Source organism: Equus caballus, chromosome 16 (assembly GCF_041296265.1).
Source record: "Equus caballus isolate H_3958 breed thoroughbred chromosome 16, TB-T2T, whole genome shotgun sequence".
In the NCBI taxonomy this organism is placed as follows: Eukaryota; Metazoa; Chordata; class Mammalia; order Perissodactyla; family Equidae; genus Equus; species Equus caballus.
Genome location: NC_091699.1, coordinates 26,964,297 through 27,108,475, shown reverse-complemented (window position 1 = coordinate 27,108,475; position 144,179 = coordinate 26,964,297). Strand labels below are relative to the sequence as shown.

The 144,179-nt window shown below is 36.7% G+C and overlaps 1 pseudogene; it reads left to right on the top strand.

Annotated features, from left to right (window-relative positions):
• The first annotated feature begins 37,842 nt into the window (after positions 1-37,842).
• LOC100061335 (lipid scramblase CLPTM1L pseudogene) lies at positions 37,843-110,922 on the top strand (annotated as a pseudogene).
• The last annotated feature ends 33,257 nt before the right edge of the window (positions 110,923-144,179 follow it).

The window sequence follows — 144,179 nt, the reverse complement described above, 5'->3', positions numbered from 1 at the left end:
GACTTGAGCCCAGGGCTTCTGACACCAAATGCTGCCATCTTTCCATTATATTACTTTACATTTAAAAAATCTCGTTGTCAAGTTAGAACCTACAATTCTGAAGATTACTGTGATTTTCAGACCTCTTCAAATGGGATTGACATGAGAAAATAATTAAAATATGTCAAATTACAACGGAGTCTTCAGATGGTTCACACATTTGCATCTACTGTTCTATCTCTATTCCGAGCTACAGAACCATATACTCTGTCACCTATTAGACCTCTTCACTTGTGTGTCTCAAGGACATTTCAAAATCAGCATGTTCAAATCCATCAATCCCTGTCTGAATCCTGCCAAATCCCAGTCTTTCCCACTGCATCCTCTTTGAGTGAATAGTGCCACCATCCTTTCTGGTAGGAACACAAGAAACACTTCCTCTTCCCTCCCCATTTCTCCCCATATCCAACATATGAATATCTTGACAATTTTAACTCTTAACTAGTTTTTAAAGTATATCTTCTTTCCATATCTTCATTTCTATCACCATAACCTGACGGTCGTCATCGCTGCCTGGACTCCTGCCCCAGCTTCCTAGTCGGAACACCAACACCGTTCTGGCCTTTCTCCAACATATTCTTCACTCAGTAGATGGGAGATTTTTTTTTTTTTTCCAAATTTGATCTTGCTTAAAACACTCCATTGGCTTTTCATTACTCTTTGGATAAAGATCAAATCCCTTATAAAGCCCTGATTTGTTTGGTACCTGCCTGGTTTTCCGAGATCATCTCATACCAATCCAAAACAAATCCAAACTTCCTAGGCCTCCTCCCCACAACAGTCACTGCCCTTCAGCCTCCCTGACACTCTTCTTTTCCCTGAACAGGTCGGTCTCCATTTCACCTCAGGGGTTTTGCAAAACCTGCCCCTCTGCTTGGCGCATTCTCCTTTGCCACCATTTCCCTGACCTTTTACTTGTTTAATTTCTGTTATGTCCTCAGATCCCATTGTAATTGTTCCTTCTTCAAGGAAATCTTCTCTAGCCTTGCAGACATAATCAAGTCTTCCTGTGAATACGACAGTGGACTTTATTTTTTAGCCCTACTCACAGTTATCATTTTCATTCATTTGTGTGAGTTATTATTTAATGTCTGTCTCCACCACTCAAGGGTAATCTTCATGAGAGATGAAATGGTGTTTCTTTTACTTCCCTCATCTTTGTGCCCCATCCCCTCCTATCATAGCACCTGTCACATCTGATGAAAGGGTTGGTATATGAACAGCTTTTTCCATGGGCCTTTTTTATTGAGCCACAGTAATCTAGACTCCAATGTTTTAGTGTGGAAGATACTTGCTGTTGGGCTAGGCCTGGCAAAGATTTACATGGAGTAGCAAGTGTCAAACATTAGAGAGAGTGTGAGTTGCAATCCTATAGGAACCAAAATCTAAAGTCAGAAGAATAGTAAGTAGATATTAATGAATGGAATGAAGGCAAGATAAAGCTATAACCTGGGCCATGAATTTCAAATGCAGGAATTCTGGTGGTTAGATTATAAAGCTCTCTATCACTAGGTCTGATCAACCCCCTTTGCCCTTTTTTAAAGTTTTTTTAGTAATAACTCCATAGTTTTTGCTTGAGGAATTACCCCTTTTATATTGCAGGCTGTCTTAGATGAGTAATAGACACAAAAAGACTGGCTCTTCTTTATCTAAATCCAAACTGTGTTTCCTGGACTTTTAATCCTGAGTGAGTAATCCCAAGGACAAAACATATTTGGAATTAATTTCTTCCTCAGATTATGCCCTAAAGTCATGACTGTTAGTTCTGCTTACCTAGACACTGGGGTTGCCTTGATTCTTGTCCTTTCCAAAACAGACTATTCAGGTTTCCCTTGATGCCCTTATCCTTCCAATAAATTGTTTTATCTTGTTTATCTATTGTCTATTTCTATCTATCTATCTATCTATCTATCTATTAATCTGTCTAAGTTTAAGATAGCCAATGTTAGTTTCTATTGCTTGTAGTAATATGCATGTTAAAGTCACTGTAGGATCAAATCTGTGATTGAATAAATGCAGGAAATTGCATCTCTGTTTTTGATTAATATCACAGTTTTGAAAAACTGAAGATGATAGACTTAGATAAAAAATATAAATTATAGATTAAATATTAGCTCAAAATGAGGGATACAATGTATAAGATATATCTCTTGTGGGAGACAACTTTCTTTCATAAAAAACATTGTAACAAACTAAATTTAAATTTTTCTGGCAAGTAGACCCATTTTATGTTTGTATATATTTTCAAATGAAATCATGATGTGTGATCTATTCAAGAATCTTGACAGAACTGCTTTGACAGCTCAAAGGCATCAGAAAAGTTTATCAGAGGAAAGTCAGCCCCCATTCAGTGGCACAGGAAGAAAGGAGAGTGGGGCGGTCACTTCGAGCTCAGACAGTGCCCCTGACCGTGTGGAAAATTGAATCTCTTTTTGTTTCAATTCTCTTTTCAACTTAAAAATGAAACTTCCAAATAATTCCTTTTACTTATCAATCATTTGGTAGCTTTTTTTTTTAAAAGTCATCTATGTACTCACTTATTTTATTTCATTCTCTGTTCTAGATGTCATTCTCATGTTAGGAGCTCTCCTATAGATGAGAGAGAGACTAGAGAACAAAGTGATGCCCTTGTTCTAGCAGATGACCCGTATTAACAGACATTCTAAAAGGAGAGCACAACAGAAATCGCTGGTGTAAATCATACCCTGTCTTACACACAAAGACTTCCAGTGGCTTCTATAGGAATTCGTAAACCTCCATTACTATACACTTGAGAAAGTTTAAGTGTTAATCCTATGGAACAAATATTCTCAGCATTTCTACCTCTCTAAACCCTTCTACAGTAAAAATTCTGATTTAGCTATTTGCCCAAAATTAAAGTGACAGCACAATTGTTCTTTCTTTCTTTCACTATTTTGAAAATTGTTCATTCATGCATTCATTTAGCTAGCAATGCTTGAGAACTCACTCTATGCTTGGCACTGTAGTTACAAAGATTAGAAGGATGTAGTCTATTTCCTCAAGTTACTCAAAGTTTAATTTGTTACAAAAAATATACACAATGTTTCCAATATGATGCTTTTGGCTGCAAGAAACAAAATCTGTGCACTTTGTGCACAATACAAGTTGGAAAAAAATCCAGCAGCTCAAAAGTGAGAGCAATGCTTCATATTTTTTTCATCTTTTCTCTCAGTCATACTTAATGAGCTGTCTTTTTTCATAGGCTTTACATTCATAGCGTCAAGATGGCTACAGCAACTCCAAGCATAACATCTTCACACAACGGCATCCAAAAGCCAGAAGGGAGAGGGAGAATCATGGGTCCTAACTGTCTGAAGTTCTTTTTGCAAAGTAAATAAAAATGATCAGACCTCTCCCAGCAGACTTCCCTCATTTTTCACTGGTCAGAATTTTATCCTATGCTCATTTTTATACCCATCATTAACAAGGGCAATAGAAAACTAACTTGTTTTCAAGAGTCAAAATTTCAGCAGTCAAAATTCACCTAGCGAATTTGGTGTGGTGTTGCAGAGGGACTCAACCACCATTGAAGCCCATGACTACCTGATTTTTGAACAAGTATTAACAAAGAAGAAGGGGCTGGCTCCGTGGCCAAGTGGTTAAGTTCGCGCGCTCCGCTGAGGCAGCCCAGGGTTCGGATCCTGGGTGCAGACATGGCACCGCTCGTCAGGCCACACTGAGGCGGTGTCCCACATCCCACAACTAGAAGGATCTGCAATTAAGATACACAACTATGTACGGGGGTTTGGGAAGATAAAGCAGAAAGAAAAAAAAAAGAAGATTGGCAACAGTTGTTAACTCAGGTGCCAATCTTTAAAAAAAAAAACAAAAAGAAGCAGCAGACAAAATGGGTTTTGTGTGGTCAACCAGAAGTCCAGTACATGTAGCTAATTATAATTCAAGATGATTAGTGCTTAGTAGATGTATATACAAGATCTGAAATTTTGCATAATAATCCGAGGATGCAAAACCTTTAAAAAATTTTTTTGATAAGTTGGTTAGTGCAGACTATAAGTGCAACAGGAATTCACAGAAAGCTGAAAGTGTAAAATCCTGGCCAATTTTTATCAAAACATCATTCCTTTATTTACAAAAACTTCAATTCCGTTGGAGTGGAAAGAACATTAGAAAAAGAAAAAAGATAAAACAGAGTTTCTTATTCTGCTTAATTTCTGAATCTCCATCAATGGTTAATGTCACTTAACCATCTCCAAAATCTGGATAAAAATTCTTACCTCAGGAGTGGATTACAAACCTTAAATGAGACAAATAAGAAAAGCCATTTGTGAACTTTAATTTGTGAACATATATTTCCTGTGTAAATGTATCTATTAATGTGTATGTATCACATCTATCTCTGTCCATTTATCCATCTTTCTCTTTCCCCAGCATGTTCAGTCAATGCCACACCTATTCTTACAAATCCTCTTGTTAGTTAATGCCACGTAATGAATTCACAGAGCTGCCTGCAGTCAATTCCATCATAATTTTCAGAAAATCAAAACTGTTAAGAGGGAATAAAATCAAACTGACTTGTCAGCCAAGAGAACTACTGCATCTGAATGGTATATTAACAGCCCCATGTTCTGCAGACAGGAACTTGAATCTCTGCTGCATTATGGTGCCTTTAAAGAAAATAAGAAAGCACTCTCCAGCTAATTATACACTTGTCCTTGCCTTGCTTTGCCTTGCACATTCCTGAAGTTTGGGGAAAAAAATGTTTTTCAAGCAGATATGGACTTTAATTCTCAGACAATACATGCTGGTGAAAGAAATACTTATGAAGAGACCTTGAGGCCCTATGTTAGGCTTTCAATCATTCAAGTCCTTAGAATACATTTTATTACATTTCCCTTTTTTCTAGGAAGTCAGAGTTGTCTCTTGAGATGTTCTCCTTGTCCCAATGAATCTGATAGGTATCGTTAAAGAGACCAGGAATTTACACATGTAAACTGGATGTCTACGATAATTGTGCAAAAACAACTTTACAAATTCATCCACGACCTATTAAGTTTCAAATCTCATTCTTTTTTTTTATTGAGGTGTAGTTGACATAAATATAATTCAATATTTGTATATATCACAAAATAATAACCACAATAAGTTTAATTAGCATCCATCACCATACATAGTTACAGAATTTTTTTTCTTATGGTGAGAACTTTTCAGATCTACTCTCTTAGCAACTTTCAAATATGCAATAAAGTATTATTAACTATAGTCACCATGCTGTACATTACATCCCATGACTTATTTATTTTATAACTGGAAGTTTGTACCTTTGGACTCCCATCACCCATTTTTCCCGGCCCCCAGCCCCTACCTCTGGCAACCACCACTCTGTTCTCTGTAGCTATGATTTTGTTTTTTCTTTTAAATTCCATGTATAAGTGAGATCATACAGTATTTGTCTTTCTCTGTCTGACTTATTTTACTCAGCATAATGCCCTCAAGATCCATCCATGTTGTCACAAATGGAAAGATTTTTTTCTTTTTTATGGCTGAATAGTGTTCCATATATATACATACACACCACATATATATATATACACACCACATTTCTTTATCCGTTCATCTGTCAATGGACACTTGTTTCCATATCTTGGCTATTGTAACTAATGCTGCAATTAACATAAGGGCACATAAATCTTTTCCAATTAGTGTTTTCATTTTCTTTGGATAAATACCCCAAACTGGAATTGCTGGATCATATGGTAGTTCTATGTTTAATTTTTTGAAGAACCTCTTTACTGTTTTCCATACTGGCTGCATCAGTGTACATTCCCACCAATAGTACACAAGGGTTCCCCTTTCTCCACATCCTTACCAACACTTGTTATTTCTTGTTTTTTCTGATAATAGCCATGCTAACAGATGTTAGGTGATATCTCATTGTGGTTTTGATTTGCATTTCCTTGATGATTAGTGATGTTGAGCATCTTTTAGTGTACCTGTTGGCCATCTGTATGTCTTCTTTGGGAAAATAACTATTCAGATCTTCTGTCCATTTATTAATTGAATTTTTTGGGATATTTTTGCTATTGAGTTGTATGAGTTCTTTATATTTTTGGGATATTAACCTTTATCAGATATATGATTTGTAGATATTTTCTCCCATTCAGTAGGTTGCCTTTTCATTTTGTTGATGGTTTCCTCTGATGTGCAGAAGCTTTTTAGTTTGATGTAATACCACTTGTTTATTTTGCTTTTGTTGCCTTTGCTTTTGGAGTCAGAACCAAAAAAATCTTCGCCAAGACTGATGTCAAGGAGCTTACCACCTAGGTTTTCTTCTAGGAATTTTGTGGTTTTAGGTCTTACATCCAAGTCTTTAATTAGTTAATTCAAGTCTCATTCTTATTTGAAAACAAATTTTTAAAAATCTTAGACACAACAGCTTTTCTTGGGGTATTTAAGAAATGGTAAGGAAAAAGAGAAGAACCTGAATTACTTGGCTCATGTTTAAAGAAACAGTCAAGGTGTTTTGGCTTCAGGCCTGGTCGTATACAGACACTTAAAACATATTATTAGAAATCTTTCTGTTTCATTCTCTGCACCTACCTTTCCACTGTGTTGCCTCCGCTCACAGGCAGCCTAGTTCCATGTGGTAATCTCCTGCAGCTCCAGGTGTACATCTTTCTAGCTTTACCATGAGAAAACCTCCTCTTTCTTGACAGTTCCAACAAAAGTGCCCAGGTGGGACTCGCTGAAAGTGAATGGCCAGGTCTGCTTCATAAGCTCACCTCTAGAGCTTGGTATGGCTTCAACCCCAAACTATTCACAGGAGCTGAAATTGGAGGATGAAGGGTTCCTCAAGGAAATGGAGATTCTCTTATGAAAGACAGTCAATAGATGCTGGGAAGTTCCTACACAGATTTATACCAGTGTACCAGACACCACTTGTTTGTCACTACCAGTGACTCCAACACTCTTGTGGTGACCAGTTCCTTTGCAAGCTTCAACAAGCTTTGTGGAAGGGCAACCTCAGAGAGCATCAGCTCAGGCCCTTATTTCATATTCTTGACTCTTGCCCTGGTACAGGTAGCTCACAAGAAGCTTCTCAACACTCAAGCATGTGCAACCTAGAGATGTGAAGGAGTTAACCCTTCTTGGGTCCCTCTTGATGAATGAGGGAGAGGAGCTAATGGATTAATGCTTCTGCTTTTTATCCTCCAGCATCCTGCGGGATTAGGTATTAGCCACCCTTAGTATTGGATTCTTGTATTGGCCTTCCCTCCTGCCTCTCATTCATGTTATCTGAATCATTCTCCTCCAAAATTACCTTAGTATCTGCTTTGGGGAACCCCAGGCTATGACTAGTACCACAGCTGGCCCTATAAAGTAGACGTCCCAGATGGATTTTGAGGCTGGATGACTCACAGGAGAGATGGCAAGTGTGGCAGTGAGAAGTGAAGGAATTACTCCTGGCCTGTGCCAGTACACTGGTTACTAAGATGCCTCTGCCTGGATCGGGAAGAAGTGCAGGAGGAAGGAGCAACATCAAGTTCTGAAGGAGCTGGGACAATGAAATGGTGTGAAGGCAATCACAATTGTATGAATTGGGTAACAATTTGGAAAATCTTGAAAAAACAAATGTCAGCCTAAAACTCTGATGGTTCAATAAATATTTCCACCCTGTGCTTGAAGAAAATGCCCACAAATGTATATACGACTTTGGTTTTCTTCTTTTATTTTGCTTGTTTGTATGTTTTTATTGTAAAATATTTTCTCTGTATAGAAAATAGCATAAAAAATGAACATCTCAGGTTTGAGAATAGCTGTATAAAAGCCCCCTGACTAGATATACATGTGGTAGTTACGTCTTATCTCCTTTTAAGCCACTCTCTCCCCTCTAAGTAGTCACTATCCTGCCTTTTGTGGAAATTATTTCCTTGCTTTTATTTTTAATTTTACCAGTCATTATACTTCCCTAAACAAATGTACTTTACTTGCTCTTAAACTTCATTGAATACAATGATATGCTATATAAGTATTTATACTTTTTTTCTTTTGAGCTACATGATATTTCTTGAGACTTATCCAGTGCTCATTGATCTTTTTCCAGCAAACCTGTATGAGTTGTTAATACCTAGTATGTTTCCTGTTTGTTCAAAATCAATGTCATATCAATTATTAAATATTTGCAATATAACCCTGGAGGTATCCATATAGTTCTGTGTAGCTGTTCCTCATTTATTTTCACTGCTATAGAGTGTTCTTTTGTATGAACATACTACAATTTCTATGTTCCCTCTATTGTCATGGGCACTTAGCTTATTCCTCTTTAGCACTATCATGCACAGTGCTGCTACTGACCTTCTGCCCTGGATCCTTGTACAAATTATGGGAATTTCTCTAGGGTGTATATCTGGTGCTGTGTCTTAGGGTGTACATATCATCAATTTTAATGGATAATGTTAAATTGGTTTTAAAAGTGCAGTTTATACCCCACAAACAATATATGAGAGTTCTCTGTTCCATGTGCTCACAAACACTTGGCAGTTTCAGACACTTTAATTTTTTGCCCATTTGATGGGTGTGTATTGATAGCTCACTGCAAGTTTGTGTTTATTTTCGAACTTGCTAGTTAGGTAAGTTTTAATTTGTTTATTGGTTGTTTGGATTTCTTCTTTTATGAAATGCTTATTCAACTCTCTTGTCAATTTTTTTCTATTAGATTGTCATCTTCTTATTTTTATTCTTATATTTTGGATGAGGCTTCTTTGTTTATGAGTTACAAATATATTCTCCTACTCTATGGCGTGTCTTTTTCCGTCCGGCTTTGGTTAAATTTTCACTGAAAAATTTAATGTTGGTGCTAGCATCAATGACTGTATGTATTAATTTTTTTCTCCACTTACAATGCAGAGAAGTTATCATTATTTTGAAAGAGTTGCACACCTAAGGGTTGGCTTACCTGCAGAATGAATAATGAGTCCTTGGCTTAATAGTCTTCATAAACACTGAACTATGGGCTTAGTGAGGAAAATAGATTTAAATAAGCCCTTTTCCATATTCCATGAGTTAATTTCACCTTGCTCCTCTTGAATGGAATAAATATGCGCTTGCTTATGGACAAAAGGAAAGCCTGTGGCTGTGTCTATGGACTTTGTTTTGCTGATTTACCTTAGGAGGACAGAAATAATCTCTGTGCCTAAAAATGAGTATGTTTCGTTACTTGGCCACAATTTTTCTGTTTCCTAAAGGGAAATAACTGGGTCCTCTGAAGCTGAAAATTGAAAATTGAGTAGCTGGTTAACGAAGCAAAGTGGTCTAGGACCTCAGGAGCTAGGTTTTGGATGCATCACAACATTTGCAAGGGAAAGTTATGGCAAACGCAAGGGTATTTCAGCTCTCCTTTTCTCCATCCCTCTGTAGCTACTCAAGCAAGTGACAAGCAGGTGTGTTGTGACCACATGTGACATATAAATTACTAATTCTCCTGCCCCTCTAAAACTTCATTCAGCATCAACCTTTGCACCAATACACTAAGGCATAATAGCTGATAATTTATGAGTGTAATTTGAAGGAGCCAATTATGCTTTGTGATCACGGTAGTAAATAAAAGATTCAAATCCTCATTGACCCAACATCAAATTCAACTTCACTGATTTTTTTCCTGATATTGTTTATGGAAGTAAGCAAGCAGAGTCCAAGAAAAGTGACAGATTAAAGAAATGCAGTGATTGCAAAGGACAAAGACAAAGGCATTAAAAATGAAAGGAATTAGGGGACCAGCCCTGTGGCCAAGTGGTTAAAGTTTCGTGCACTCCACTTTGGTGTCCTGAGTTTGCAGGTTCGAATCCCGGATGCAGACCTACTCCACTCATCAGCCAGGCTGTGGAGGCATCCCACAAACAAAATAGAGGGAGATTGGCACAGATGTTAGCTCAGGGCTAATATTCCTCACACACACACATACTAAAAATAAAATTTAAAAATATGAAAGAAATTGTCAGAACATAAATGTGAATAGGCGTAAATTTTACAATTTAGATTTTTTTTTTTTTTTTTGCTTTTGCTTTTGCAGGAAAGGGCTTTGGAAATGAAGGCATGTTGCACAGCTAGGTGATATAACTGATAGGAGAAATGATAGGCTGATGAGAGCTTAGAGGGAAGACCTGGATGGAATTGCTGTATGATTTCATGATTAAGATACTTTGAGGAAGAATTCACTGCATTGATAAATGGGATACACTGGTGTGGGCCAAGGGATTTACTGAGACTCTTTCTCAGTGCAATATCTGCCCTGTAGGCTACAACAGCAGCCAAAATTTGGCAGCAGTTAATTATGTTTTTCTTTGGGATTTTAAAAGTAGATTTCTTCCCCATTGTTCTTTTAGGCTAGAACTCAAGTAGGAACAATAAGTCTCTTGTGAATATGAAAGGGTGTACAAATACTGAGCTTGCCAACTGGATCCATTCAAGTTTGCATTAACCTAAGGCTTGGCTTCAAGTTCCGATCAATTCAGAGATGAAGTGAAGTGTATGTGACTCTTCACCCACAGGTGACAGCATAATTGGAAGTGGAAACTTGGGCCTCACACACTTGGCAAGTGCATTAGGCTTAGGAGTTCACCAATGTGTGACTTTGGTTAGAATAGTCTCAGAATCCTATCTTAGTAGCACCATATTTTGCTTCTGTATAAGAATTCAGAATAAGTGGTAATGAATAATAATGATTTTGTTACATGTAATTCCTGCCAAAATGAACATTTAGCTTACTTTGGTTACTCTATAGTAAAATGGTGCCTTGCATAAAGGGTTACTTGCCAAATATTTTTTGATGAGGTTGTTGCATGAGAATAATTTCATCAACCCAGCATTATTTTTATTTTCCTGTGTGCTTATACTCTAGCTTTCTTTCATAACAACCCTGTAGAAAGAAAGGCAATTGTTACAGGTGAGGGAACTGAAGCAGATCTATGTAGTAATTTGCTTCATGTAACATAGGTACTAAATGGCAGAACTTTGACAAAAATGCAGAATTCCTATTCTCTAAGCCAGTGTAATTTCTTTACTATTTTTCCCACAGAAGATGACTTTAGTAATAATAAGGAGTAGCAATTGATGAGTCCACTATGGCCAAGTTAAAGATGAATTATAAAGTACATGTTTATATCTGACTAATAAGTACTCAATACATGGGAATTATCTCCTCATTTACTATTTTGCTGGGTCTCCATCTTGGATCTCTCTTCCATTTCTTGTCCCACCTTCAACCCCTCCACTTCCCAATTCTGCCTTCCATTCTGCCAGCCCATCACACTCAGACAACAGTCAACTAACTCTTCCTCAGGAATTATGTAATAAAGTGTTTGCATTTAATAGGAGCTTAAGAGAGCCTTCAAGATTCTCAGATATGTATGAATTTGTCAGAGGGGCTTGTCAAGTACCGCTCACCTCACAGAGTTTATGGGGACAAACCTTCCAACAGTGTTTTACTATTTCATGTCTATGAATCTGGTGAAAAGGAGGATCTGATGGTTCCTTCCCCCTTCCTCCCAATTTCATATGTGTGTTTATACCATGGTGGAAAGGAATGTCCATGGGATTCAGAGATAGAAATTTAAGCTCTACTCTTTACTGAGCTGTGTGACCATGTTCACATATATTTCTTTGTCCAAAATAAGGTTACATTAGTGCCCACTTTGCATAGTTATGTGAAGGCTAAGAAGGAGCACTGGCGAACACAGGGGGAGAGTAACATGTTTCTTTTGTCTTTGCAATCGATGCTCTGGTTTGGCCAATCAAACAAACATATCTTTTGGAGTACATCCAGTGGAGTCTTTGTGTACCTGACAGAAAGAACAAGTGTTTCAGGACCTCAGCAACTACAGCAGCAGCAAGTGTTATTTATTGAAGACATATCGTGAGCCAGGAATGGGTGTTGCTGGGTGCTTTATAGCCAGCCCTGGTGGTCTACTGGTTAAGATTCAGTGCTTTCACCACTGCAGTCCAGGTTTGTTTCCCAGCAAGGGAATCACACCACCCATCTCTCATCTGTTGGTTGTCATACTGTGGTGGCTGCGTGTTGCTGTTGATGTTGAAAACTATGCCACTTGTATTTTAAATACTAACAGGGTCACCTATGGTGGACAGCTTTCAGCAGAGCTTCCAGACTAAGACAGATGAGGAAGAAGGACCTGGCCACCCACTTGCAAAAAATTGGCCATGAAACCTCTATGGATAGCAGTGGAGCATTGTCTGATAGAGCGTCAGAAGGTGAGAGGATGGCTTAAAAAACTGAGCAGGGTCCAGTTCTGCTGTACACAGGGTCGCTAGGAGTCGGAAGCATCTCAATGGCACTAACAGCAAAAGTGCTTTACATGTACAATAGCATTTAGTCCTCATGAAACCCTGTAAAGCCCATTTTATGTGGTAGGGGGCAGGCCTAGAATATTAAATAATTTGCTCTTTATCACTCAGCCAAGAACTAGGTCTTGAACTCAGGTTGTCTGACTCCAAGTCCTAGAATCTGTAAATGTTAGAACTATTAAAAACAAGGTTCCATTCTAGCACACAGTTAGAAAAAGAGTCGAGCATTTCTGAAAATGTTCTGGATTTTGTGGTAATGAAATGAAAGCTGGTCTTTATTTCTCTCATGATTTTAGAAAAGATGTAAATGCAGCTATATTTTTTGCAAAATCCACTTCATATTACCTATCCACAAACAACGATAAATTGTCCTTGACAGATGTTTGCATTTTCAGTTGAGATTAATTGATTATAAATGTAATTTATTAATGTGATGTAAATTAATATAGAGGAAGTTGTTGGGGGTTTGAATTTCTCTTAAATATAAAAATTCGGTTATTTCAAGGATCATTTCAAGATCCGTTATTTCAAGATCAGTTCAAGCAGTTTTTCCTCTTTCATGTTCACTAAATATAATCTTGGTTGTGGTAATGCTTATTATGATTATTTAAGTAATAACGAAGCCTTAGAAAGAACACTTAAAAATTTCAGGAAAAAATGAGGATGAACAAATGCCTTTCTTAACATTCTGCAGTATTTGCAGTATAAGATAAAACTACTTTTCTTTTCTAAACAGAAAAAGAAAAGTGTGCCTAACGTGGAAGCTTTTTACCCTTTGATTTGCTCGCCTTCTCTGTTTGTATTCTTTTTCCTTTATAAAAATAAAGAAGAAAATCTCAGGGAAAAGCTATTTCCTAGAGCATTATTTTCGAGATTGGTTTCTTTCTCTAAAGGAGCAAAACCTCATTGTCATCTTTCACGGGATAATGTTTTGGAATATAAGCTGGAGACTCTAAATTTATTGTCTTGTGTTTTGTTTGGCTTTAGATAAAAAAAGCAAAAAAACCTTTGTTGATTTAAATTGCAGATAAATTTGGAATGAGTTGCATTAGGAAATGAGAAGGTGAATTTCCTGGTTATAATATGCATATGTATATGTGTATATGAATGTATATATTTATGTTTGATAGTTGGAAGTATGTGCTGTTTAATGATTTAAAGAGAAGGAGTTTTTTGAAAGACAGACTAAGGAGTTCTTGAAGGCAAATGAGCATTTAAAAATTTACTTTGGGATTTGGGGAGAAAAATGTTTTCACAGAATAGTTTGGCAAACTGAAAAGAATTTATATATATAAAGTTTTGAAGCTTGTGGGTTTCTTCTACATACTTTCTGTCTAAAAGAAATAGAATGTAAAATAAAGTGGACAAAAGCTACAAACTCAAATAAACCTAGATTAGATAGAATTAGATAGAATGCATGTACTTGTGGGTGGGAACTCACGTGTGTACTATATCCAAGAGAACAAATGATGACCAGCTTGAAGCCACGGTCTTAGTTTTTTTGGTTAATGGATTTGTCAAGGGCAAAGATTGTGTAGTTATGAAGTGTGACTGGCTCATTGTATACAATGTGAAAATGATGTAAAACTCCATGGATGAAAGATGGAAGAAATAAGTAGGTGAAAGATAATGCTATCCGGAAAAGAAATTTATTACGTTAGGCAGTTTGTGATTTTACAGTGTATTAAAGGTTTATCTTCTGTGGTGAGGATGCCAGCTCAGAAAGAAACTTATCGTTCACCTTGTATTTTCATCCTGGAAGAAAATTTTATGTAAGTAATAATACTAGATGATATGGCACGATATTATTCTATCTGAAAGGCAAAGCTAGGAAAGAAAAGTTTTGGCTTTCTTTTATAGGGCTGTATTATTTGTTCAATGGCAAATTAATATACACATATGTTTTTGAAGATTGTTGGGCATGTACTTCCAAGATGGAGACGCTAGGACATTTATACAATGCTAGTATTTTAGCAGCTAAATATATTATCTTCTCTGTAAAATTGACAAACTAGTGTACTAAAATATACAGCCAACTCCCTTACAAGGTGCATTGTTACATGAAGTGTTAACTAGAATATGATCATTCCTGAGTGATGTTTCATTCCTTTATAAATGTCTTCCTTCCTTGATTTACTCATCAGTGGTTTTCAATTTGCACAAAACGGGAATTATTTAAATCTTAAGCAACTAAAGCAGTTTCTTTTGAATTAACATCATCCAGTTCTTGCCTTTCTCACCATTTGGAAAACCATAAAATAATTTAAATGGAATATGTGACCAGCTAAAATGAAGATGACTTTATTATTCATGAATATTTTAATATGAACACTTTACATCTTGCATTCCTCCATCATGTTAAATTATGGTGCAACATAAAACTGTCAGACTGGGTTGTAGACTCATAGCTTCATGCAGTTTCCTTATGTTTTCCTTTAAGATTTTTTTTTCTCTCTGATATCTAAAATCCAATATTTGGTTCATATCTTTCTTCTGATGTTCTAAAGCCTTGATTCACTGACTTTTTCCCTTTTCTTTGATTTGATGTCGAGAACTGATAACGTCTTAGAAATAGCGTTTCTATAATAACATAAAAATTCAGTAATGGTTAATAGGCTAAACTGATAAACTCTTAGTTGGAATAGATTTTTGAGATCAACTCTGCTGCAAATGTCTCCCTAGGGTGCTGTGGCCTTTTCAAAGGAAACTATTCCTCTAATCCAGCACGGAGGGGAATGTGACCCTAAAGACCTCCAAATAGATCTACTGCCTTGAAGAGTGGTAGTTACAATCACGGGACTTAGACTGAGACAGAATTGTGTTGTGTCTTTCTAGCTTTCTGATCTAGGACATGCTTTTTGAGCCTTGACTTCCTCATCTGTATAATGAGGTGAACTGCACCTGACTTACATAGTTGTTATAAGGATTATATGATGCAGTGCATGTAAAGCACCTAATATAGTCCCTGAGACACGGTAATTATTATGGTCTTTATTGTAACTGGATTTGTGTGCTATAGAACTCAGAAGACCACATCCTTCCTTCATGTCCAGAATCTCCAAATCTAGAATTATCGATGAGAACCCTAGGAGGATGTAGGATTTGCTGGAATGATTATATATTAATCCTTTACATGATTACATAATAACATATAATCCTTTAGGTGTTTCAGGTGGCTGTTTCAGGTTGGTCTCTTGGTCCCTATGTCTAGGGAATATACATGCTGGCTGCCTAGACTTGCCACTCGTAGTTGAGAGGCCCAAGGAAAGAGTCCCTTACATGATATACCCAGAGGCCCACATACCATAGTTCTAAGTATTTTAAAGTTATAAAATAAAGCTAACAAAATGTCAAATGCACTGTTCTACCCTCTTAGCTTGATAAATATACCTTCAAATTCACTAGGAATACCAAGATAAAATTGTAAATGCTCCTTGACTTCCTTGTAAATTCCTTGACGTCCCATGCTGAAACGTAGTGGTACAGAGAGAAGCAAACTGTGACCTGTAGCCTGTCCTCCTTCCCTGCCTAGCTTCACATGCACAGCCAGGCTTGGTCCACAGGTTTGGGGATGGTGCCCTTGGCCACTCCATGGACCCAGGTGCACAAACTGTCAGTGCAGTCTGCCTTCAGAGTAGAGCAGGGAGGAAGCCCACATACGCCTTGGACATGTACAGGTGGCCCAAGTACCAAGAGCTTGTCCAGAAGGGGGGATGCAGGCTACAGGTGGGTGTATCTCCATAACTGCCTGGATTCTTCACCCTGAAGGGAGAGGTATGGCTGAAAGAGGGCCAGACAAGGACCCTCTAAAACATAGGATCTAGGGTAAGGCCACTTTTGTCTGGCTCTAAAGGGTGTTATTTCTCCCAATTGCCAACAAATGCAAGCTAGATGCATCACTTGCCTCTCTTCAAGACAATACTCTAGGCTAAATATTTGTGCCCCCTTCAAAAAATTCATATGCTGAAAACTAACGTCCCAGTGTGATGGTATTAGGAAGTGGGACCTTTGGGAGGTGAATAGGTCATGAAGGTGAAGCCCTCATGATTGGCACTAGTGCTTTCATAAAAGAGACCCTAGAGAGCTCCCGTGCCCTTTCTGCCATGTGAGCACATAGTGAGAAGATCACTCTCTATGACCCAGGAAATGGGCACTCAACAGGCACTGAATTTTCCAGTGCCTTGATCTTGGACTTGCCAGCCTCCAGACCCGTAAGAAATATATTTTTGTTGTTTAAGGCATCTGGTCTATGATATATTTTTTATAGCAGCCCAAACAGATTAAGACAGACGGTGACTTAGGATTCTGAAGTGAAGGTTTCTCATACAAGCTGGAAGAAGTACCAAGGCACTTTATTTGTGGCTAGGACACCAGGATTCATTGGATCTGTATTTTACTAACTCTATACTTAGAATTCCTTAACATTTCTGAGCTGCATGAAGAATAAAATGAGCTCATGTATTAGTTATCTGTTGCTGTGTAATCAATTACCTTAAAGTTTAGCAGCTTAAAACAACAAGCACATATAATCTTAGTTTCTGGGGGTCAGAAATTTGAGAGCTTGGCTAGATCTGGCTCAGAGTCTCTCATGAAGTTGCAGTCTACAGGTCAGCTGGGGCTGCGGTCTTAAGAAGGCTTCACTGGGACTGGAGATCCACCTCCGCAGTGTTCTCACATGGCTGTCCTAGTCACACGTTCAGTTTCTTGTTAGCTGTTGAAAGGAGTTCTCATTACCTTGCCATGTGGACCTGTCCATATGGCTTCTTAAGTGTGCTCGTGACATGTCAGCTGGTTTCCCTGGAGTGAGTGAGCCAAGAGAGAGACCAAATCCAGAATTTCTTTGAAGACCTAGCCTTGGGGGTGTCTCATCTCATTTCTTTAACTCTCAAGAGGAGGGGCATTAGGCTCCATCTTTTGAAGGGAAGGGCATAAAAGAATTTGTGGACATATCCTAAAACCATCTTAGGATCATATATTTGAAAATAAATACTTATAAAAATATAAAGTACTAAAAATAGGATATATTAAGATGAAGAACCCTTCCTCCAATGCGCTCTAATAATGTCCTTGGTTTACGTATCCCAGAAGTGTCAGAGCCCTCATAAAAATAGGGCTGCTTTTCACCTGGCATGATCTGTCTGAAATGGGTTGCATTTGATCTTTATAATCTGGAGATATTGTAAGCCTAAAATTTATACGTATTAATGAAGAAGCAGAATCTCAGAGACACTAAATGACTGGCCATAGGTCACACCACTAGTCAGTGGAAATCTGAAGAGTTTATCTATCTGTCTGACTCCAAATTCATGTATCTTTATCACTACACTATTCAGGTTTCCCTACCGTATCATAAAGATGGATATCCGTAGAGAAAGAGATGAACACTCAATGTTATTATAAAACTATTCCATGATGTAAAGTGTAGATTTTAATTTTAGCTGTTTTCATCAAAGATAATCTTCAAGGATAGTCTATTTTTTTAAATGAGATAATTGTAGATTTACATGCAGTTGTAAGAAATAATGCAAAGAGAGCCCTCAAATTTCCCCTAAAGATAACATTTTATAAAGCTGCAATATAATATCACAGCCAGGATGTTGACACCAATTAATCCAGTGATATTATTCAGATTTCTCAGTTTTACTTTCTCTCATTTAAGTGTTTGGCTAAAGTCCTACACAATTTTACACCTGTGTAAATTCGTGTATCTACCACCATAGTCAAGATACTGAGTGGTTCCAACACCACAAGGATCCCCCCTGTTGCTCTTTTATAACCACACTCATTGACAGCCTACCCGGTCACCCTCTACATGCCAACCTTTCTAAACCCTGGCTGCTAAACTCTCCTCCATTTCTAAAATTTTGTCATTACAAAAGTTTTACATAAATGCGCACATACAGTATGTGACTTTTTGGAATTGGCTTTCTTTTCTTTTCTTTTTCTCATCATAATAACCTGGAGATTCATTCAAGTTGTTTTTTGTATGAGTAGTGTCTTTCTTTTTATTGCTGAGGGGTATTATATGGCATATACGTAACACAGTTAGTTTAACTATTCACCTGTTGAAGGACATCTGGGGTGATAGCAGGTTTGGCTATTACCATAAAACTTCTATGGGCATTCATGCACAAGTTTTTGTGGGAGCATAAGTTTTTATTTCTCTGGGATAAATGTGCAAGAGTAAAATTGCTGGGTCATATGGTAGTTGCATATGTAGAGATTTAAGCAACTGCCACACTGTTTTCCAAAGTGTCTGTACTATTTCACATTCCCAAAAGCTATGTATGAGTGATCAGGTTTGCTACATCATCTCTGGCATTTGGCGTTGTCTCTATTTTTCACTTTAGTCATTTTGATAGGTGTGTAGTAATAGCTCATTATGATTTTAATCTGTATTTCCCTAAAATAATGCTGTTGAATATATTTTCTTGTGCTTGGTTTTTTGCCATTTATATATCCTCTTTGGTCTGTGATGCCTTTTGTCCACTTTCTAATTGGATTTTTTTTTGTACTGTTGAGTTTTGAGAGTTCTTTATATATTCTAGGTATTTAGTCCTTTATCAGCTATGTGGATGGCAAATATGTATTCTCATCTTATAGCTTGTCTTTTCATCCTCTTCATACGGACTCTCACAGAGCAAATGTTTTTAATGTTGATGAGGTCTAATTTGTCAAGTTTTGCTTTAATGGATCTTACTTTTGGTGTTAAGTCCAAGAACTCTTTGCCTAGCCCCAAATCCCAAACTTTTCTCCTATATTTTTATTTCTAAAAGTTTTCTGGTTTTATGTTTATATCTAAGTCCATGACCCATTTTGAGTTAGTTTTTGTATAAGTTGTGAAGTTTAGGTCTAAGTTCATTTTCTTTTTGCCTACGGTTGTCCACTTGCTCATTTGTTGAAATAGCTAACCTTCCTCCGTTAAACTGGTTTTGTCCCTTGTAAGAATTTAGTCAAGCATTTTCGTAGGCGTCTATTTCTGGTCTTCTATTCTGCTCCATTGACGTATGTGGCTATCCCTTCAACTAATATCACACTGTCTTGATTACTTTGGCTACATAGTAAGAATTAGTAAGTGTAGAGTAATTCCTCCCACACTGTTCTTTGTCAAGAAGCTTTTAGCTTTTCTAGGGTCTATGCCTTTTCATATGAACTTTAGAATAATCTTGCCTATGTATACAAAACCTGGCTGGGATTTTGATAGGAATTGAATTAAATCAAGATAGATCAGTTTGGGATGAGTGGACATCTTCATTATGTTGAGTCTACTAATCCATGAAAAGAGTTTGTCTCCCCATTTGTTTAGGTCTTCTTTGATTTTTTTCATGAGCATTTTGTAACTTTCAGCATACAGATCCAATATATGTTTTCTAAGGATATATCTACGTCTCATTTTTTGGAAGTGATGTAAATTGTATTGTTTTTAAACTCTAGTTTCTGTGTGTTCATTATTAGTATAGAGAACTGAGATAGATTTTCGTGGGTTGATCTTGTATTTTGTGACCTTGTTGAACTCACTAATTAGTCCTATGAGGTTTTTGGTTTGTTTGTTTATTTTGTAAATTTTTTGAGATTTTTATGTCCTTTATGCATAAACATAGGTTTATTTCTTTCTTTATAACTTGCATGCTTTCATTTCTTTTTCTTGCCTTGTTACTCTGGCTAGAACATCCAATGCAATGTTGAGTAATAGTGATGAGACAGAAATTTTCCTTTGAAGTTGATCTTAGAGGGAAAGCATTCGGTCTTTCACAATTTTTAGTGTAATATTATCTACAGGTTTTTGTAAGTGTGCTTTATCACGTTGTGGAAGTTTCCCTCTAGTCCTATTTTTATGAGATTATTTATTATAAATAGGTATCAAAATTTGTCAAGTGCTTAATTTTGAGGCAATTGATACAACGATATGATCCTTTCATCTTTAGCTTGTTGATATGTTGGATTACATTGATTATCTTGATTTTTAAATATTGAATAGCCTTGCATACCTGGAATAAATTCCATTTAGTTATGCTGTATAATTCTTTTTACATATTGTTGAATTTGGCTTACTAATATATTGAGGATCTTGGAGTCAAGTTCAATGTAATTTTTTCTTTTTGTAGTCTTTGTCTGGTTTGGTATTAGGGTAATGCTGGCCTCATACAATGAACTAGTAAGTATTCCCTCCTCTTCTATTTCCTGGAATAAATTATGTAAAATTGGTGTTAATTCCTCTTTAAACCTTTGGTGTGAATCTCCACTGAGACAAAGTGGGCCTATATATTTCTTTTTTGGGAGTTTTTAAATTGTGAATTCAATTTCTCTGATCATTACAGGGTTACTCAGATTGTCCATTTAATCTTAGCTGAATTTTGGTAGTTTCCAGTTTTTGAAGACTTGGTCCATTTCTTCTAAGTTGTCAAAATGATGAGCACAGTTATTTGCGGTATTCTGTTACTATCTTCTTAATGGCTGCAGACTCTGTAATGATAGTCCCTATTTCATTTTAGATATTGGTAATTTATGCCTTCTCTCTTTTTATTTTTGTAATTGGTACTATGGCTTTCTTAATTCTATTAAGCTTTTTGAAGAGCCCCAGTTTTTTGCTTCATTGATGTTCTCTGTTTTTTTCCCTATTTTCAAGTTCCACTGACTTCTGCTCTTATCTTTATTTCCTTTCTTCTACTTGCTTTAGGTTTACTTTGCTCTTCTTCTGCTAATTTCCTAAGGTAGGAACTTAAGTTATTGATTTGAAATCTTTCCTCATTTTCTTTCTTTTTTAAAGATTGGCACCTGAGCTAACAACTGTCGCCAACCTTCTTTTTTTTCTTTCTGCTTTTTCTCCCCAAATCGCTCCAGTACGTAGTTGTATATTTTAGTTGTGGGTCCTTCTAATTGTGGCATGTGGGATGCTGCCTCAGCGTGGCCTGACCAGCGGTGCCATGTCCATGCCTGAGATCGGAACCAGTGAAACCCCGGGCTGCTGAAGCAGAGCGTGAAAAGTTAACCACTTGGTCTGGCCCCCTCTTTCCTCATTTACAATATAAGCACTTAGTGCTGTGAATTGCTCTCTCAGCACTGCTTTAACTGTTCCCCTCAAATTTGATGTGTTGTGGTTCCATTTAAGTCCTTTATCTTCCCCATTTTAAATATAATTGTCTTGGGTGTTACATAGTAGTATAATTTTTCTTTTAATTTCAAGCATGATTTATAAAACTCATGAGGAAAACGATAGTCTACAGTATATGCCCATAATTCTTCTCTTTTGGTTGTTCCTTCTTCCTTCCTGATGCTCCTAAACTCCTTCTTTTATCATTTTTCTTTCTATTTGAAGAACTTTCTGTAGTCAGTTTTTAAAGAAAGATCTGCTAACAAATTCTCTTAATTTTCTTTTATTTGATAATGGTTTTATTCCCCCTTCATTCCTGAACAATAGTTTGACATATATAGAATTCTGTTGACAAGTTTTCTTTTCAACACTTGCAAAATATTGTGACACTTCCTTTTGGCCTCCATGGTTTCAGATGAGAAATCTACTGTCATTCAATTTGTTCTTTGCCTATTGGTAATGCATCCTTTCTCTTTGGCTGCTTTTAAGATCTTTTCTTTATCTTCATTTTTTAAAAGATTAATTACATTTCGTCTTAGCCTGCATATTTTTAGGTTTATTCTGTTTTGAGTTCATTCAACTTCTCGTGTCTATACATTTGTGTTTGCCAAATTTGGGAAGTTTTCAGCTATAATTGCTTCAAATACTTTTTCAGCCCCAAACTCTTTCTCTTCTATTGTTTCAAAGATATAAAGTTTGGGTCTTTTGTTATTGTCCCACAGCTTTTCTTTTCCCTGAGTCTGTTTTCTACTCCATTATGTTCTGTCATCATATTTTGTCTTTCAACAATTTCGCTTTTAATTAACTCATTAGCCACAGAATTTTTAAAAAATAAAGAAATCAAGATAAAACCAGGAAGGATTTTTTTTTAATGAGGCTATTGAGAAATTCAAAACACATTTAGAACTAAATATTACATTATGTTACGTTAGAAATATTGTCTTCTTAATTCCATGGTAAACACTTATTACAAAAAAAATAGGAAAGCAAAATTAAAAGAGAGGATACGCTTTTTAATCACAATTTCATCATATAGAAGAGATCACTTTTCTTTTTCCCTTTCAGAAAATACATTTGCACTCAGTTTCTTTTTCTTTTCCTTACATGCATGTATGCAAGCAAACACACACACACATTTATATTTTTTCTTGTCTTTTTAATACATTTGTAATTCTGCCTCATTGATCATTTTGGTAATTTTTTAAGGAGTATTCTGATTTTTCAGATTTCATCATCCTCTAAAACTCCGTGTTGAAAAGCAGTAAACTTGAGCCAGTAGCATTAATACATGAAATAAATGGAGATAAAATCTGAGTTAATGATCACAATCTCATAATAGGGATAGAAAAGAAAAGAATGTTGTTTCTTTATATTACTTAAATATCGCATTGATGCTATGCCTACTTTAACAATTCTAAATTTAAATTTGTAGAAAAGAGAAGTTAATCTACAAGGAAATAAGGAACATAAATAATAGTTCATAGAAAATGAGTATTAAAATTAAGTAACTAACATCTAGAAGGAACAGATTAGATCTGTGTGTACCACTGTAATTCTTTGTTAGAAGGATGAATTGGAAGTGATGGTAATGCACTGCCCTTTGCAACATTTGGCAGAAGTATAGCTTCCTGTATGTTATTGTCTTTCACGTGGCCCTGGTGAGAAATATAATTATAAAAGGAGGCACTATTCATCTATATTTAAAGTACCTTGTCTTGCTACTTCTCTTCTGCCTTTTTATGAATTCTATCCTTCTATTGAACTTATTCAAGCATTATAATGATAAGGTTGGATTGAGTCATTAATGCAAAATATGGCTACCTAGATATTTATGACTCAGTATTTGATAAATGTTTTTGTTTACCACTGTGTTCCCTAAGAGGAAAAAAAGAGAAAACCTTTAAGGTGATTTATTTATAATATCTTGTCAGCTGAGTCAGGGTTTGAGTTAGGAAAGCAGAGCTCTCTAACCTGCCAAAGTAAACTTTACAGATTGTTTTCCTGTGTACTTATATCACCTACATAACTTGGAGAGATCACTCAAAGACATTCAGCCTCAGTTGCTTTCATCCATTTGTTCTTTCACTCATCAAATATTTATTCAGTTTCTGCTGTTTTTCCGGCTCTGTACTATGTGCTAGTAATATAATAATAGAGTGGTAGATATATATTAGTATTTTATTGTCCCAGATTTTATACACACACATATACACATTATCCATTAGCATATAATTTTATTATGTTTGGATACACACACATGCACAGATACCTACGTACTCTGAGCACAGTATTTTAGATTCTTATATTGATCTCTTACCCTGAGCCATCATGGAAGACTATGAGATCACCACACTGAAAAGTACATTAAGGAGAGATAAGTCAGAGCAATTTCCCTCTAGAGCTTATCGTCTAGTATTTCTGATGCGTCTGCCAATGATTATTCTCAAAGTTTGGAAACTCATATTTATAAGTGGTAAATCAGACCTACAATTCAAGAATCATAAGAGTTAGTACCATTTGAGAAGAGGCACAAGATGGAGTCTTTCTGGACAAAACTGTCTGTGGTCTTCCCATCTTATTATTTACCTTGAGCTTATGATAGAATGATCAAGATGTGATGAGGTGGACATCGTTTTTTTTTTTATCTGCCCAGAGTCAATACCCACCCACTCTTTCCCCCATACACTCTTCATGATAACGAGACCCTACTTTTATTTGTGGAACAATTCCTTCTACACTCTCAGTACATGTTGTTTGGGTAGAGCCAATTCATTCCTCTGACTCCAGTGGTGGGTGCATGACCAGACCTGGCCAGTTTAGATCTTGTTGGCCAGAGTTATCTGTTCAGATATGTGGACATGACCTTATTGAGACCAATGTAGCTTAGTCACAAACATTTTCCTGAAACTATTGGGGAAAAAATAGGCATGTTCTGTCTTCCTTGGATTTTTAATTTAGTAGATATATGTGTGAAGATGCTGGTTGCCATCTTTGATCCCCTGAGACATTGTGTGCCAAAGGATAGAGGAAAGCAGATTGATAAAGTGAGAAGGAAAAACAGCATCCTGATGATACTATGCAAGGTCTTAAATCAAGCCATGACTTAAACAAGCTCATCCTTGAACTTTTGACTTTTAAGTTGCCTCTCTCTTAAATACAACTACCAGAGCTTTCAATAATACATTGTCTCTCTTCCACTTCTCTCTGAGAGTCCCTGGATTAAGGGCCATGGAAGTTCATGTTTTAGATTTTTTAATACTCTTAGCCCTTGCTCTCGTCCACTGGTAGTGTATTTATGTGTGTGCCTATGTGTATACGTGCAAATATATACACAATGTCCATACATACAGATGTATAATTTCACAAATGAAATTATAAGTGTCTATATCTATGAGAAATTGTGATCACCTGCTGCTCTGATACAACAAAAACCCGGGGAGTAGACTGTCCATGGCTGTTATAGTAGCATCATGATGTCATCAGGCACCAAGACTCCTTGTATCTTTCTGCTTGGCTCTCCCTATAGTTCAGAGCTTATTCTCATGCTCACTTGATGGATGCTGGAGCTATCACCAATTTTAGGTTCTAAGCAGGAAAAGAGAGAAGGGTGCTTGGTAAAAAAGAAAAAAGAATAAGGGAAAAGTAAATGAGCTTACTAAGCTAAAATTTGTCATGTTTTAGGGATTTTTTTTTCCAGAAGTCCTACCAGAAGCTTCTGTTGCATCTCATTGAAAAGGATTATGTCACGTGATGACTCTTACATGTCAGGGGGTTTTTTACCTGCAAGTGAGTCAGAAAGACAGAATGAGTGTTGGGTCGGAAATTGTCAGTCCTGCCATGGGGTGCATTTTATTTACTGGTGTTTTCTCATTTATAAGGTAGGTGGTTTGTACTAACTAAATAAAGACACTGAGCTGACTTACAAGCCTAGTCTCCAATAAAGACCCCAACTAATTCAAAATCTCTGGTGCTGGTGGCGAGGAATCTTTATTTTAATAAGCTCCCACAGTGATTCTCACTGTAACTGCAATTTGATAGACTTGAGTAGATGAGGTCTAAGTTTCTATCCAGCACTTAAATGTAATTCTGTTATTTTAACTTTCTAACTACTTGCTATTTTGTTTCGTAGATACTTGAATTATTTAAAAAAATTAAAACATCCATATTAAACACCTTAAACTGTCCACAGTTTTGAGCTTGTATTATTGTGTCTGTTTAATATTTATTACTGTATCTTGGCTGATCTATTTTGAAATCTGGTAGGACTTTTAAAAGAAAATTCTAGCACTTTAAAAACAATCTTTTAAAAGTGCTTATTTTTTTTTTAACAGAAAGGAATAGACTGAAGTAAGCTCCATGAAAGCAAGATCAACAGGTTGCTCGGGTGTCTGTGTCTGTTTTTTCTGTCATTGGAACTATAAATTTAGAAATAGAGGAGACTCAATGGTCCCACAAAATGCCACCATGTAGGCAGAGGTGGGAATCCTGTGCTCTGCAGCACACCTCCAGAATCCAGCTGGTCTGATGGACTAACCCAATGACAGCAAGTGGACGAAGCTCATTTTCCATGTTTGGAAATAGTTTGCACTTTGGTTCAGAAGAATATCAGAAAGAGAGCTAGTTGCCGCATTTGAGGCAATAGAGAAAAAATAATCAAAATGTGTAACCCAGAATCCTCAAATTTGTCAAAGAAAAAAGTGTCCTTCTTAAGAAAGTAATTCACCTAGCAGCAGAGATCAAAACCAGGGAAACCAGAATGTCATCTAGTAGTTTTGGCATAACTTAGGCTCAAAACTGTGACCTTCAAAGAGGGATAAGAGTAATTCAAACGTTGTACGAATCGAAATGTTGAGAACAAGTTGTGCTGCTGCTGTTGATTCTCTTTTATTTTGCATTTATCCTTTAATAATGTGCAGTTGATTAATCTGTATAGATATAAGGTAACAAATATTTAGGAATTTTTTAAAGTCATAAGTAAGGGTGATCAAAAGAACCAAAGACATAAATGTGAAGTGTGAAACTCTAAAGGTAATAGATGATAATGTAGGAGAGTATCTTTATGGCCTGGAAGTGACAAGGGACCACTTAACATCCACAAAACACATATTAAAGAGAAAATAATAGATTAATTGAATAATTGATCAAAACGAAAGATTTCCGTTGAAAAGATGATACCATCCACAAAGTTAACAGATACCAGATTGGGGGATAATATTTGCAATGTCTAAATTTATAAGGAAATGATTCCAAGAATGCGAGAAAAGCCTGAATGAAGTGTAATTAGAAACATAGGAAAAGCATCTGAGCAGGCAGTTCACAGAACAGGAGACCCAGAGCCTATGAAGAGATCCCAGTTCATTAGTCAGCAGATATATTCAAACTAAAACATCAATAAGCCTCAAACACTTATCAGATGGATAAAGTAGGGCTGACAGAGATGGAAAGATCTAGAAAATCATGTGCGTCACTTTGGAGAGGAATCTAGCAGTGTTAAGTCTAATTATGTATGAGCCATGTGACCCAGCAGTCCTGCTACTGTGTATGTAACCTAGAGAAATGATCTCTTAGGTCCATAAGGAGACTTGTCTGAGGATGATTGTGTTGAGGAGGAAGTTATCTGAAGTTCATCACTGGAGTCTACCACTAGGGTAATAAGTTAATACAATGAAGTGGATGGAATACTCTCTTAGTTTGGAATCACCTAGAAGCAGACCATGCATGGGACCAGGCTACTTTTTTGGGATGTGTAGGAAACAAGTAGGAGATTGGAGAAGAGCCAAATGAAAGGAAAGGCAGCCGCCAATAAAGACTGAATTATTAATTCAGCAACCAGCTTCTGGAGCTTCCCCTTTGGGGAAATTCTGGAGGCTGGCCTAGAATACTATACAGCCAAGAGGAGAGGTTACTGTAGAATTTATACACCAATTCTGGTCAGTCATTGACTGAGGCAGGAGGCATAAAATCCTTAGCTCTTTGGGCATGCTGTGGGCAGCAATGTGGTCTCTGAAGGCCAGAGAAAGCCCTGAGGCAATGAAATGCAGGTGCAGGCATTTGTAAGTTCACAGATGAGCACTGATGTGGTAAGGACAGAAGTGGAGCACTGACTGTGTCTGCAGTAAATGCTAAGCAGCAGTTGAAAGCAATAAAGTACATACTCACAGCAACATGGAAAGATCTTTGAAAGATTGATGAGTGAGGAAATACAAAAAAGAATGAGATCTATGGCACAATCTCATTTATGTAAAGTAAGAATACATGCAGAGAAAAAAACCCCAATAATACAAACTTCTTAAGAATACATGCAAATATGGGACACAAATCACAAATGAAATGGTTACCAGGGAGAGGGAAGGGGAATGAGAGTGGGGAATGGAGACTAAAAGAAAGGTCTTTCAACTTGATAGAGTGCCATGGACAGAGAAATATAATTAACAAAAATATCCTCTCTCAAGCCCCCAAAAGGGAAAAATAATAAGGGGTTCAGTTCCATTGTTTCAAAATCTCTTTTTCTATGCTGTTCACCTAAGTAGATCTAACGTGATTGGATCTACTCTTGGTATACAAAGTAGCTGGAGAGGATTACTTAAAATTTAATATGAGGTTTCAGTACAATATTAAAGGTGAAAACTTGCCATTTTAGTGCGTATAAGATGAATGGGCTATCATACCTACAAATAATAATAGTAATATTACCATTATCAAATGTTTACTAAGGGAGGAGTAACTTGAAATTTCTGAACCTGCTTTATAAGTTTATAAAAATCATATCAAAATGAGTAGAGAAATAAGTTTGCCCCCTTAATTTTCTTTAGATGGTTCTTGTTACCTAATTAGGTACACCTCATTTTTTCACATATTAAAGTGTTATATCTCTTTGCCTCAAGAGTCCCTCCAAGAAAACTGAAAGAAACTTGACATTTAAAGGAAAGAGGTGCATTTATATAAATTATCTCAGAAATATATACACATTCATAGAAGAAAGAACATCATATTACAATAGATCCCCTTATTCATGGTTTTGCTTTCCACGGTTTCAGTTACTTGCAGTCAACTGCAGTCTGAAAATATTAAATGAAAAATTCCAGAAATAAACAATTCATATGTTTTAAATTGTTCCTGGTCTGAGAAGCATGATGAAATCTTGCTTCATATGGCCTGAGATGTGGATCACCCCTTTGGCCAGTGTATCCAAGCTGTAAATGCTATCCGCCATTAGTCACTCAGTTATCAGATCAACTGTCACAGTATCGCTGTGATTGTGTTCAGGTAACTCTTATTTTACTTAATAATGGCCCCGAATGGCAAGAGTAGTGATGCTGGCAAGTCAGACATGCCAACGAGAAGCTGTAAAATGCTTCCTTTAAGTGAAAAGAACATAGTATATGTAGGGTTTGGTATGATTCACAGTTTCAGGCAGCCACTGGGGGTCTTGGAACGTATCCATCCCCCTTGGATAAGGGGAGAATACTGTACTATGTGTCAAATGAATAAATCCATTAACTCTTTCTTTTAACAAATGAGTTTAATCCATTTATATTTATTGTCATTACTGCCATATTTGCTTCTTCCACAGTATTTCTTATTTCAGTAAATGGTAACTCTTCCATTTCCTTAGGCTAAAAACCTTATAATCATCTTTCATTTTTCTTACTCCCATGTGCATTCTCTCAGCAACTTCTTTCAGAACCCCATATAATCTGGCTTTTTTTCTTACTCTGCTTCACTGTCCCCATCCTCACTCTACTCAGCCACACTAACCCTGCTCTGTCTCTTGAATTTATGTAGCTCACTCTTTACCAATTCAGAATTTTTGCACTTTGTCTGGTACTTTCTCCTTTTGGATTCAAGACTTCACCTCTTCAAGTCTTTTTAGAATGTCACCTTCTTAGTGAGTTTTCCCCTGGGCACCCCGTCATAGATTCTGCCTCCCTCTGGCGCTTTCTATTTCCTTTCCTTGATACATATCCTCAGTGTTTAGAACAGATTCAGGAACCTGGTAAATGCTCTGTAAACATTTGCTGGATAAATGAATAAATTATTATTATCTCTTACAAAATATTTTATTTGCTTTGTGTGTTTACTTGCTTTCCATTGAACTGATAAAGTCTGCTAAACTTTATTTCTCTCTAAGCTTGGAAATTTCCAATTTTATTATATTTTAAATGATTATTTGTATATTTTTGTTGCTAGTTTAATGTAAAGCATATTGATATAACGTACATATAGCATAAGTGAAATAGCTGGTTAAATTTCATGAGGTGAACACATCTACCAGCCAGCACCCAGAAGAAGAAATAGAACATCCCTAGAACCCTAGAAGCTACTCTGAGCTCCCTTCCAGTTTCTACCTGACCCCCAAGGATAACCCTGTTTGGATTTCTAACTGCATAGATCAGTTTTACCTATTCTTGAACTTCATATAAATAGAATCTTTTAGCATGTGCTGTTTAGTGTCTGACTTCTTTTGCTTAACATAATGCCTGTGTGATTCATCCACAATATTGTGTTTATTATTCGCTTATTCTCATGCATGTGTAATATTCCATTGTATAAATATATCACAATTTATCCATTTGCCTATGGATGGACATTAGGCTTAGTTGGAGGTTTGGCCTGTTAATAGTGCTGCTATGAACATTATTGTGTATTTATTTGATAAAAATGTGTGCATTTATGTTAGATATATAACTAGAAATTGCTAGATCATAGGATATGCATATTTTCAGCCTTAGTAGATATTGCCAGTTTTCCCAGTTAACACATCAGCAATAAATGAACATTTTACTATACTTAGGTAACAATTCATATTCAGAAATAAGATGATGAATATTTATTAACTCTGTCATCTTTGTGCATACATTACACATTAGCATGCATTAATTCAAGGTGAACTTCCCAGGACCACCATCCCTGTTATTAATATATATAAAGATATAATTTTAGTTCCACACAAATTAGATTTATGAACATATTTTACTGAGTTCTTTTTTTTACCATTTTATCTTTCATCCTTCTCTTTAATTTGTGGATGACTTCCTCTGGATAAAACACATCCTTTAGTAGTTTTTTCTTTTACATCTGTGGATGGTAAATTATCTTGGCTATTATGTGTATGACAAGTTTTTAAATTTATTACCTATTCTTGCTTTAGCTGGTACAAAATTCTAGAAAGACAGTTATTTTTGTTTAACAGTTTAATGATATGATTCCCTAGTCTCTATTGTTCTGATGAGAAGTCAGCTGTTAGTCTAGTTGTCGTACCTTTCCAAATAATATATTCCCTCTGGTGGCATGTAAAATTGCTGTGTGTCTCTGATGTTCTGCAGTTCAACCAAGCTATTTCCAGGGTTTGAATTATTTTTATTTATCCCACTGGAGTGACAAAGTTCCAATAGCCCAGGTTTATTTTTACAACCTCAACTAAAAGAGTTTCTCTTTCCCTAGTGTCCCAGCAGAAATCCCAGGATTTGTACTTTTTAGATAAATGTGTATTCTTTGAACGATACTACAGCCTTCGAGTTGGAATACAGTCAGTGGCCGGACCTAGGTCATGTGTCCATACCTGAGGTCAGAAGGTTTGTGGTCAGCCCACCCTAACTGCATGGATTAAGAGCTAAGGCAGGGAAGTTCCACGAGCCCTCTTGGGATTTTGAGTGGAGTTACAGATACAGGAGACTGTTAGCAGACAATGTGAGTGTGGCTGTTGTCCCAGAGTCAATGGATGTCTCCCACACAGAAGGATTAAGGAACATTTGGTCTAGGATAGCATCTGAGTTGGGAGCAGTGGTAAGCAGAATCATGAAGGCAGGATGTTTCTGCCAGGGTAGAGAGAAGACCATTTTTTTTAGTTGTTTGGCAGATCAGATGGAAAAAGGGTGTTGTAGTTGGAAAGGTAGGCTGGAAAATAGAAGGCTATGAATGCCAGACTATAAATTTAAACTTCTCTTTGGAAATAGTGCAATTCACTGAAAGATAGTCAGCAAAAGAATGATGTGGTCAGGAACATGCTTGACAGAAGTAGGAAATTTTTTTTGGAAAAGAGGCTTGACATAAAGAGAAAATTGGAGAGTGTTATGGGCAGAATTACGTTTCCTCAAAATTCGTATGTTGAAGCCTTAATCCTCAGTTCTTCAGAAAGTGACTGTACTTGGAGAGAGGGCCTTTAAAAAGGTGATTAAGTTAAAATGAGGTCTTAAAGGTGTGCCCCAATCCAATGTGATTGGTGTCTTAATAAGAACAGGAATTTGGACCTGCAGAAAGCTAACCGGAGCATCTGTGCAGAGTGGAAAGACCGTGTGAGGACACAGCGAGAATATGGCCATCTGCAAGCCAAGGAAAGAAGAAGGAACCAAACCTGCCGACACCTTGAGCTGAGAGTTCCAGCCTCAAGAGAAAATAAGTTTCTGTAGTTTAAGCAACCCATCTGTGGTACTTTGTTACAGAAGCCCTAGCAAACTGATACAGGGAGTGATTTCAAAATTTCTAATACTGCAGTAGTGAAAGCGGGGAGAAGCTGTTTTAGAGGTAAAATCTACCAGACAAGGCAACAGATTGGATGCTAGGCATAAGGGAGAAGAAGAAGCAACCCTCTGCTAAATACCCTTTAAAATTAAATTATAAAGCAAGCACCCACATATTGTTTGGTTGATAAATTCTTAGGGTAAGTATGCAAAATCTGTGATGACACACCATGTGGCAATGCCAGCCTATTACATCTTTTAACATATATGGGAGTTTGTTGATTCTTAATCTTGCTTAAAGGCAGGAGAGATCCATAAAACAGCACTTCATATTTATGATACGATATTCACCTCCCCTGAACGGTAGGCTATGCCAGTGCCTGGGAACAAAAGCAAGCCGAGTAGTTTTACAAAAGCTCAGGCTTGCTCCTACAGCTGCAGCTTGATAGTGGCATTGGGAAATTAAAACTTTTTAGCTCTCCCTAAGCTGTTTTCTTACAGATGGTACTAGGAGTTGATTTTTGTATGTGTGTTGTATATGATGGTGGTTCTGGCCAAGAAGAAAAAGCTCCTAAGACCATCTACTCTCTCATTCAATTTCCTAAAGCAAAAATCAAATTAAGATAAGAATATTAATAGCTAACTGCAGTCTTTTAAAAATATAGATTTGAATAGAGGATTTTAAGTGACTTCTTGGGGGTTTACTTACCTTATATATACTCTGTAAATCATGCAGGCATTTATTACTACTGTAAAATGGAATTTGTAGAACTGACTGTATTTACTCATAAGTTTGAAGTATACATTTTCTGTAATATATAGACTGGTTTATAATGTGGCACACATAAAAATGACATAAGGTGTATAATTAAAGGAAACTTTCAAAATCTGCGATTTCTTCTATTGTAGATCTTTTTATTTTTGTGGAGGGATTGCCATACAATGCAGTAAAACACTGTGCATACATCTCATTTTACTTGGATATACTGGGCAACTTCTCTGCTCGAAGTCTCTATTGAAAACATTTTTATGAGGAGGAAGGAGATAGGGTTTGGATTTCTTGTCTGCATTCACTCTAATAAAAATCAATGCCAGGCTGGCAGGTTTGTAAATATTTTCTCTGGGTAGCAGTTGCAAGGCAGCCATTTTTTCCCTCACACAATGCTCTCTCTGTGCTAAGTCAGTAACAAAAATCTGCATGCAAGTAATTCTGAAAAATTTCTTGAATCAAGAAATAATATTGGTTGAGAGATCTGTATCAAAGATTTCTGTTAGTCTTCTAATAGTCTTAGTAAGAAACTACTCCTGTCTCATGTTTTGGGTTTATGCACTCAAATAATTTTCAAGAATCATTAGAGTTTTGCATTTATCCCTTTGACATAAAATATGCATGACAGATTTTCTAGGAATATGGAAAAACAAGATTTTAAGAATTAGCTATTCATGGTCTATTTTAAAAAAAATGAAAACGATAGGATTTAATAACATTGGAGTGGGCACTATATTTTTACCCAAACATCAAGTTTAAAAAAGAAAATAATTGCATGTTTAAAAGAATTCTGGAAAATAGAATATAAAAGAACATTGTTTTGAATCAGATTTTTAAATTGTTAATATATCCAGAATTTCTAAAATAACTTATTTATATTATTTTTCATATTTTGGGTATGAAATTTGAATACAAAATAAAGAAATGGTTACTATTTTAGATTACCGCATTGAACTACAGGTTTCTCCTTCCTTCTGTAATAGTCCATTTTGCTTTACGTATTTTCAGAGTGTGTGCAACTAGAAGGCTTCCTCAAGAATCTCTTTTAAGCAATAAAAAAATTCATTCCACTATTTTTTTCTAAGTAATGTTATTTCTCCTTCCCTCTTTTCTTAAATAATATTTAAAATATAGACTTGCACTTCAAGAATTAAGATAAAATTATTCTGTAATCTGTGACAACCCATTATCCTTGTTAATAGCCTGGAAGTGGCTGAAATGTATTCTATATCATCATGCATCAGATAAGTATGATTTTTAGGGACCACAAATGAAATGTATGCTGACTACTAATTCTCAGTGCACCCATATTAAATCACCAAATCTAGTTCCAGAGAGCAAAGTGTGAAAAATCAATTGAAAAAATGTAATCTGGCAATGAGAAAAGAATCTTTTCACTGGCAGGAAAAGCAGGATCAAAGGCCTATTAGCTGCGCAGAAATGAATTTCTAATTGGGGCTCCCAGAGCTCTTGGGGGTACGGTATATTACGGTCAGCTTTGAGGCTGCATTTAACCAGACTGTCCCTTTTCCCTGTTTAGTGAAAGGGGCATCGTGATATACTTGTGCCATTTGCAAACTGAAGGCCTTAAATACCAGTTTGAGCGACCAGAAATCACAGGTAGCTCCTTAAATGATAAATACGCTTTGTATTTAGGCACAAAACAAAACAGAGTTCAATTTTGCTAAGTTTTCTGAGACTAATGGTCTCCTAACCAGACAATTGATGCCCCTAAATGAATAGTTATCATCAGGAGCTGGCTTTACACAGAGCAGAGGATTCTCATGGAGGTAACCTCTCCACGGCAAATATTTGTATTGATCACCTGGGTCAGGATTAAATCAAATCCTGTTCATCAAACTGACTAATATTGAAAATTGTGGAGGGGGCTGGCCTGCTGGTGTAGTGGTTAAGTTCGTACACTCTGCTTCAGCAACACGGGGTTTGCAGGTTCGGATCCTGGGCGTGGACCTACACACCACTCATCAAGCCATGCCATGGCAGTGTCCCACATACAAAAAATAGAGGAAGATTGGCACAGATGTTAGCTTAGCAACAATCTTCCTCAAACAAAAGGAGGAAAACTGGCACTGAGCTAACATCTGCTGCCAATCTTCCTCACCAAAAAGAAAAACATGGAGGGATGTGGTCTCCAAGAACACCTTGTTACTCACATGTGGTGGTGATCCCAAGGGTGCTCAGTAACATCACTCCACTTTGTCCGTCTGGCTTCTGAGTGTACTTTAAAATAAGACAAAGGAGTTACACAGATGGAAGTCAAAATATCTCCTTTCTGGGGGCTGGCCCCGTGGCCGAGTGGTTAAGTTCGCGCGCTCCGCTGCAAGCGGCCCAGTGTTTCGTTAGTTCGAATCCTGGGCGCGAACATGGCATTGCTCATCAGACCACGCTGAGGCAGCGTCCCGCATGCCACAACTAGAAGAACCCACAACGAAGAATACACAACTAGGTACCGGGGGGCTTTGGGGAGAAAAAGGAAAAAATAAAATCTTAAAAAAAAAAAAAAAAAAAAAAAATCTCCTTTCTGTTAATGAAGTTGATATTTAAAAACGTGTATTAAGTTTGCAGGCAAATGAGATTTCTAATACAGAACTCTGCCTTAGATGGATTTCCCTCTCAGAAACAAGAGTTGACCACCCCAGGCTGTCCCTTGTAAACTCGCAGAACAGCAGAGGAGAAAAGACGATACTTTACGAGGAAAATCCTGCTCCCAATCAGGGTCGGGCCAGTGTGCACGTTCCCACACTCTTCTTCACATCTCCCGAAATAGGAAATTAAATACACTCCTCTTAGACTGAGTGAGTGAAACGGACGAGAAGAGCCAGTTGTGTTATGTGAATGGAGCCCCCTCCTCATGGAGGGAAACATGGAAAATAGAAAAAAAACAATCTACTTAATAATGGGCTCCATCTAACAGTATTTTGATACTTCAGATGGGAAGAAACGTCAGAATGTTGAAGCTATGTCCAGAAACCTCACATCCAAATTAAAAACTACAGAATGTGATTGTGCACCGCAATTTCTGAGGAAGTTGGGGCAGGGGAGGAAAGGAGGTAGAGGAGTGGAGTTATTTCTTCCCCAACTGAAAACATAAGCCCTTTGTTTTATGGTTAAAAGAAAAGCCGTTATTTCCCCCCTCAGAGTATGTGGAATGTGAGATATTCCACATGCTCAGAGTGTGTAGAATAAGATTCACCTTTACTTCTGGATTATTGTGTTTGTTTCGAGTTAAGAAGACCACTTATTGAGTCATATCCAGATGAGAGGGTTTTAGATGTGGGATCATCCTAAAAATAAAGGCATATTTTGATGACCCATTTAGACAGTTGAACCTACAGGTCTATACACTTACTAGGCAGGCAACATAACTGTGTGAAGAAAACAAGGTTAAGAAAAACAACAGCATATGAGTGATACAAAACGGCAACAGACCTAAGCCTCGTAATAGGGAAGGCAGTGGGGCGTGATGGGGAACTGCAAACTTACGCTCAGTCTGAATGGATCGGCCAGTTCTAAGGTCCATAGGATTTTTTTCAATTCTTCAGGAGAATCTGAAAATTTAGATTTTATATAAAATCTGCATTTTAAAGTTGGCAAAACCTTTAAAAAAATCAGGGCTCCAGAAATGTGAGACGCCAAGGGTACCATAATGGCATTAAGGTGGGAAAAATCTGGTCAGCACCTCCCCGTTATTACAATGAATAGCTTCCCACTGTCTTTTCTTCCTTGTGTTTCTTTCTCCAAAGTCTAGACTTTCAATTTATCATAGAGAATGAAGGAGAAGTTTCTGATCTCTTTAGCTTTATTAGTAGCAGTGGGTACTTGTTATTGTACTTACAACAAGTTCAGACACAAGAGTTGACAAACTATGGCCCATGGCCAAATCCTGATCATTGCCTATTTGTGTAAATCAATTTTGCTGGAACACAGCTACACCTGTTCATGTATGTATTGCCTATAGCTGCTTTTCTGTTGCAATGGTAAAGTTGATAGTTGTGGCCAAGACCCTTTGGCCTGCAGAGCTGAAAATATTTATCATCTGGCCTTTTACAGAAAAACTTTGCAGACTCCTGCAGAAGAAAAGTGGAAATTAATAAATGGTAGTAAAAAATGACATATATCCATTATACACCTCAAATACACCATGGCTTTAAAAATCTATTCCTAATGCATTCATGCAACATTTAGCAAATATATATGTAATATGTCTTTTCTTTGTAAAACTGTGCTAAGTACTGAGATTAAAACCAGGCCCGTTGCTTTCAAAGACCTCACAAACTAGAGTGAAGAATGGACTGAAATAACTGATTATAATCAATGCTATTTGAGGTAAATGGAGAATAGTCAAAAGGGCACATCAAAGATGTGAGGAGAATGCCAAACAGGCTATATTCTTTCAGCAAACATGAGCATATTGGGTTTTTACAAAATATATCAGTCTTCTTGCCAATTATTAAAGCATGAATAATAATTTTTTTTTTTCAAAACTATGCCTTTTCATTAAGGTTTCTTTCTGAGGTTTTATCTTGTGTTTTGGTTCGTAACATATTCCTTTGTTTCTTCATTTTGTTTGACTCTCTTGTTGGTTTTTATGCATTAGATGAAACAGCCACCTCTCCCAATCTTGAAGGGCTGGCCTTGTGTAGAAGATGAAACTCGTCATTCACCCCTGCCATAGGGCTTTGTTGTCTCTCAAACCTTTGTGATTGTTCAAGCAGCCTATGCTATTTTTAATGGCTTCCAGTAGTTGGGGGTGTGTCAAGACCATTCAGTGTCCCAAAAGGCAGCATCTCAGGCAGCACCTGGAATCAGGCTGATTGGAAGCCAGACCCTTAGGCAGCAGCTTTTAAAGAATGCAAATACATATAGTCCTGTGGGACAGCAAGCATAAGTCCCAATGGCCACCACAGCCTGGCGATCTGGAGGTGTCCCCTGGGTGGCAGTGGTAAAAATCAGGTCTCCAGAGGAGTGTATAGGCTCCTGTGTGGGACATACAGGAGAGCTGGAGCAACGCAGAGTGACACAGAGCCCCCCAGCTCTGTAGGCCACTACATGTGCGCCAGACCTCATGTTTGCCACTCAGACCACAGTTCCAGGACAAACAAATAGGGGCGTGTTTTCACAGAAAGATGGGGCACATTTCAGTCAGCTGTCTATGCAGAGCCCTGCGGGTAGTAGCCTGCCGAGAACTGTCTCTCCAATTGTTACAGTCCCACAGGGCCCAGAAACACAAGCCCCCCGACCACCAGAGCCAGGCGAGCAAGGGGCGTCGCCTGGGTGGCAGCTGCAAACACTGGGGCACAAGTCACAGGTAAAAGCTCCCCTTCAAGAGCTCCTGGCACTCTGGAGCATGGCAGAGGGAGAGTGGAAAGATGGCATCCAAAGGTTGGCATGAGGGAGAGGTAGAGCCTGTAGAAGGCACCCACTGGGGAAAAAAAAGAGAAAGGAAGAGCGCGCCTGCCAGCTAGACTGCAAAGATAGTGCCTGCCGGCTGAAAGGAAACAGAGGGAACATACAGCACCTGCAGGGAAAAAAGGAAAAGAAAAGAAGAGGATCAAAAAGAAAGATGCTGGCTAGAGTGAGTCAGAGGGAAAGTGTGAAGATGGTGCCCACCAACAGCAGGCCTCTAGCTGAGCGCTACCTTAAGACACCTGCCTCTCAGGCCAACCCTTTAAGATTAGCAAAGGAGCCTCATTCACAGAAAGTCCAGGCATGTCTCCATCTGCAGCTTCCTCTGGGCCCTGGGGCAGGCGAGTCCAAGCCCTCTAGGCTTTTAAGAGCCATTTCTCAGATAGGTGTACCCTTGTGGGTCCCACGGATTCGAGCCCTGTTGGTTTTCAAGGCCAGATGTGTTGGGGGCCATCTTACAGGTGCAAGTCTTAGAAGTTAGGGGTGCCCAGTGTGGAGTTGAAACACTTAGCTCCTCCAGGAGAAGTTCTGGGTTTTGAGTTCCCTCCGTGACTCTGGGCCTCTCTCATATGCCGTGATGCATAGGAGATGCTCAGACAGTTTTTAGGGTTTTTTTCAGAGGAAGTTGTTCCATTTATACCTCCAGATTTTGTGTCTCTGTGTGAGGAGGCCAGCTGAGAGTTCTCCCGTGTCAGCATCTTGAACTGGAACCAGCTATTTGTTTTAAACTAATGATACTTTATTTCAAACTTTAGTGCAAACATTTAGGTTCTCTCTTGGACTACCGAAATGGCCAGGTTTAGTGGTTTGGATTAAGTTTACACGTGATGGTACTGCTAACATGAAAGAAAATTGCTAAAAATTAGAATAAAATGGTGAATTAGTTAGGAATTGAATGTGATGGCAGCCAAGAGAAAATCTGACAAATAGCATCAAAAATGTGTAAAGAGTTAATTTGTCTTAAGCAACAAGAAGTCTGGAAATAAGTATATGAGAGTTGGCACAGTTCTTCAGTGATGTCATCAGAAATTAGAGGCCCCGGCACTATCTGTCTTTGCACATCGGTATCTTTGGTTTACAGGTTTCATCCTTATGGTCTCAATGTCACTGTTGCATATCCATAACTTACATGTGTGTTTCAGCTAGAAATAGGGTGGTAGGTCCAGAGGTAAAGGGGGCACCCTGCCAGCCAAATTCGTTCTTGCTCTCTCATTCTTTCTCTCTCTCTCCTCCTCTCTTTCTCTTCCTCTTTCTCTCTTTCAGTAAACTTTATTTGAAGTATAACATACTTTCCAATCATAAATGCACAGATAGTTGAAAGTTCACAGATTGAACACACCTGTGTAACAACACCCAGATTAAGAATTAAAACAATACCAACCCTTAAGGAGATCCCTCTTACTTCCAGACAATGATAACGACTGTCTTGACTGATCACTCCACAGGATAGTTTTTCCTAGTTTTGAACCTTATATAAATGGAATTATACAGTTAGTTAATACTCTTTTGTGGCTGACTTCTTTATTATTTATTTATTATTTATTAATTATTATTTATAAAAATAACTTTATTATTGTTTATTATTACAGTTGTGATGTTAATCCTTTTTGTTGGGTATAGTTGTAGCTTCTTCATTCTCATTGTAGTAAAAGATTTTATTTTGTGATTATTCATAATTTATCCATTTCACCATTGATGGACATTTGGGTTGATTTCTGTATTAGGTTACTATGAACGGTGCTATAATAGTTTTTGTGTTTTTGTTTGTTCCTTTTGTAACCATACATATGCATTTCTGTGGGGACTCCACCTAGGAGTGGAGTGCCTAATTCATGCGGTGTGCTAAACATCAGTGGATGAGGCCAAACAGTTTTCGAAAGAAGTTTTACTGATTTATTCTCCCACTAAGAGCGTCTGAGCCAACATTTGATCTGATCAGTCTTTTTCATTTTAGACATTATGGTGGTTGTGAGATCTAGCTCTTAGAAGCCTTATCCAGAAAATTCTGCTTACAAATTATTGGCCAGGATTATGTCATAAACTTAATCCTAGCTGCAAGGGATTAACATTTTTTGCCTCTGTTAGGGGAAAGTGAGAACAGAGTGACTTCTGGCTAGCCAGTCCTTAGAAACTTTCAAGAGGAAAGAATCTGAGAAATAGACCACAGGGTCACCACCATTGGAGTGTCAAACAAAAGGGACATTAAGTGCTTTGATTCTCTCTGCTTCTCCGTGCTCACTCCTGGCAAGGGTGATTTCTGCTACATAACAGGGACATTGAGAAACTAACAGTTTAAGCATTAAATATTTGTAACAACACGGAATCACATATAAGGATGCTAGAATCTTACTTATGATCAAATGATAAATAGCTGCTAAACGTGTATATATAAAACATTTAAACAATTTATATTTATATATATGTATATATGCACACACGTATATATTTAGTATCTAAAGGTTATTTTCATTTTTCTTTTATGTGTATGTTTGTGTGCAGTTTATATATTTTGTGATCCGTTTAATGAATATACATTGCTTTTAAAATTAAGAAATACTACATAGTACAAGATAAAGTATCCTTATGTAAGTTGTCAGAATAGCTTATGCCACATAAAACATAATTTCACATTTTTATTAAAGATCAAGATAAAAAGCACTCCTTGTTAATATTGTTAACTCAACATGCATTTATTGAGTAATAGCAAGACCTACTATGTACTCAGCCATAATATTTTCACAAATGTGTTAGTATTGTTTTGAATTACAAGCAAGAGTTAAAGTAAAGAAAGCAAATACAGATTCCACACACATGTTACTAACTGTACGAAGAGTGGCATTTGTTAAGTGGCATAAGCTTCATGAGAAATAATAAAAGTAGTTTAGATTTCTCTACATTGTCTAGACATCCAAAGGAGGCAGTGATGAAGAGAGAAAAGGCTGTGGATAGCAAATTAGATGTGAATTTGCAGTGTGTATTGCCAGTTAAAAACTACTGTATTATTTGGGGTTGGAAAGGCATCATGTCATGAACCAAGAGGAGGGCCATGTGCCTGCCTCTCTCCATTGTTGAGCGGACTGTACCTGGAATGCCATATTTATTTCAGAAAAGCCTAATACTAAAAACCTGAAATTACAGCAGCTTTAGGAAAGAACAGAAAAATATAAGAGGAAATGAAGCCTTAACTAAAAATTAAAAACTAATTGAATTAAGTATGCCTAAATAAATTAGTAATATGGTATTAAGAAAGAGAAAAAAACTACAATTAATGAAGCAAAAGAAGAGAAAAACATTTCTGGATACAGAAAAACCTGATGGAAGTGTTCACAGAACATTCTATGACAATTATAAAAGCAGTTTTGGGAAATTTTAGAAAAGCTACTGGTCATGAGTGTTATTGGCCAATATACTGTTTTCCATTTGTAATTTGTTTATTTCTTGATCTTTTATACACTTACATCGACTGGATAGGGTGACGAGATTATATGCATTTAGCACATTAATGGAGAGAATTAAAAATGCCCTTTTGTTCTCCCAAAACTTATAAATAAATAAAATTAGTGGTTTTCTACTTTCAACATTCTGATGGAATAAAATGCTATAGTAGGATTATTCTTATTTTAAATGAGTAATAATTGATATTTTTACAATAAAAGGAATTGTAAAGAGCCTGCAGGTATTGTTCTAAATACACAGTGCCTACCATTCTGAAGGTTACATCCTGAAAAAGTGAAAACATAATGAAACTTGAAGTTCAAATAACCTAACTCTGAATGAAATAGGGAAAACTTATATGTCACCCTGGCAGGTATAAGAATATGCCTCTCAGACCTCCAACTACAAAAATTTTAACCCACCACAGACTCGAGCTTCTCATAAATCCATCACCGTGCTTGTACTGGGGACTCCTGTCAACCACGGGCTACGCCCAGTCGATGAGTGAGCACAGCAGGGACACTAAGGCAGACCGTTCTTGGGAGATACAGGAATCCTCTGATGGCTGACTTTGGCTCAGGGACTCCCCAAAAGCCTCGTGAAGTTTGTTTTCTGAAAATGCACACAACTGAGGATGCTTCTATGCAGCTACCTTCTTCTTTCCTTTATTCAAAGTCAGACGTGTATTGCAGTTTGCTGGCTCCTCCAGCCTTTTCCAGCTCTCTCCGCGTTTTTTCTCTCTCTCTTTCTCTTTTTTTAATTGAGGTAACATTGGTTTATAACATTTTGTAGATTTCAGAAGTGGAAATGTAGTGACGTACACCTGTTTTCTCTCTTTGGTGCTGCCCTTAACCCTTGCACGTTTAATCTTGTCTTGGTATCTCCTCATGGAGAACATGGACTAATATATTGGGTCTCCTAATACTACACCTTCAAGTTGGTCTATTCAGATAGCTCCCATGTGTGGATAGTAAATATTTCTGTCAATTAGACTTTTTTGCATTCAAAAATGTTTTTGCAAAATTAAGAAAGACTGGGTCCAGATAGTCTACTGAGCACAGTTACTTCACTCCAGCTAAAATCTTCAGAATTCAGAGGAAATAGATAGAATATGTCTGTAACAATTCTGGAAAAGAGATGAGACCAGAAATTATGAAGAATTTGTTAGGGAGGGCCATTAAATAAGAATAAATTGGCAAATGCTGAAAAAAACTGTAGCTCGAAAGTAAAAGTAATGAGAAGGAAAAATATTTGACAGTATGAATTCAAAGTATGATTATAAAACTGAAACGAACAGACTCAAGAGAAGTAGGGAAAATAATTTTTTTGTAATGACAAAGAAATATTTGTTTACATAAGTGTGTTAAAAATTGTGTGTATCCTAGAAGAAGAGCTATATAATGAAAGAATATACAAGAATAAATTAAACAGGTAAAAGAAATATTTCATTTTGATAAAAAGTGGAAGAAGATATAACACAATCTCTATAGAACAAAGCACAGCATTTCAAAGTTTAAAGAAAAATAATGATCTGGGATAAAATATCTGCAAAAAAATTGTATTGAGAATATTTAAAGAAATCAATACAAATCTTTCTCTTAAAAATTAATAGAGAAATACCAATAAAGAGCAAGATGGATGAAACTTATGAATAAGCAGTTTGAAGAAGAAACATCACATACGCTATTGGACAAGTCTATTCAAAATGCTTGATATAATTACCAAGGACATAGAAATTAAAATAACAATTTGGCAGTATGTAAAATTTAGAACTTTTGATTGTGCAATTTAACTTCTGGATATCTATTCTAGAAAAATATTTGTCCATGATCACAAGGCAGGACTGATATTGAACCAATACACTCTATTATAATAGCTCTTTTTTTTTTTAACGGCTAGCCAGTTCTCCATTCTTATTGTGTAGTTCCCAAATGACTCCAAATGTTAAATATTTTGAGTATCACTCTTGGCACAAAGTTACTTTCAAAGATATTCATTACAGCATTGCTTGTAATAATAATAACAACTAAAAAAACAGAAAACAACCTAAGTATACCTCAGTAAGGGAATGAACTAATAGATTATGCATGTTCATATGAAAAAGTGCTAAAATCAATGAATGAATTCAACTGGTGAGAGTGTGAATAAATCTCAAGCCCAAGATTGAGCTTTTAAAAGTTGCAAAATGACACGTATGTCTTGATTTTATTTATTTACAGTCCTAAATGATAAAATGCCAACTTGTTTAATGAATTATAATATGTATAGTAGTAATAATGTAAGAAGCAGTCTACATATATATATATATATATATATATATATACCACATTCAGAACAGTGGTCAGTTTTGGTGAATTAATTAATTTGTCAGAGTTCTCCAGAGAAACAGAACCAGTAGGAGAAAGAAATATATATATATATATATATATCTTGCATATTTCTATGTCCATCTATACGATTTATGTGTATTATGTGGAACTGACTTATGTGATTATGGAGGCTGAGAAGTCCCATGATCTTCCATCTGCAAGCTGGAGACCCAGGAAAGCCTGTGGTATAATTTCAGTGTGAGTCAGAAGGCCTGAGAACCAGAGGTGCCTATTTTGTAAATCCCAGTCCGAGGTCCTGTGATGATGAGATGACATGTCCCAGCCAAAGCAGGCAGGCAAGAAGAAAATGGGGTGAGTTTCTCCTTTCTCTGCCTTTCGTTCTGTTCAGATCCTCAATGGGGTTGCACGATGCCCAACCATGTTGGGGAGGGCAGTCTACTTTACAGAATCCACTGATTCAAATGGTAATATCATCTGGAAACACCCTCACAGACAGACCCAGAAATAATATTTAATCTGGGCACCCTGTGGTCAGTCAAATTGAGACGTAAAATTAACCATCACAGATAGATTACCTTGGGCTTCAGCTAATTATGTAATGCTTAATGTTTTGCTTGTTAAGGAAGAGAATTGAAGCAATTATGGCAGAGTTTCTCTCAAATTCTATGTAATTTTCATATATTTGAAATATTTAATAATTTAGAAAACAAGAATAATGAAACATTCATCACTCTTTAGGGAGAATGGCGAATGCTTCATTTTCCTTGTTTTTAGAATTATCATTGTTTTAGAATTCTCATTCTTTGCAAAATTTGGTCAAATATTCAAGCACCTTAAAATTTAAAATATTATTAGTATTGCTTTTTAGGGATTCCATTTTTAGGATTTACATTGGTGACAGTAGCTTAAGGCAGATTTCTCCTATGTCACAGCCTTCCTGTCATTCCTTCGGAAGTGAAATGAAATTCCCTTCAGTTCTTTGAAGCACATTCAGGAAACATCTTTCAGTGGCTTTTGTTTGGAAAAAGAAGGAGATCTTTGAAATTTATTATTTACATAAAGATCGTGACACAGATTCTAGCAGTAGTTTTAAAAATTTCTTAACGAGATTTTTTTCTTAATAAAGTTTCTTAACACTGTCATAACGTATACTTTTTAAATTGAAGACGTTGGAGAAGAACTGATTGAGAAACAGTGCAGCATGGCGAATAAAGCTCTGGGCTGACAAATACAGACAGGTCAGAATTATTGTATGCTTAAATTTATTTTTAAGGTGAAAAAGACTTCTCTATATTTTTAAAACCTTAGGCAGATGTCTTACTAACATACTCAAAGCAAAATTAAGCATGTACATATGTAAATTTTAGTAAACATCTAAATTTGCATAATAAACAAAAAATAGTTGATTTGGCCCAAGATGAAAGAAATCTACGTATCTAGGCACAGATTGATGCTTTCCCTATGAAATCAAATGAGTAATAAATGCTTAACTCAATTCTTGGCTTATGTTATATTTCTCTTTGCATTGGATATATTCATAACTTTGACTATTTCAAATACTTCTTTGGTATACAAAACTTGATTACATCCACTTGCCAGTTAATGACTTCATCGTAGCTAATATGGCCTTATTATAGTCTTTGCTGCCCTGGATGTCTTTTTAGAAATAAGATGTATCTCTAAGACAGCAAAGTCTCTTTCACTATTCAGTAGCAAAAAAAGGTAACTTATTTTTGGACTTTCGACATTGCAAATATTTTTCTTTTCATTTCTGTTATTTTTCCTTATATTTCTAACTAAAAGCCATCATATATATATTTATATTCTCCCTTATCAGTATGCTTGCTTTCATGTATTTTCTATCTAAGATTCTCACTTTTCTATGTGGCTATAATATTTTGGGAGGTTCTAATACAGAATTTTTCAAATTGAATTGTAATTATGCATTTGTCTTTCCTACTGGATTACAGGTTTTTCAAGAGCAGAGGCAATATGTTGTACATCTTTATATAGTGGAATTTAATATAACTGTAGATTAGATACTAAATGAATATTTGTGAAAATGATGAAAGAATTCATGCGCCCTCTTTTTAGTATAAGTAGAAGCTGTGCATATTATATGACTGTTATAGTTTCTCGCATATGTTTCCTACCTCTTTTCTACTTCTGTTATTATAGCAGACTTTTTCTAAGGAGAACTTACTTTTCTTTTTTTCACCTTTGGAATCATTAAAACTTGGTTGGAAAATAGTATGGTGAAATGTATTTATAGAATATTAATTTATTCAATAAGAGCTTATTGATCACCTACTATGTGCTTGACTCAGTACTAGACATTGCATATACAATGATGCAGAGAAAACTATCCAGTTCTAATAAACAGAAGAGCTATGTTACTTCTTGGCATCACACTGTATAGAATAATATATAATTGATTCCAGGTGTGACTTTGGGTTTTTAAAACACTATAAGATAGTATTTTTTATTTCCTAATGAGCAGTTTTAATTTCTTAAGTTTGACAAGGCTAGATTGGAATGTTTATTAATTATACTTCCGTAAAATATTCCTATTTCACGTTCTCAAATGAGATGTTCATATCACAGAGTTCTCCTGTCTTCTGGTTCTCTAATTTGGCTATTTAATTTCTGGTCCCAGCTGGAACTAAGAATTTCATGTTTGTTCAAAAATGAATAATGAATTTTTAAGTTTCCTTTGCTTCAGATTGACTTGGAATAAAGGCTTGAGTTCGTTCTTGTATTATTCAGTCCAAATTTGTCTTCCGTCACACAGGGCGGCCCCTATATTTCAGTTTAAAAACCAGCTTGTGTTTACAGCTCCATCACTATGGTTTTTGATTGTTTATTTGCTTTGCTTTGCTTTCTGAGAAATTACTTGCTTTGGAAATAATAACAGTTTGGTTCAGAAACGGCAGTTGTCAAATGTCATATTCTGCTTGTTCTGTGTTTCTGTAAATCTTTAGGTGGGGGAGTTTGCCAAATTGTCAGACTTGCTTCATTGTTCTCCTCTAATGTGGTTGCCAATTTTAAATATTCATAGCTGAGGAAGTGGGATTTTGTGCAATGCCTACCTAGTGTTAGCTGACAAGCAATTGCTACTTCTTCCATTCAATTTCTGATCTTTTTTGCATATTAAACTATTTGATGCTCTTTGGGAAATCTCATCGTCTTTTGACTAAAGATGTTTATCATGATATGTAAGGAAGTGAGCACAAAAAAGAAGTTTAAAGCCACGGTAAAGTTGAGAAGAGCCCCGGTGATCGATGCAGCAGGGTGCCTCTGTTTCAGTCAGTTTTTTACCTGTTTTTCCTTCAGTTTCTGGGGGCATATTCACTTTGTCATTTTATATTTACTCACAGAGCGCAGCAAGATCAAGAAGATGGGCACTCTCAGATTCTCTTCCCCTTGGGTGCTCGCACTCCCACGAAGGAGTGTTGCTGATTTGAACCGAATTGCCGCTGCTTCTCTCCACTCTTCTGCTTTAATTTCTCTCCCCCGCTGCTCTGCATATTGAACAATAATGAATGTTTTCTGAACTCCCACTGTCCTCTCACCTACTCTCACTCCCAACAGAAAGGGGAATGAGGGAGACTATAAAATAGAATTAAGTTCTGCCAGAATTCACTCAATTGCATATGGATTTCCAATGACACTTGTATTTTTTCCTTGAAAATCTCGATTTTCATGGGAATGTACAGATTGAAGCAGAAGGATGAAGGATCTGTGGAGGGAGAAAAAAAGCTGAAGGGGTGTATTTTCCAATATGTTTCAACAGTTCTTTATTTTAAAAAGAAAGAAAAATGTTAATGATAGGCAGTTGGAAGATCTAATGGAAAATTATTAACTTCAGGAGCTACTAAATTCAATACAAAAGAGGAAAATTTATTAAAGTATTTGGCTCTGTGGGAACTATTTACTAGTCATAATAATGTAAATTTGTAATAAAATTACATAGGGAATGGTAGTTTTTATCAATAAATAATATCAGAAATCGATAAATCACTAACAGTATTATAGTAATATTAAGCATATTAATAAGGTAGATACAAATTTCAGAAGGAGAAATTGAAAAAATTAATCATCCGTTTTATTTAAACCATTTACATGTATTTATTTAGTCAAAAATACATTTAATTTCAACAAAGAGTGCTGGAATACCTGGACATCCACATGCAAAAAAAAAAAAAAAATCTAGACGCAGACCTCACATCCTTCAGAAAAATTAACTCAAAATGAATCACAGACTAAATATAAAATGCAAGCTATAACACTCCTCCTGGGTGATGACATAGAAGAAAACCAAGATGACCGTGGGTATGGCGATGACTTTTTAGATACAACACCAAAGGTCTAATCCATGAAAGAAACAATTGATAAGCTGGACTACATTAAAATTAAAAATTTCTGTTCTGCAAAAGACAATGTCAAGAGAATGAGAAGACAAGCCACAGACTAGAAGAAAATATTTGCAAAAGACACATCTGATAAAGGACTGTTATCCAAAATATACAAAGAATTCCTAAAATTCAACAATAAAAATTAAAAAAAATAAGCATATAAAAAGATGTTCCAGGAAACTGCAAACTGAAAAACAATAAGATACCGCTACAATCTATCAGGATGACTAAAATTCAAAACACTAACAACAGCCAGTGCTGGCAAGGATGTGGAGCGACAGAAACTCTCATACATTGCTGGTGGGAATGCAAAATGGTACAGCCACTTTAGAAAACAGGTGAGCCATTTTTTCCAAAACTTAACATGCTCTTACCATATGTTCCAGCAAATGTGCTTCATGCTATTTAGCTAAACGAGTTGAAAACTTATGTCCACACAAAAAAATGCACATGTATATTTATGGCAGCTTTAATCATGATTACCAAAACTTGAAAGAAATCAAGATGTCCTTCCATAGGTGAATAGATAAACTGTGATAGATCCAGATGATGGAATATTATTCAGTGCTGAAAAGAAATGAACTATCAAGTCATGAAAAGACATGGAGGAACTTTAAATGCATATTACTAAGTGAAAGAAGCCAATTTGAAAAGGCCACACATTGTATGATTCCAACTATAGGACTTTCTGGAAAAGGCAAAGCTATGGAGATAGTGCTAAAAGGATCAATGTTTGCTCAGGGATTAAGTGGGAGGGAAGGATGAATAGCCAGAACACAGAGAACTTGTAAGGCAGTGAAACTAAAACAAAATAAAAAAACCCCTAAACTCTGAAAATATGATACTATAATGATGGATACATGTTATTACACATTTGTCAAAACCCATCGAACGTATAACACTGAGAATGGATCCCAATGTAAACTACACACTTTGGGTAATGATGTGTCTATGCGGGTTCATTGATTGTAACAAATGTACCACTCTGGTATAGGCTTTTGAAAGTGGGGGAAGCTGTGTCTAGGTTGGGGCAAAGGTATATTGGAAATCTCTGTACCTTCTGCTTAATTTTATGGTGAACCTAAAACTAGTCTAAAAAATAAATTCTATTTTAAAAAATAAATGAAATAAAATTTAATTTAAAATCAAAGAAAAATGCATGTCTTTACAGACACTTTCTTAAAGCAAAATTTTATATCTTTCGATTCCTTAGAGAAATTCCTAAAATCCATCCATAGATATCTTTTCCTTTCCTTAAGCAATCTATACCCATTCTACCTCTCTCACCCTGCCTTTACCCCCAACCCTAACTCATTGAGACAGAGCGATGCCCATTCTTAAGCATAGTTGGCTATATTCTTCTCATGGACACAGATTTCAAGGTATTTTCACAACATACAAAATCCTTATTTATAAGTAGGAAATATTTATAAAATTGTATCTATATTATCATAAGAGCTAAAGAAAAACCATGTATCAGAAATGAAAAAAAGAACAAAAGACACCAGAGCTTGTAGTAGTTTTTTTTTTTTTAAAGATTTTATTTTTCCTTTTTCTCTCCAAAGCCCCCGGGTACACAGCTGTATATTTTTAGTTGTGGGTCCTTCTAGTTGTGGCATGTGGGATGCCACCTCAGCATGGCTTGATGAGCAATGCCATCTCCAGGCCCAGGATCCGAACTAGCGAAACCCTGGCCTGCCGAAGTAAAGTGTGTGAAGTTAACCACTCGGCCACGGGGCTGGCCCCAAGCTTGCAGTAGTTTTAATGTGGTAAGCTTTGTAGTTAGTGCCAGTTGATTCCAATTCATAGCCACTCCGAGCCACAGCCGCTGGTGCTGTATCTGACAATGCTCTGCTGCTATTCATAGGGTTTTCTTGGCCACTATTTTCAGAAGGGAATGGCCAGGTCCTTCTTCCTTGTCTGTCTTAGTCTGGAAGCTCTGCTGAAATCTGTCCTTCATGGGTGACCCTGCTGGTATTCCAAATACCAGTGGCATAGCTTTCAGCATCACAGCAACACACAGCCACCACAGTATGAAAACTGACAGATGGGTGGTGTGGTTCCCTGATGGGAAATTGAACCTGGGCTGGTGTGAAGAGAGCACCGAATCCTAACCATTAGACCACCAGGGCTGGCTAATGTGGGAAACTATCAATCATATATTTTTTTCTTTTGTGCGATGTTTCTGAACATACCTTACCTAAAAAATGTAATAATAATAACCTTCTTTATTACAATTAATAAAGATGCAAACATCCTTCAGTGGTTTCCACTTATTTCTCCTTGGTCCTTCAGATAGCCAAGGGGCATAGACATACAGCCCCAGTTTTATTCCCTACTTGCAGTTATTATTGAGAGTCTCATCCATGGCAGTTAGATTTCAACCATCTATTTTGGGGTATGTGCTCATCTCCATCTTTAGACCCCAACCCAGACCACAGGTGCTATTGCCTGTGGCCTCCATCCTTGCCATCTGCCTCTGTCTCAGATGTCTGGCGAGTTTCCTCAGCCCTTCCGAGTGCCTGGGCAGTTCTCTCACCGACCTGTGAGCCTTTGCTGCTGTCAGATAGAATCATTGCAGAGAAGGAAGTGGTTGGTGTTCACTTTTACAGAAGGTTTCCAAGGCTTTCTGCTATTTCATAGTTTAGTTATATTTATAATGTGTGTTATTGGTGGCAAGCGTTTTATTAAAAAAGAACAAAAACCAAACCAACCAAAATCTTCTAAAACAGAATTTTTCAGTCAATGTCTTGGGCATTTGACACTGTGGTAAATTTGATCTAATGTCAATTTGGAACTGTCTGGCCTCTTGGGTAGCTTCTTTCTTTGGCCAGTTTTCCCCCCTCATCCTAAGTAAATGAGATCATTGTCATCCTAATGTTTAGGCTGCCAATTGATTTATCTGCCTAAACTTTTAATTGAGCTTGAATATGAGGTGGTGATATTCTAGAAATATTAGCATCATCTGAGAAATAAACTGGTAAGAATCCCACTTTTCTCTTACAGAAATGAGGTGTTAGTTTGATGCCAAATAAGGTGTTGGAATAAAAGCAGGGTTTTATTCTCTGCTTAGAAACACTCATAGGTTATATTTTTAATCACCTTTCATTCTGGTGACATGCGAGTCAACTGTATTTTGGATGAATCTGATTTGTGCATACAGTGGCATATTTCACATATTTTAATGAATAGAAATTATGTACTGAAATACATTATTTTATGCAAGTTGCAAATTCTGTAGCTGCAATAATCTTTGCTAATTTTGTGAGACATGGTCATAAAATAACAATGTGACCCCATGATTGTTATTTTAAGGTTCTTTTCTTTTCTCTCACTTTTTTTTCTTGCTTTCATGCTAACAGGAATGGATATTGATTAAGATTATTCAAACTTCCACAAACAGCTAGGAGAAAAGCAACATTTCTCCCTCACCCAGACCAGCTCACCCAATTAGCACTTAGGATACAAAGCAACCATTTTGACAACCGTATTTGCTTATGAGCAAGTAGTTTGGATGTTTTGTTTTCTTTCTCTATGTAGCAGTGGCTGTGGATGAAGGAATGTCTGTTTACCATGAAAGCTCCTGGAGAGACTATCCTTTGAACCAACTTTTTATAGTTCCTAACATTGTGCCAAATCTTTAAGGTGACTTTTTTTTTTCTTAAAGATTTTATTATTTCCTTTTTCTCCCCAAAGCCCCCCGGTACATAGTTGTATATTCTTCGTTGTGGGTCCTTCTAGTTGTGGCATGTGGGACGCCGCCTCAGCGTGGTCTGATGAGCAGTGCCATGTCCGCGCCCAGGATTTGAACCAACGAAACACTGGGCCGCCTGCAGTGGAGCGCGCGAACTTAACCACTCGGCCACGGGGCCAGCCCCTAAGGTGACTTTTTAATAATTGAGTAACACATTACAAATATAGGAACTAAACAACCCATTCTTCCCAAGGATATATGAAGTAAAGGGTGAACAACTCACAGGTAACAGTTAACTTGGCATCTGATGCTATAACACTTAGAGTGAGTCCTTTTATTGCAGAGCGATCATGCAAAACAAAGTCGAACAGCTCTCTTAAATATCTCTGGAATCCATCCTTACTCCTTCTCCTCCTCACCCCTACGCCCAACTGGAGATTCTATAGGCCCTACTGAACACAGATCCGAACATTTTTGAGGACTGATCTTCCACTTGAGGATCTGATGAACTCCACGAATCATCTTCCCAAGAATATGTGCTGATGCACACAACACAAGCTTTGCACATAATTCCATTGTACCAGAGGCGTACTCATAGAGTCCTCCTCCTCTGGCTTAGCCAAAATTGTGTTGGTAACTATGCCTACGAGATATCTACTTTAGCTTTTTTGGGACTAGCTTCTGAGTTGTCTTCCCTGAGTTGTCTCTTTTCTGCCCTTTGTCCTTAAACTTTGGGAGGGACTGATCCAATCATTTATGCTATAAGTGTGATGTATTGGTCAACCCAGGCTTCTATTAAAAATACCATAGACTGAGTGGCTTAAAAAATAAATATGTATTTCTCATAGTTCTGGAAGCTGGGAAGTCCAAGATCAAGGTTCTAGTAGATTCTATTCCTGGTGAGGCCTCTCTTCCTGGGTTATAGATGGCCATCTTTCTGTGTCTTCAGGTGACAAAGAGAATGAGAGAGAGAGCTCTCTGCTGTTCCTTCTTATAAGGATACAACTCCTGTTGGATCAGGGCTTTACCCTTATGTCCTCATTTAACCTCAATTATCTCCTAAATACATTATCTCTAAATACAGCCACATTGGTCAATGTTTCAATATACGAATTTTGGGTGGACACAATTTAGTCCAGCTCAGGTGGCCATGTGATCCATGCTTGGGCAATAGATGTATTCCCTGTCTTGGCCACATGATTAGTTTAGGCATAGTCATGTAACCCAATCCATGTACATGAGCCCCAATCTGGATGATTTGGGGAAACTTCTGGGAAAAAGAGGCTTTTTACAAAATGCTGTGATCTATTATTAATATAAGTAAAATAAGTTTTGACAAGTTGGCAACTGTCATGTAGAGTCCAGGATTAAGACAAAAGAGAGAAAATAAGACAAAGCCATTTCTCAGAAAATGAAAAGACATTTTCCCAAGAAAGGGAAAGAAAGAAACTGAGGTAGGTTGCCATTATTTGAGCTCCTGAAACCAGCTATTCCTAGTACAAGATATCACTTGTAAGTTCTCAATAATAGAAGCCAAGACTCCCTTTTTGTGCTTAAGCCAATTTAATTTGGATTTCTGCCACTTATAACCAAGATTCCTGACCAATGCACTCAGCTACTGGGGAAGGCGTGTGATTACATACCAGGGAAATGAATCCAACTTCTTTGTCTTGGCAAGAAACGTGTCAGAAAAATCAGTGGGTTTTCCTTTTCAAGTAGAAATGCAATACAATTCCAAATGGGAAGGAAATACCTAAATGGAAGATGGCTTTTGATTATGTAAGCTTGAAGGAGAACATGAATCTCAATATATGTTAATTGATTTATATAGCCCTATTTAAAATCATTAATCATCAGATTTCAGAATCTATTTGAGTAAGTAAAAATGAAAAATGAAGGTCATTTCATGGCTCTTATACTATTTTTCATTTAAAAAATGTGAATATGATGATTAAATTTCTATTCAACTACTTAAAATATGCAGAAATGTCCAAAACCCAGTATGAGTTGAAGCTGATATAGTGCATCCCTTTGAAAAGTCAAAAGGTCACACAGTTTTAAGCCTTAGTTTCCTCCCTGAAGTATCATGGGAACAAGTATTCAAGAAGAGGGATGCCCAACCATCTTATTCAACTGTTAGGTTATAACATATTAAACTGGGGTTTGGGTCAGGATCAAACGGCAAAATCGAACTCTCAAGCAAAGGAAGTAAACCATAATTATGTTTCATATAAAAGGTGGAATCAAGATCTAAGATGACAGAAATTTCAGTTAGAAGTCACTCAACTGCAAAAAGGAAAACAATTAGTGGGAAACACTATATGTAGTGGATGCAAATGCAAACGTTAGTTTCAAATAAACTTGGAATTGATCACTAGCTTTGCCACCAGTTACATCTAAAGTTCATGACTTCTACAAGTTACTTAATGTTTTTAAGCCTCAATTTCCTCATCTGTAAAATTGAGATAATAATGCCTACTTCATAAAGTTGTCTATGAGAATTAATTGAATTACTACCAGGTGTCGTATTATTATTTGAGCTTTAGATCATGAGATAAAGCACACGAAGTGCTGAGGAAAGTCCTTGATCCAGAGTTAGCACCAGTGAATAGACACTGCTTTTTGTATAATTATCATTATAATCATTGCAATAAGCCCAATCAATTAGATCCTAGTTTGCACAATAACTCATTCATGACCAACCTGATTCTTGCTCTAAAGGTCATTATGCTCTCAGCATATTCAGAAGTAATATATTAGTCTTCATTTATGTATTTGCAATCCAGACACATAGCATGTGAACAAAATAGCAAGCCATTCAGCAGTTACAATGATGCTTGTAAACTAGATTTTGTAGTAAAATCCTGAGTATTTATGCTGCATTTCACATTGTATGTGATGTGAATTTCATCTGTAGTTGCTTTAAATGGTAGTGATTTTTGTCTGTCTACTGTTCAGGTTCCTCCTTATATTTTAAAAGAATCTCCTTCTATAAGACTTAGTGTGGCAAAGTAAAAAGAATTTAGCCAAAGACAGGGTTGAGGAAGAGAAAAGTCATGTTCCAAATTATCTGCCTTTAGATACAATTCTTAGAATGATGATTTCATTTGAGGTTCTTTTCAGGTACCACTTTAAAATACATCATTTAACAATTCATTCCTAGCAGCCCTAAGAATACTTAAAAGTAATAGTTTTGATTCAAACAGAGGAAGCTCAGATAATATTTAAAAGCTAAACACTAGCATTATGATTACTTACCATATTTTCAACCTTAAAATTGAACAAGTGAAAGATTTCAGCAGGAGAAATGGGAATTCCATCTAAGGCAAAAATACAACAGAGATATTTTGCTCTGTTGTATTAAAGGGATTTGAAAGAAATAATAGCTATTTTTCAAATAAATTAAGATCTTTATTAGCTAAAATTGAATTAAATGATATTCTCTAATATATGGAAAGAGATGGAGTCTCTGGGGAAATTTACAGTGATATATTATCTCAGATTAGAATGATGTTTTGACCTTGATACAAATTTTTAGAAAAATGATGCAAAGGCTTCGTTTGTTTGGAAATATGTTATTATAGCGTTTGTACTTTGATAAAATTCTATGTTTCTTATTTTTGATTCTTAATTTTCGATGTACATTATCACATATTATAATTATTTGGTGGCATAACTACTAATATTAATTAGATTATCATGTTATAAGCTTTACATTACATGTAAAGTATTTTTGAAGAGTGTAATATTCTTATGGAGCGTTATTATAGTTATTCAAAGTAGGACAGATTTGAATGGATGTTCCCAAAGATATTTCATATAATTACATCTGGAATATTCTTAGCATATTATCTAATGCTAAAACAGACAGTCCTTATGTCACAAGTTGTAATATTTTCAAAAGAAAATATAATTTCAAGCGTCAGAGACATTATAATATTTGATTTGTTTTGCCAATTTTTATGGCAAGAAAATGACCAAAATAGATCTATTTGGCACTTTGAATAGTAGTCAAAAGAAAATCACAGTTTAGAAAGGAATCTTTCTAAAGAAAGTCTCCAAGAAGCATAGCGAAATGCTGATGACTTATTTGATTTATAGGAAAGAGCTTTCTTGTCAGTACCCCCATCCATCTTCACCACTTTATTATCCCCACAGCACTTATTGATGTTTATTTTTTATCTCTCCCTCCTTGCTAGAATACAAACCCCCAAGGGCAGAGATTGTCTTTGTTTTATTTATTTCCTGGGATATCCTCAGTGCCTAGAACAGTGCCTGGCACATGATAGCTCAATTAATAATTTTAGATAAATAAGTTAAGAATTGGATGGAAGTGCGTCTTTCACAGCAGTGGTGGAAAACTCTGGGTCTCTCAATAAGTCTCTGGTAAGCAAAGTTAAGCGTGGTCTGCACATAGCTTTTTGATCTGTGAATAATGGCGATTTGTAAATTTTTTGTGTTGAAAAAGAACTCTCAAATCCTGAAAGGCTTTCAGAACACCTGTTCTAAAGAGTTTAATACTTAATAGTCATCATAATATTTTAAACTTTCCAGAGATGGACCATATTTGGCTTTGGGCAAGAGAAAAGACTTATTAACAATTAAATTTGCATGGAGAAAATAATTCGTTTATTTGCTAGAATCAAACTCATGTGCTTTGAGAATACAGATATTTCTTGGATGGTATCTGTTTGTAAAGAATTTTCTAACATTCTATTCCAGGGAAGATGCTGAAATTGGTCCACATGCTGTGAAATTTTAGATACCAATGAAAATTTAGAAACAATTTGCTTGTCTTGAAAGTCAGTTACATTGGCATGCTGCCGTATTTCTAGATCTGAATTTAAGGAGGATTTTTTTTCAAGGGATTATGCGAAACAGCAAGTTTTTACAAAAATATTAGAAGTTAAAAAAAATAAAAGTGAGGGCAAATATCTTAATCTGCTTCAAAAAGCATCTTCTTGACAAAGCATATGAAACTAAGTTTATGACAACTTCAATAAAATTACATCTTCCTCAGTGATCTTGAAGTGCAGAAGATGATGTGAAGATGATTTTGCTTTAATCAGTTGCTATTATTGAGGAAGGAAAAACAATATCACTGCATTATCAATACCTCTTACTGTCAGAGCTGGCCAGAAATATCTCATCCCTTCATGGTCCTAGGCTGCAAACAAGCAAGGACTTTAGCACTGTAATGGTGCATTGTAGTAATAACTATAGGAACAATCTAGAACAAATAATGATGAAAAAGGAACAAAGGAACCCTCCAATATAAGGCCAAATGTTTAAAAGTTTAAATAAAGATAAATAACAAAATGGTAATAGTAGTACTTGGTTAAATAGTAAGTGATTTTTAAAAAGTCATGTTTATTAAGTTCATTCTATGACAATAATATTCAATTTCAGCCTAGTTTTTATACAAATATTGATTTAAAAATTCAACCCTAAGTAATTTGACCAAAGTATGCATTTGGTACATTTCCAATACGTGAAAGTTTTCAGCTGGTGTAATTACTACCTATTTCGTTTTAGCACTACTGATAACCAACAAAGTTTTTTAAAAATGCTTTTGACAAGGAACCAGTTTTCAATGAAGCTCTTTAAAAATCACTAGAACAATTAACATATCTATATTTTCTTTAAAAATATTAATGTACATGAAATACCAATCTAAAGCAAAACTGCAAGGAAATTTTAAAAACTTCTTTGATATTTAAGTATGTTCCTGTATATCATCCCCCATATTCCTCTTGCCAACTATTAAGACTTTCCCTTGCTACAGGGTTGGGTAAACTGCGTTTACTCTCCATTTTGCAGTTTAAGCCTACATTGTTGTTCATCATCAGGCTGATCTGCTTCAGCTCTGCATCCTCTTAGCTAGTATTGGAGCCTTCTGGGGAAGATGTCAAATGTAAATGTTATTCTTTCTCTCTGTGTAGGTTGCCTGTTCACATTGATCAGAAGCTAACTTCTGCCCTGTGATTTCTCCTCTCTTAAATATTGGAGGCATAAATAAAGCTATTACCAGCCTCTTCTTATAACCATCTCCTTTCCTTATCAGAGAGGAAATGTCGTGTGTCTACTATATGAAAGAAATAAAGCGCACCCTCCTCTTTTTGACTATTTTAATCCATTCCTCTCGGGGTTTTGGCTCATCTCTCACCCAACCATGAAATTTGAGGAGATGCATTATTACAAATAAGCCAGTCCAAATGTAAAATCTCATGTCACAAAATCATTGAAGAAGAAATAACCTTGCGCTACATTCCTTTTCTTCAATATAGGACAGTTTTGAACTGTCCTCTTGCCACATTCCTATTAGCCCTTGAATGCCAGCATCTTCTCCTGTACCCAAGGAACAACCAGTATAATGCAGAGTAGACCAAAAATAACAGCTCTAGAAGCTGGTGAAATGAGGCTATTCTCCTGTGAATATTTAGAAAAAGAGAAAAATAATGCTGCTATATTGAAACTTTCCAGCTTTCTTCAGCTTTTTGAGTGTTTTCTGGAATCTGAGGACAGCTGACTGCCAGAGTTATTTTGGTTCCTATTTCCTCTGTTGCTTCATGGCTGCCTCTGGGAACTGTATATTTCCCCAAATTTCCTAAATTCTGGAGGAAAATGAAAGACTCGTACTCTTATCCCTCTCATAACTTCCGACTTCAGTATGGGGTCTTCTGAATGGGTTATATAGGAAGTAGTCATGGAGGTGAGACTATACCACCATATGGTTAGTGGACTGCACAGAGATAAGGCTACCAATTCCACTGTAGTGGGGAAGATAACAATTTTTATCCTTGAGCTGGGATCCATTTGGCACTTGTCCTTGGCAAGTTATTCCATTTGGACATCAGAGCATTCTTTAGTATATGCCTGTGAAAATTAGGATTTGATGTGATTTATATTGCAATGCATCAATTTCTTTAGATTTTTTAATTGAATAACTTAGATACGATTTTTAAATCAAATTTTTATACATTAGCAGAAACTCAAATTTTATTAATGAATATTATTCTCTTTTAATCAAAGTCTTAGCCAGCTCTGAATTAAACATCTTTACTATGTTGAAATAAATGTGATTAAATTCCAATGCTCTAAATGAAGTGACCCCAAGACACCCAATTTAAAAATTATAATATATATTATAAACATATTCTACATATAATTGCTGGGAAGAGGCATCATGAAAGTGGATTTTATATATAACTCAGCAATTCCATCCCTAAGTGTTTACCTAGGAAAATTAAAAATATATGTCACAAAAAATATGTATATGGCTGTTCATAGAAGCATTATTTATAGTAGCCAAAAGTAAAAACAATTCAAATGTCCATCGATTGATCAATGGATAAACAAAAGCTGGTATGTCCGCACAGTAGAATATTATTCTGCAAAATAAAAAAGGAATGAACTGCTGATTCAAAATAGATGAACCTTGAAAATAGTGTGTTAAGTGAAAGAAGTCAGTTACAAAAAAACACACATTGTACTGTTCTATTCACATATAAAGTCCAAAATAGGCAATTCTATAAAGAAAGAGAGTAGAATATGTGATTGTGTAGGGCTGGAGGGTAGAATTGGGAAGAAATGGGTACAGGCTTTCTTTTTGGGATAAGGGGTACAGAGTTGTTTTAAAGGGTAATGAAAATTTTTAAAGTGAGGTTAATGCTGATGGTTGCACAACTCTATGAATATGCTAAAAACCGATGAATTTGTACACTTTAAATGGGAAAATTACATGGTATGTGATTTATATCTTAATAAAGCTATTACATTTTTTAAAAGCAAGTTTTAAATATAGATTTTAGAAAATTGTTAACTGTCTCTAAGAAATAGATTGCAAGTAATTATTACTTGATGGATTTGCAAATATTTCTATTTCCACCAAGTTGTGTTGGCGATCTTACTCTGAATGCTTAATAATGCTATTAGAAAGTGGTATTACTAATAGAAAAGCTCCTTTTATTTTAGGTATTGTGGTATAACACATTTATATATGAAGAATGAAGTATTATTGCATTTGAAAAACCAGCAATGTGTATTATGAATCCTTTTCATTAGTTTGAAAAATGCATTTGGATCTTGTATTCATGCTCTAATTCACAAGTTAGGGAAAAAATACAGTCTCATTGTTTCTGGCCTGGATTAATGAGGTTCAAAGATATGTAAATGACACATTGAATTTCAGTCCCAGTTATAACAATTCCATCTGAAGAAAGCCATATTAAAATATTCAATCCAGCGTGATCACGTTTTCTGCCAATGTGGTTAAGAATTGGGATTTATGTGAAAAGGAAAAATATAATGGATACAAAATATTATCATTTATTCAAATATTTACTGAGCATCCATAAAATTTGCATTACAATGGGGTTACATAGAAAGAATAAGAAAAGCAAGGACTCTCTCTTTAGGGGCTGTTGGAAGGGGAGGGAAGATAAAAGGACACACACACAGAGGAACACACAGAAAAAGTAAGACACAAACTTATAGGCAAATATATACCCACTAACATACACACACAAATACACACATAAGAATATCAACATCAAACATATGTGCACGCATGCACAGACATAATGTAAAAACAAACAAAAAGGAGAGAGAGAGATTGAGTTAATTTCCTCCTGAGGGGATTGTGGAAACCTGAGAAAGTGCCTTGTGTTCACTGTCACAGACTGAAAGCTGTGTTTGGTGACTAGCAAGAGTAGAGTTTAGATTTGGAAAAAAAAATTGTTGAGAAAACACAACATGTTTACAGAGAACTAAAACCAACAACATCAATTGTGTGTATGTTGGGGAAGGGAATGGATTCTTGACTATTAGTGAAAGACTGTGATTTTAGTAGGTTTGGGAATGGATGTGATGTTCTTAGGCAACAGTTTCCATGATGAGATTGGATAAATTCAATGACAGGGAGTATTCAAAGTTAAAATTGCCAAGATAGTGATATTGTTAAATTTGGGTGCTAACTTCTTCTAAGACAGCCCTAAGACATGAAGCTTGATCAAGACATCTTCATGATCATATGAAGTCCAGACTGAATAGAGAGGCTAAAAAAGTAACAAGAGGAAATGATAAGACTGCAATGTGGTGAGTGTTTGTGGAGAGAGATTGGGGGATTTATCTTCCTGATGTCATATGTCAATGTTAGTATTTCTGAGATCTTTCACACTGGGGCACTGTGCTAGGCACTTAAGCAATTCATCTTTCCTAGCTGTTGAGATGTATATGGTAGGGATTATTAAGCAATTTTCATAGATGATTTTTGTAGATGAGAAAGTTGAAGTCCAAACAGACTAGATATATGCTCATGGCTAAGAAGTGGCAGAGAGCAAGGATTCAAATTCAGGATAATCTGATCTCAAAATCTGTTCCTTTTAGACCACTCCCATGGTTTCTCTTTCTTACAAATATCTCAGTAAACATAAAAGTCACTTTAACTGATTTCATAGTATTAAAAACAAGACAACAGGCACAAAATGGAGTCACTTATGCTAACTCCCACATCACCACACCAAGACTTACCTTAATAACAGTTTTGACCTCTCCCAAAAATGGAATCTTAAACCAGTCAGTCAGGAATCACCAGGTCAGCACTAGTGAGGTCATCTGTCTGATAGACCCTGCCATCCCCTAAAGGAGAGTGACCTTGTCACAACCAATCCACTTTTTGCAGTATAACTTGCTCATCCCTCTCCCTTCTGCCTGTAAAAGTCTTTCATTTTGAGCAGCTCCGTGGAGCTCCTTTCTGTCTGCTAGATGGGATGCTGCCTGATTCATGAATCATCGAATACAGCCAAAAGATCTTTTAAATGTCTTCAGTTGAAGTCTGGTTTTTTAACCATAGTGAATGAAATTAATCTCGATTTCAGTTGGATTCCAATCCCTTGTTGCCTCTTGAAACTCTTAGTATAAGACCTTTTATACCCCAAATTCCATAATATTACTATTATTTTTTATTTTCAAATCTTCATCCTTAAGAATATTTACATTTTCTTGGTGAGATACTGAGGTTGTTATGCAAATAAGCCCAATGAAAGAACCTTTTTCTGAAACTCAGAAAATATGACCTCTTCATAATCTATCTATCTATCTATCTATCTATCTATCTATATATAAACGAGACTTAACTAATTAAAGCTCTTCCCTACAACTATGTAGAGAAGGTCTTGATATGGAATAAAAAGGGGTGAACCATCAACAAACATATCAAGAATAATAATAGCTAGCTCCGGAACAATAAATCATATTTCTACAGTGTTTTCCCACAACCTGGCTTATTTGAGGTCATATAACCACCATTTTACAGGTGATAAAAATGATGGCAGGTTACATAACTTTTTCGGTGTCACACAGTTGAGATTTAAGTGCTCTCTGACTCCAAGATCTGCACGTATTTTTGTATATGTACTCAATTGTTCTCTTGACTTGATAAAACCAGCTTTGAAAATTAGCACAGTGAAATGGTGAAAACTAATAGCTGACAAGAGCTTAGACACCTGGAAAGAAGACATTTTTCTAATCATGTGATTTTGATATTGAGTCAACTTTCTTATCTATCAACTGTGATTAATAATGATCTTGTGGAATCGCCAAATTATAAAATCTAAGCAAGTTTGGAAAAGTAGGGCACTTATGCCACATCCAATTTTGTCAAATAACACTCAAAGTGGTTTAAACTATGTGTGGAGTTGATGAGTTATCAATACCAGAGACTGTCATGTAAGCTTCCATTTTCCTTAATCTAAAAAAAAGGTATTACACTTATACTTGTTGAAGCCATGAAAGAAAAAAACTGAAACATTGTAGATTTGACATATAGTTATGACTTTGTAAGACATCCTTAAAATGCAAATATATCTATCTCAACATAATTTATTTAATACATATTGATTACATGCCAACTATGTTTCAGTCACTGTGTTAGACATATATGAGTAAAGCCCAAGTTTTAAAAAATAATGATAGATATGGGGCCAGCCCGGTGGCTTAGTGGTTAAGTTTGTGCGCTCCACTTTGGCAGCCTGGCATTTTCAGTTTTGTATCCCTGGCACAGACCTACACACCGCTCATCAGCCATGCTTTGGCAGAGCAGAAGGTTGAAGAAGATTGTCACAGATGTTAACTCAGAAACAATCTTCCTCAATCAAAAAGAGGAGGATTGGCAACAGATGTTAGCTCAGAACCAATCTTCCTCACCAAACAAAACAAAACAAAACAAAAATGATGATAGATACATATTTATTTAATCCTTGTGGCAGGGACTGGTTATGTGTCCACCCAATCCATTTCCTCTATGACCTAGGCACACAACTAGACTGCATTTCCCAGGCTCCTTGTAGTTACAGGTAGCTATGTGACAGAATTCTGGCCAGTGGAAGATTATCGGCAGTGCTGTGCACTTGTGTGTACTATTCTTCTTGCTTTTTCCTCTTCCAGGGATGACCTTGGGTGCCAAATATTAAAGATGGCAGAGTCACAGGAAGAAGCCTGGGTCCCTAAAGCTCTGCCACCCACCAATCAGGAGTTCCATTATGGACTCATATGATCAAGAAATTAACTTCTATGTGTTAAGCTACTGAGATTCTGGGATAACATTCCCTTAACTACTATGATCTCTATTGTAACAGAAGTTGATAGAATTTTCTGCAAGCCTTTAGGTCGGAGAAGAATATGAAAATCACCCCCAAATAGGTTAAATGTGTGACCTAGTCTTCCCTTATTTATTTAAAGTATGGGTTAAGTTCCTACTGTGCACTAGGCATTGTGCTAAATAGAGAATAATCCAGGTAAATTCTCTAACTCATGGAATTTGCACTCTGTTGTGGGATATAGACAGTTCAAAAGTAAAGAAACAACATAATTGTTGATTATTGTAATGATTTAAAGGAAATTAAAGGGATAATATGATAGAAAATGACAGAGTCGTCAAGGAAGTCTTCTTAAGAAAGTGATAGTGAAGCTGAAGATGGAGAGAAGCCAACAACAGAACCAGAACAGGAGGCTTTCTAGAAATATGAAACCACAAAGTCAACATCTTATTGTAGGAAACAGTTCCAACCCATTGAACTAATTGGCCCCTGACTAAACTCCCAAACTTCATGTACTAACCCTTTGATTTTCAATAACCAGGCACTATCGTCTCTTTCAATATGATCATGTCAAGCGGAAAAGTTTCCATCTATATATAAATATCCACACAACTTGAAGGTGTTTAACACCTAAAACAACTTTTCTAATTAGCATAGCTTGCTATTTTTAAGCTCCTTAAACTTTATATGCTCAATGTATTCAACTGGGCTGTGACTGACAGCAAGATAAATCTTTTCAGTTCTTCATGATTAACTTGAATATCATTGTCGTTAATAGTCCTTAAAGCAGATTTAACTCTAGTGAAGCTGAATTGAACAGAACTCTGGAGGGCATTTTTTTGGTAAAAATGATAAAAAGATAATCTTATCATAGGTTTGTTTGACTAATAAAACCACTTCTAAATTTATTAGAAAAACTAGAGAAGCTAGTTCACAACCTTTTCTAGAGGCACATGTAGAAGGCATTTATCACTCCTCTCTAAGGTTACTCTCAAAAGTTATCTTAGAGAATGTAATGAAGAAGAAAGTAAAAGATGGATTATATATATATATATATATATATATATATGAAGTTATATTAATAAATCTCGCTGAGAATCACACCAGATGAGGATTTTAAGATATCAAAATAGATTTCCAATTTGCATATTTTTTCCAAGATGCTACAAAAGGGAGCTTTTAACTTATGGATAAATGATTCTAGAATCTTCAAATTGTTGGGTCATTTGAATATAAATCATATATGAGGGGGCAAGTGTGACTTAGGTGCTTGGGAGCAGGAGTGGGAGAGGGGGATCAGGTCTAGGTTCTCTGAGCATGAGCTCCTGGCTTTTTTCCACCACACCTCCCATATCTTCCCAAGGTTTTATTTATTTACCTATGTATTTTTTCCCTCTATGTTCTGACTGAGTACACTTAATGTTGATTTATTTCTGACTTAGATTTTTGGAAAGTATAACAGCTCCAAGTGCTTTTGAAAATATAATCTTATTAAAAATTCATATCAAAACAAAGAAACAAAGGAAATAAAAAGGAGTTTCTGGATGTGATTAAAAGATGTAATATTAAGGTCTTCTTGAAAAAAATCAGTAGCATAATTTTAGTAACTTAGATCCATAACATTTATTTCTTCCATTTAAGACTTCATATATAGGTAACTGATTAGAAAAATCTTACCTCAGAAAATCAATGTCACTTTTGTGGCAGTAATTAATTTAGTTCTACAGGAGACTGTGGACAGCTTTAGATTTTATTCAGAATATTTTCCCATAGTTCCCATAGGAAATACTGTTTCACAGCAGTTACATACCTTATTGTGTCACTTATATATCTTATATAAGTTACGCTCACAATAATCCTATAAGTAAGTGTAATCATTATTACTCATATTTTAGACACTAGGAAACCGAGACTTGGGGGAAAACAAATTGTCTAAAATCACGCTATTGCTAAGTGCTGGAGCTCCTATTTGATTCTAGAGCTTATACTCTCAGTTACTGAGTGATACAACTTCCCAATATGGTTTCTCTGTTTCAGCTAGGGTTGTTTATTAACTAAATGCTAATTCTTACCAGTGTGTCTGCTTGTTGTTGTTGCTTCATCCTTAAATACGACCAAACAAAAACAAACAGCAACAAACACAATAACGAAAAATCTGAGAAATAAAACAGAAAACCTAACCAACAATTAAACAAAGATAATTAAAGGCACGTAATAACTATAAAATGAACAAAGACAATCGCATCCAGCTGTTATTACCAGATCGATTAGGAGATAATTTCACCCCCCAAAAAAACAACAAAAAACCCACAAACAGAATTAAATAGAAATAATTAGTAAACAAACAAACAAAAAACCTCTTGGAATTTAAAAATATGATTCCAAAAAAATTAATACACATTGGAATGTAAAATTGAAGAAATAATCTAAGAATTAGAACAAAAGGACATATAAAAATTAAAATGAAAAAATAGAGGATAGAATCAGGAAATAAAACACGTCTGATCACTCGGATTTCCAGAGGGAGAACAGAAAGTAGGGGTTGATGAAAAAAGGAAAAATAATAGAAACCTTGAAGAACAGATGTTAAATCGAAATGGCCCACCACATGGCTAGTCACACTGAATAAAGACCTTTACTTGACAAGACATTGTGAACTTTCAGAAACTAAAACTGAGAGTGGGGGGGTTGGGTGGCAGAGAGATGCAGAGAGTGAGAGAGAGAGAGATTAAAAGCTTCCAGAGAGAAAAAAAGAGACCACAATCAGAACGGTGAGTAATAGCGTGAGATTCATACCAACCACACTATATGTTAGAATTCAACAGACAAACTCATTCCAAACATTGAAAGAATATTTTCAAACTTGAATTTTATACCTGGACAAGCTGTCATCAAATGTGAGGACAAAAAGTAACAACAACAACAACAAAAGACATTTCAGATATGCAAAGTTTCAGAAAGTATATTACAAATTCTTTCTTTGGAAGTTTTCATAGATGTGCTTCAGTAAAATAAATAATTAACTCAAGAACCAGGAAACTTTGGAATCCAGAAAACACAGAAAAGCAAAAAGGGGAATTTCATAAAGAAAACTATATCACTGGGTAGAAACAGTCAAGAATAAAGCAGAAGCACAAAGGTGTCCAAGACAGAGACCCCCATGAAAATCAAAGAAATTGATAGTATGATAGAGAACTTGGAAAACCTTAAGGAGATAAGCAGTAATTTGCAGAGTAGGAAAATGTTGAATGAATAAATTTCAACTTCATTCTATTAAGTGATTTAAAAATTAGGACATTATAAGGAGAGAAGGAAATGATCTCCTAGCATCCTCATTGGCCCTAATGTGTGTATTATTTTTCTAATCATAATGATGTAAGCAGTTTTAATGATTTAATGGTTTCCAACATCTAGAATCAATAGTTATGGTGAGACACAGAACATGTGGCTACAGTTAGAGAAAAGAACATGAGGGGCTGGCCCTGAGTCCTAGTGGTTAAGTTTGGCACACTCCGCTTTGGTGCCCCAGGTTCGGTTCCTGGGCATGGACCTACACCACTCAGCAGCAGCCATGCTGTGGTGACAACCCACATACAAAATAGAGGAAGATTGGCACAGATATTAGCTCAGGGTGAATCCTCCTCAGCAAAAAACAAAACAAAAAAAGAATATGAAATTTAAAACCAGGTAATACAAAACTAAAGATACAGATAAAATGTAAGAGACAGAAGATGGTGAGCAGAGGTGGGGGCTGGGGATGAGGCTAGGAGAAAGTGGGTATGTCTTCAAGTTACAAAATGGTGGAGCCAAAGGATATTCTGTCTAGGTAAATGGAATGAAAATTTGAGTTTTAATATGTTGTTTAAAGTTCCAGGTAGGAACTTAAAAATGGTGTGTAAATATATTGCAAGGGAAGATGGAGATGGCATTAGAATATTTGAGCTAAACTTTCAAGTATCATAGCAGAAAGACCATAAAGGATACTTTGTATATCTGTGTACCTTGTATATCTTGTATAGCAGTATAAGCATAGCATTTAGACTTTTGTAGGCAACCACTGGAAGAATCTAAAACCAAAAAGAGTCAACCAAGTTTGGTATTTGATTCTAGTGGAGAAGCTTGTAAAGGGGAGAACTCCAGCAAGAACCTGTTTTCATCTTAAGCTATTCTACAATGTTGGAAATTTTTAGCTGTATGCGTTAACAGCTTTGTTAGAAATAACAAAAAATAATACTAGCAGCTCAGAAACAAAAGTAATCTCTTTTTCCATAGATGTTTCAAACCAAAGAAATGTAAATCCTTACTGAATATGTCTGAAAGACGCTTCACTATAAACGCATTTCAGGAAGCGATATTTTATGAAATTTTCCTGTATTTGTGGGTAAATATAGTCACATTCCTATAAAAATGTTTCTGCTAGCAGAAAAATAGTCATCCAAAAAATTCCATTTGTGACTGAATTTAATATGTTTTAAGATGCTTAACAATATTTTGATGTAGCCCTTTGTCTTAGGATTTGCTTTAAGGTGTGTAATTTCAATTTTACATGCATGTTTCAGATACCGTGTACAAAGATGAAAAATAAGGGCATTCCTATTCTCCAGGATGTACAGGCAATATATTGTGATGTCAACATTGACACTAACATACTTAAGATATTCAAAATACTATGGTCTCAGGGATATCTAGATATTCTCATAAGATATAAAGGAGAATAAAGGAGTAAGAAAAAGAAGTGGAGGGGGCCAGCCCGGTGGCGTAGTGCTTAAGTTTGTGCAATCTGCTTCAGTGGCCCAAAGTTTGCAGGTTTGGATCCCAGGCACAGACCTAGCACCCCTTGCCAAGCCATGCTGTGGTGTCATCCCACATAAAATGGAGGAAAATGGGCACAGATGTTAGCTCAGCAACAATCCTCCTCAAGTTAAAAGAGGAAGATTGGCAACAGATGTTAGCTTAGGGCCAATCTTCCTCACAAAAAAAAAGAAGAAGAAGAAAAAGAAGTGGAAGAGGATGTCTTTATTGAATTAGGAATGAATAGTTGCCATTATGAATGGGGACTTGTCTCACATCTTCCAATAAAATAAGAACAGCTTAGGGATGAAATGAAAATGCAGTAAAATAGGCAGGGTGCATATAATTTGATATCAGCTCCTCATCTTTCCCTTGCTTGAATACTCTAAAGAAAAACCAAATTATTAAATTTTTAACTAGTTTTAGTAATTGACAAAAAGCACCTCAAGAAAAGATGTGGTAGAAAACACACTGTGTCTGCAGCTTAGGCTGCAGCGAAGTATCTTTGAAATGAGTAGTGACTTTAACGTATAGAATTATCCTCTGAATGTCTCCATATCACTGGTAATGATACTAAAATATATATGGGAATTGTTTTACCAAACTGTGGTTGTTTTTTTTTTAATTAATGTTATGATAGATTACAATCTTGTGAGATTTCCAAACTGTGGTTTTATATAAAATGTCTAATATTTGGTGGCTTTTTGCCTACAGAGATTGCAGTTGCATATGATTCAAACTAATGTATGGGCCTCTTAAAAGTATTTATTATTTGAAATAACATATTTTTAAATGTTGTCAGTTGTAACAGTGTTTTTTTTTTCTTCAAATTAATTTAGTTGTAAGGGGAATGTATTAAGAAGGGGGAACCCAGAGAAAGAATTATAAAACACTTCAACTCATATTTTAATTTTTGCAGAGTGAGCCATTATTTCGTACTCTTTATCTTTATTGCACTTTTTAATAACCATATTTTTCAGCATAATTTTCAGAAGATTGAAAAAATGTATCATATTTAGATTTGATAAAACCTGTTTAGTTTTAGTTATAATTTTGTAGAATTTATAATTTAGCAGAAAACTTGTTCTTTAAAGAGTTCTTATTTGAAATGAGAAAATGCATAGACTCTTGGGCTAAAAATGAATTGCATGAAACCTGTGTTAATCTAATATTTGAAGCATAAAGATCTTCAAGAGGAAAAATTCAATAGAATGTGAAGTTCAGCAGGAGAAACATAATTACACAGGACATTGGCTATCCTTGTTTTCATTTTTTAAATTCATCTAGTTATCTTATATTACATTTGTGTAGGCCAAATATTTTCTGATGGGTACCCTTACTAGTATGCTACAAATGACGATAGTTTAAAAAGCTAACTCTTTTGGATCTGTAATAACCCAAAGGGCTTGTCTGATGTTAAGTTTGAAAACCGACTCTAAAATATAGTTACTCTCAAACATGCAGGTCAGATTGTAACAGCACATACATTTTGTCCGTGTGTCTGTGTGTGTGTGTGTGAGAGAGAGAGAGAGAGAGAGAGACAGAGAGAGAGAGAGAGAGAGACAGAGAGAGAGAGAGAGAGAGAGAGAGAGAGAGACAGTATGTAGTGAATATCTGCCTGGAATCCATTACTTCTTCACTATCTGTTTTTATGGAAATATTCCTCTGCCACAATTACCTGAAATAGTTCTGACTAATGAGATGGGGCGAAATCCACTCTAGCCTGACCCTTAACCTCTCAGGTGAGTAAATAAACAACATCTGGGCAATCAGCTTATTCAATTTGCTGAGCCATAGGACCTGGTTAAAGCGTGTGTATGTGACCCAAACCAAGGTAGTGAAACTTATTCCAGGAGTTTTGGTGTACTAGTTAAAGAGAAGTAGTCTGTTCAGTAGAATTGCTGACTGAAAAGATAGAATAAGCCTAGAGCTGTCAAGTGTCAAAACATGGAGAAAGCTAGCCAAAAAATAAAGCCAAAAATTGAACCAAGAGGAAGAGAGTCTTGGAACATTGTTTGACCTCCTTGAGACAGCTGTGCCTAGAGCTAGTGCTTCTCCAGTCTTTGTATTCTACACTGATAAATTCCCTTTTTACTTTACATTAATGTGACATTAATAATATGAACAGATAAGAAATGACTCTGAGCTTGCTTGAAGCTCAGAGTCTGATAAGGGGAAACATATAAGTAATGACTATAATGTAAAGGATAGAAAGAATCGGTGCATAATATATACCCCATTCCATCATTTAAAATTCTGAGGCTCAAGGAGTTTAGGGTGAGATGCTAAGGCAAGTGCTAGAACTTTCACATTCTTTCAAAGGTCTAGCCTATATCCCTGATTAATCGACACTTACGTTGTTGGCAAAAAGTCATCATTTTTGCCCTTCTACAAACATTTAGTCCTCTCTTTTCCAGTTTTCACTAATATCCAAGTTGAACAGACTGAAGAAATGATATCGTGCCATCTTCGTGCTCTGAAAAGTCATATGGGGAGGTAGAAAGGATGAGGTGATAATGTGAAAGTGAAACACTGGTGTCCTAAGATGAATTAAGATTTTATGAGCCGAGTAGAATTTAACAGCTCACTTATCTTTTGAAAGTGGATTTGAACAATTACCAAAATTTAATCTATTTGGATGCTAATCCTCTACCTTTCTTCTCTAGAAGTCATATCATTCATCCAACCAGCATTCATTTGTTTATCAAATTGTATTGAGTACTGTTTTCTTGGGAACTCCAGGAAGGCATTTAGTGTGTTGATGTGACATTTACTGAAATGGCATAGCAAGAGTGAGAGGAAAACAACCCCCACACTTATATAGAGAATCACAAGACCTTAGATTTGGGGGAGTGTCTTGTCCCATGAAGGGACCTCCTCAACTATCTTCTGACAGTCCTCCATGATTTCTGATTAAGCCTAATATAAAAAGCTCATTTCCTGTCACATAGTAAATGCAACATGCTTGATGAATAAATGATGGAAATTCGCCACTTCACATGGCAAACATATTTCTTTTTGGGCTCTAACAGGGAGTCTCGTTTCAAAAGCACAGGCTCCTACATCCCAATTATGCAGGATTACTGGTAGACTAGTCTTTAGCGTTTGACTCATTCCCTCCTTTCCAGATCTTGTGGTTATTTCTTTCTCTTTGGATTTGCCAATAGCAAAACGAATAATTCCAACCACTGGTCACCTAAATAGAAAGACAGTATATGTTAATCAGCATGGCAGTCCTATCAAAGACAGACAAGGTTCCATGGATGGACCTTGAGGGTATTATGCTGAGTGAAATAAGTCAGAGGGAGAAAGTCAGATAACCATGTGATCTCAATCATAAGTAGAAGATAAAAACAACAACAAGAAAACACATAGAATTGGAGATTGGATTGGTGGTTACCATAGGAGAAGGGGGGGAGGGCAAAAGGGGTTATTAGGCTCACATGTGAGGGGATGGACTATAATTAGTTTTTGGGTGGTGAACATGATGTAATATACACAGAATTCGACATATGATGTACATCCGAAAAAGAAAAAAAAAAGACAAGGTTCTAGATGTAGCACACGTTGGGGTCTCACAGAGAACTTCTTCTTTACTTGTCATCATGGTGTATGTTGGCATCCAGAAAAAATGTCGTCAGGAAAGGAAACTCAGAGATTCTGCTGATCTCGCAACGAACGTCTTTTGGGTGGCCAGTTCTATAGATTCTGCAGAATCCGAACATCGCCACCTCCAAAGGCTTTAGCCAGTATTCGCTTTTCAGCCCAAGCATGTAATCTATTGCTCCTCTGACCCATAGAGAAAATGGAGAAATCACCTCTAGTGGTTGGTTTAAGCAGCAGGGAGGTCTGGATCAGCTCTGCTCCCACAGAACCACATTGTTTGACATTAGAAATGGAAAAATAGGTGATAACAGAGAATTGAGATTAAAACATAGACCATACAAAGCTCAGAGAAGTAAGGCGAAAATATGTTCCTATTCTATATTTATTGCTAAAATGTCTCCTTAGTATCTATTTTGCCTGAGAACCTGGATCAGTTTATAAAGGCCTGCTCCTCCGTGCAAAAGGGCCAGAAAGATGTTGTATTTAGAGCACGTTAAATGATAACGCAAGCCTTTTGGGGTGTGGTTACAGTGTGTGTTTTACTTTTCAAATCTGCCTTGGGACTGCTAATTTGGTCTGTTTTCTGATTGAAGAGTTCTATTGTTTTTAAATCTTTATGTTGAGCTGTCATCCACCTCTCCTATCTGCCACCTGTAGGTCTCAGGTCAGCCTTCTGGAACACAGGGTACATCTAAACACTTGCACATGCCTGTATTTGTGCATTTGAAGGCAGCTTTCGCTCTTGCAGACATCTCAAATATATCCTGGAGTCATCCACAGCAGATCATTTTCAAAATAGAAATTTGTGTTCGGTACTTTTCCTATATTATATTGGATTCATATCACCAAAGAAGTTATTACTTTATACATATACACACACATACTGAGTACACTTAAATAAAAAATTACTCTCTTTTATCCAAAGCTATGATAATAATAATGTTAGTATTAGTGGTAGGATAACCAACCATCTTGGTTTGCCTGTAACTGATCCCAGGTTGCCTGGAGCTCGAAGGGCTCCCAGAACACAGGATCTTCAGTGCGACAGCCAGGAAAATCCCAAGCACACTTGGAGGAGTTAGTAATTAGCAGCAATCATCTATTGATTGCTCACAGTGTGGCATATGTTGGGCTGATGCCTTACACAGGTGACCTCTGAACCTCTCATCAGCCATAAAAGTAGGGACTCGAAGATGGCTAGCTGTCTGCCACTATGCATGTGCCCGAGTCCATTGTAGAGTCACGACTTAGAAGTGCGTGGCCAGGCGAGGACCATCTTTCCCAGGCTATCTTGCTTCCACATGTGACCCTATGGCATGCGTCATAAACAGAATCTGAGTGGAAATGACATGTGCCACTCTGGGTGAAAGCTTTTAGGAGCTGAGTGAGACTTCTTCAGGATTTTTTCCCCTCCCACTGGCTGACTGCGGAGACTCTGGCTATTAGGGGAGCCACAGGACCCTAGGAGCCTGTATGCAGGAACTGCCATGTGTTGGAAAACTGCCTGCCCACCGGGAGCCCCTGCCAGGATGGTTACACAAGAGAAAAATAAACTTCTATTGCATCAAGATGGTGCAGTGTTGGTGTTTATTTGTTACAGCTGCTAGCATTACACTGATGAATTTAGTAGTGTTATTCACCGTTCGTTAGAAAACAGTTACTCAGAAAGATTAAATTACATGTCCAAGGCAACTCATCTAATAAACAATAGAGCCAGATATGATACCGGTAAACCCTCTGCTTTTCTCAGACCCACTGTCTTGTCTCTCACAAACGGAAAGTGATGAAGTCATTTATCCATGGTGACTCAGGTCAGCTGTCATTCGGATCTCCAGATTTCTCTGGCTGTAAATTCTACATACTTTCATTACAAATAGAGACCACCTGAACCAAATGTCTTCCTCAGTTTTGGATTTTCCACCTTTCAATAATGGCTCAAGTAAATTATATAATAAACTTTGAGGATATTCCTTCACTGAAGCTCATAGGGCGTAAAGTTAGCTTTAACTAAACGCATTAGGGTAAGAGACCTCGGATGGCGGCCCTCCAAGATTTCATATGAATTGATTTCTCTACTTTTTAAATATTTTGTTCTTACGTTATTTTCTTAACCTTTCATATATGAGGATCCTAGCGAAATAAGTACCGTCATTTGGTACCCAGAAAGTAAGGAAGTAATGGTACACTTTATTTCCTTAAGAAACAAGAACATCAACAAAAGGTTTACACAGTTCTTCATTTAAACTTTCTCTGTATTCAAACTTTTCTAAATTAATATTCAAATATGTGACAACTGTTCAAATAAAATTAGTGTGTGTGTGTGTATGGCACAGTTCGTTAGTGTGTGTTTATATATATATATACATCCTATTTCCTCCACTTATTTACGCAATGCCATTGCTTCCAGTTATGAGTGGCATTAAATAAAAAGAACTTAACCCAGTCACACTTTCTCACTGATTTCCAGGAAGAACCAATGGACAGAAATACTCATTTTCCTCAATTTTTCCCTAGCGTTTGATAGTACCTTTAAAAAAAAAATTAAACCTCTTTCCTTGCTGTCTGCTTATGTCGTCGTAGTCCACTGATGTCCCCGAATGCTTCTTTCCATCAATAATATTTGATGATTTTTTAGCTTCTATTTGTGTGATTGTTTTTCTTCCCATCTCTTGAATAATAATGATACTTATCATTTCAGAGGGCAACAAACAGGTTGCATGATAATCTCATTTAAACATGTTACAACCCTCAAGTGTAGATTTTATAACGTCTGTTTTACCAATAAATAAGTTTAGGCAAAGGAAGGTTAAGTCAAATGCAAATAACCCACAGCTAGTAGTTAGCAGAGATGGGATTTGAATTTACATCTTTGTGACTCAAAATCTATACTCTTAAGCAGTAAAGTAGGTCCCTTTACTAAAGTGGCTGGTCAACAACCTATTTATCTTAGCCCTCTTTGAAACTCTGTCAGCATTAACACAGGGACTTATGGAAAGTAGATAATCAGTAAAGGTGAGTGGATGGATTGATGAATAGGAAGATGGAGGGACGAACAGATAGATTGTCAGTTGTCTGGATGCAATGGTCAGTGAGTATGTCTAGCTGGTTAGGAAACAACAGGAGGAGTGACACTTTATAAAAATGATGGATGAAGGAGAATTTTATTGGAAAGATAATTTATAATAATTTAACATTATCGCATATCATTCTGAGCTTCTCATGACCCTCTGTTCTTCCTTCTTTGTGATGTTTTTCTTGATTTCCTGTGTGTAGTTCAGGCAAGGGTCAGACAATATCCTTTCTCATATAAGGTTTAAGTCAATGTTCCATGAAATATTTATTTTTATATGTCTTTGCACAAACTGTGTTGACTTGAAAAATATCTAACTTGGTTGTGGCTCTTCTAGTTATTAAACAGGTAGCAATGGAAAGAAAGCTTCTGATCAAACTCATGTATTACAATATGTGGATGGCCAATGTCTTGGCTAAAGTAAAGGTGATTAAGACTAGAATCAGACCTGGATTTGGCTTACATTAATAAGAATTTTTTTTTCTTAAACTGTCATTCCTCATGATTATGTTTTAATGTTTTCGAAAATTGCTTTAAGAAACAAATGTGATATGCTCCGTGTGTCCTAAAATTACAGTAACTATATGGAAAGCATTTCTCTTTTCGTTAAAAAAGAAAGTCTCTTAAAAGTGATAGGACTCACAACTCACTGAGTTTACGTTGCATTCCAGATATAACAGCATCCTGCATGGAAAAAACAAACCTCACCAAACATAGAAAAGAGGAAATGCAGTAAGTGTGAAAGACAAGAGATACTCTGGAGAATAAGACTGATTTTATGAAAGCTAGAAATCAGAATTCACGTGTAAGCTAGCAAGTTTTCCCTAATGCTTTTCCACAATTCTTTGATATTTAAGCTGTAGGATACACAGAGAGCCTGTCTGCAGAAACCAAGAGGTCTGGAAAAGGAGTCCATTCAGTGGCCAGCGACAGGTGGAATTAGAAATGTAGGCATTTTGTGATTATTACAAAACAGAATGGGAAATGAACAACCATATTAGCTCAAGCCTATGCTGAAAAGCAAGGCAAAGAAATATCTACTGAGGATATTTGTTGCAATTTATTTTGACCATACGTGGAAGTATAATAAGTCTGTGGTGTTTTTCTAAAGGTTACTCTATTTGTATTTAAATCAACATCTGGTGTTTCAAAAAGTTTTCCTACTTGGTAATAGAGAACATCGAATACCATATACAAATGTGCTCTGTTTTTGGTCCCCTCACCATTAAGTTTTGTGTAATACCTCAAAATAAATTCTGTCAGTTGGCTTTATGTTAGAAAGCATCACAGCAGAAACTGACGTATCAATTCAAGTAAAACGTCCCTCCAACAAACATTCCTTACCTTCATTATGTTGTTTATGAAAGTCAGAGTGATGGGTGCCTATGGGATTGACTTTATTTTTAGAATTAACAAAAGGGCACGAGGAAACTTTTGGAGGTGATGGATATGGATGTTATCTTGGTTGTGGTGATGGTATCACAGGCATATGCATATGCCCAAATTCACCAAATTGTATACATTAAATGTGTGCAGTTTTTTGTATATCAATTATACCTCAATAAAGCTGTTAAAAAATAAAGTTAGATAGAATGCATTTAAGCCTGGGTAACTTGTTTTCCAGTTATTATTATGGAAATGTACTATTTAGTTTTTAAAATAAGCTCCTAAGCTTTTCACAGGGACACTGTAAGGGCAAATCCATGAGAGAGTAGCAGATGATAAATCATCAAAAGCATCAAAGGTTTCAAATAGTATAAAGAACCAAGGACATCTCTAAATATGGAATATCATATGACACCCAGTCTACTCTGTAATTGTTTAATTCAGTATTTGAAAATAGCAACATCAATGTACCTGAAATCAAATTTATTCTTGGTTACCTAATTATTTTGGCAAGCTGAAGTTGCTAATTAGTTGAGTTTAGAAGTCACTTAAAAAATACCTCGGGACATTATTGTGTTATCCCAGGTGCAAAGCTTTTATTTTCTATATTCTTACCTTAATTGTGGAGTTTAAATATGGAAGTCCATTATGGAGTAGTAATATTTTTTATTTTGGTAGTGGCAAGGATTTGCAACCAGATTTGGGATTGAATCTTGAACCTGGTATTCTCAAGTTCTGTAATATTAAAAGTGAAGATGATGATAGAAGTAATAGAGATTTAGGCATTTTTCTGCATTATTTATGATGGTCCTGAAGGGTATATATATATATATATATATATATTTTATTTAGGAAGATTAGCTCTGAGCTATCATCCACTGCCAATCCTCCTCTTTTAGCTGAGGAAGACTGGCCCTGAGCTAACATCCATGCCTATCTTTCTCTACTTTTTACGTGGGACGCCTACCACAGCATGACTTGCCAAGCGGTGCCACGTCCACACCTGGGATCTGAATTGGCAAACCCTGGGCTGCCGAAGCAGAATGCCAGCATTTAACTGCTGTGCCACCAGGCCAGCCCCAGAGAAAGATATTTTTAATTCTCATTTTTAGGTAAAGAAACTGTAGGTCATATCAGCTTAGTGATTACAAAATTTGCTCTTCTAATAAGTGTGTGGCTGGAATTAGATCCCAATTGGGTCTGGCTCAAAAAGTCAATTTTTTTTTCACTAAACAAGGATGTCATGCCAAAGAATATGTTGTTTGGCTTCCAAATTTAAACAAAATAATTGCAAGCACATGATCACCGTGGATGTTTCTTTGTTTCTGGGTGTGTTAACAGTTTGAGCTAATTAGGCCATTAATTGCCATGCTATCTGAAAACAATCATGAAATATTTTAATATAAGTGTCTCTACTTGGAGAGTCTACTTCTTTCATTATCCTCAAAGAAACCTTTGGTTAATTGATGGAGTTGAGTGCGGGAATTGGAGCCAAATCTGTCTGATGCCAAAATATGTTCTCTTCTAATACCCATGTTATAATGCCTTATAGTTAAGTATCTGAAATATGGAGCCCAATTGCAAGGGTCATTCTTGTTAAACTGTGGCCTGAGATGCTCCATGAGGCTTTCTGCTCCCAGATGTGGAATGGTAGATGAAAGCAGACAATTCTTTGTTCTGGTTTCTGTTTAGGTTCAGCATCCATAACTTTATTTCTTCATTATTCAACAATTACATTTCCTTAAAGGATGTGTTCATTTATTTTTCCATTTTTTAAGTGTTTTATAGAATTTTGGTTATGTATTTAAGCAAAAATATAACCAAGCATTTGGCTTTAATTATTAATAAGGGATTCAGTTTTTGTAACCTATTCTTATTGTTTCTCTTAGATTTATAATTTTAGCTTATTTTGTAGAAACTACAAAAAATATAAAGTTTTCAGCTATACACAAATTGATAGTATTTTAAGTCTTTATAATCATTGGGAAGCGTGTGGATTTTGCTCTGTAAAAGATATTCAGTAGTTAATTATAGGATAGGCAGTAAATTTACTTTTTAAGTAAAGTAAAAAGTGCCTATTATAGGCAATGAGAGTAAATGAATGAGAAGACTTTCTGATCTTAGATGACAGAGAGTCGGAAGGAGCATCATTTTCATTCTTATAATTAAAAAGTCAGACTAATTTTATATTCATGACATTCTTTGAACCAATTGGCAGAGCACCCAACTGACCGAAAGTCTCAGGAGAGAGAAGTGAGCACAATGAAAGACATTGGGCACTTGCTCACTTGAGGCATACATAACCTGGACTAGTAAGAAGAGTTCAGCAAGAGTAGTTGGCAAATTAATGAAGCCCAGAATTGGAAGAAGTGGGAAACACTAATGGGCTATAGAAATTGGCAGGATCTGTACCTTCTTTGCTTGCAAGATTTTTCGTTATAAACCCCACCAGGTTCACACAAAAAGATTGGGAAGAGCATTTCAGACTCCATTGTGGGGTGGATCTGGAAGAAGAGACACAATACCCTGTGTTCTCAAGTGCACATGAAAAATTAACCAAGGTAGACCATAATCTGGATCATAAAATAAACTACAATAAATTTAAAAGAATAGAAATCATAACAAGTATGTTATTGGACCATAATGGAATTAAACTAGAAATCCATAACAGAGAAATATCTGAAAAATCCACAACTATGTGGAAATTAAACACACTTCAAAGAGAAAGTCTAAAGAGAATTTTAAATATTTTTTGAGATGAAAGAAAACTGAAAAATATATATATTTCAAAATGTGTGGGATGTAGCTAAAGCAGTGCTTGGAGGGAAATTTCTATCTTTGAAAGCGTAACTTAGAAAATAATACAGATCTAAAACCAATAATCTATGCTTCTTCCATAAGAAATTAGAAAAGAGAGAGAAAATTAAACCCCAAGCCATTAGAAGATAGGAAAAACAACAAAAATCAATGAAAGTGAACACAAAAGAACAATCAGGAAAATCAATGAAGGTGAAATCAAAAGCTGATTCTTTGTCAACATGAATGCAATTGAGAAACATCTAATCAGAATGACCAAGAAAAAACATGAGACACAAATTACCAATGTCATGAAGGAAAGAGGACACGTCATTGTAAGACCTCACAAACATCAAAAGGATAATAGAAGAATACTATGAACAGATCCGTGCCAATAAATTTGAAAACTTAGATGAAATGAACACATTTTTGAAAACACTATTAAAATTCACTCAGGAAGAGTAGATTTTGTGAATAGTCTTATATCTATAAATGAAATTGGATTCTAAATCATAAAGCTCCAAAGAAGGAAACATAAAGCCTAGTTGTTTTTAATAGTGAATTCTACCAAACAATTCAGCAATATGCGATATCAATTCTACACAATTTCTTTCAAAAAATAGAAGGAAAAACTTCCAATTCATTTTCATGAGACTAGCATTTCTGTAATATCAAAACCATTACTAGGCAAAGACATTACTAGAAAAGAAAGCTACATATCAATATCTGTCATGAATCTAACTGCAAAAATTGTCCACCAAATATTTGCAAATCAAATCCAGCAATATATAAAAAGTATAATACATCATGCCCACATGGGTTCTAGCCCAGGTATATAAACCTGGCTCAACATTAGAAAATCAATGCAATTCATCATAATAAATAAATGAATTCATCATAATAAAAAAATCTTAGCAAACTAAGCATAGAAGAAAACTCCCACCAGCTATTCAGTTTAAAGTTATCAGGGCATCAAAAACCTAAGCTACATCCCAGTTAGTGATGAAAGATTGAATTTTTTGTCTCTGAGTTCAGACACAAGGGAAGGGCATCTTGTCTCATCATTCCTATTCAAAATCATTTTTTAAATAAAACTCTAGCCAATCCAAAATAAACAAATAAAAGGCATACATACAGTTGGCAAAAGAAGAAATAAAATCATCTCTATTTGCAGACGACATAATTGTCTATGTCAAACCTTTCAAAGATCTACAAAAATCTCCACAAGGAGTAAGTGAGTTTTGCAAGTTCATAGGTAACAAATCATGCAGTTCTATATACTTGCAAGGAACTACAATAATTTAAAAATCAATATATTTTTTAAAGGCACCAGAAAGTGAAACAATTAGGTATACACCTAACAGAATAGTACAGAATCTCCATGCTAAGACCACGGAACACTAATGAAAGAAATGAAAAAGACCTAAGGAAATGCAGAGATATACCATGTTCATGAATCAAAGGACTCAGTGTCCTGAAGATGTCAGTTCTGCCTAATTTGATCTATAGATTCAACACAATCTCAATCAAAATCCAGCAGACTTTTTCATTGTTGTTGAAAGCTATTTACAAGCCAATCCTATGAAAAGAGAAAGAGACTTGAATAGACAAAATGACTTCAAAAAGTATGTAAAACCAAGTCTAGCTTATTTTCTTAGTTATACATAGAACTGTTTTAACTCTAATAGGAGTTTATAGACATTCGTTCGTGATATATGTTACAATAGCCAATCTCAGAACTTATAAAACTACAGTAATCAAGATTGTGTGATACTGCTGAAAGAACAGACACATAAATCAATGGAACAAAACAGAGATCCTGGAAATAAATTCATTCAAATATAATAATTTGATTTTTGACAAAGGTGCAATCAATGGCAAAATAAGGATATTTTAGCAAAATAGTAAATAAACTAAAAAGTCCTTTAAAGTATGCTAGATTTACTTCATCTGCAGACAGTTTTTAGTTTTAGAATCCTTGGCCAGGATCCTAGGATATTAAGAAAGGTTTTGTCTTTGAAAAAGCTTTATTTCTATTCTAGTCTATTCCATTCTATTCCATTCCATTCCATTCTATTCTATCCTCTTCTATTCTATAGTATAGAATACCATATGTACAGGAGTGGGGAAGACTTTGGACTGTTGTGTTTTGTTGTACAAATATGTGGAGGAAACTCTTTAAAAATCTGAGATGGCAGTAGTTTGTGGCTAGAGGCATGTTCCCCCTAACTTCAGAGCCTCTTCCAGAGTAAGGTGAAGGGAGAGAGAAGGAGAGAGGATAGAGATGATGGGATTGGGGGAGAGGGGAATTCCTGACAGAGAAATTCATCACAAAATAAAAAATAAGACAACTCCTTGCCTTTGCTATCTCCAAGGCCGAATGTCACACTATTTTTAAAAAGCAGCAGGATGCCAAGAAATAGAAAAAAAAATCATCTAATACATTTGATTTTCAAAAAGCCTTCAAAAGTGGCATAGATAGACAGTGAGGAGATGTTTGAATGATCAACTGAATTGATCAAAATTAGTATCACACAGATATGCTATATTCTGTATGGTTTCTTGGAATCTCTTATGAATCCAAGAGTATTCTGGAGCAAAGGGCCTCATAAATGAACTCTTGTGGTAATCCAGTTTTGTCACGATTTCCAATAAAAATGATTAGAGTGCTTCAGAGTTTTCTCTTGTGCTACCTATCCAGATACACTTATTGAACACAACAGGTGTTGCACCAGAAACTCTCCAACATTGTCATTAGTTTGTCAAGTTTAGAATCTAAAACAAGGCATGTTCTTTTAGCAGTTTTCTGTGGAGCCCTGAGTTCCATAGAAGGTACTCTGGGGTGCTCCAGGGGATCTATTCATCTGCTTCACCCAAGGAGAGCATCAGTCTTACCTGCTTTATGTCTTAAAACTCTGTATATTATGTTGTTATGCTACGGTATATTAAAAAAATAGGGAGGGGGAGGGCTCTGTGGCTAAAGTCTAGAAAATTATAGGCCTTGGTACCTATGAAGTTGTGTATATGCAGCTTAGTAACATATATCAAGACCGAAGGCCTGGAACTGCTATTAGAGTTAACATAATTTTGTCTATAATTCTGTATGCAATCTCGACTTGGCTTTACTCACATAACGCTGAATTAGAAATCTCAAGAGGACGTTGTAAAGTGAAGGTGGCAGCAGCAGCTGAATTGGGTCTACCATTTAACATTGAGTTAATGACTGGCTTATTGTAATATTTACTCATACGTGATAGACATTATGTATGAATATACAATCATAGCTAGACATAGTAATGGCTCTATTGTTGTCATTGGATTATTTAAACAATGTATAATAACAAATTATTTCAAACTTCAAGGTAAATTACGTAATAGGCAGAGACATTAACTAAAAATCCTACCCAGCATACACATGTGTAATAATTTAAAAATGCAATTAGAACACAATTTCCCTCAGGATATTGCAAAAGTATACTTTTAAGGGTGCTTGGAAAACAGAAAGTTAAAATAGATATATGTATAGAAAGACAAAACTTTAAATAGCCAGTGCACATCTAGTGCAGGGATGACAAAGAATGCAATCTTTTTAGAGGTGTAATTTTAAAAATCTTGTTTTTTCTCTAATTATGATGCTGTCAAGACTGACTCTAAAATTATATAAATGGAGAGTAATCTATGGAATTTAAATAATATGCAATTAAATAAATAATGTTTATTATGTTGAGGCATTTAATGCAGAAGCTCAGCGGTTAGCAAAAAAAGTATCACATTCTCTCCCTACTTCAAGTTTGGTTTGGTATATCTTATAGGTAAAGACAGAGTGGAAGTAAGTCACATTTTTGCATTTTTTCTAGATTTTTATTTGATTATTATTATTTTTTGACTCTTTCGGAGTGGCCCTGTTTCTTTCAGACTTGCAGGCCTGGCAAGGTGAAGATTTTTTTGGATCCCTGTGACAGGTGTTGGGACCCAGGTTACCTAAGTTAGAGCAGCCTAGCAGAGTCATTGCACAAAACACTACAAAAGGGACAGTTCCCGCGGTCATTTCCTATGCCTCCTCCTTTGCTCACATACACAGTTTATATTCTGCAGACCATTTATTCAGGTACTCACTCAATGAACAGTTATTTGACACGTTCTGTTTTCCAGACACTGAGCTAAGAATTTTTTATGACATTCTTAAATATTTATTTATCAGATACATTGCATGTTGGAGTTGTTTTAATTTTTGATCTTGTATATTTTCTGAACTTTAACCAGGGCCCTTACCAAAGCTGGTAGTATAATACTCTTATTAACATTAGCTAGCATTTATTAAATAATTATTTTGTGCCTGGCTCTGTGGTAAGCACTTTATGATCATTATTGATTTCATCTTGTTTGCTGCCTTCTGAAGTCTTTTCTTAGGTGGATGGCAGTCATTCTGGTAGACATCTGGATTATTAATGGGAAGAACCTGAACAGAATAAGTTGTCATTGATCCCTTGTGCAACTTTCCAAGCATTGTAATTAGCTGGCATTGACTTTTGAGTAAAAGTCACGGGCCACGACCATGTTGTCCATTGTTTTTGTATTCTAAATTAGGCTTTTATTCTCAACCCTGTCAGAGATTTGTTCTGGAAAATGGCATAAATTAGTCACTGAATAAAACCATAAGATGCAATTTGAGTCTAATGGAGAAACAACGAGACTGTTTTGAGAAAAAGAATGAATGACTTAACTTTAAAGTTCCTGGAAATGAATATTAATGCCCCAGCAACCCTCAGCTCTACCCTGAACATGGGAGGTGTTACAATTAGTAGAATAATGAAATATCTGATCAGTGAACAACAGCAGGATAGAGTTTATACATGTGTAATTCAATTTGTTCCTTCTATAACTGTGGTAAAATATTATGCATGAAACAAAATAATCAGTGGTGCTATATGCCAGTGAGCAAAATTAATGTAAGAGTGATTGTTTTAAAATTATTAGAAGACAAAACAATTAGGCAATTGTCCATTGATTTAGTAATTGAGAGAATATAGTGAAAAAATAGTAGATAGCATAACAAAGGTCAAATTCCTTTTTGATAAGAGAGGAAAAAATTATCAAATTATAGAACTATTCATTTTTCAATATCGCTTTTATTGTTTTCCCCAGTATCATTCCATCCTTCATATAACTCTTCAAAATATTTTTAACATAAAATATTAAAATATGCATTCTTATTCATAGTATGAGAAAACTTCTGCCTGTAAAACAAAATATTTTCTAAAAGATGTATTCACTTTGGGGATTAATGTTCTTTTAAAGATGGCTCATAAAGGACAAAGTGTTAAGGTCATGAGGATAATGGATTCTAAACAAGGTAAATTTCCACTACATTTCCACTATTTTTAGAACAATTGTTTAGAATCTGTAGATTTGTGTTTGTGTATGTGCATGTTTGTGTGTAAATGTCTATATAATGGATATAGTATAGTAGCTCAGATATTTTTCCATGTCCTTTCATTTTCTTTTATTCTTAATAACAGAAAATACTAAAATTTAAGGGATAGTTGGAAAATTATTATTCAGAAAATTGTGAGTCCTAATTATGATTTACTTGTAAGAATTTGCATGTGGTGCCTTGCTGTGGACTGAATCACGTTTCCCTCAAAATTCATACCTTGAATCCCTAACCCCCAACATATGGTATTTGGAGATGGGACCTTTAGGAGGTAATTAAGTCATGAGGGTGGAACCCTCATGATGGGATTAGCTAGCTCTCTTTCTCCATGGGCACACAAAGAAGAGATCTTGTGATCGCACAGCAAGATGGTGGTCACCCACAAGCCAAAAGAAGAAGCCTCAGAATAAAACCTACCTTGTAGGCTCCTTGATCTTGGACTTCCAGCCTCCAGAACTATGGGAAATAAATGTTGTTTGAAACACTCAATCTATGGTATTTTGTTACAGGTGCCCAAGCTGACTAACACATGCCTTTAAGGCTTCTGTGTGGAGGCCCTAGATGAGATGAAGCAAAGAGATAAATGGGCCAATGGGCCAGTAGAAGAATACTGGTTTTCTGATAGAATTCTTCGGAGCCTTCACGCAACCCACTCTTGCCTTTCTGCTCATTTCCCACTGGCTGAACATGGTGGGTGTTTCTACTTGCTTCTCCACAGCCTTCTGCCTTCATCACAGACATTATCCTGTGTGTTCTCCCTGCACCTATGATGCCCATTTCCTATGTGAATCAATTAAAAATATCTTGATTTCTCATGTAGTTTCTTGCCTTAAGCTCTGAGGTTTTTTCCCACATTGCCTACTACTCTGTGATTCCAGTTGGGGTTTGGATGAATATCATGAAGTCCTTGTGTCTATGGTCAAAATCATCTTTGCTCAAACTTCTTGTCTCCCTTTGCTTCCTATGTTTGTCTTTAACATCACCATCCTTCCAGAAACTCAAACTGAGGTGCATTCATACCTTTTCTCTCTCTGCTGTATTAAATACATCTTTTTTCTCTTCATCTATTCTTGAGTCGCTAACACAACAAGGGCTGTACTGAGTATGGTAACAAAAACTCTTAAACTTCTAGAACGCTTAGCTGTGTGTAAGATTCTGTACCAGGTGTTTTAGTATATATCTCATTTAATGCCACCAACAAACCTGTTAGAGAGTTTTAAAATTATATTTGTTACTATTCATGAGGAAATTGAGATTTAAAACATTCAAGATGTGTGCCCTTGGTTTACATACACAGCTAAGAAGTATGAGAACCAGAATTTGAACCCACACATTTTAATTCCTAAACCATGACCCTGATTACACTCACTGTTCCCTTCCTGGTCCCTCTGCATCTGTCCTCATTCCCATCCATCTCCCAGGAGCACAGAAGCGAGTAGGACATGCTCTTAAGAAAATCTTGGGGGCCGGCCTGGTGGCACAGCGGTTAAGTACACGTTCCGCTTCTTGGTGGCCCGGGGTTTGCTGGTTCGGATCCCGGGTGCGGACATGGCACCGCTTGGCATGCCATGCTGTGGTAGGCATCTCATGTATAAAGTAGAGGAAGATGGGCCTGGATGTTAGCTCAGGGTTAGTCTTTCTCAGCAAAAAGAGGAGGATTGGCAGTAGTTAGTTCAGGGCTAAACTTCCTCAAAAAAAGTCTTGATTTCTGTACCTAACCCAAACTCCCTGGCAAGGCATTCAATACACTTCACAGTCTAATCTCATCTTAGTGTTCTGGTTTCACTTCCAGTCTTTTGGACATGAGTCTGCACTTTAGCCACACCAGATTCTATTCCACTGTCAGCAAGGGCTCTTTCTCACACATGTGTGTCATCAATCTAGCTATTCTCTTTCCTTGAAATATTTTTCTGCTCTTGCCTTCCTGGCACAATCCTATTTCTTCTTTAAGACATACCAGAAATTATAAACAAAACAAACACAGAATAACTAACAATAATTACAACATTGGATGCTCTGTGTACCAGCCACAACAGAGCTCTCTATGTATTGTCATGTCGTTAATATAATATAACCACCAGCTCAGTCTTCCTTCCAAAGCATTAATTATTCTTTTATTCATGTTCTTGTCATTCATGCATTCTTCTATCATAACATTTTTAAATTAAAGTAAGCTTATTTCTTAGAGCAGTTTTAAGTTTACAGAAAATGGAACAGAAAGTACAGAGAATTCCCATATACTCCGTGCTCCCTGCCCCCTGCCCCCGTTTCCCCTGTTATTAACATCTTGAATTGGTGTGGTAAATTTGTTACGATTGAAGAACCAATGTTGATACATTGTTGTTAACTAAAGCTCATCAGTTACGTTGTACAGTTGTACAGTTCTTCCGATTTTGCCAGGTGCATAAAGTCATGTATCCACTGTTCCAGCTCATACAGAATAGTTTCACTGCCCTGAAAATCACCTCCGCTTCACCTATTCATCCCTCTCTCCCTCCTCTCAAATCTCTGGCACCCATTTTTAGTTAATTTTTGTGTATTATAGCACTTTTATAAATAGTTATACATTTGTCTCTTCTACTCTGTTTCCACCTCTGAATTTTTTTATAACTAATAAGGTGTGGCTTCTTCTACATAAATGTTGCATAAATTCTTCTGGAAGAAACCATGCTACTCATTTAAAATTCTGTATCACTTTATGTGCTCCTCCCTATGGAATTGATCATGTTCATATATACCTATATATACGTTTCTCTATGTGCATACATTTGATAAATAATACATGAATATATTCTCATTTTAAAATCTGAGCATTAGAAGCAAAACTATAATTTTTATCGCCATCTCCCCCAGTTCTAATATTTTACCCAGAAGGAATCACTGTTCTCATTTCATTTATGTCTTTCCAGAACTTTTCCATATGCATTTCTATACATGTTATGTATCCATAAATATATGATATTTATGTGGCCATATTTATTCAACAACTTGCTTTATTCACTCAGATTCTGGATATTGGAGTTGTTTTTGATCTACTTCTGCTATGCTATTACATAATGTGAATAATTCATATTATTTTAGTCATTTTTCTCTTTGTGTATATTTATGTTCTTGCAATTTTTCTTCACAAACAATGCCACAGTGAGCATCTTTGTTACCCAACTCGTGTGCACAGGCGTGGGTTTATCATTTTTTGTATATGATTCTCCTTTTCAGGACATGATTTCTTTAATAGCACGGTCTTTATCTTTAATCCTCAACAACACTGAGCCTGGTGCTTTCTATATGGTTGGTAAACATTGATATTTCAATGAATAATTGACAAACTACTTTGTCGATGAGCAAGTATCTTGTGGAAATCTTTCAACTTGGTTTACCATATGCTTCAAGATCATTTAAGATTTTTGTAAACATTTGGCTATTGCTGGAAATTAAAAACATTAATTCTAGGTCTAGAAATTAGCTAATTCAGAGCTAATTTTATCTGCTTTCAGTTATAATGCTCTTTTGGATTACCTTTAAATTGGTAACATATCCCGTTGTTAAGCATTCTTCGCTAGTAAAAAGTTCTTTCATTAAAATAATTTTGTGTTGCATTCCAAGTTCATTTTTAGCATTGCTGGACTCTATTTTGGTGGGGAAGAACTGACAAGCATCCTCAGTAAGCTAATCTGCCACATAATAACACAGTTTGAGAATTAATTGTTAGAGATGATCTTTCATCTCCTTGTTTTTGGAATGAGTCTTTTTTAATTTTGTTTTTTGAGAATTGTGAGTTAAACATCAAGTTGACTAGACCCCCTGACCATAATAAATAAAAATAGAATTGAAGTAGAACTACTGAAGTGTTTAATTCCAGCTAGTTTAACTGGATGGTCATGAAAAGTTCATTGCTCATCATCCTGTCTCTTCTTGTAGCTCTACTGGGAAATTTTGCCCAGCAAAATCATTGGTCTTTTGCATAAAACCAAATGAATGTGAGTCAGTATGCTGAAGTAGAAAGTAAGTCCAGCCTGACTCTACCCACTGTCTGTCTTAAAGCAAAAAAGCAAGAAAAAAATAGATTACTGCAATTTTCCTTCATTTAATCTGTAGTTTCTATTAGACACTTTCCTAAAGAATGTATTATTTTTTCTTCCCTTTGCCAATTTTGCTTTATCTTTTGATGATGCTACTACTTCTCACTAATTCAATGATATATGAAAAATAGCTACAATAGTGCCTTCAGCATAGTAGGTGTTTTAAAAAAAATGTGTACTTCTGCCTTCAAATTAGCCTCTCTATGCTTCCTATATTTTATATATACAATGGAGCATTCATTAAGTCAACACACAGTGAGTGGCTTCAATGTGCCACAGATTGTTTTGAACACTGGGGTAACAAAGGCCCTAACCTTATGGTAAATTCTAGTTGTTGAGTTTATATTCAAAGGATGGTGGTAGTGATGATGAAAGGAATGATGATGATGAAGGTGGAGAAGGTGAGAGAAGGAGAAGAGGAAAAAGTAACCTGATGTGAGTTGTGAGTGTTAAACATGGTAATGAATTTGAAAATGCTCTGTCAAAAGTAATATTTATTCTAACTATATGCTTTGTATTTCACTATATACTACGATGTAATAGTGTAACGAATTCCTCTTTTAAAAATGATAACTGTATAAAGAAATGTTGCATAGTGGAAGGGAGAATGGACTGGGTGAGGTGGTCTTTGATGTGGTCCTTGCTTCACCCCTTACTTGATGAGTAATCCTGGGCAAATAACTCCAGCTTTTGTCTCCTACTTCTTTACTTATGGACAAGCTCGCTGGACTAGATCTTTGTTTAAGGCAATATTAGCAGATGTTACAGAAGTAAAAGATTTCATGATCCAACGAGTTTGAAGATTTTTTTCCTTTTTTCACTATAGTCCCTTTGGAAAGCCATAGTGCCTGGGAGCAGTTTAAGGCTCTGAGAATCATCCTGCAGGATTGAAACACATTTCACCCCTGTTTAAGCCGACATTTCACTGTGTCATTCAACCTGGATGACTTTAGTCATGGGATACCCATACATTTTGCTGAACTGGTATTTTAGGGAATAAAGTTTGCCCCTTCCAGGTGTACCATTTCTAAGACTCTGCCTTTCTTCTTCTCCTTATTGTTGGTACTTCTTATCTTGATCAAACTATACAGCAAGAGATGTATTCATAAATGTCACCAACGCAGAAATATAATACCAAATCAGTTTCCATGCATTTAAAAGTGCTTTTCTCCAAAAGGCAATGCTGTTTCTATACTAAAAGGTGATAAAAAAGGAAAACCATCATTTATGGCTCTTAGGTTAATTTAAAATCCTTGCACAGGGTTCTCAACCTCTTGTATTGGAAAATTCTTTGTCATGGAAGGCTTTCAGATGCGTTGTAGGATATTTAGCAGGACCCCTGGCCTTCTACCCACTTGATCAATAGCACCTCTTAGTTGTGACAATGAAAAGTGTCTGCACACATTGCCAAATGTCCCATGGGAATCAAAATTGACCCCAGTTAAGAACCACTATGTTGGAGTCACCAATAGTACAAAGAAATATCCAGTTAAAGATGAAATATCTTACTTTAGAGCTGGGCCTAATGGTAACTGAATTCCCCAGATGGCATCCTGCTATGGGAAATTTTTGCTTCCTGGTGGCATTAATCACTGTTTTGCCACCTGTGTGTTCTTGCTTGGAGTCGAGCTTCTGTTTGCAGGTTGAGTTGTAGCATTGACATTTCTACCAATTGGATTTAACAGGAAATGAAAGCAGCTGCAATATTTCAAAGCATTGGGCAGATTGGGCAGAAGGTATGTGGACAAATCCTATTAACAAATAATGGGATTTGTGCATACACAGTGCCTCCCACACTGTGCATTGGAAACCTACACTAGGCTGTTTCCATCATTGTTGTTCATAAATCACATAAATTATAATAAACTGAGAAAAATGTTCTCACACACATGAAGGCTCAACCTACATTCTGATGATGACTAAAGACATTTTGGATGGTTTATCAAAAAGGGATATCTGATTAACAAACCTTTAATCCAGTTTAGTTGTAAAGCAGCCAGAAGATATGAAATACATCTGCTCTCAATTTCTAATCTTAATCTTAAAAATAATAATAATAAACTCATGAATTGGAGTCTTTATGGGAAAGAAAAAGAATTTTAGATAATATATTCTTCTCATTGGGCCAAATGTCACTGAGAGGTTTGAACAGAATGACCCTTAAGTTCCTTCCAAACCTGAGCAACTATGAATTTCCCATTCGGATTCCTAGGAGACCAGTGGTTTCAAACAATTAGTATCCTATTCCCTTCCATTATTGACATGCTCTCTGCTTCCAGTTATGTTTAAAGTGATACATTTACTGGGTGAAGCTGGTGCCTTTCCTTTATTGCTATATACAAAGTCTGGTGGGGGGCCTGGTATCATAGCTGCATCTGCTAGATAATCCATAGACAATTTGGTGGGTGACTTGTGATGGGGCTAGCATGGTTGAATTTTCTGAGCATCTTAGTTCTGAATGATTGGCAATAGTGATTCCATGTATTTGGTCTTTACAATCTAGTGTAATGAGTCAACAAATTAGAAATGAGGAAATTAGGCTTTAAGCTGAGTGATAGCTGATATCTTATTAAGGAGACTGGTTAAACAAAGCATCATTTACTGCGAAAGCCTCAAAAGCTCCTGACTGCATCATGCATAGAATATATGTGTGTAGGTCTGCATGCATTCTGTCTTTCTTCTTTTCTTCCTCCTCACCTCTCTCTCTTTCTTTCTTCCTTTCTTCCTCCATTCCCCTCCCTTTTCTCTCTCTCGATTTCTTCTGTCCTTTATTCATTGCATCATTCATTTGAGAGGCAGTATAGTGTTGCATAGTGTAACAGATAAGAGCAGGAACTCTATTTCCCACAGTTTGGATTAATATCCCAGATCTTCTTCCTGCTAACCATGTGAACTTGATCACCTTCCTTAAGTTCTCACCTGTGAAATGGGGATATTAATCGTACCTACCTCATTGAGTTGCTATGCAGATTAAAGATTTAATATACATAAAGTCTTTGGAATAGTGTCTGGCACATTGTAGGTTCTATAGAAGTGATAGCTGTTTTCATTCTTTCGTTCATTGAGTAACTTATATGTACCCGTCTTCTAAGTCCAAGAGGTATAATATTGGTGGTCAAAAAGATGTGGTCCTTGTTCTCATGGAGCTTTCAGTTTGGTTGAGGAGAAAGATATTAAGCACACATACAAAATGAAATAAAATCGCTGAGATTGAGTAACACCATTCTAGGTGAGCATATGACAAAGTAAAATGACTTAGATAGCAGCAGGGGTTGAGTATGGGGAAGTCAGGTTAGTCGGGGAGGAAAATAGAAAAACTGTTAAATAATTAGAGTGGAAATTGAGAAAGTGAATGTAGTAGATGATGTGGTACCCCCACCCAGATCTCATTTACTAGGCAGTGTACTCATTACCCAGCTGCTGTGACGATTGACTGCAAGCAACTCATAGATACACATTTCCCAGAATTGCTCTTGGCCTAATGCAGCCATCTTGCTCCAGAAATGGCATGAGGTCATCCCCCACCCTCACCCCCAGAGTATGGACAGCTGATGGATTTGGAGGGGAGGGCAATATACAAAAGCCTAGACCCCTTGTCCTTGCCTCAGGTTGTCCAGCTCTGTAGTGCCATTCTTATTCCAGACTCCATAGGGTTGAGATTGAGGCTGGAACTCAGCAGAAGCCCCCTCTGCCTTACTTCTTCCCCTGTCCTGTACTGCTTCCTTCATTCTATAAATCACTTGCTCAGAATACTTGTCTCAAACAATATCACTAAAGAACTCAATCTAAGGGCAAATATCCTGGAAACTTCTTGGAGAATTGTCTGGCAGGGCTGATGACCTATTGGGAACTGGTGATCATGAGTAATATAGGGATTCAAAACTATCTAGTGTGTGTCTATATTCAGTATTGTTTGGCTTGTAAAATGCAGACATAGTGAAAGCAAATGGGATTAATTTAGGATGAGATTTTACCAGAGGAGTATGTTGAAAAGATAGAAGTGCCCCGCAGTTGGGATATTAACATAAGTATAGGCATAGTGGTCAGTGGTATCTTAATGAGTAAGGAAAGACAACAAGAAAGGAAAGTGCTGAGGCAGAAGGAAAAATCAGAGAGTGAAAGGATGGGAAGCTCTAACAGGGTCAAGGATTAAGGTCAAAAGAGTAAGTCAACAGTTCAACTGGAAGGAGTCAGGGCAGTAACAAAAATGTAACAAGTATGAATTTATGTTGAAGGAGGCAGTTCAGTTTCTGGTAATGACAAAGACCTGGGTGTAACCTCTGCAATGTGTGGCTGCAACAATACCAGAGACCCAGAGGTCAAGGAACTGAGAGACCAGGGAATGAATAGCTGGGTTGTCTGTGTGCATGATGAAGGCACTGGGATCTTAATGAGGGTTTGGCCTTGTTCCAAAGGTTCAGGTAAATAAACAGAGAATGAACAGGAGGCTTAAAAAATGATCACAACTAAGAAGGAGGAAGAATAGCCCACTCAAATGGTTTGGTATTCAAGGAAGCAGGGACTGTTTTATAAGAGGCTGGAAGAAATTGCCTAGAAGTGGCAATGAGAAGCATGGAGTACAACAGCCCCCCAAACCCCGAGGTACATAGAGGGTAGAAGGCAAACGAAATGCGGCTGCCACTTGAGAGAGCTGCAGAGGAGTGAGGTCCCCTAGTGAGAGCCACATTTCAGTTAGACAAGGACAAATAAGAACTCCGAGCAGTGGTTAAGGATAAAGCGGAGTTTGCTGATCTTTCTATGACTTAGGTGGTGAAATACAGGCAATGTTGCCTACAAGTTGACTACGTCGGCAGGACTGGCTACATAATTTGTGGGGCCTGGTGCAAAATGAAAATAGAGGGCCTTTGTCCAAAAATTATTAAGAATTTCAAGACAATGATAGGAGAGCGTTAATCTAAGTAGGGGGCTCTTTTAAACATGGACCCTGCACAGCAGCAAAAATTGCAGTGGGCTCTGGCTCCAGACTTCCTGGACTCAAATCCAGGCTCTGCCTAATACTAGCTTTAGAAAGTAACTTTACCTGCTCAGTTTTCTCCTCTACAAAATGAATGGTCTTAGTATCTAAATCAAAGGGTTTGAGGGGAAATTAGATGCATTAAGATGTATGAAGTCTTTGATATATACTAAGCACACAATAAATTATTTGAATTTTATTATTACTGGGAATAGAATACATATCAGCTAGTATAACCACTGGTCAGTAATATTATTCATAAATTTTGAAGTTGTCAGGGGAGCTAAACTGCAAAAGAAAATCAGTTCTCATTGACCAGAGACTGTAAACCATGAGAACCCATTCAAATTTATTTGTTATCTGTATGTTTTCAGACAGTAGCTTGATCTTTTAAGTGGTCATTACTTGAAAGCGGCTGCCATATTCAATCTGTCCTCGAGAAAAACCTGACATGTGATTTGGTCTGTTCCGAGTCTTGCATTTGTGAGAATAATTGGAATTCTGCTGCTTTCACAAAAGCAAAAGTTTAAGTATTATGGGATAGTTTTGCCACTGTCACGGAGCTGATGGCAGAAGGTGACCTAACATCCTGCAAATTGGCAGTCAGCGCTGCCCCTGAAGACTGACCGACTAATAATGTAAAAGAATGAGCTGCTGGCTGATTCGCGCCCCTTCCCAGGTTCCCCCGAAATCCTACAGACTTTATTGTTTCCTAGCTGTAAAACTCCTTAACTACTCAAGGGACAACACTGCTGGGATTTTTGACTGTGAATGGAGAGTTCTGTGTGGTCCTTAATTGGAAGAGGAACCTGTCAAAAATAATATATTCACAAACACTCTGAACCATTATGGGCCTGACAACACTATATAAACTGTCACGCGGCTGGTGGCAGATGGGTTGGTTTTTCAGCAACACTAGAAGCTGACGGGAACGTCTTTCAGAAATCAACTTCCTTGAAGATTTCTAGTTAAAGTATTAGAAGCGGTGTGCAGGGTAGAAGGGGAGACAGGATGGGAATAGATGGCTGAGTAACTGCTGTGAAATATTTGAACTCTGACAGCTGATTTCCGTTTAATTTGGAGCAGCAACCGACCTGCTTTGAAATCAGAAGTTTTAGTAAGTTTGAATATTTCTTTGCGAGATTTTGGCTATGGATAATTTTGGGAAAACTAATGAGAGAAGTAGCAGGATAATCGAAGAGGATAGAAAGAAAAATAGAAGGAATGAGCCCTCTATGTTTTCATGAAGAGGCTGTTACTATTTATGCACAGGATAATGGCTGTTTTCTGTGTCATTTTTGTTTCTGTTCATGTAGAAATCAGTGTCTCATCTCTCTTTGCTTCCTGTCCTTGTCACAAGTTTTGGCCACATAGACTGCTCACTGCTTCCCACAAAACTGCAGTCCTTTCAAGAGAAATAGGGACAAAATTTGAATGAATAAACATTTGCTGCCATTTCCAACTGCTCCTTCTTCTTCCTAGTTTCATGGATTCTTAAATTTGTTTTGTGCCATGAGCTTCTTTGGCAATCTAGAGAAACCTAGGGATTACTTCTCAGAATAAAGTTTCTAAATGCAGAAAATAAAATGCACAGGATTATAAGAGAAACCAATTACACTGAACTACAGTCCTAACATTGAATCTCTTGCAAAAGAACCCCTGCCCTAGATCTTGGGCCTTTTTATGCAGATCATGCCAATCAGTGGAGGGAAAATCAGAATAGAGAATTTGAATTGTGTCAAGAGTAACTCCTACAAGGGATAAGATAAAGAGAAATACGGCAAAGGAAATGGAAAGGGAAAGACCTCTTGGGATGAAGTGTGTTTTGATGCTGTGTAGAGAAGGAGAAACATGGAGAGGTGCTTCAGGGGAAACAGAAGGGGGTGGAAAAAAGAAAATGAATGAAAAGAATGGCAGAAGTAGGTTTTAAATTGTGTTCTCTTTGATGTTCTTTGAGAGACACAATTTAAAAAGTGGAATTACTTTGTTATTGTTACTGGAGTCTGTTTGCTTGAAGATCGGGTCACCTGAGGATCAGAACTTTATCCAGGTTTTGCATGGAACTCACTCTGGGTTTTGCAGTCTAAATCCTTTCTACAGTCTTCCCAAATTTTAGGAACCATGTTCATCTTCCATGATCAATCTTAAATTCTAGCTCCCCTATGACAGTTTTCCTAACACATTTTCCTTTTCTCGCATTCTGATGACTGTCTCTACTTCACTACTTGATCTCTTGCTTTGCACTGTGGTTACTTGTACTGATTTCCCTCACTTCATTGTCCCCAATGTGATGAATATTAGAATGAATGAATGAATATGTTTAATGAACGCATGATAGATACGTGTCAAAGTTGCTGCCTACATTTTTGATAGGGATGTTTGTGAAAACAGGAGACATTCTCATCATAGGAAACTTTTTCATGGACTGAGGGCCCATTAAGTATCAAGCGGCACAATAATCCTTTCATATATATTAACTCTTACCATCACAATGACTCTGAAAGAGAAATTTCATTAGTCCCATATCAATGATGAGGAAACTAAGATTCAGAGATATTGCTATTTTTCACTAAGCAGTGGAGATTTGGACTTGAATATGTTTCCTTCAGATTTCAAAATCTACATATTTTCCATTATATCAAGCTGCTTTTCTTATGATAAAATGGACAGTTATCTTTTAACGTTATTTCATTCATTTTCTTATTGATAATTACTCAATATTAATAAGAAACACTGATAAATATTTTAATTTTAATAAGTGGAAATATAGTCTTAGAAGCAGGAAATCACGTACTACTTTCATGCTCTCTATTAAAAACTGTTACTATTCACATTGATTTGCCATATTTCAATAACCCTCAGAGAAGCAATTTGTTAGTTTGTGCAACACAGATAGGCTATCCAATTGGACCTCACTTAATCAAGATTTTAAATTGAAGTTCTGCACCATCATTATTAAAAAACCATTAACTTATCTGGTAGAATTATAACATGTAAAGTATCTTTTGTTAATCAGTTATCTTCCCTGATGTTTGTGGCTCCCACAGGGTATTGAAAATGAAGACCAAACACTCCTAACATCAAAATAATGATGAGTATGATGATATACACTCCCAACGGACCTTTAAGGTACTTATTATGATCCTTGTTTATAGAGATAAGTTACATGAAGAGAGATTAGATAATCCAGTCAAGGGAACATAGCTAGAAAAAGCTGGAATAAGGACTCCAACATGTTCCTGAATAGAGATGTCAGTTTTTCTCAAGCAACTTTGTCATTTAGACAATCAAAAATATAATTAATATCTGTCTTCAATATTAGGGTGATAAAATCCTTCCTGTCGTTGAATCAGATGAGATTTGTAATTATTTGAGTGGGTGATTGAGGTCGAGTGAGGGGTAAAGAAAGAACAGCATAGCATAATGAGTATCGCATTCTTAAAATTACTTTCGTAAAGAATGTTAATTTCACAACGAATTTGTTAAAATAGCTGCAGTTAAAATAGTTTATGTAAATATATTGAACCTCCCTATTTTACTAAAATAAAAATAATACATTCATGACTTAAACTAATTTTCCATTTCCATATTAACATGCTCAATGGATAACGTACCAATGGAAAAATATTTTCGTGACTTCACTAGCTTTTGGTTTTCTAAATTAGTCTTTTTCTTGATAATCCAATTGAATTATAAAATGAATATTTAGTTCATTTATTCACAGTCGTGCAGTAAATATTGATAATAATTTAAGGGATAATTTGTGGGTATTCTTTTTGTTTTTGGAGGAAGATCAGCCCTGAGGTAACATCTGCTGCCAATCCTCCTCTTCTTTTCTGAGGAAGATTGGCCCTGAGCTAACATCCATACCCATCTTCCTCTACTTTATATGTGGGACACCTGCCACAGCATGGCATGGCAAGCAATGTGTGGGTATGCACCTGGGATCCCAGTGGGTGAACCCCAGGCCACCAAAGCAGAATGTGCGAACTTTAAACCACTGCGCCACCGGTCGGCCCCATGGGTATTCATTTTTAAATGTATTCATGAATATTCTTGTTTAATATGTATATGATTTAGCAGAAATGACAAAGAAGTTATAAATTCTTTTCAATATTTCAGATTAATCAAACACAAGGTTGTTAAACACCTACTATGTGCTAAACATTATTTTAGGAAATAAAACTTTTTTTTAAAGATTTTATTTTTTCCTTTTTCTCCCCAAAGCCCCCCAGTACATAGTTGTGTATTCTTCATTGTGGATCCTTCTAGTTGTGGCATGTGGGACGCTGCCTCAGCGTGGTTTGATGAGCAGTGCCATGTCTGCGCCCAGGATTCGAACCGACGAAACACTGGGCCGCCTGCAGCGGAGCGCGCGAACTTAACCACTCGGCCACGGGGCCAGCCCCAGGAAATAAAACTTTTTAAAAAATCCCTTTTTAAGCCTTGCTAAAATTAAAATTGTTATTATCCCTAATGAGCATTATTAATTTTTAAAAAATAGGACTAAATTTGTGTCCACATATTTTTAAATGGGTTTTGATTTATCAATACAGTTTATTTTCAGTTAATAATGACATGAAAAGATAAGAAGCAAATAGACGATTAAAATTCACGGCTAATCACATTATTTTACTTTTATTAAAGATTCAGCTCTTTTCCCACCAAACTTTTATTCTTCACTTCAAACAAAATCAAAATTTTATTTTGTATTCTAGTCTTGAAAACTTGGTGGTCTGGATAGGAAAACTCTGTTTAAAACTGTTTCAAAACTGTGTATTAAAACCAAACTAAAGCTGGTATTGGCAGGTAGTACACAGGCAATTTGAGATTACCTAAACTTTCATTTATGTACAAAATTGTGGCTTTGATTTGCATTTTCCTGATGATTATTATGTTGAACACATTTTTATGTCCTTGTTGGCCATGCGCATGCCTTCTTTGGAAAAATATCTATTTAGGCATTTGCTGATTTTTTAATAGGGCTTTTTTTTTTTTTTTTTTACTATTGAGTTGTATGAGTTCCTTGTATATTTTGGAAATTAACACCTTATCAGATACGTGGTTTGCAAATATTTTCTCCCAATCAGTGGGTTGCCTTTTCATTTTGTTGTAAGTTTCCTTTGCTGAGCAGAGCTTTTTAGTTTGATGTAGTCCCACTTGTTTATTTTTGCTTGTGTTGCCTTTGTGTTGGCATCATATCCAAAAAATCATCACCAAAACCATTATCAGGGTGCTTACCCACTATGTATTCTTAGAGGAATTCAAGTCTTTAATCCATTTTGAGTTGATTCTTGTGTATAGTGTATATAGGAGACCAGTTCATTCTTTTACAAGTGGACTATCCAATTTTCCCAACACCATTTATTTAAGAGACTATCCTTTCCCCATAGTATATTCTTGGATATTTTGTCAAAAATTAATTGGCTATATATTCGTGACTTTATTTCTCAGCTCTCTATTCTGTTCCATTGATCTCTGTGTCTATTTTTATGCCAGTAGCATATTGTTTTGATTACTATAGCTTTGTAATATCACATCAGGAAGTGTGATGCCTCCATCTTTGTTATTTTTTTCTCAAGTTTGCTTTGGCTATTCAGGGTATTTTGCATTTCCATACAAATTTTAGGATAGTTTTTTCTATTTCTGTGAAAAACGCCGTTAGAATTTTGATAGGGACTGCATTAAATCTGTAGATCACTTTGGATAATATGAATATTTTAACAAAATTAATCCTTCCAAACTATGAACGTGGACTATCTTTCCATTTATTTGTGCCCTCTTCAATTTCTTCCATCAGTCTCTTACAGTTTCAGTGCACAGGTCGTTCACCTCCTTGGTCAAATTTATTCCTAAATATTTAATTCTTTTTGGTGCTATTGTAAATGAAATTATCCTCTTAATTTCTCTTTCTCATAGTTTGTTGTTGGTGTGTAGAAATGCAGCTAATTTTTGTATATTGATTTTGTATCCTGCAGTTTTAGAGAAATTATTTGTATTTCTGTGGCATCGGTTGTAATGTCTTCTCTCTATTTTCTGACTTTGTTTATTTGAGTGTTCTCTCTTTTTTTCTTGTTAAGTCTAGCTGGAGATTTCTCAATTATATTCATCTTTTCAAAAACCAGCTCTTAGTTTCATTCATCTTTTTTATTTCTTTTTTTGTCTCCATTTAATTTATTTCTGTGTGATTTTGTTATTTCCTTCCTTCTTCTAACTTTGGGCTTAGTTTATTTTTCTTTTCCCCCTTCTTTGAGGTTTAAGTAAAGTTGTTCCTTTGAGATCTTTCTTTTTTCTTAATTTAGGCATTGTCACTCTAAACTTCCCTCTTAGAACTTTTACTGATTCTCATAAGTTTTAGTATGTTATGTTTCCACTTCTATTTATTTCAAGATACTTTTTGTTTTCTCTTTTGATTTCTTCTTTGACTCATTCATTGTTCTGTAGGATGTTGTTTAATCTTCACATATTTGTGAATTTCCCAATATTCTTCTTGTAAATGATTTCTATTTTTTTTTTTTGAGGAGGATTAGCCCTGAGCTAACATCCATGCCCATCTTCCTCTACTTTTATATCTGGGATGCCTGCTACAGCATGGCTTGACAAGTGGTGTGTAGGTCCACACCCAGGATCTGAACTGGCAAACCCCAGGCCACTGAAGAGGAATGTGCAAATTTCACTTCTGCACCACCAGGCTGGCCCCAAATGATTTCTATTTTTATACCATTGTGATTGGAAGAGATGCTTATTATGATTTCAATCTTCTTAAATTTATTAAGACTTATTTTGTGGCCTAACATATGCTCTCTCCTAGAGAATGTTCCATGTGCGCTTGAGAAGAATGTGTATTCTGAATGCTGCTGTTGGATGGAATGTTTTGAATATATCCGTTAGGTCCATCTGGTCTAACGTGTAGTTTAAGTCCAATGTTTCTTTACTGATTTTCTGACTGGCTGATCTATCTTTTTTTGAAAGTAGGATATTGAAGTCCCCTGCTATTTATTGTATTGCTGTCTACTTCTCCCTTTAGACCTGCTGATATTTGCTTTATATATTTAGGTGCTCCTATCTTAGGTGCATAAACATTTGCAAATGTTATATCTTCCTGCTGGATTCACCCCTTTATCATTATATAATGGCCTTCTTTGTCTATTACCATCTTTGCCTTAAGGTCTATTTTGTTTGATGTAAGTAAAGCCACCTCTGCTTTCTTTTGATTTTCATTTGCATGGAATATCTGTTTTCGTCCCTTCGCTTTTAGTCTATGCATGTCCTTAAAGCTAAAGTGAGTCTCCTGTAGGCAGCATGTAGTTGGGTCTTGTTTTTTTTAATCCATTCAGCCACGCTATATCTTTTGATTGGAGAATTTAGTCCATTCATGTTTAAAGTAATTAATGATAGGTTGGACTTACTATTGCCACTTACTTAATTGTTTCATGGTTGTTTTGTAATTCTTTTGTCCTTTTCTTTGTCCTGTGTTCTCTTCCTTTGTGATTTGACAATTTTCTATAGTAGTATGCTTTGATTCCTTTCTGTTTATCTTTTGCGTATCTACTATAGGCCTTTGCTTTGTGGTTAGCACGAGTCTTACATAAAATATCTTATATTTATAACATTCTACTTTAGGCTGATAATAACTTCAAAGACATACCAAAACTCCCTCACTCCACGTTTTGCTTTTGATGTTACAATTTGCATCTTTTACTTTGTGTATCCATTAACAAATTATTGTAGTTACAATTATTTCTAAGACTTTTGTCTTTAGCCTTTATACTAGAGTTATATGTGATTTTCCCACCATTATATATATATATATAACATTAGAGGATTTTGAATTTAACTATATGTTTACCTTTACCAGTGAGTTTTATATGTTTTCCGGTTACTAATTAGCTTCCTTTTCTTTCAGCTTGATGAACTCCCTTTAACATTTATTGTAAGTCCAGTCTAGTGTTCATGAATTCCTTCAGCTTTTGTTTGTCTGGAAAACTCTTTATCTTCCCTTCAATTCTGAAGGACAAGTTTGCTGGGTGTTGTATTCTTGGTTGGAAGTTTTTTCTTCTGGAACTTGGAATATATCATCCCACTCCATTCTGGCCTACAAGACTTCTGCTGAAAAATCTGCTGGAAGTCTTACAGGGGTTCCCTTAGGTGAGCTTTGTGGCCCTCAGCAACAGCTTTTAAAGTCTGCAGATAAACCTCTTTCAGGGAAAGACTGAAAGATGGGTGATTTTGTCTACTCCCTCTGTGCTGAACCCTGGGAAGTAGCCATGGTGAGTGCTGCATGTCAGTTAAGAATTACTTTATTTGCCTTAGTCTTGTGGGTCTTTTGGACACAAATCCTGTTGGCTTTCAAAGCCTGGTGTTTTGGGAGCCTGCCACTCCAGTAGGAGTCTTAAAAACTGAGCACTAAATGTAGGATCCGAACTCTTTGCTCCTTAGGGAGGAGCTACACGTTGGGTGTTCTCTCCTGATTATATGGTGCTGTTTTGGGGATGGGGTTTATAGCAAGAGTGTGTCCTGACCTTTCCTACTTGTTTCAGTATGAGTATTTTCTCATTTGTCTGATGTGTAGGAGTTGCTCAGCTAGTTTCTGGATCTCTTTTAGAGGGAATTGCTCCACGTGTAGCTGTACATCTGTAGGAGGAGGGGAGCTCAGGAGACTCTTGGTCCTGGGACCACAAAATATTCAGTTTTACAAAAGTTCAAGTTTAGGGAGGTATTGGCTACAAAGGGACAGTGTGACACAATTTGGAGGTTATATAACTGTTTCAAACCTGTAGAACCATAAACTACAAACAGTTAATTTTCCCGTATGCTAATCTTAAAAAGAAAATTACCCAGATATCTGTTGAACCCAAGATGGAGTGCAAACTATGACAAATAAATCCAACTATATTAGAAATATATAACATAATCACACTGAAGGAGATAGAGAAGAAAGGAGCTGATTTAAGTAACTTCTGAAAGCAGTTTTGACTAGATACTTTAAGGCTAAATATAAAATGAAATGAACTGTTCATAAACACTTTGCACTGGTTGGTAAATTTGTTTCTCCCAAAGATATTGGTTAGGAATTGTGAAACAACTTTACATGTATACTAGGGTCTATCAACAAATAAATACAGAATAGATGAGAGCCAGTTTTCTTACTATTGGAGAACATAGTCTGAAATAAGCAAAGAGGGAATGATAGAAATCACTTTTTGGTTCTGGATTAGGGTTGAAGGCATCAGTGTGAAGTCGTATTCATTTTTTCTACAGAAAGATAGATACAGAAATAGAGAGATGTGTATATGCATGAGTCAGTCTATATATACAAATTTCCCAACTGTCCTCTAAGACAACTTTTATTTTAAAGAAAAAATAATATTTATTTGCGATATAAACAAAATTTTGTTGCTTGGGAAGGGTGTATATATATATATATATATATATATATATATATATATATATATATGTAGGTGTATGTGTATGTAGGTAAGATCACAAACTTTCCTTTATACGATTATAAGCAAGACTGGCTATCCTCTTGGCATACCCTCATTACACAAATCTGATGCATGTTTCTGTTTTTTGTTTTTTTTAAGTAAAAAAGAGAGACAAAGAGCACTATGTGCAGCATGGAAGCTTTTTGTCAGTTTCTCGACTGTGGCAAAGAAACGAGTATTATAATGGCAAAGGTAGGGTAGGTTATAACATCAGGAGATGAATATGACCTTGACTCTCTTTGGTTCAGGATCATTCCAAAATGGTAACATTCTATGCAGGTATTTTTGGCTGAAACATCAATGTTTTATATGTTTTAAATAAAGTTATGAATAGACACGAAGCATGTCCAGGAAAAACCGGTGTGTGTTTTTAAAAATGCATATTCATTTTGAAAAATTTGGCAACAACAGACTTTATACATCTAATCTTTAAAAAAAGATATGTTATAAAGAAGAAAATAATTCTTCCAACAGATATGAAGAGTTTTTAAATACTTCAAAGCTGATGACTTTCATTTGCATATGTAAAATGCAGCAGGCTATTAAACTATCTAAGGGGCTTTGCTGTTTGCCCCATGTTGTTCGAACTGCAAGCATACTTTTGTAGAATTCTCATTGTATGATCATGGCACTTGGGTTTCTAACAATTCTTATGTTGTTCTCCCTTGAAACACATTTCCATCAAAATTATTTCCCATTCACTCCTTCCTACACATAGTCAAACTTCTCTCTGGAGCCCGTCATAGTTTCTGTAGTCCTCATTCTTAGTTGAACCTTTACTTCCGATCTTTCTCCCCTTAGTTAGTATGGGTGCCTTAGTCGTATGCTTTAGACTGAACCACAGGCACTGTCTTATACCTGTTTTTTCCCCAAAGCACCTAGCCCAGTGCTGAACCTAAATAGGGACTTAATGAATAATTGATTGTTTAATTAAACCAAATGCTTGTACAACAAGGATAATCCATTTCCTGACCCTGCAAGACAACAAAGAAATTACCAATTATCAGAGGCTGCCCGTACTGCTGAACATTGATTCCAGACAAAATAGTGAAGTCTCAAGTGCAAAAATCATTCCAGATTAATGCTCATCCCTATATTACATGTCAGAAGGACTTGAGCCAGCACAGTATGGTGACTTTTGACCTACTTTCCATTTTTTAAATTAGATTGGGAGGAAAGCTCCATAAGCGTATAACAATATTATTCCCTTCTTTGAACAGCCAAATCAATGTCAGCACTACCAACGATAAATAAGTAAATAAAACAAAAATAAAATCTCTCCGGTTGAAAGGCCATTAAGTTCAGAATTTTTTCTTTTAAAAATCTTCCCTCTTACCTCTGGGAAAACTGTCAAGGCAGTGTATTTTCAGAGAAAATTTGATAAAAAAGTGATGAGTTGAAAGTTGAAATGAATGGAATTTTCAAAAGACTGTGGAAACAGGAGGTGGGAATAAAAGTTTAAACTGAATAAAGAAGAAATGGCAAATAGAGGGAATCGATAGTATGCTTCTGATACTTTCTTTTTGAAAACTGTAGAATCTTGAATTATTTTCTACTTTCCCCCAAATGGCTATGAATACTCAAATCCTTTAAATATAGAGAATACATCCTAACACATTATAATTGATATCAGTGACATATTTGAGAATTTCAGCAAACATCCGTTCTTGATAACTTGAGGTATCAACATGTTTTTGTTTGAGTCGAGTCGTTAAGAACCCTGTAAAGGTCACGGTCCCACTTCAGATGAAAACTTTGCTGTAGGGTGCACATCCTTATAACCAGCTCACTCTAGTCTTAATTAATAACTGACAATGAAACCCTACAAAAGAAAGACTATTCATTTGACAACATATAGCAAATACAATCTATGTGGTTTTTTTGGTCATATTTTGTAATACCCATTTTGTGGTTACCAGGTAACTGTGGAATTTGGCTGCCTAAGAGACAATAAAATAAAGGCTGCCCTTTTCAAATATTTGTATTTCTCCTAGACAGGAAAAATACTGCAGAAGTCTGCAAAATAAATAAGTAAAACAAAGATGTTCTTCTATAAGTCATGTGCGATTTTATCATGTAGGATTTTTTTGAAATTCAATTACAATTCAAAAGTCTCTGACTCATTGACTTCATTAATTTGTAGAGGAATTCATTTAGCTGCAACTACTGCAAGCTATGACCAATAGGTTTGCAGGAGGACACTATTTTAAAGCCACTGGTTAGAAATTCATCATTATTTCACAGATTCACCTGTGTATCTTCAGAATGAAATAAAGTGGAGCAATTATTTTTGATGTATTTTCATAGAATCCCAGTAAGTTTTAAACCAATTCCCTTTGACCCAGAAGCTATAAAGCGCCCCCTGGAAATGGATGGAATTTTTTTGCTCAGTCCAAAGTTGAAGTATCAGAAATGCAGCCATTGATCAGGTACGTGGCAAGCATATACTTTACTTAAAACTATTAGTAGAGAAATTTTCCAAAAATATTTAAATTTTCAGATTTTAAGTACCATATTTCCAGGTTCTTTATCATTAGCCAGTGGGTTAGAGTTCTGCCCATCTGCTTCCTTTATTCGACAGAACGAATGTCATACCTGGGTTACTTTACAAAAGTGTTGGGGGAGGGGGAGCTAGCCCGGTGGCACAGCAGTCGCAGGTTCTGCTTCAGCGGTCCAGGGTTAGTTAGTTTGGATCCTGGGTGCGGATCCAGGGACAGCTTTTCAAGCCATGCTGTGGCAGGTCCCACATAAAATAGAGGAAGATCGGCATGTATCTTAGCTCAGGACCAGTCTTCCCCAGCAAAAAGAGGAGGATTTCTGGCAGATGTTAGCTCAGGTCTATTCTTCCTCAAAAAAAAAAAAAAAAAAAGTGTTGGGGGACTTCACTCTTCCTAGGATCTTTCTTTCGTCATTCAACTATTCATTCATTCACTCACTTGCTCACTCACTCATATATTCAACAAGCATTTATGGGCTGCCAAATGTGTGAGCTGCTATGCCCGGCACTGGGGAAACAACAGGGAGCAAAAAAAGGCTTGGTTCCTCGTCTCATAGAGCTAAGAGTTTAGTAGAGGAAGTAAATATTAAACTATCACAGAAATAAACGTGGAATTACAACAATTATCAGTGCCTTGAAGAGAGGGATGTGGTACCATTTGACGATGTTAGGCTAAGATGTGAGGCTTCCTGAAGTTAAGGATGAAAGGGAAGAGAACATACCAGGTAGAGGGAGTGGCATGCATTCAGTCATCCATGTATTCAATACTCTTTATGGGCGCTGATGAAATCACAGGTGCTGTCCTAGGTACTGGGGAAACAGGCCCAGTGAGACTTGGAGAATACCCCTGATGTAAGAGGTACATGGGTTTTCCAACAACTGAAAAATCAGTGAGCTTGGAGCATGGGGTGGGGGAGATATGAATTGGAACCTAGCATTTGGTAGAAGAAGGGATATACAGAGGCTTGTAAGCATTGTTTTCATCCTAAAAGCAACACGAAGCTGTCAAAAGTGTCTAAGCAGGGGTGGAGGTGGGGGTGACACAATCAGATTCTGTTTCAAAAATTTCCTTGGGTGTCTATTTGAAGAAGATCTGTATGAAGACGAACTTTAAAGCCCTTCCCAGATTCATTGCTCATTGAGAAAGCCCCACCTTCTCTTTATTTTTAGGAGTGTTTGGCCTTAGTGAAGCATATACAAGGTGATTCTATTCACTCTAAAATACTCTATTCTTTGGAAAATACCTCTCATCCACACTTTATAAATAATCTCATGCAATTCACCTGGATAAATGAAAGAATCATTTAGGATTGGCAGAGGATGAGAAAGTTAGTGTATTCTTTATCTAAACAGTATGCATGTGTGTGTATGTGCACGTGTAATTCCTTTTTTCCTATAATGAAAAAACTCTGTTCTTTTAATTTATCCTCATGTCCTCTTTCCATAAAGGATTTGAACTGACTGAAAATCTATTTAATGTCTTGCTTAGACTGGTGTATGTTTATTTCTTTAACATATTTTAAATGGGTTTTTTCATTTACGTTCAATCGGGTTTATATTCTATCACAACAAGTTGGTGGTAGCATTATTTGGCTGTCAAAATGGGCTATGATGATGTGTGTTTGTTAAAACAACAAGGGATTATTAAGAAGCTAAGCATGTACTCTGCTTGGCGCTTGTGTAGCTCTGGTAGCTTTTTATCAGATGGAGCATTCATCTTGTAAAGTTCCAGCTAGCTTCATACACACATAAAACAGCCAGTATTTTCCCATTTGCAGTGTTTTTCTCCTCTGCCTTTAAAAAAGAGTTCACTCTGTCTTAGACAGGTGTGTAGACATTGAGCCAGACTCTTTTGAGGGAGAATCAAACATGTCACTCTGTCATTTCTCTGAATATAACTGAATTCTATAGCATAAATGTGTGCTCACTGGGATGTTTCCCATAGAAAGACTATATATATAATGTGTTCAGCCAATCGTTTGTAGAATTGAGAAATGAAGCCACAGATGCCATACAAGACAATTATCTTTATGGAAATAAAGTGTTATAAGAAAATTTTCAACTAAAGAAGGAAAGATTTCTTTCTACCCAGTGGCCTGAAAGTGGATCTATGTGCCCGAGAGGCAGAGTAATGCAGAGATTAGGTGTGTGCTATGTAGAGGCAGATGGGCTAGGTTCCAATCCTGTTTCCACCGTTTATCACCTGTATGACATTGGCCAAGTTACTTATTCTCTCTGTGTCTCAGTTATCTTGGTTCTGAAGTGGGTACAATAAGAGCGTCTACCTCATCTAGTTCTGGTGAGTATTAAATGAGTCAGAGAACGTGAAGACCTTAGAAGAGTGCCTGGCACATATTAAAGGATAAAAAAAATTAATAGATAGTAGTTACATCACCTAAGTCGAGTAAACCGTATGACTGAAAGTGGTAAAAGAACTAGCTCTTTAAGACTCAGACCTTGTAGAGAACATTGCTTTGTTCTCTACCATTGCCTGCAATTCTGAGTGACAGCTCAAGGAAGAAAAAAAGATATAGGGAAAGACTGACTTATGAAATTCAAATAAGTGGCATTTCAAACCACTGTTTAGTTCTTCATCACTGAGAAACAGCTTATTTTTGCATATTTAAAAGATGAAAGACAATGCCTACATATTAATTTTAAATTAAGCTTTCTAATAGGGGTAAAACTTTTCAACTAATTTCCAATGGTGGGAAAATGAAGCATTCACGCTCAGGTGAATGTTTTAGTGTTTTAGGGGAGAATAAATTAATTACTACAATTGAAGGTATATGCAAAGCTCCCTACATTTTGAAGAAAAGATACACACACACACACACACACACACACACACACATATATATATATATACACACACACATACATACACACACACACTCACAAATACTGGATGGAAAATAGATTTGATAACCATACTTTTGCTCACTAGGTTACCATCTGTGAGGACTTTTAAGATTTCTGGGGGCTTTTTGGTAACATAAGATTGCTATTATCAAAGTAAAAAAATTATTCAGTTTTTGAAGATGCAGAAGGCTGTTTGTTTTCCATTCAAAGGTGCTATCTAAGTATTTCACTTAGCCAGATTCTAGCAAATCCACTTAATAATTTGTATTTCCCTAAGACGCAACTCAGATCATGTTCTGCAATGGAATAATGGTCTGTCTTAGTAATTAAATCATTAGACAATGTTTACACCTAAGTTCAGTAAGCTTCAGTCTCCCAACTGCTTTAAATCCATTTGCAGGGAAGTTATGGAAGATTTGAACAGGGCAGAGCTCGATGTTGTACTTGGTCCAGATATATTAATATATTCCCCTGGGAATTCTCTTTCTAGCTCTGTAAATCCAACCTCTCCACCTGGGTCTGTTCAAGTACTCCCTAGTCTATGAAGCCTTCCAAGCATTCTGAATATTAATCATAATAATCATAATGTTTATGGGCTACAGGTCGGTGGCAGTGGCAGGAGCATGCAGAGGAGCTGGCAGCCCATGGCTCATGTGGTGCATTTGCTCCCCCAGTGGAGGCTCTTGAATGAGCTGTGGTGATGGTGTGGGGAGTGCAGCACCATATGGAGGGGCTGCAGATCCTTTACCAGCCTGGGGGTAGACGTGTGCCTGGTGTACGTGGTGCACACCTGCTGGGTCATGTACGGCATTGTCTATACCCGCCTGTGCACTGGAATGGCAAGTGCATCCAGCCCTGTCTGGCATGGAGGCCCAAGCTGCAGCTGGGTGTATGCACTAGCAGGGGGTCCAATTTTGGTGCTGAGAACAATGTGGATCTGCTCTGGAACATGGAAGACTTTGACTTGGAGTCCAAATTTGAAAGGCCAGTTAATGTTTCTGTACCAGAGAAAACCAGAAATAACAGCAGGCTGTAGGCCTACATCTTCCTCCGTCATGCTGGTATTCGGCCCTGGCATGGCAGGAAAGCAGGGCATCTGGTGAGCCGTCTCACCACCTACATGATCCCCCAAATGGAAGGGGTCAATCTGCTCCCTGGGGAATCTGCTACACAGCAGATTGGAGCAGAGAAGAAGCCAGCAATTGCCTTGGATGAGCTCATTTCCCACTGGAGACCAAGACTAACACTGAACACGATGGTGGACAACTGCGTGTTGTCCTCCCTACCTCCTTATCCTGTTCATTGAACAGCTCAGCAATCGAGTAAAGGACTTCACGGTCATATCCTGTTCCACCACCGAGCTGCCCCTTGCAGTGTCCTAGGACAGGATCTCACTGGGAAGGCTCTGCATCTCGATCCACATGCAGGATGCCGTGTACTTCCTGCAGCAGTTCGGGTTTTCAGAGAAAGATGCTGATGAAAGAAAGGGAATTGTTCTTGATACCAACTTGTACTTCTTAGCATTGAACTTCTTTGTCACAGCATTTCACTTTCTTCTTGATTTCCTGGCCTTTAAAAATGATATCAGTTTCCAGAATAAAAAGAAGAGCATGATTGGGATGTCTCCCAAAGCAGTGCACTGGTGCTGCTTCAGTACGGTGGCCATCTTCCTGTCCCTGCCGGACAAGCAGACGAGCCTCCTGGGGCTGGTCTCGGTGGGCATCGGAGCTGCCATCGAGCTATGAAAAGTGAAAAAGGCATTGAAAATGACTTATTTGAGAATCCTAAGACCTGAGTTTTAGTTTGCCACTTACAGTGAACCTGAAAGGAAAACCAAAGAATATGACACCTGGGCCATGAGGTATTTGCATTACCTGCTCTGCATTCCATGTATCCAGGGTGCTATCTATTTGCTGCAGAACATCAAGTATAATCGTTGATATTCTCAGTCGATCAACAGCTTCATCAATAGGGTATATGCTTTTGGCTTCCTCTTTGTGCTGCTAGAGCTCTTTGTGAACTAAAAGATGAAGTCGGCAGTGTACCTGCCCAGGAAAGCCTTCACCTATAAGAACTTCAGCACCTTCATTGATGATGTCTTTGCCTTCATCATCATCATGCCCACCTCCCACCAGCTGGTGTGTTTCAGGGACGATGTGGTGTTCCTTGTTTAGCTCTAGCAACAATGGCTTTATCCAGGGAGCAAGAGCAGAGTGGATGAATTTGGTGAGTCCTGCAAGGAGAAACCGAAGGGAAATACAATGCAGAGCTGGGGCTACTTGTGGGCTGTCACCACACAACAAAGCTTGGATTATCAGCTGAGTATTTTTGGACTCTTTTGGTAGAATTTCCTGGACATTACATCTGCATTTCCAAAGTCTCTGAACTTGTCTCCTACATGTCTTGAGGCCCTTTATGCTGTGTTTGAGAGGAGCTGGAAGCATTTACACGGCAGCCTCAATCTGCAAACGTCTGTCTCAGTCACTGAGATGTTGGGCACTTGCCATCCTCATGGCCATTGGCAGCTTTCAGTGCAGGAGTGTCTAGTGTCAGTGGGGGCCGTGACATCACTACAGTGTCCCCCCACCCAGCAGACACCAGGGGCTGGGAGGTGTGCATTTGTATTTCAGGTTGTCTGTAAGTGCACCTTATGTAAATTTCAAATGCTTCATTAAATCCATTTCGAATAGACTCTAGGATCAGATGGGTTTTTTCCTTTTTGTTTAAAATTTGACTATTTTAAAGCTTAATGTATGGATATTTCTATTTTAAAATAAATTTCTCTGGCTGTAACAAATGGATGTGGTCATTACCTCAGAGACTGAAGATGAGCACCAAACTTATTTCCTATTGCTAATAAGAAATCTGCTATCAGTCAAGTTCATTTGTAGAGATTTACATACTGTTGGAAGAGAGTTTGAAAGATGGGGCATAGGAGGATCCTGAACTCGGCTCCTCCCACGCTCACAGCAAATCAACAACTACCTGTGGAATGATTTCCTCTGAGAGCTCTGGAAATGGGATAGAAAGAACCTCCCCAACAAGGGACAAACAACAGAGGTGAAAAAAGCAGAGATACAGCCCCACTGAGGAAATTGCCACGCCCCAGCCACAGCGCTTCATGGCTGGGAGTGATCTCAAAGTTATGGAGATTTTGCCAGAGAAGTAGGGGAATCGAGTTCCACATTAGACCCTTAGACCCCAGCCGTTAGACCCAGCACAAGAGAAATGAGATCCCACAGTATCTGGCTTTGCTGGCTTTGAAAGCCAATGGGGAATATGCCTAGGAAAACTACAGAACTTCAGGGGGAAAAAAATCTCGTTCATATAGGGCCCACACACAGAGTCACTCGACCTGGAAACCAGCACAAAAACACCAGATAGAGAAGTACATAGCTCATTGGTAAAAGAGACTCATTTACTAAGCTTGGTGCACATCCCAGAGAGGCAATGGGGTAGCTGGGCCCTTCCCTCAGGGACTGAGAAACTGGCAGCAGCCATTATTGTGACCTGGTTCAGTGGTGCTGACACAGATGCTGTCAGGTGCTATTGGAATCTTTCCTCTAGCCTCTGCCCTGCCTACTAGAGCACTCGAGGTAATAAGCATAGCCAAGCAGCAGGCAGCCCACCCAGGAACTGTCCTCACCCATTAGCGAGATTGCAGCCAACTTGTGGGTACAAGGCAGACTCATGGGCTTGAAGCAGGCTTGTGGACCCACAGAGGCCTTGTGGGCCTGAGGTGGACTTGTGGGCCCACAGCAAACTTGTGCCACTGGCCATCATGAACAACCACAAAGGGGAGCTGCCTTTCCTACCAATGCCTGAAATGATTGTGTGCTGCTTCGCCTGGGGCCTGCCCCACCCATCTCTTCTCCTGAGGCAGCTGTGTACCACAGGGGAGCATAGCTAGTTCTTGCCAGAGGCCTGCCCTGTCCAAATGTGACCTGACAACAGCCTCACGCCAGGCAGCTAGCCTCACCTAAAACCTGCCCCACCCACCAACACAGAGGCTGCTGAGCACCGCAGGGAGCTGCACCAGGGGCCTGTGCAATTATGTACACCTGAGTCTAGCAACCAGCCACGCTAAGGGCCTGACTTGCTTTCCAGCAAAACTGCAGTAGTGGTATACTATTAAACCTCACAGCCAGCCTTACCAGGGGCTTGCCCCACCCAATAAAGTACCTGTAGCAGTCACACACAGCTGAGCCTTATAACCAGTGAGGCTGGGGGCCAGTCTAGCCTACCCATGTGCTTGCAGCAATAGTAACCCTGCCACAATATAAGGGCACACACAGCCTACACATGGGACATTCCTGGAACATTTGGCACAGGAGACGAGAGGAGCATGCTACTGGGCCCCCTAAAGCATCTCTTACATACATCCACATTTATCAGAACAGGAGAAGTACCTGATCTAGCTAATACATAGAAATAAACAAAGAGAAGTAGGCAAAATGAAGAGACAAGGGAATATGCTCCAAATAAGAGAACAGGACAAATCCTCAGAAAAAGAACTAAATGAAACAAAGATAAACAATCTAAGTGATAAAGAGTAGAAACTAATAGTCATAAGGATGCTCACTTATCTGAGGAGAATAGATGAACACAGTGAGAACTTCAACAAAGAATTAGAAAATATAAAAAAGAACCAATCAAGCTGAAGACTACGACAATAGAAATGAAAAATTCATTAGAGGTAATCAACAGCAGAGTAGATGATGCAGAAGGGATCAGTGATCTGGGTGAAAGAGTAGAGGACATCACTGAAGTTGAACAGAAAAAAACAGTTAAAAAGAACAAGGACAGTCTAAGGGGCCTCTGGGACAACATCGAGCATACTAACATCCACATTATAGATGTCCCAGAAGAAGAGAAAGACAAAGGGACAGAGGACTTATTTGAAGAAATAGTAGTTGAAAACTTCCCTAACCTGGTAAACAAAACATCCAGGTACAGGAAGGACAGAGAGTAGCAAATAAGATGAACCCAAAGAGGCTCACACCAAGACACATTATAATTAAAATATCAAGAATTAAAGATAAAGAGAGAATTCTAAAAGCTGGAAGAGAAAAGCAACAAGTTACATACAAAGGAAACCCCATAAGACTATCAGCTGACATCTCAGCAGAAACCTTACAGGGTAGAAGGGAGTGGCACAATATACTCAAAGTGCTAAAAGGAGAAAACCTGCAACCAAGAATACTCTACCCAGCAAACTTATCAATCAGAATGGAAGGAGAGATAAAGAGTTTTACAAATAAGCAAAAACTAAAGGAGTTCATCACCACCAAACTGGCCTTATAAGAAAAGTCAAAGGAACTCATTTAAGTGGAAAAGAAAAGGCTGCAAATAGGAATAAGAAATTATCAAAGAAAAAATATCACTGGTAAAGGCAAATATACTGGAAAGGTAGTGGATCAACCACCTATAAAGCTTGTATGAAGGTCAAAAGACAGAAGTACTAAAATTATCTTTTTCTTGATAAGAGGTTAAGGGATACACAAAAATAAAGGAGGTAAAATATGATATTGAAAACATAAAATGTGGAGGGGAAGAGAGTAAAAGCATAGGGCTTTTAGTAAGAGGTCAAACTTAAGAGACCATCAACTTAATATAGATTGCTATTTACATTAGTTATTACATATGAACCTCATGGTAACCGCAAATCAGAAACCTACAATGAATACACATAAAAGTAAAAACAAAGGAACCCAAACATAGCACTAAAGAAAGCCATCAAATCACAAGGGAAGAGAGCAAGAGAAGAAGAAAGGAACAGAGAAACACTACAAAAACATCATTAAAAAGTAACAAAACAGCAGTAAGTATATTTTAAATATAAGAGGACTAAATGCTCAGTCAAAAGGCATAGGGTGGCTAAATGGATAAAAAACAAGACCCATATATATGCTGCATACAAAAGACACACTTCAGACCTAAAGACACTCACAAACTGAAAGTGAAGGAATGGAAATAGCTATTCCACACAAATGGCAATGAAAAGAAAGCTGGGGTAGCATTACTTATATCAGACAAAATAGACTTTAAAACAAACACTGCAACAAGAGACAAAGAAGGGCATTACATAATGATAAAGGGAACACTCCAATAAGAGGATATAACACTTGTAAATATCCATATGCCCAACATAAGAGCACCTAAATACATAAAGCAAATATTAACAGACTTAAAAGGAGAAATTGACAGTAACATAATAATAGTAGAGGATCATAACACTCTGCTTATATCACTTACATCAACCATCATCCAGAGAGAAGACCAATAAGGAAACATTGGCCTTAAATGACAAATTAGACCAGATGGACTTAATAGATATATATATAGAACATTCCATCCAAAAAGTGCAGAATATACATTCTTTTTGAATGCACAAGGAACATTTTCCAGGATGGATCATGTATTAGGCCACTAAACAGGTAACAATAAGTTTAAGAAGTTTGAAATAATATCAAGCATCTTTTCTGAACACAACTGTATGAAACTAGAAACCAACTACAAGAAGAAAACTGGAAAAGTCACAAATATATGGAAATTAAACAAAATGCTACTTAACTACTATTGGGTCAACAAAAAAAATCAAAGGAGGAATCAAAAAATACCTGAAGAAAATGAAAATGAAAATATGACATATTAAAATCTATGAGATACAGCAAAAGTGCTACTAAGGGAGAAGTTTATAGCAATGCAGACCTAGCTCAAGAAATAAGAAAAATCTCAAATAATCTAACAATACACCTAGAGGAACTAGAGAAAGAACTAAAGGTTGGTGGTTACCAGAGGGGAAGGGGTAGGAGGCTGGCTGAATGACGTAAAAGGGCACATTTGTGTGGTGATGGATGATGATTAGACTTTGGGTGGTGAACACGATGTAGTCTACACATATCAAAATATAATGATGTATGCCTGAAATTTATATAATGTTATAAACCAGTATCACCTCAATAAAAAATTAATTTTAAAAAATCATAATGTTTTGGTGGTTCTTACATTACTACTAATGCCATTATTTCAACTATTACTCAATTAACATCACTATCATCATGTTCTTCATCATCAATATTTATTGAGTGCTAAATGTGAGCAAGCTCTATGCTAAAGGCCTATGTCCATTATTTTATTTAATCATCTCAATAGCTCTCTCTAAGATACATGCTATTATTATTCTCTGTTTATGGAGACTTGGAAATTATAAGTACTTACCCAAATTCACACCGCAAATAAAAGATGAACCCAAACTTCACATCCAGGCAGCCTAACTTTAAAGCTCTAATTTCTTAACCACTATACTTTGCTACTCCGCATTATAAATGAAATATTAGGTATTTAACTTTTAATTTTTCTATGTTTTGTCACCCTTTTTGGAGACTTCTATGTAGCTGTGATTTCAATTTTTTCCAATAATCTTTTCTCCGTTTCTTTCTCAGAATTGAAATCTTTCAATTTTAGGTAGGCACTTCGCCATCAAGAATATCCCAAATTTCCTATGCATCAATGTGATCAAGGCCGGCTAATGAGTTGTCAATGAAATTTCTCCTTAAAAAGGAGAAAGTGTATCATCCTTTGATCCTCTGTTCACTCTCCCAATTGGATCTGAGTCCTGGGGTTGGCACTGGACTAGCCATCTCAGGTAATATGCTATGGAATCCACAGGCTAAGGATGATAGAGAAGCAATGCAGAAGGACCCTGGGTCCTTGACCCTGTGCCACACTGAACAGCCCTAAACCAACTTTTTCCAGGCTTATTTCCCTTGGGAGAGAAATGAATTCCTATTGTATTTATATCTCAGTTATTTTGGGTTTTGATCTGTTAAATCAAAACTAATCCTACCTAATACATTCTTTGAAGGCAGAAAGTCTTTTATACAAGTATGAATACTCCTAACATTTAAAAGGTACTTGATAAATATCAGATGGTTTTATGGTAATTATAGATTTCCAAATATGTCCAAGGCCTAAAACCATGAAAATCCCACTAAGTCTGTTATACATAAATCTAAAACTGTAGTATACTTGAAACTCTCAGAATTGGATAGTTTATTAGGCTAAGGTTTATTTTGCAGGCACTCCAGTAACTTCTTTCATATTAACACATGATAGCGTTGATATAAAATGCTATTATACGTAGTTAGGCGCACTCCCAGTGCTAACAGAATAAGGAAAAGCTACATTCAAGATAAGTCCCCTTTCTGAATTAATGTATCTCTTATTATAGCAATCTTAACTCACATTATTATAGTAAAGAGCCTTTCAGCAATTACTATAGAAATCCTCATTCTAGTAGTTGTGCACACTTTTGTTCGTTTAATTGGAGTTATTGTGGTACAGCCTTATAAAAGGAATATTCTGGAAGTTAGTATAAACCAACTCAAGAGGGAAGCCAGTCCAAGAATCCCCTTCCAGCAAGAGCTATCAATGATACAGAGCTGAGATGCTAAATAAGAGAAGAAAGTGCACCATAAAATTATTGAAGAACCAACCTTATACAGCCGAATGATGCTTTTGTCTTGGGAACACTGTCTAATATGTTACACTGTCAGATACATGACAATCTTGTGATAGAATAAAATGGAACAGCATTCATATTCAGCTGCGTCTTCTTTTATTTACTAACTCAATCTTTTCATAAATATTTTCCAAGCCCCTAGGCTAGGCACTAGTCTGACCTCTGGTGATAGAGAAATAAACAATATTGACAAAAGTCATGTCTGCCTGGAGCTTAGTTTCTTATGGAGGAAGACAGACAATAACGATCAGCAATTGAAAAACTAAGGTATTTTTAGATAGTAGTTAAATAGATAGTGCAGGTCAGGTCAGAGCTCTCTGAGGTTGTGTGACTTGAGCTGAGACCTCAATGACAAGACATGGCAATCGCATGAAAATTTGGAGGAAGAGCCATTTAGGCAGGGGAAATAAGTGCATAGGACTTGAAGCTGGAACAAACTTCAGTGATTTAAGAGATTGGAGATAACTTCAAAGCTTCTGGAGCAAAGTGGGAAAGGAGAGAGTGGCAGTGCCTAAGATCAGAGGGGTGGGCAGGACTGGATCGTGTAGGACCTAAAAGGCTGTGGTAAGATGTTTGAATTTTATTCTCAGTTCTTCCAGCATGAAAGGCAGGGGAAGTAACAATTTGATCTTAGAGATCTGTTGTTCTTTGGCTGTCTACAGCTTCCAGCTGAACCTTAGAAATAGATTTTTAGGATGTAAACTCTTAAGTTTTCATATCTATGTAATCTAAGTGACCATCATTGCCAGAAATTGTCTGATATTTCACAAGTGCTCATGTTAATGGAAATATGGAGGCTAGAACAAGTTATAGATTCTTGTGACCTATGATAAATCATGAATCTTACTCAATTATGAGCCGCTTTTTATTCATACTGAAAGCATACAGAAATAGTAAACTTAGCCTCACCTGTTGGTAATATATTAAGTTGATTAAATATTGATTTTTAAATTTAGATCTGTCATTTCTTATTTAATAATATTTCAGATTTGCATTTTCCTATTTATTACTCTTATATCCATTTTTAAAAACATATCTTTGAAAAGCTGTAGTAAACTACCAAGTACATGGATAGGAGTGGGCACATGGAGAAACAGTATCACCAAATTGTATTTGTGGAAATCTTCTTATATCGTTGGCAAAGTGTGTAAAGTGTGTTCTGCTGGGTGGACTTAAATTTTGGAATTAAGCATAAGAGGCAGATACCCTGCTCTGTTTGCAGTATCTAAGTCAGAGACAGTAAATACACACTCATGTCACCTGCTTCTATAAGGAACACAGATGTCGCCAATCAGCTTGCTCCTGTAGGCCCCTGCCTCCACCTCAGAATCCTTTTCATCACTACGTTCTATGTAGCCACTACTCCTCGATGAGTTGTCAACAGAAACTAGCCCATCAGTTGCCCTTGCCTTAAACTAACAAGGAGCAAAGAAGATACGCATCTTTCCAGATGTGAAAGTTCTCTGTTCATTTCTCACAATAGAGTATAACTTATAAAGAATACTCGGGACTTAGGGTAAGATAAATAAAATGCTTGACATATAGGAAGTGTTTAGTAATAGATTCCATACAATTCCCAGAAACCTAAATGATACTATTTTAGTCTCAGAGTTCCAAAAAGTTTTTGCTCTCAAATTGGACCTTTTCTACTTCCATTATCAATACTATCTGGACTCCTATTTAAGGGAACATCCAAAGGGAAATAATACCTCCCCCAAAACTTATTTGCTATGATTTTAAGTCAGAACTTTATTGCTTTTGTCCAAATGCCTTTACAAGACTTAGCAATACTAACACTGTGATCTTTAAAATAAGTTCTAAAGAAGAGAGGAGAAGGAAGACATGAGCAAAAGGCCATTGATTTAGGTGAAGAATAAGGAAAAAATTTTGTTTGCAATATTTGGACAAAATATTATGAGTTATGTTTATAATAATATATTAGAAAATAAGATTCTAGCGTAAGTCATTGGGCATGAAATGTCATCTACACCTTGTGTGATTTCTGTTAAAGAGGAATTAAAAACTTGAGCAAGTACCCATGCTAATGCATTGTTAAAAATGCTTCTTTGTACTGGGATATATTTCTATATAATTTGTATAACTTTTTAAAAGTATCTTCAATGGTAAAGGCTGAATTAAAAACAATCCTTCTTATCTAAGTTTCCTGTTCCTAAGAAGCTTTTTGTTTTTACTAGAGGCTCTTGAGAATTATAGTTCATAGCAACTGAAAAATATAGACTCCCAGCTCCATACCAAGAAATGTTAATTCAGAGGGTCCATGATGGGGTGAGGTGGAGGAGTGAGAGCATGTTGAAATTTTCTAGTGGTTAAGAGGCATGTGGGTAATTCACAAATAATGTTATTTTACTTGTTTCTAGTCACATATGTGCATTTGTATTCGAATTTCAAGTAATTTTAAATGACAGTATGGGAATCCCACTTCATCAAAATGAGGAACAGGTTAAAAATAAGCGGACTCAGAAACACAGCACCTTGAGAGAAGGCAAGTTTTATTCATTTTTGAGCCCTGAGTTTAGTGCTGGCTCTCAATAAATGTTTGTTGAATGATGAATAATCTAGGTGAAACTTTATCTTTTAAAAACGGAGATGACTGTTCTCCAAATGGAATATAAATGCAAAAATGTACCTCTATAGATTTTAATTTCCCTATGGATCTCCCAGCTGCAACAGCTGTTTTATATATTACAGGAACACAGTCCTTACTCGCTAACTCTGACCCTGAAAATGTCTGTTACAAATAACTGAGCTCTCTAATAGTTCATAATGACCCTGTCCTCCGAGCAGAACTAATCAGCAATTTGGAATCAAATTGGCAATTCTAAAAATGAGACATTGCTCACATTGATTTCTTATGTGCTTATCATCTTTGCATTAAAGGCGACAATTTCAATATGTTAGCATCAATCAATACCGTGAATAAACTTTCAAACCATAGGGTTTGATGATTTATGACCTATTGTGATGTTAATTTCTTCTTAACTCCCAGTGCCAATGTTTGCAGTGAGAAAGCTAATATTACACTGGGAAACTCATAATTTCACTTAAATTGATAATATTTAAGTATTATTTTGTTTTTACCCTCCTTTGAATTGTTTATGGTAATCTAATGAGTTTCCTACCTAGATTATGCTTTAAAATATTGTTAAATACAAATGATAAAATTTGCCATACTCATTATGTTGACTGATGCTGCATACAAAAGTCTTGAAAAGATATTTTTAAAACATGTTGATAGTTATTTTTTAGGAAAAAATCTATATTGTTCCATAAATTGTTTGTAGAAAATGTCTGAACCTGTTAGCATGGTTATAGGGAACAAGGAGGTCAAAGCTGTGAAATAATTCTCATGGGACCAGTTGAGATCACATGGAGAAAATCTCTTCACCAGCTTGCAACTCTAATCCTAAACCACTATCAAAGACCAGTACTTCTATTCAGAGAGATGATTAAGTTATAGAGCTTAACTGGCTTAATAGGAATTCAACAACCAAAGTTCTAAAAACATAATAAAACACGTAAATTATAGTAAGATCAAAAAAGTGTTGCCTTCACATTTGATACATATTCTTAAAGTGTCATACATTTTAAATGATTCAAATCCAAATCACAGATGGCTGAGGTACTAAAATAATGTTAATGCACTCTTTCATAGTGAATAAATTTATCTATGGGAAGTCAGTCTAGAAATGTGCTAGAAATGAACTCTGAGTACCTATCTCCTTTAGGCTAAGCTTGATCTCAAATACAAGACAATTAACCTTTTTAGTCTTTCTTTCCTGGTAGTCAAGTGACTTTGAGCTAATGATGTATAGCTTGATATAAGTAGAAGAATAATTGTCAGGTTTATTTTCTATTCAACTCAAAAATGATTTTTCTATAAATTCTTACAGTGTGTCTAGATAAGAGCTAAATCAGGATGTATTTCCTAGTATTGAAAACATCAAAGTTTAAGAGCATCTATTACCCATTGTAAAAATAGGTCTTCGGTTACTTTTTCTCTTAACGATTTAAAATTTAAAACCTATTTCTAAAGTTAAATGTAAAATATATCTATTACTTTTATATTCAGGAATGTGCTTAATTTATGTCTTTTTTAACAATGCAAATATTTCTTTATCATTTGCTCAAGTTTTATTGTCAGTGTATTTTATTATACTTTCATTAATTGCTCTCAAAGGGTAGTTAAGTAACTATATAGTACTAACTTGAAATCTTAGCAGAGTGCCTTAGAGGATTTTGAGCGGTTGGCAAAGTCAAATGTGAAAGAAACAGCCTTTTGGATTGTATTCTTCGTCAGTTACCACAAGTCACATCCTATTGATCTCCCAAAGTATATTGGAGGGAAACAGAGGTATAATGTCTATCACATGTCACATCATGCTCATTTCATAAAAATGTTCCCATCAAGGAAGTATTAACAATTTACCTGGGAAGATCTCTCGAGATATTTGGTTTTGTCTATGAAAAGAAGAAGGAGTTCCCTTCAGTGGAGCATTGCGTGCAAATTCATTGACAGTATTTGAACAGTTTTAAAAATACAAATTGTGTGTGCTTGGCATTGCTCTCTGAATGCTTTTTAGCATTCAGGAATGTATGTGGCAGAAACTATCTTGATTATATTCCATAACAAGAACATGTCAAAGATGTTATTAAATCTTATAAATCACTAGGCTGGAGTAAATAGTACCTGAAGTTGGCCATCTTCATTTTAAGAGGCACATACATATACTGTGGATAACTGATGTTTTAGAAATTATTACCTCATATGCTTTTCTTTTTGAGGGAGATTAGCCCTGAGCTAACATCTGCTGTCAATCCTCCTCTTTTTGCTGAGGAAGACTGGCCCTGAGCTAACATCCATGCCCATCTTCCTCTACTTTGTATGTGGGATGCCTGCCACAGTGTGGCTTGACAAGTGGTGCATAGGTCTGTACCCAGGATCTGAACTGGAGAATCATGGGCCGCCAAAGTGAAAAGTGAACTTAACCACTGTGCCACCAGGCTGGCCCCCTTACTACCCCATATACTTTTAAGTACCAAGTTTCTTCTTTGGTATATTATAATCCATTGCAACTTGAAGTTATGAAATACACTATTTTTTAAAAATATCATGACCCTCCAGAGGCCAAGTTTCTGGCTCCACTTTCAAAGATAAGCTTGCAGACAACATAATCACTTATGAATATTGTGAAGAAGACATATAAAGGAGATGTAGCAAATACATAATACTTTATCATAGAACACATAAACATATAGTATTTGTCAAAAGTGGAAGGTTTTAATACCAATTTACAATAAAGGCAAGGAGATAGTGCTAGGGACAAGAAACTGTTGAATCAAGAAAAATGATGTCAATGGAAAAAGTATTTCAAATTTGTAGTGCTGAAGTTGATTCTTAAAGTGTTTGACTTTTTTGAATCAAGTTTCAATAGCATCAAATTCAGTTAGTAACACGTGCAAGGTTTCCTTTGTGAATTGAGAAACATCTTTATTCAATTGTCAAATATGTCAATATTCCAGCCATTCTTAGTAAATAGCTCCCTCTTTAGACTTATGAGAGTTATCAACATTTATTTATTCCTCGGAAAATCAAATTTACAGGGACTTTGGTGTAGGTACCTGTTGAAATCTAATCACTATGTTAGTTTTGGGAAAAAAAAACCTGCTTGTGGAACAAATAAAATCTCTTGAAACAAAGGATTGAAAATAAATTACAGTAATTAAGAGCTGAAATTGGAATATTAAGCTATGCTTAAATAGATTAACTTGATACTTTTATATAATGATTACAGTAGTAATAAAACCTAAACATTTAAAATACTACAGTCTATTTTAAATCCAGCTGGTGAATTAATATATCAAACTCTAAGCTTTTGAGCCTGTTTTTAAATTTGGCAATGTTTTATTTTCTTATTTGTCAGCTTTCTTAGAGTGTTTTCATCCTTTTCTTGCTCTGCATGGACAGAACTCTACAGTTATATTCCTATTATGGGATTGGGTCAGCTTCTCTTAGGCTCAGTGATTGTACGTTTCTGTCATCAACTGGATTATTCCTTATTAAAATCTGAAGCCTTTATTATGCTCCATTAATAAGGATGTTTCTCTCTCTTTCTCTAAGTAACATGTTTATTTTCTCAAATTAGAAATCTAATAGATTTTAAAGAATTTTTTTAAGTTTAAAAAGTATTACAGAACTCCAAAAAGGAAATAAAATAAAAACCACTATTCATTATATCATCATATAGATATAATCACACTTAATATTTAATAAACTTACTTTGGCCTGTTTTTGTATCATATGTTTTTATAAAATTGGGATGAAGCCAAAAATGTGGTTTTATACCATTTCCAAAAAATCAATATTTTAACAATAGCTGTGAATGATACATTATATGCATTTCCCTCATGTAATTAAACATCTTTAAAAAAAATCATTGGGAATTTCTGAATATTTGATCAAATGAAAATACCAAATCAATTTGGACATTTTTGCATATTTAGAATATTGTTACAGTGACTATCTTTACACCTGTATCTTTGAATGACTTTCTGATTATTTCCTTAGCTAATTTCCCGTAAGTGAAATGGTTGAGTGGAATGACAAGACACCTTTGATTTAGTGCCAAGTAGCTTTTCAGAATGGCTGCACAAAGTATTACTCCTAAAAAAAGATTCAGATTTGAATGATTTAAGATTGATCATTTTTAGCTACAATCTAATTTACCAAGCCCTCCCCTCCACACCCACACCCCCCAACACCCTCCTCCACTATAGTAAACATCTTATTGACTCTATGTGTATGAACAGACTGCTTTAAAAAGAAGAGAAATTTCAAATCTTTCCAGGAAGTAGATAATAGGTATGCTGGTGGCATTTAACTGAGGTGTTTCCAGTTATTATTTAATTTGCATTTTAAAAGCATTTATTATAAGTTAATGAATCAATTGATGCTCCAGGGAACACTTAATAAGATTTATTGCCTTATAAAATTTATATGGCTCTCAGCTAAATAGCCAAGATTATAATTATTAGCAGTTGCATAATTACATTTGTGGTAATTCTAGAGATGACCAAAGATAGGAAATATCTGTAACTTTTTACATTTTGTATGGAAATGAATGGCTTTAGCACATGATTTTAAAACATATTCATAACGTCAAAGCACTTGTATTTATTTTTTTTAGTTTGAAAGGTATTAAAAAATCTATTAACTAAAAGTATAAGTCCTTCATAAATCGCAGTAGGGCAGAGCAACTGAAACAGCAATTAATTAGAAAATGTTAAAATCTGAAGAGATTAAAATGCCATGTTGCCCATATAATCTGTAGCTACCCCCGCCTGGAAAATGGAAGTTTCCTAGCCGTCCACAACAGGTCTTCTGAGTGTTTTACAAGCTGTTCTCAGGCCACTTCTACTCATCCATTCTGTGTTCCAGCTTACCTGGCTCCAGGACCGTACGCAGGTCTGTTACTTAATTGAAGGCATTTTTCCTTCCCTGCATGCCCTCCTTCGTCCTCTCCTTTTCCCCCTGTCCAACTGCTCCTGTGGGGCGCACCGATATTTCCTCCATGAAATCTTTTCCATCAGTCTCCTCTTAACGTTGCTTTTCTGATCCTTCGTAATATTTAATCTTGTCTGATACTTTCCTGTTTCTATTCCTTCTACCTAGTAACCCATTCCTCCTCGTTTATCTGAGAGAAGTGTATTATGATATGGTGTGAAAGCCTTGGTCATGAGCATGACTTGCTTTGGCCAATGGGACATTAGCAAACGTGACACAAGCAGAAGCTTGAAAAGTACTTGCCCACTGCCCCTCTCCTGGAAACTCTTCTACTACCATTCTCTCTGCTTACCTGTGAGGGTGAATGACCACATGGATCAGAGATGAGCCATCTGAGTTAATGCCCACCTTACCAAGCACCCCTCACCCGACTATTGGCTACCTAGCTGTAGTCACATGAATGTCCCAGGAGAGACAAGCATAAGACACTCCCTGCTGAACCAGTCCAACTTGCTGACATATAGAATCACAGGCAAATAAAATAGTTGATATTTAAGTCATGAAGTTTTGAAGTATTTTTTTTTAATTCAGCAATAGATAACTGTTAAAATTATCTGCCTAACCTCTCAGACCTGTTTCTTCACCCATAAAATGAAGACTCTAACCCCCTGTTGGTTGGTCCAAATGACGTAATGTAATACTCTCGCCCTTGGAGTAGAGCATCTAGACTCACACCGTCTGATTTCAACCTTGGCTCTGTCATATCTAACTGGTTTTCCTTTTCCTATTTCTCTAAAATAAATAAATAAATAAATAAATAACATCTCTGTGCTTCGGTTTTCTCACTTACAAAAATGTATGTAATAACAGTACCTGTGTATCAGTTAGGAATTTTTTGCTGCAAGTGGCAGAAAACCTGATTTAAATTGGTTTGAGGAATATGGCTCAGTTAATTGAAAAATGAAAGTGTAGCCTGTTGTCAGGCACTTCTGCTTTCAGGAGTCTGAACACATCATTAGAATGTTCTCTCTCTCCATGTATCAACCACTCTCCTTCATGTTGCTGTCATTGTTAGTCTTCACGACGTATTGAGATGGCCACCAGTGACTCTACATCCACAGCATTTCAGGTCAAATCCAGAGAAAGAAGGAAGACTCTCAAAAGTCTTATTAGCTTTAGCTAATTTGTGTTCCTGTCACATGGCAAGATTGTCCAAATCTGTGTCATATGATCAACCTTGAACCTAAGTTAGGAGTCAGTCACTGGAGTCACAGAGACTAATGGTGGAGGACATGGTAATCATCCTGAGGAATATTACCTGAAGAAGGCCCATTGATAAAAACAGTGGCTATCTCTACCATTTATCCCATAGAGAGTAGTTAAGTGAGCCACTGAATGTGAATGAATGTATACACACAGTGCTAAGGATGCCACATAGCAAGAACTCATCTCATAGCAAGAAATATTATCTGTAAATATTAATATGAACACATAGACAAAAAGCACCGGGTATTCTATATCCTGACTGTGGTGATGGTTATGTGAATTTACACATGTGATAAAATTACCTAGAACTAAATACATACACACACTCACGTGCATGTATAACTGGTAAAATAAGATCTGAATAAGATCAATGTTGGTTTCCTGCCTTAATATTGTACCACAGCTATGCAAGATGTTGCTGTTGGGGTAACTAGGTGAAGGTTATACATTCTCTCTCTATTATTCCTTACAACTGCATGTGAATCTATAAATGTCTCAAAATAAAAACTTTAAACAAAAAGCACTGAGCACAGAATCTGACACATAGTTGACATGAAGGGCAGTTATTATAATCATTATCTGAATTCTAAAGTAATGACCTTCTTTCCTTAAAAATACAAACTTCTAATCTCCTCCAAGAAGTCTTCCTGGTTTCCCCAGCCAGAACCAATTTGTCTTTCTGAAGGACTCTATTTCAAAGAATGTCACTGTTGCAGTAATTGAGGACAACTGAGTATCAGAGTTCTTCATTTGTGTCTCTGTCTCAATAAATTATGAGCTCCTGGAAGGCAAGGAATATCTTAATTTTACCTATTTTTTCATTCACATTTTCTATTTTTCCATATCTCTTAGCACCGGTCTTTTCCCATATTGGACTTTCAGAAAAATGTTGATTTGATATTCATGTGAGCATACATTTTTCATTATTGTAATAATTATCAAAACAAGACACTAGACATATTTCTTAATTGTGCTTATATGAGAACTATCATACAGTGGCTAATTTTTTCTGACCCAGCTTGTCTTGTGGAGTTTTCTTGTCAATGTTCAAAGAGACTCTGGAGATAAGAGATATCTACTAATAAAGGGCTTTATTTTACAGGAGCCTGGGGATCTGAGATTAGCTATTGAATGATCATCACAGCAGAACTTCAATTCCCTTTTTATTTAGGTGTTGTGGGTTTCCCTCACAGAAATTTTAAGTAGAAAGGAGTTCATGATCTCCTCCCGAGGAGTTTGTGATTCAAGTGAATTTTTGGAAGCAATGGAAAAAAAAAAAAAAAAAAAAAAAGAGCCAAGTGAGTTTTTTAATAGAGGATTACTCTTCCAGAAGTCGACTGTAATTCTCATATATATAGGTTTCCTGACCATGGCTGAGTGAACAGATAATAGCCTGTTTAGAAGGGTTTGCCTTTGTTCAGTGAAGGGCATTCTGTCCTCCCACCACCCAGCCTTTTCTTGTTCATCACGCCCAACCAGTAAGAGTGACGCCAAGTTCACAAATAGAAAGCAAGACCATTAACATATCAAGCACTTCCAAGATCAAAATACTGCATACGGCATGTGTGTTTTAATGAAAATCTCGACGCAGAAGCAGCTGAAGCCTGCGTTGTGTTTCCAAGATAAAAGTGCGATTTCAATGAGAAAAGAAACTTTTAACTCTCAAAGTAAAAATTGCTTCCTACATTTAGTGCCAATTAGTTTCCTATGTTACAATATATATCATTGCCAAACTACTTTTCAGAAGGAGGAGAAGCATGCATTCTTCCACCTGAATTTCCTTTTGCCTAGGGGAGTCTACACAGCCATGGTCTGGCTCCTGTTATAAATTTGTCTTGAAAGTTGGTCATTTCATTTATGTGGCACCCATTCCTCTTGGGGACTGGTGTTTCTGATGGCCTTATCTGTTACCCCTTGGTTTTGCATTCTTCAGTTGATGGCTTTGAAGCTAATGTCATTGATCACCGTGGTAGCACGGCTCGTCGTCCTGGGGAAAATGAGGTTACTGACTCCATTTCTTTTTCTCTAGCATATGCTGAGATGAGCTTATATATTTCTTCCCCTTTCTTTAGTGTTTCCTTTTCTGCTCACCTTCTTGACACCTTTCTTATAGAGGCAGGGAAATACAATCTCAAGCATGAAGGGATGGGGGATTTCAAAAGAAAAGGAAAATTTGGAGGCTGGAGAGTTTCATCTTTTGTCCTAGCAGAACACTACATTGGTTTTCTACTGCTATGTAACAAATTGCAATAAACTTAGAGGTTTAAATCAATGGATATGTATTATTGCACAGTTTCTATGGGTAAGGAGTCCAGATATGGCTTAACCAGATCCTCTACTCAGGATCTCAGAAATCTATAATCAAGGTGTCAGTTTGGGGGTCATTCTCAGCTGATGCTCAGAGTCCTCTTCCAATCTCATTTGGGATATTAGCAGAAATCAGTTCCTTGTGGCTGTAGGACTGAGGTCCTCAGCTCTCAGAAACTGTCCTCTTCATAGGGTTCATTCACATCACAGCTATTTGCTTTCTTCCTTCAGGCAAGAAAGGGAATCTCTCTATGGTTTCACCTTCTTTTAAGGGCTCATTTGATTAGGTTATGCCCAGCCAGCATCATCTCCCTTTTGATTAATTCAAAGTCAATTGATTAGTAGCTTAATCACAGGAATGATATCTCATCATATAGCCAAGTCTTATCCACTCTTATAGGGAGGAGGTTACACAAGGGTATGAGTCACTGGGGGTCATCTTAGAATTCTGCCTACCACAGGGGCAATGCCTGTCTTGTTCCTCTCTCCCTACTTCTTAGAACTGAACCTGGTGCATAATATGAAAATGGTAAAAATTTACCAAAAACATGAATGAATCACTCTCCTCATTCTTTGAATTATTGCAAGAAATAAAATTTCAAGTTCATTGTTATTGATTATTTATCCTACAGATGAATCATTCCATTTGTACTGATAGGTCTCCCAGATTTCTGAGGTGGCTTAGTATAAATAATTGACACTCTTACAGAGAGCAGTTTAAGCTAGGTGATGTCTGGAATGATTAGCTAGTATATTTTAAAAATTCATTTTGTTAAGGAGAGAAAGCCAGTGGTTGCTTTTCATTCTTCAAAACTAACATCCATCTCCAGTTGCAGATCTTGCTATTCAATCACTAGAAAGAGGAGTGGCTACATGGGTTCAGTTCTCTAGTTTTTCCCTGTTTCCATGCTGGCAGCTGACAGATACACCATGTTTTTGAAAGCTGCCTTAATATTTTCCAGTGCCTCATTTTTTCTTAAGGCTCGTGGTTCAGCATGTAGGGACTAGGTTTCTGTTTTCATAACTTGCAGAAGGAATCAAGCAAGTCCTGAGCTCTATTTCAGATTTTTGATATTGCTGTGAGTTGTGGACTTGGTTTTAGAAAAACAGCTAGCGAGAATGATCATATTAGGAAATAGGGCATTCCTTTGGCAAGAGATGCTCAGGGGACACATATATACATATATCTTTTTTCATATTCAAATACATATTTTATACTCACAAATATTTATATTATATATTCAACATGAGTATATTTCATGTTCTTATATATTTTCATAGAGATAATTCAGATACATATGTTTTGAGTGTATGTGCATGTGTTTTACACAACTTAGTACAAGTATGAGTCTCCTGGAAGATGTTGGGATTAAGTATGGAATCTAGAAATCCTAGACTGAGACCCTGCCTACAAATGCAGACATTTTGGTGTAATTCCAGGCCACTCGGCTGAAGAAAGAGCTGACAGTGGAGTCCGAGGGCCCCAGGGTGGCACCACTTGGACCCTGTGCTGCAGCCGTTCTGTCTTCAAGTGTCCTTCAGGAGTCCCTGGGCTGGTCTCACCTGAGAGCTTCATGTTCTAGGCCGTGTATAAACAGTTTTTTAGAAATAGTGTTTTTATTAAAATATTAATATATGTTCTTGTAACAGCTTAAGGTAAGATTTGTGAACAATCTGACACATCAGAAGTCAAGGTGCAAAATGTCAGAATTGTCTGAGTGTCTGTCTTTGTGACCTGTGTGTCTTGGGGTCTGGTTCTGACCTCACAGCAGAAGAGGGTGGCAACTGGGCCTCAGCACTGAGCATGCTGCCATCAGGCTGGATTCCAGAAGGAGCCTCACCTTCCTAGAGCTCAAGCCGCAGTTCCAGGCCTGCTGCCTCTGGTGTCCCCTTGTTCTGTGTGCCCTGATCATCGCAGCAGACTGTGCACGCAGATTGATCTGGGCCCTGTGCCGGTGACTGGACACTCAATTTGATGTGAGCAGAAGGTTTACTAAAGTGTTATTGTGATGACCTGTCAGGAAAAAAAAAAAGGTTTTAAGAGATCTTTCTCAGCTTTTTCACATCAGATTCCACACCTGGCTAGAGGCAATTGCAGTGTTAGGGAGCAACTGAGCTAGAATTAGGAGATGCTCCTTAGCCACCAAATTACATGACCTATGGAAATCACTTAACCTTCTTACCCCTGAGATTCCCCATCTGTGAAATAGGAGGCAACAACGGCCTTACTTCCTTGAGAAGAAAGTTGAGAAAATTAAGTGAGAGCACATGCACCTCTCAAGTTCTTGGCACTTCACCCCTTCAAGCCCGAGAATCTCCACCTCTAGAAGAGAGTAGGGACTCAGTTCAGTGGAGGGTTTGCTTATTGTTGTTGCTAACAAGAAAGCACTTGGTAAATTGAAAACGCCTTTACAGGTGTCTGGACGTATTCCTAAATAGTAAAGGAAAAGCACCTTACAAGAAATGCTAACCAATTAGGCGTGTTTGGTATTAACATGTTCGCTTTAAAGTGTCAATCAAAGCACTCAGCGGATTCAAGCTCTTAAATGTGTCTCAAATTCACTCATATATTTCCATTTCCATGGCCAGGATCCCTGGTCCAAGCCACCCACAGCTATCTCTTGTTTCAGGGATAACATTCAGAAAAGCTCACAAAGCATATTGGGAATACAAAATTGGGCCTCTCCTCACTCACTAAAGTGGTCTGAGATTGTTTCAGTTCTTTAAAGTGATAGGGTCTTTCTGATTGGCTTCTTTTTCACCTGCTGTTCCCACCACTGCCTGCTTGAAAAGACTCTCTATAGACAGACAGACAGACAGACAGACACAGACATACTCCCCTGCACCCTTCTGGTTTCCGTTTTCCCATCCTCCAACTGCAAGTCTCATCTTTTGGGAATATTCCTCTGATTACCTCCTATCCCCCACTATACCAGGTCCCCCTACTTAAAAACCCATGTGGCACCCAGTACTTCTGTTTTATCACACATTATAATTTTAATCAAACGCTTACTTGTACCTCTGTCCCCTTTAACCCATCACCACCTTTTTTCCAATCTTGGCCAGAGCTTTTCAAAGAGTGGCTCTAAATGACTCACATTTGCTAAGTGGCCTTACTTATTTCCTTTTGTTCCCAGCTAATTGATTTAGAGCAGCTCTGTTAATCAAACATCATTAAACCATGGGCTCCGTTATAGCTATTTCTAAGTTCCCAGAGAGTAAGGATAGTGTTTTTTTTGGTTTTGTTTTTTCACACGTTAGGTGCTTAAAAATGCGTTGAAATAATGAATAAATGAAAGAAAAAGAATCAGTTCATGTTGGGTCTATGAACTCTAGGTTAAAATGAAACATTTCCCAGTATAGACCCCAGATCTTTTGCAGTCTTATGAATTGACAAGTACTCATTTACATGTGTTTCCTGTCATCAAACAAAAAAGAAAGAGGAAAAGGCCTTAGCGTCTTTGATTTTCAAGGAAGCACCATAAGAAGATTTTAAAGAGCACTGGTCTTCTTACAATAAAGATTCCTGTTCAACTCCAAAGAGTAAAAATTAAGAAATGGGGAAATCTTTGAAATACTTGCTGGTAATAATTTTTCTAGATTGTATTAAGTCTTGCTGTGACTTGAGGTGACATTCAAAATTGGTGGTGGCTTTCTCAGGCTACTCAACAAGAGACTAACACACATGAACATTTTGTCTGCTTTTAGTTCGTCTGCTCCCCTGCGAAACACAACAAAACAAAGTAAAAGCTGCATTATTTAAATAATATTGAGAATTTCAAGCTGTGTTAATGTGAAAATTTAATGAAGATTATAAAACCAGGGATTCAGAAAATCACTGTATAGCACAAAATCATCAACCTGCAAGTATTTTAGCCATCATTCAGGTTTCAAACAGGAACATGGGTAAGTAAGCACTAAAGTACTAGCCAAGAGTCATTTAACTTTTCTGCTCTTTAGTTTCCTCATCTGTGAAATGGGAATAATAATTCTATCTACCACATAGGATTTGCTATGAGGAATTAATGTTATTAGAGTTAAATAACTTTGACAAGTTGCCTAACATATGGTAAACCCTTGCTTAATCTCAGCATAAAACCAAGATTCGGAAAGCTAAGGACCTGTAGTTCAGGATCCAGGATCTTGTATTCTAACGAGAGTTTTTAGTACTTTCATTTCTTTTCCAAGATCTCATTTCCAGCAGTTTTCTTTAAACTGCTGATTTGTGTTAGCATATATGTTACTGATAATTATATGAACCTCTGCTGTGAAAGTTAAATTATAAGTGAAATCAAACAGAAAACTTTAAATCTATGACTCTCCTAACCAATTTTAGTCAGAACTCTCTGGGGCCTTGGGCTTTGTATTCCTATGCATTGGCCAAAGTGTCTTCCTTTCCTTGCTGAGTTAGAGGTAGCGTGGAGGGGTGCCTAGGGGCACCACCCTTGTCCCCGTGCTGCCTGCATCTTATCCTGGCTTCATCTCTACCAGCTACGTGCTATTGGACAAGTCCCTTAGACTCTCTCCTCTTCACGTCTCTCCATTTTTAAAATTGGTTTGATGATAATATCGTCTACCACATAGACTTAATATGAGGATTATGTAAGTTTCATACATGTAAAAGTTAGAACAGCACCTGGTACTTAGGTGCTATATAAATGTTTGCCAATCAATAATCATTGAAACACCTCTTCCAAACAAATATTCCTGCAGACAATGGCCTCAATTAAATCTCTCCATAAACAACTGTTTTAGTGGCAGAAGGGAGTAATTTATGGTTCCTGCTTTCTGATATATAAAATCTAAAGTTTAGAGATATGGGTGTTTGTCAGGGCTTCTCATTATGAACCATTTCGTTTATCAAAGGGCACAACAGGACTGTCCAGGAAAGATTAAGATGGGAGACTTGAGTTTTCTGTCCTAATAAGGGTCACTTCACCTCCTCCATTGACCCCAATAAGGAGGCCAGTAGCTGTGCTTTCAGGATTGAAGGTGATGGATTTCTTGGCAGGGACTTGGGAATTACTATAATATTAGAACTTATAAAACCTTAATGAAAGCCCTTCTCTCTGAATTAGGCTGGGACTGAGCTTTGCCTGATCTCATGGTGTGATTATTCTACACGGTCATAAACCTCATGCCATCCCAACCATCTGCTTTTCAATTTACAGTACCCAGAATCCTAGAGGCCATGGCTAAGAAGGGAGGAGAGTGAGGTTCTGGAAATTGTAACATTTCCAACATTCCAGCATTGCCAACTCTTCCGGTCTCTCCTTAAGTACCTCTTCCTCTCTATTCCTTCCAACCCACACAGTTCCCCTCCCTTTCGCTGCTCTTTATGCTGCAGTTAATGAGTTCAAAATTCTCCCTTAGCATTAGATCCCCATGAACACCTCACAATGAGGAGTGAGGCAGAAAAGGCATAGTATAATAATTTCTTTTAAACTTGCAGCCTAGCTTATTTTATTCCACTTTCCCTGAGTTAATTTAGCATCTGCGTACATTTGCCAATGTTTATTTTCAAAATACATCCATTTTCATAAATACAAACAGAAGTACACACAATTACTTTCCTTTCATTTGATTCCCAAAATAACTTTGCTTAATTTGAAGGAAGAAATAAAAAAGTATTGTCAAAAAATAAATAATGAAAGGGTTCAGGTTATGAAAGGGATATTATTCCAGTTCAAAGACATATCATTTTTGAGAAATTGCACAGCATTTAAATTTTTGACAATTGCTATATTAAATAAGACCCATTTACTGAGTCTATAAAACCATAGTTTAGAAAAGGCAGGTTTAACTGAGAGTCAATATCTGGCCTGGGTCACTACAATAGTGATTGCTCACATCTTTTAGAGCATTTACCATCACCAGGCACCATTCTACAAGCTTTCCAGACCCTCTCTCATTCAATCTGCACAACCAGCTGGAGTAGACAATAGTTAACAAGGCTCAGGAGGGCAGCTGGTCTTATTAGAAAAGAGAATTTCTAAGTTAAGAACCAACTACAAAAAATATTATGTAAGTGATAAGATTTTTAAAAAAATCAAACCAAGGTATAGTTATGTAGCTATACATACACATATGTGAAGATACTTTGAGTTTATATTTACTTAGTAGAAAGAACATGTGTTAAATCAGTGACATTAGGTCGTGGAACATTCAGCAAGATGAAAAAAGCCACAAACGAATACAATGGATATCAGTAAGGAATGAAGCAACCTTTCTAGGAACCTCGCTTGGAGCAAATTTAAAGAGTTTAGGCTTAGAAGACCAGGAGTAGATCACGTGAGAGAGATCTCTTGTGGAAGGGGGAATAAAGGAACTTTAATAAAACCACATGCCTAAGACGGTGTTGGGCATGCTATCTGTCATTTCTCCTGATGCCACTGTGGACATCAGTGAAAAGAATAGCTCATGTATGCTCCTTGTCTCACATCTCATGCATGTCACCATTGTTGCTGCGTGGAAAGAAAACTAGAGGGGGAAATGGTTCATTATCTTCCTAACTTTCGTGACTTGGCTTGAGATACCTGCAATTTGTGACAATTTTTAATTTCAGTTGATAGTGTCCCTGATTCTGGAAAGGAAGCTCAGACTTGCCCAGAGGAAGTTGAAGAGACTTGACTTCACTTTGGAATTACCGGGAGCTTTACAAACACTACACCTGAGACATACCTCCAAAGATTCTCATTTACTTGTACTTGTACTTGGATGTATGCTAGGCATTGGGAATCTTTTAAGCTCCCTAGGTTATTTCAGTGTGCAGCCAAGGTTAAGAGTCACTGATTTAGAAGTTAAATTAGAAACTGGAAAGAACCCTAGGAAGCTTGATTTCAGAGTCCAGCTTGAACGCTACAATGCAATGCAGTATTGAGCAAGGATAAACAAAGAGTTTTGCAGTTTCTACAGTATGCAATTATAGTGGACGCTATTTGTGCTGATGTCCTGGGAGTCCCAATGGGAATACTGTGGCAGAACTCAGAGGTCTGGGGAAAGAACTGAGCAGGCAAGTATGAAAAGAACAGGACAGAGACATATGGAGTCAGGCTCAAAAAAAACAAGACATGCTGGCCAGTTTCCTGCCCTGTGTGCAACTTGCTGTCTTTATCCCATCCTCCCAGAAGAGGAACCATTCCGTAAGCAGGACCTGCCTGGGGGATTTCCAGGGCAGCTGGTGGCAAACAAATGGGACACGTGCGTGGTGCTGAGACTAGATGTCATCCTTATCCCAGACAATTCTTGATGGCAGGAAAACCCTGTTAGAAATCTCCTGAAATTGTAACTTCAGAATTTGATTGGAAATGATAAATTTTCTCATAAGGATATGTCACAATTAAAAGCCAAACAGAGGTTAATGTGTCTATCAGAGAAGAACAGTTAGCACGTTCATTAATCAAGGTGCTGTTTACATGTTGGCCATGAAGGATATTTACTCATTAACTTAAGTGAGACCCTATGTTCCATAACAGCTGTCATCTTGTGACAGTGTTGACTCTACCTGACTCTACCTGCTTTGAAATCTGACTCATGAAATACACTCATTTAAAGTTAATCTTTTTTTTGTAATTAAGAAATTAATAATCACATCGTAAAACTTATACATACATAAAAGGAGAAAACTAAAATATACCTTCTAACAACTCAGTGATCATCTCTGTTAAAATTTTGGTTTATTTTCCTTTATATTTACTGTGTCTCTGTGTGTTAATCTACGTGCGGAGTTACAAAATTTGTAACATCAAAATTTTATGCTTACATTATTTAAAGTTTTGAATCCTGTTTTTATTTACTTGATTATATCTTTGCCATTTTTTCACCTTATTGTATATTCTTTATGAGGATTATTTTATTTATTTATTTTTTTGAGGAAGATTAGCCCTGAGCTAACATCTGTGCCCATCTTCCTCTACTTTACATGTGGGATGCCTGCCACAGCATGGCTTGACAAGCGGTGCCATGTCCACACCCAGAATCTGAACCAGTGAACCCCGGCCGCCAAAGCAGAATGTGCAAACTTAACTGCTGTGCCACTGGGCAGGCCCCTATAAGGATTATTTTAAATGGCTGCTTAGGATTTCATTCTCTGGTTATCTGATAGTGTGTGTAACCAAACCCATTTCGTTGAATGTTGGGTTATGAAATTGTTCTCTTATTCACAACATTCCGGTGAACGACCTTGAACATCACTGATCTCTGATTTTTTTCCTTCAGTACAAACTCATAGGTTGAGCATTTTAGGACAAATCTCTAGAGGTGTAACGCTTTAAAGAGTTTAAGAATTTTAAGACTTTTCATTCCTGCTGTCAAATTGCACTCCGGGAAAACTGTACCAATTCAAACCTGAAGTATCTACAAGAAAGCCGTTCTCCTGTAGCATCCCCAGCACTGGCTTCTGCTCTATGTTGAATATTTGTTAATTTGATTTAAAATCTACTGCCAGGGACAATTATATAACTTTTGCATGTCTCCATTTTATCATTTGTAAAATAAAGATAATAACAATGCCTACCCTTATAAGGTTTTGCTGTATTAAATGTGCTACTACATGTAAAGAGTTTTACCCTGCTACTTCTTACAGATTAAATATTTGATAAATATTAGCTCAAATTCTTATTGGCAGGAAATGACATTTTGTTATAATTTGCATGCCTGTTGTTTGCTAATAAACTCATGATTTTTCATATGCTTGGGAGCTATGTGTATTTCTTGTTTTTAAATTCTCTCTTAAGGTCATTTGCCTTTTTTCTATTGTTGTGTTCACCCTTTTCTATCTACTTATAAGAGCTCATTATATATGAAAGTTGATTAAAGATTTGCACCTGAGCTAACAACAGTTGCCAATCTTCTTTTTTTTCTTCTTCTCTCCAAAGCCTACCAGTATATAGTCGCATATTCTAGTTGAGTGCCTCTGTTTGTGCTATGTGGGACGCCACCTCAGCATGGCTTTATGAGCCGTGCCCTGTCCACGCCCGGGATCCGAACCGGTGAAACCCTGGGCTGCCGAAGTGGAGCATGTGAACTTAACCACTCGGCCACAGGGCACGCCTCCTGTCATGTTTTTAAATTATTTCCTCAAGTTCTATTTTCTGTTAACTTTCTCCGTGAAATGTTAGGGCATCAAATTTATCTTAAGACTATGGGGAAGGAATTGATGCTGTTAATCAGCAGAAATCCGTGAGGAAGTCTGCCAAATCTTCAGGGCTATTTCACCACACGTGTACACAGATGCGATGAATTTTCCTCTAAGAAAAGATTTGAAAGTGTTCCATGTGCCTTAACACGTTGTGCCATGACTTTCATTTTTAATTTCCTAAATAGCCTCTACTTGTCTTTCAAATTTTCTTTTAATCAAAATTAAATTCTAAATAATTCCCAGACCCTTACTCAATTTCTAAGTAGTTGGCAAGTGGTTAAGAATTTGTTATTAATTTTTAGTGTTACTGCATTGTAATCACTACAATTTGTACTTGTATAATATATGCTTTGGGGGAACTTACTGAGGTTTCCTTTGTGGCCTAGAATATGTTTAGTTTTTAAACATTCCTTGGACATATAAAATTATTATGCATTATCTTTTCAAGGTATTTATTTTATTATATATTTATGAACTCAATCATATATAACATATTATTCAAATTCTCTGTGTCACTGGTTTTAAATGTCAATGGGGCAGAGGAGGGAGATAAGAAAACCAATGACTATCACTGGTCCCCATCTACTTCCCATTTTTAATTCCAAGATTGATCAAAATCTCCAGATTTGTGGGGTTGGGAGTAGAATGAGGATACACTAATGGATATTTTGGAAAAACCCTCAGATAAACCTGCTGCTGTCTCCATGTCTTTCTCTGTCCCTACGGAGAAATATGGAGCTAGAACCCCCTTTATTTTGGTCTACTCGATCTGTCAAGAGTGCTGAGCTTAAGAGCTCACAGTGATGTCTGACATGGATTTGGATAATTAGCCTTCCAAATATCATTCCCCCTCCTCCATTAGAACGTCTAATTCTTGCCCACTTTATCCAAGTGGTCTGAATAGGGCTCTACTTCCAGCCTTTATACTGCAGCAGAAACCTAGACATTTAGTTCCATACACAACTCCTGCTCTTTCTCTTAACCTTGTCTTTTTTCTGCTTTTACCTTCAGAATTCTGGATCACCACTCCCAGACCTACTATTGCTCAGTTGACTGACTTAAATTGATTCTTTGTTATTCAAATCAGGTGTCAGCTTCTCGGGATGGCTTTCCTGAGGCTCTAGGCAGGGTAGGTCAAGGACTAAAACGTCTTTGTCTCTGCTTTATTGGTGAGCTTCCACATTGTGTTATAATTGTAGGTATGTGTCTGTCTGCCTAAATGTATCATGAGAAACTTGATACCATTGTCTAGTACATTCCCTGGCATGTCGTGAATATGCAGTTAATGTTTGCTGAAGGACTGTGATTTATACTTTTTATAAAAAAGCAAATTAAGAAGGTGAAAGATAGGAAAGAAAAGAAAATGGAGATTGGTAAGACATGGATATGAAAATAAAGATGAATGGGTTATGAGCTACTTGAAATACTACTTTTACTTTATTCATCAATATGTCTCCTCCTGTGGCAGAGTTCCTGGCTCATGGAGAAAGTCCATGAATACTTATAGAAGGAACAAAAATGGTCTACAGACATTGAAGTAAACTCTGTCTTACACTGGGGTATGACTTGGATAACTTTTTGACTTTCTTCCAGGTCTGTTTTGATGCTCAAACAAAGATGTTTCTCCACTAGTTTGCAAGATGGTAATTTTCAGTGGAGTTCTTGATATTCCAAGTCTTTGTGTCACAAATTTGTTCCCATTGCCGCTTTACCATTACTATTCTTCCCAAACCAGAGAAGGTATTCTTGATTTCTGGTTTTCTTTCTATTGCATGCAAATCTTTATCTCCATTTCAAGTTTCAGCTAGAGTTTTATATCAGTTCTATACATGTGGTGTCTTATATAAAATATCCTGTGATCTAAGCGGGAAATGTACACAATCAACAAGCTGCACTTTGAATGGGAAAGAATGCATGCAATCTCAGTATCTCCCCAAAATGAACAGAAATGATACAGACTCAATAGATAAGAATTAAGGTAAAATGGTTGAATAAGGATGTCAACACTTTTAAATGGATTGCTTTTTTTTATTGTGTGCTGCACATTTTTGTCAGGGGAATTTGATAATTATAAACTGCAACAATAATGAGCTTTTGAATATTCATAGGCAATTAAAATGCCTCTGTGCATTTTAGCAGTGCCCTGTGGAAGTGTTACTCATTTTTAGAAATAACTGGGCTGTAATAATCAAATTCCCAAATATTCTGTTAAAAATAGAGAGAGGGAAGCCTAATTTAGTAATGTTTTTATGTACTAGAAAGGTTGATACTTGACTTACTCAAGGTTGCTCTTATCGTGCTTAATTTGTGGCATTTGGGGTCATTTTGACGTAGCATATCTTTTACATCCTTGAATGTCACAGACAAGTCTTGGGTATTAAAAAAAATCCTGCTCATTTGCAGTTGTACAGACTTGCTCAACTTTGGAATGGTGTGGGGTCAAGGGAGCACTTTAATTTTGCATGGTGTGGTAGAGACTGGCTGGCTCTCACCCATATCAGCTTCCTCTTTTTCCCGAGGATGCAGCTAAACAACATTTCCAGTCTGCTTTCCAATGAGGTATAGCCATGTTGAAGTTGCAACTGACAGAATGGTAGCAGGAGTAGGGCACCTATTTCCAGTTTGGTCCATAAAAACCTCCAACTCATGGTTCCCCTTGTGCTTTCTCCTTCTGGAGGAAGATGGTAGAACCAGAAGATGAAAAGAGATGGGGGTCCCTGAATCTCTGCCTACAAGAAGGCCACTTAACTGAAATATCCACGTTAGATTATAGATTGTTACAACACAAAGTAAACATTCATTGTGCCTCTGAAATTTGGGAGTTTATTACAGCAGCTAACTTTAACCTAATAACACATGAGGGATGGAGAGAGAAACAGCTACCTTGGGCCTTCTTCCAGCCACAGCTGAAATAACAGATATAGCTGCAGCTAGAAGGACTCTTTGGATTCTTCTGTAATGTGATAGTTTGATGATTTTAATTTGATACCTTTGACAAAATTAATTTCAACTAATTTAAACGCATATGTTTCCTTTTAATTCATTGGCTGGTCCTCTTCATTTTTGGTCCATCTTAGGATTGTACCAAGAAAATTTGAAAGCCATTCTGTTGGTGTTAGCTTTCTTTCCCAATGAATACTTTTCCTGTAACCATTCTTCCATTCATTAATTCCTTTAGCATTTCACAATAGTTTTGAACAAGTCTTATGTGCCGCCACCTTATCCTGGAGTTAGGGAAACAACAGTAAATAAGTCAGATAGGGTCTTTGTGCTCAAGAAGCTTGTGGTCTAGTGAAGAGGCAGACATTACACAACTAACCTTATAAATGATTCCTTACTTGGCTTTATAATAAATGCTATGAAAGAAAAATCTAGTGAACTGTGACATGATATAACAGGGAGGCCTAATCTAGGCTCACTGGTGGGTGATGTCAGGATGCACTGCCAAAATGAACGATATTTAAACTGAGCCTTGAAGTTTGAGTCACCCAGGTAGCTAGGCAAAAAGGAAGAGAGCAACAAGAAAAGCACTGCAGACAAAGGAACAGCATATGCAAAGGCTTTCGTGTCATTATTACAAGCTAGCATTTATTGCTTGTTCCTTAGAAGCAAGCATTGCTTAGAGTGATGGGGCATATTTTAAGCAAGAGTTCAAGACAAATAATGTTTTAAATGGCCTTCTACCCTCTCTTGCGAGGTAGAGGAAATTAAAGGAAATAAAAATAATTCTGTAATTTATTTATTTATTTATATTTTTAGAAGACTGCCTACTGGTCTAGCATTATGATAGATACTTTGGGGGTATACAAGATACCTCTAGACCTTGTCTTTGCTCTCAAGGATAAGACTCTCCTTGCCTCCCACTAGCAGGAATTGACTGTTACCTGATGTTTAAGAACTAACAGTTAAGGCCTCCTGTTTGAGTTTTCTATCACTAAGTAACAAATTACCACAAGCTTAGTAGCATAAAACAGCTTGAATTTTTTAGCTCATTATTTCTATGGGACTGGAGTCTGGGCACAGCATAGCTGGATCCTCTGCTTAGGATCTCACAGGCCACATTTAACAGGTTAGCCAGGGCTGTGGTCTCATCTGAGGCTTGGAGTCGTCAGCTCACTGATTTTTGGCAGAATTCAGTTCCTGTAGTTGTAGGATTGAGTTCCTTAGCTCCTAGAAACCTTCCTTCCCTGCCACATGGCCCAATTCATAACAGAGCAACTTACTTCTTCAAGGCCAGGAAGGGAAACTATCTCCAATCTACTGTGAAAGAGTCTTATATCAAGGAATGTAATCACAGGAGTGACTCTGCCACAAGCATAATCTAATCAAAGGAATGACTTTCCCATCATAGTTCTATGATAGACTTGGGATATATATCCCAGGGTGTGTGTGCCAAATGGGGCAGAATCTTGTGGGTTGTCTTAGAATTCTGTCTACTACACCTCCTGGGTAGGAAGAAGGCTTGGTGAGCCATAGAAGCATAGAAAAATGGGAAACAATTAGAATTTTCCATACAGCCATTTAAGCATTCTTCTGGAAAGAGTGGATCCTACTTTCTTCCCAGCATTTAATATCTCTGGCGACCATATGTCCTAATTTTCCATGGACTGTCCTCACATCTATTGTCCCAGTGTAATTTTAATAGTGTTCTTTTAAACTCTCAAGGATCTCTCAATCTTTTATTGTCAACATATTTATAGCCCTATTGTAGAAAGGGAATAACAAGCCATCAAAGCCTGATATCATTCAATATCTGTGTGATTCCCTTGTTCTGATTCCAGGGCTCTCTGAGTAGTTTTCTAGCAGTTTGGATTCTGTGTAGCATGTCTACAGGAAGAAAATGCCATTGTACTAACATCAAAGTCAGGTCCACTCAATGCTTGATTTCATCATTATAAACTAATGAGCAGACTTTCAGATTTATAAACTTCAATCCCTTATCAGTAAGACAATTTCTCAATACTGATCCATTTCAGGATCCTGAGCAGACTGAGTTGCAATGCCCAAAGTTGAGGACCATAATGTGATGAAGCATAATGAACTCATCAAGTTAAATGCTTCCCTGCAAAGCCATGCAATCAGACCACTGACCTTTGGCAGACACATTCTGATCACTCTTTATGAGTCTTTATTATAAACGCTTCTAGTAGCATAGATAGTAAGGGATGCAAGAGAGAAGTGGAGACCCAAATCGCTAGAAAAATCAAGGCAGCCTTCCTAGAGGAGAAGTGTAATATGAACTCAACCTCTAACATGGAGTGAGTTAGATGAATAGACAGAAAAGTCCATTAAGACTGCTTTACATTCCTTAGCAACTCACCATTCTCTATCAGCTGAGTTTCCAGTTAGCTAGACAGAGACTGATGACTCCATGAACAGTGGTTTGCTTTCCACCTGTACGTGTATCAACAGATAGGCAATCTCCCCTCCTTAGCCACAGATTAACTTCAGACATCAGTGGCAAGTCAGTCAGATTCTAGGATTCTGTGGAATAGTGAATGCCTCTATTTGTTCATTAAATATTCGTTGAGCACCACTATGAAGCAGGTACTGGGCTAGGTCCTGGGAATATAGTGGTCCTGACAACTATTGCACGCCCAGGTTTTACAGCATGCAGAGGAAGACTCTCTTAGTCCATTCAGGCTGTTGTGACAAAAATACCATAGACTGGGTGGTTTATAAACAAGAGGAACTTATTTCTTACAGTTCTAGAAGCTGGGAAGCCCAAGATCAAGGAACTGAGAGACTCTGTCTGGTGAGAGCCTGCTTTCTGGTTCATAAGATGGCTGTATTCTTGCTGTGTCCTCACGTGGCAAAAGGGGTGAGGGAGCTCTCTGCGGCTTCTTTTATAAGGACACAAATCCCACTCATGCGGACTCCACCCTCATGAGCTAATCAACACCCAAAGGCCCCACCTCCAAATACCATCTCATTTGGGGAATAGGTTTCAACATATGAACTGGAGGACGCAAATATCCCCTCTGTAGCAAAGACAAACAGGAGAAAGGCTAATATAGCAGTGATATGACAAGGGTTCATAAGATGCTGTGGAGGTGTGTAAGTGGAGGTACTTTAGCGAAGACTAGCCAGAGGAAGTGACACTTTCATGGAAATCTAAAAAAGATTAAGCAAAGAAAAAAGGAGGAGAATAGTGTTCTTGAAACAAAAAAAATGTACAAAAGCTCAAAAGTCAGGAAAAAACCCCTAGAGATTTTAGGAAGTTATTCAATATGCTTGGAGTGGTGAGAACCAAGATTAGAGAAGTTAGCTGACAGCCAAGGACATTTTAGGCCCATTCAGTTTGGACCTGACCTCAAAAATGGGGAGCAGCTGAAGGGCTCCTGCAGCACAAATCCATGATGCCAACCCCCAAAACCTCGAAATGCCTTTGAATTTGTTTGAGTAAGAGGGGAGGGTGGTAGTCAAGAGAGTTTCGTATCTGCATACAGTATTATGAATTCTATGAAAACTTTCCCTTGGCCTTTACAAAGATATTTATGTTTTTCAGAAGTAAATTCACATAGTACTTCTTGATTTATGACAAAAGAGATCCAATAGCATTTGGAGAAAAAGCTTGGGTGAAAGAGATTTCTAGGAACTCGTTCCATTTTCTATCCCTTGCAGGTGGTAAGGGTTTGATTTTGGTAATCTACAGTCCCTACTCCTGCCTTCCTGGGGTTGGGGTCGGGGGGGCTGGGGTTTGCACTACTCACTGGTTAGATTTCTGAGCATTATATTTTATATGCTTTAGGTAAAATTTACATTTCTTTTTTTTTTTTTTTGAGGAATATTAGCCCTGAGCTAAGGTCTGCCACCAATCCTCTTCTTTTCGCTGAGGAAGATT